The 144,179-nt window shown below is 38.8% G+C and overlaps 6 protein-coding genes, 2 long non-coding RNA genes and 1 pseudogene across 10 annotated transcripts; 8 read left to right on the forward strand and 1 right to left on the reverse strand.

The window, feature by feature from the left end:
- The first annotated feature begins 982 nt into the window (after positions 1-982).
- LOC110437714 (zinc finger protein 729-like) lies at positions 983-7,855 on the forward strand. The gene is made up of 3 exons (NM_001366275.1): positions 983-1,044; positions 1,707-1,816; positions 6,586-7,855. The coding sequence occupies exons 1-3, from the start codon at positions 995-997 to the stop codon at positions 7,680-7,682; spliced, it is 1,257 nt and encodes a 418-aa protein (NP_001353204.1). The 5' UTR covers positions 983-994; the 3' UTR covers positions 7,683-7,855.
- Positions 7,856-21,071: 13,216 nt separating this feature from the next.
- znf1155 (zinc finger protein 1155) lies at positions 21,072-40,847 on the forward strand (annotated as a pseudogene).
- Positions 31,281-37,858, reverse strand: LOC141380123 (uncharacterized). Its single transcript, XR_012397607.1, has 2 exons — positions 37,805-37,858; positions 31,281-33,458 (listed from the first exon to the last, which is right to left on the reverse strand). It is a non-coding gene; the product is annotated as an uncharacterized lncRNA (long non-coding RNA).
- Positions 40,848-43,363: 2,516 nt separating the features above from the next.
- LOC101884748 (uncharacterized) lies at positions 43,364-51,581 on the forward strand. Of its 3 annotated transcripts, XR_012397587.1 has the most exons (4): positions 43,364-43,419; positions 44,549-44,658; positions 47,177-48,774; positions 49,315-51,581. XR_012397587.1 is itself a non-coding variant. In XM_073936871.1 (3 exons), exons 1-3 carry the CDS (start codon positions 43,370-43,372, stop codon positions 48,481-48,483), a joined length of 1,467 nt encoding a protein of 488 aa, XP_073792972.1. In that variant the 5' UTR covers positions 43,364-43,369; the 3' UTR covers positions 48,484-51,581. The 3 variants fall into 3 exon arrangements, 2 of the variants coding, with proteins under 2 accessions (XP_073792972.1, XP_073792973.1); XM_073936871.1 differs by having other exon boundaries at positions 47,177-51,581; XM_073936872.1 differs by lacking the exons at positions 43,364-43,419; positions 44,549-44,658 and adding an exon at positions 46,068-46,713 and having other exon boundaries at positions 47,177-51,581.
- A 701-nt stretch (positions 51,582-52,282) lies between these two features.
- LOC101884686 (uncharacterized) lies at positions 52,283-64,301 on the forward strand. Its single transcript, XM_073936759.1, has 6 exons — positions 52,283-52,333; positions 52,944-53,053; positions 55,082-55,974; positions 60,258-60,337; positions 62,085-62,194; positions 63,399-64,301. The coding sequence occupies exons 1-6, from the start codon at positions 52,284-52,286 to the stop codon at positions 64,199-64,201; spliced, it is 2,046 nt and encodes a 681-aa protein (XP_073792860.1). The 5' UTR covers position 52,283; the 3' UTR covers positions 64,202-64,301.
- Positions 64,302-65,251: 950 nt separating this feature from the next.
- Positions 65,252-67,599, forward strand: LOC141380124 (uncharacterized). The gene is made up of 2 exons (XR_012397609.1): positions 65,252-65,929; positions 66,085-67,599. It is a non-coding gene; the product is annotated as an uncharacterized lncRNA (long non-coding RNA).
- A 3,536-nt stretch (positions 67,600-71,135) lies between these two features.
- LOC101884504 (uncharacterized) lies at positions 71,136-88,160 on the forward strand. Its single transcript, XM_073936760.1, has 9 exons — positions 71,136-71,185; positions 71,692-71,801; positions 72,114-73,418; positions 76,080-76,155; positions 76,832-76,941; positions 78,389-79,229; positions 84,060-84,106; positions 86,307-86,311; positions 86,607-88,160. The coding sequence occupies exons 1-9, from the start codon at positions 71,136-71,138 to the stop codon at positions 87,852-87,854; spliced, it is 3,792 nt and encodes a 1,263-aa protein (XP_073792861.1). The 3' UTR covers positions 87,855-88,160.
- A 5,679-nt stretch (positions 88,161-93,839) lies between these two features.
- Positions 93,840-118,185, forward strand: LOC101884310 (uncharacterized). The gene is given in 9 exon segments (XM_073936761.1): positions 93,840-95,186; positions 99,452-99,470; positions 99,473-99,563; positions 102,852-104,160; positions 104,162-104,290; positions 107,975-108,097; positions 108,610-108,713; positions 110,548-111,676; positions 117,373-118,185. Coding segments are annotated over 9 exon segments (4,275 nt in total). The 5' UTR covers position 93,840; the 3' UTR covers positions 117,398-118,185.
- Positions 118,186-129,459: 11,274 nt separating this feature from the next.
- znf1161 (zinc finger protein 1161) lies at positions 129,460-135,659 on the forward strand. The gene is made up of 3 exons (NM_001245092.1): positions 129,460-129,510; positions 130,499-130,608; positions 134,424-135,659. Exons 1-3 carry the CDS (start codon positions 129,461-129,463, stop codon positions 135,554-135,556), a joined length of 1,293 nt encoding a protein of 430 aa, NP_001232021.1. The 5' UTR covers position 129,460; the 3' UTR covers positions 135,557-135,659.
- The last annotated feature ends 8,520 nt before the right edge of the window (positions 135,660-144,179 follow it).

Here is a 144,179-nt window from a genome sequence, read left to right on the forward strand (position 1 = left end):
GAAGTATATTGATCGTAAGTGCTCAGTTTGTGATCATATCTCGGTTTTGTTCTGTTAATATGTAATTTCAAATATTTGTAGCATGAAATGGAGGCAAATATTATTGCTATTAGTATGATTATTATTGCGAGGGCTTAAATTGAGCAGTGCTCATAATATCGAGCGAAAAAAAAAAAAGACAGCTGTGAAACACAACCTGCTTTGTGTTTTTGTAGGAAACACAGTTTGGATGTGTTTAGGGTAAGAGGTGTGTGAGTTATTGCAGTCGGTCTATAACTTAATATGTCCGGAATATTAAAACAAAACCAACTTAACCCCGCTCTTTTAGTGCCCCGCACACAGCTTAATCCACGCTGGCATTTCTCCCCTTGGAGTTTAGATTTTGCAAAGGGAAAAAATTCCACCATCCTGTCTAAATTTTTAGCATAGCGGGTATCATATTTGCACAATCCATATGCACAACGCTTTGGCCTGTTTCCCTCACTCGAAAGCGTGACAGTACTCCTGCGCGTAGCTACGATTGCTAACCCACAGTGTGTGGCGGTTTTCGAGTGTGGCTTAGCGAAGGGTCAATTTCTGCGTGGTGAATGGCCGCCAGTACACAGTGATGTGTGTCTGTGGATTAATTTATGAGAAAGTGCTGGTTCGATCCAAGAACTGCACACTATTATGAGTGCGGAAAGAGAAGCTATACACTTTAATGTTTGTTGTATTTTCATTGGTGTTTATTTGCTTCAAGCTGTTAATTTTATACATCAGTTTATACTTTGTTTCATAATTGCGCTTTGTTAGAAAAAATCCTGATTGTTGTTACTTAATTTAATTATTTCTGTTTTATTTAAGTGCATCTTTGACGTTTTAAGTGTTTAATAAACAGCACTTCACCGCACACATGATTAAGACGGCTTTTTGTCTACATTCAGAGATTGTTTTGGTTTAGGAGTACCCAAGTTGGAGCTTTCTGTTGATCTTTCGTTGTTCCCGCCTCGCCGTGATGACGTCAGCGCTGACGCGTTCATTCAGCGTCGAGTCTTCAGAGCTGAGGTGAGTCGTTGACGCTTTTTCTCGTGTTTACACGACAATAAAACACACTTTACAGTTTATTAAAGCGACAATCTGCGACTAGTTTCTGCATTGAGTTCACCTCTATCTGTGTGTCTGCTGACCAAAACAATACAGCAGGCAGCGAGGAGCTCTGAGAGGACAATATGAGTGAATGTGTTTGGGTTTGTTAGTACATTTGTATTTGTAATATTGCAAAGTATAATCTGTAAAGGGATATATGAAGTTTGATGCAGTAAATATAAAATTAATAGTTTGTGGTGCCCTTTCTTTTTTAGGTTTTTGTGATTTCTCAGTTCTGTAGATGTGCTAGTGCTAATAATCAAATTAGTTTATTGGTGTGTACTTAATTAAATCTAGATTTTGATATAAATGTACAAATAGGTTTGTTAATTACAATAGTCAGTAGTTCATCCTGCAAACACTGAGTGTAAAACACGCTGATCTGCTGCTGCTTCTGAATGTCAGATATTCAGATCTGCAAATTCCCACATTAATTAATTATATTTAATTATTAATTATATTAACAAAAATAATTAATTGTATCGGTGTCAACTGACTTGAGCAAATTACACAATCAAATATTGTATTAACTATAAGATATACTACGATTTAATCACATTTCTCTGTTTGTTCTCCTGAAGCTCTGCCGCCATCAGTGAAAGACAAAGACAGAGTTTATTGAAGGACAGTGAGAAGATGAGTGATCCAGAACCCTGCAGAATTAAACAGGAAGAGACTGAAGAACTAATAGGTTTGTGTTTATTCATTACTCCTCAATAATGAGGCTGGAGAACAGTGAGCCTGACATTCGTCTTCGCTGCTGCATTGATCCTAACTGGAGGAAACTGGACACTCACTGACCGCAGTGAAACTGACAAATCTCCAGCTCTCTCAGTGACTGATGAGTGTCAACATGTTCAGATACAGTTGTTTCTGTGCCAATTTTAACTTGATAGCTGACCATCAGATGATGAGCAAGGGCGTTTTTAAAAAAAGATCTCACCCCGTGTTTCCTCTAGGATTTTTCCAGCTGTGGTGGCAGCCTTTTGCACAGATCAAATACCTATAACAACAATAATATTATGTGTAGGTCTACTGTCGATTAAAATTATCAATTTTGAATAGACTTTAAATTTTTCCTGGTCATTAATGCACAGTAAAGTGATATTATCAGAATATATTGATTCAGAATTCTGAAGTTGAACTATTTAGGCTTGGGCGGTATCCAAATTTTGATGCCGTCAAACCTCTTCCCTATTTTACCTTGGTATCCGGTATTACCGTGCATTAAAAAAATTATGATGTAAGGCTCAGACAGCATCACCAAACTGTTGGCTTGTGCCTAAACCATTCAGAAACTGAATACTGTATATGCGACATTAGGCTCGCGGTCACCTGTTTGTCTTGTTTGTATTAGAGATCTGTACATGCGCTCTCATTCACACACACACACACACACACACACACACAGAGAGAGCACCAAGCGACACACAGAATCATGCTCTTACACACACACACACACACACACACACACCCATAAACAGCATCCACGCGGATGCACGCGTGCTCGCTCACTCGGAAGCGATATTGTTAGACTGCGCTCCCGCTCCCTTTCAAGTTGCACTATAGTTACCGACCACTCCCGCGCTTTATTCGGAAATTTAATCTTGCACCGCAAGAAATCTGGTTGGCTCCTCTAGTGTAGAGGTCTGCATTCCCACCTGCGGGACCCAACTAGAATAACACGCGAGAGTGTTTGGTAACTGGTTTAATTTTGGACGGGAGCAGGCCGTCTAGCAATATCGCTCGCGACACCCGAGCGAGCAAGCACGCATATGAATGAGACAGCACGATGCTGTGTTTAGCTTGTTTGTTGCTGTGTGTGTGTGTGTGTGTGTGTGTGTGTGTGTGTGTGTGTGTGTGTGTGTGTGTGTGTGTGCGCGTGTGTGCGCGTGTGTGCGCGTGTGTGCGCGTGTGTGTGCGTGTGTGTGCGTGTGCATGTGTGTGTGTTTATACAGTCAGCTTGTTACAGGTTATCTGGACTCTGTATAGCTCTGTGGTGTTCTCCTCCCCTCCCGCTCTTTAGCGTGATCGGGTGCGGCGGGTAGAAAACGGAGCGGGATTCAAAATTTAGTCCCGCGCAGATCTCTACTCTAGTTTGTATTTACCACGTCTTCCTTCTCGTTTGGTCAAGAATACTGGCAAACTGCAGGTCACTTGGTGGGCGACTCGCAATCGTACCTCACCTCTTTCTCTCCTTCACACTGTCCCGTGATGACAATCATGCATACGCATTTGTAGGCATTAAATAATATTATTTATTTAATACTTGTCTTCTGTTTGAGTGCATTGTTTTTTATGACGGTATAAGGGTGTTGAAACTGACACCGTAGCTATTTTTAGATCCCGCGGTATACCATATTACCGCCCAAGCCTAAAAATATTATGTTTGAGACGTGCTTGCAATCTGTCATTTTCAACATCATTAGACCATTTATTCACAGGTAAAATCAGACATTTGTCATTATCAGATTCCTTCTTGCATTATATTCAACATTATATATAGGCTAGAGTCGTTATACTGACACTGTTAAACATTTATTCTCATGCACAACTATTTGTGTTCGCTATGAAAGAAAAACATTGAATGCTTGTCGCAATCAAAACTCTAAAATGTGACATGATTTTTTTAAAAGAGGGCGTGCTTTCAGTTTCATTTTCACTGCTAGGGGCTGTTCATACATCCTGATCTGTTCATATTGTAGGGATTGTTTACAGTTTAACCCAAAGAATGAGCAGTCTGGTAGATGAAGAAGAGCCGGAGTCAGAGATTTAAATAAATAAATCAAGTTTACTGAAGATAGTTTGCAGTTTCATTCGCAGAAGCCAGCTTCAACACTTACAATGAGTTCCTAGGCCGCTCTGCTTACAGTTTCAACAATCGAACAATTATACTCTTTACACAAGTCCAGAAAGGGTGGGATCCAGGTAAACAGTTCTCATTGGTTACAACAGAAATAGACAATTCTAAATACATGCGTCAAAGAAACATGGTATCTACTTCCAGATATGGACGGCCTTAATGTGTGCGTCAAAGAAAGCATTGTATCTGTCTCCAGATATGGATGGCGACCTGATGCCTAGAGGTGAGGTCGCCTTAAGTTATTAGGAGCTGATCTCCGACCTGTAAAAAGCTAAACCAGGAACACAATAGACACAAACGACCATCTGTGTTAAAGACTCGAGGATGTTTCTTGTACGTTCAGCTGTGTTATCAGGCTGGTTCAAGACTGTTTCCATCAACAGTCTGCTGCAATATCTTGGCTACACACAGTCTATCTCCACACAGAAAGGAATTACATTAAAATTAATTATACTCAAAAACAGATCAATCAAACAGCTATAATATTATAGGCAATATATCAGGACAATAAAACAGGTGTCTTCTTCTCCTCTGTATTGGACCTCCAGTCATAAGAACAGATGGAGAGAGAGAGAGAGAGAGAGAGAGAGAGGTCTCCATGACCTATGACCTGGTTTGTGTGTCTCCTGAAAACAGACAGGCAAAAAGAGAAACAAGGACACAGAACATTCTTGCAGTAAGCAGTTTTAACTTATTCATTAGTTAAAATCAATTCACAGTTCAATACTGAGAAACAGGATGATGAAAAGGATAAACGTTGGTCCATGATGAGACGGATTGGAAAGCAGAAATCCGAATCCTTCAGTATATCACTCCGTTCCACAAACTTAATGTTATTTACAACTTTATTACCTGTTTTTCACAGCCTATGCAAGTTCTGTTCACTAACGTAGACGCACGCGTCTATCAAGTAGGATGCGCGCCCGCCCTCTTTGTGGTAACAGCTCACAGTCAGTAGCTTGTGGTCATTCCTCAAAGACTAGTTTCCCTTTGCCAGACGTTATTGGCCTATACCAATAAAAAAAAAGCAAATTCAAACTATAATCAAAACTCAAATGAGCAACATTGACAGCCACAACAACAGTAAAAAAACAAACAAAAAAATAGTGTTGGTAATGTTGATTATTAAGAAGCTGTTTATTAAAATAGTGAAATGATACACATTCTCAACATCACATGTGTTGCCCGCAGGCCTGTTCTAAAAATAGCTCACCATAGCGCCACTTACCAGTATGCTCCATCTAAAATAAAAGTAATCATTTAAAAATGTTAATATTTGCAGAGAAATATAAAAATAAAGTGCTGCACATTTCTTTAAAGAGGCGCTCTCTGTGGTCAAGAAACAAAGTCTTACTCGGAATGTCTTTTTAAAGTTTTATTCTTTGCAAAGAAGGTCACAGACATACAGCAACAACAGTTTCTGCAGAGTGAGACACTGAAGTCAAGTGTGTTCACCCTTTTATCTGGTTTTTACTGCTTACAAGGTCAAACCCTAATAATGCCCATTCTGACGACAGTTTCTGCAGAATGAGACACTGAAGCAAAGTGTGTTCACTGTTCTATCTAGTTTGTACTGCTTGTTTAGCCAAGATATTGCAGCAGACTGTTGATGGAAACAGTCTTGAACCAGCCTGATAACACAGCTGAACGTACAAGAAACATCCTTGAGTCTTTAACACAGATGGTCGTTTGTGTCTATTGTGTTCCTGGTTTAGCTTTTTACAGGTCGGAGATCAGCTCCTAATAACTTAGGGCGACCTCACCTCCGGGCATCAGGTCGCCATCCATATCTGGAGACAGATACAATGCTTTCTTTGACGCACGCATTAAGGCCGTCCATATCTGGAAGTAGATACCATGTTTCTTTGACGCATGTATTTAGAATTGTCTATTTCTGTTGTAACCAATGAGAACTGTTTACCTGGATCCCACCCTTTCTGGACTTGTGTAAAGAGTATAATTGTTCGATTGGTGAAACTGTAAGCAGAGCGGCCTAGGAACTCATTGCGAGTGTTGAAGCTGGCTTCTGCGAATGAAACAGCAAACTATCTTCAGTAAACTTGATTTTTTTTTTTTAAATCTTTGACTCCGGCTCTTCTTCATCTACCAGACTGCTCATTCTTTGGGTTAAACTGTAAACTATCCCTACAGTTTCCACTACACACGTTTATCTAAAAATGATTTTCCATTACAATACATTAAACACAGGGTATTTCCTACCCTGTTAAATCATTGTTGAAATTGATTTGATTTGAGAAATGTTTATCAAACTGGTAGCCCTCCACATTGATCAGTACCCAAGAAGTAGCTCTCAGTTTCATAAAGGTTGGTGACCCCTGCTCTAGCAGATTGTGGTTCAGATTCCACTGATGCGACCCCTAGTTGGTTTAAAACTGTATAACGCTCAACCATGCGTTATCTTGTAGGCTAAGCAACTGTTTTTAAACTTGATGTTTTCCCAAATAATGGTGTTTTTTTTTAAATAGTACAATGAAAACCGAAATTAACTATATAAAATTGTACATATACATACTTGTTGTGTTTTAATATATGCTGTAATAAACAAGCCTCTTTAAATGTAGCTTGTTAATTTTCAGATCTGAAGGTGAAGAGTGAAGAACTGAGTGAAGATGAGGAGAAACCGTACCAGTGTTCACACTGCGACATGAGATTTTGTGATTTAGGAAACTTGAATTCGCATAAGAAGATCCACACTGGAGAGAAAACACACAAGTGTGATCAATGCGGCAAAACATTTATGATGCCTTCACAGCTGAAGACCCATCTTAGAGTTCATACAAAGGAGAAGCCTTATTCATGCTCTGAGTGCGGGAAGAGTTTCAGACGTCTGTCAAATTTAAAAGCGCATCAGAAGATCCACACCGGTGTGAAAGAGCATGTGTGCATTGAGTGTGGGAAGAGTTTCATCAGAGCTGGAGAATTGAAAAATCACCAGAGGATTCACACCGGAGAGAAACCGTACAAGTGTTCACACTGCGACCGGAGATTCGGTCAGTTACAAATAGTGAAAGTACATGAGAGGACTCACACCGGAGAGAAGCCGTACGCTTGTACTCAATGTGGGAAGAGCTTCAAACAATCACCAAGCTTTTATCGACACATGCAGATCCACACTGGAGAGAGACCGCATACATGTGATCACTGCAGCAAAACTTTTCTCTGGCCTTCAGACCTGACGAGACATCTGAGAGATCACACAAACGAGAAGCCTTATGCATGCTCAGAATGTGGAAAGAGATATACAGAGCAGTCAACCTTGAGAAGACATCAGAAGATGCACACCGGTGTCAAAGAGTTTGCGTGCTTTGAGTGTGAGAAGAGTTTTATTAGAGCTGCGGGTTTGAGACAACACCAGAGGACTCACACTGGAGAGAAACCGTACGTGTGTTCACACTGCAACAAAACGTTCAGATATTCAGGACACCTGAAAGCGCATGAGCGGATCCACACTGGAGAGAAACCGTACACTTGTACTCAGTGTGGGAAGAGTTTCAGCGTTTCATCGTCTCTTAATTCACACATGCTGATCCACACTGGAGAGAAAATTCACAGATGTGAACAGTGTGGCAAGACATTTTTGAGGGCTTCACAGGTAAAGAAACACCTTAGAGTTCATACGAAGGAGAAGCCTTTTCAAAACATTGACCTTCCTGAAAACTCTCTTCTGCATTAACAAACACAGGATTTCACTGTTAAATGTGCGTAACAAGTCTGATCCTTGCAGTGAAGACATCTCAAGGGTTGATGTAGACTAATAAGGTCAGAAAATCCAGCGGTGCTGTGGAATATATCATTTCTGTGACTGCACTGTTTTATACATTAAAAAAATAAACGTTACCTAAAATATATTGTCAATAAATGAGTACACTAAAGTGTTTTATCCAGCTTCAGAATATCAGGTGCTCTTCTAAGATTGTACAGCCGGTGACGCTTGAGATGTTTTAGTGGCACAGCGTTTAATAACAGATGTTTTGTTTGCTATGATTTGGAATCCATTACTATAGACGCCCGTTCCCGTCACTGAATCAAAATATAAATATAAGGATAGAATTGCGAGTTATTAAGTCAGAATTGCAAGTTATAAAGGCTGATTTGCAAGTTAAGTTAGAATTCTGACTTTAAAACTCGCAATTCTGACTTACTAACTCGCAATTCTGACTTAATAACTCGCAATTCTGACTTAATAACTCGCAATTCTGACTTAATAACTCGCAATTCTGACTTAACTCACAATTCTGACTTTATAACTCGCAATTCTGACTTAATAACTCGCAATTCTGACTTAATAACTCGCAATTCTGACTTTATAACTCGCAATTCTGACTTAATAACTCGCAATTCTGACTTAATAACTCGCAATTCTGACTTTATAACTCGCAATTCTGACTTTATAACTCGCAATTCTGACTTTATAACTCGCAATTCTGACTTAATAACTCACAATTCTGACTTAATAACTCGCAATTCTGACTTACTAACTCACAATTCTGACTTTATAACTCGCAATTCTGACTTACTAACTCGCAATTCTGACTTAATAACTCGCAATTCCGACTTAATAACTCGCAATTCTGATTTTATAACTCGCAATTCTGACTTTATAACTTGCAATTCTGACTTTATAACTCGCAATTCTGACTTTATAACTCGCAATTCTGACTTAATAACTCACAATTCTGACTTAATAACTCGCAATTCTGACTTACTAACTCACAATTCTGACTTTATAACTCGCAATTCTGACTTACTAACTCGCAATTCTGACTTAATAACTCGCAATTCCGACTTAATAACTCGCAATTCTGATTTTATAACTCGCAATTCTGACTTTATAACTTGCAATTCTGACTTTATAACTCGCAATTCTGACTTTATAACTCGCAATTCTGACTTAATAACTCACAATTCTGACTTAATAACTCACAATTCTGACTTAATAACTCGCAATTCTGACTTAATAACTCGCAATTCCGACTTAATAACTCGCAATTCTGACTTAATAACTCGCAATTCTGACTTTATAACTCGCAATTCTGACTTTATAACTCGCAATTCTGACCTAATAACTCGCAATTCTGACTTAATAACTCGCAATTCTGACTGTATAACTCGCAATTCTGACTTTATAACTCGCAATTCTGACTTTATAACTCGCAATTCTGACTTAATAACTCGCAATTCTGACTTTATAACTCGCAATTCTGACTTAATAACTCACAATTCTGACTTAATAACTCACAATTCTGACTTTATAACTCGCAATTCTGACTTTATAATGCGCAATTCTGACTTAATAACTCGCAATTCTGACTTTATAACTCGCAATTCTGACTTTATAACTCGCAATTCTACCTTAATAACTCGCAATTCTGACTTAATAACTCGCAATTCCGACTTAATAACTCGCAATTCCGACTTAATAACTCGCAATTCCGACTTAATAACTCGCAATTCTGACTTAATAACTCGCAATTCTGACTTAATAACTCACAATTCTGACTTAATAACTCACAATTCTGACTGTATAACTCGCAATTCTGACTTTACAACTCGCAATTCTGACTTAATAACTCGCAATTCTGACTTAATAACTCGCAATTTTGACTTAATAACTCGCAATTCCGACTTTATAACTCGCAATTCCGACTTAATAACTCGCAATTCTGACTTAATAACTCGCAATTCTGACTTAATAACTCACAATTCTGACTGTATAACTCGCAATTCTGACTTAATAACTTGCAATTCTGACTTAATAACTCGCAATTTTGACTTAATAACTCGCAATTCCGACTTTATAACTCGCAATTCCGACTTTATAACTCGCAATTCTGACTTAATAACTCGCAATTCTGACTTAATAACTCACAATTCTGACTTAATAACTCACAATTCTGACTGTATAACTCGCAATTCTGACTTTATAACTCGCAATTCTGACTTAATAACTCGCAATTCTGACTTAATAACTCGCAATTTTGACTTAATAACTCGCAATTCCGACTTAATAACTCGCAATTCTGACTTTATAACTCGCAATTCTGACTTAATAACTCGCAATTCTGACTTTATAACTCACAATTCTGAATTTATAACTCACAATTTTAAAAAAATTTAATTTATTTATTTTATTTATTTTAAAATCAGTGGCAGGAACAGGCTTTTATACATTACAGTTACATATTACTTATATTCTTGTGAGAATGTTATTTGTATGCATATGCTGAAACGTACATCTCTCATGGGAATATCTTAATCCCTTAATCTGCACAGATAGACCGACACTATTCTAAACACCTGAGTATTGCAGTTTCGCTGTACAACCACAAGTCGGCACTCACAACCTTTCAGATTTGGCAGTACAGGTGTTTTGATTATGGTCTGTGTCTGCAAATCGAGAGATTCAGCCAGTGGTGTCTATGACAACATTCTGATGGTGTCACGGATAAGAAGTAAAATAAAACCTGACTTTTTCTCAACCACGTTCCTGGAGGACCACCAGCTCTGAACATTTGCCATTTCTCCTTTACCCAGGGCTGGCCAAACTCCATCCTAGAGGGCCGGTGTCCCGGAAAGTTTAGTTGCAACCCCAATCAGACACACCTGAGCTAGCTAATCAAGCTTTTACTAGGCTTTCTTGAAACGTTTGTGCAGTTTTGAGACCAGTTGGAACTAAAATGTGCAGGACCCTGGCCCTCCAGGACTGAGTTTGGACACCCCTGCCTTACCCAAACACAGCTGATTGAGATCATCAGCTCATTAACAGAAACTGAAAGACCTGTAATGGCTGTGACAGACAAAGGAGAAATTCAAAACATGCAGTGCTGGTGGTCATCCAGGAACATGGCTGAGAAACACTGATTCAGTGCACTAAAGGTTCATGAAACCATAAAACACAGTTTTTAAAATGTAACTGATGTTTTCTTTTATTTAAGCGAATTTTAACAACATTTTATGTGTTTAATAAACGATACATCACGCCACACAAGATTAAGACGGCCTTTTTTGTCTACATTTAGTGATTGTTTTGGCTTCTCAGCAGAGGAGCGTTTTGTTGACCTTTTGTTGCTCCCGCCTCGCCGTGATGACGTCAGCACTGACGCGTTCATTCAGCGTCGAGTAGATCGGATATGCGGCCGGCCGGAAGTGCGATATGCACATTATTAAAGCAGCATTTTTTATGACACTGTATAACAATAATTGATATTTTACAGTACTGTGAGGGTTGGGGTGGGGGTAGGCGTTAAAAAATAAAATTTATTGGGTAATTTAATAGGTACAACTACAGTTTTTACATTACTGTGACGGTTGGGTTTAGGGTTGGGGTGGGGGTTGACGGTAATAAAATACAACAAATGAGAAATTTAATAAATAATAGAAATAATTCGCGGTAACTTCCGGCCGCAAACGTATCCGCTCTAGCAACAACCAGTCTTCAGAGCTGAGGTGAGTCGTTGACGCTTTTTCTCGTGTTTACACAACAATAAAACACACTTTACAGTTTATTAAAGCGACAATCTGCGACTAGTTTCTGCATTGAGTTCACCTCTATCTGTGTGTCTGCTGACCAAAACAATACAGCAGGCGGAGAGGAGCTCTGAGAGGACAATATGAGTGAATGTGTTTGAGTTTTACTTAGTACATTTGTGAATCTTCTGTGTCAGATATATAAAGTTTTATGCAGAAAATATTAAATTAATAGCTTGTGGTGCGCTTATATTTTTTAAGATTTTGTAATTTCTCAGTTCTGTAGATGTGCTAGTGCTAACAGTTCAATTACTTTATCGGTGTGTACTTAATTAAAACTAGGTTTTGATATAGATGTACAAATAGTTTTGTTAATTACAATAGTCATTAGTTCATCCTGCAAACACTGAGTGTAAAACACACTGATCTGCTGCTCCTGAATGTCAGATATTCAGATCTGCAAATTCCCACATTAAGCTAATTGTATCGGTGTCAACTGACTTGAGCAAATTACACAATCAAATATTGTATTAACTATAAGATATACTATGATTTAATCATATTTCTCTGTTTGTTCTCCTGAAGCTCTGCCGCCATCAGTGAAAGAGAAAGACAGAGTTTATTGAAGGACAGTGAGAAGATGAGTGATCCAGAACCCTGCAGAATTAAACAGGAAGAGACTGAAGAACTAATAGGTTTGTGTTTATTCATTACTCTTCAATAATGAGGCTGAACAACAGTGAGGTTGTTAATCTGACATTCGTCTTTGCTGCTGTATTGATCATAACTGGAGAAAACTGGACACTCACTGACCGCAGTGAAACTGAGCAATCTCCAGCTCTCTCTGTAAATAAGCTTGAGTGTTCTCCGTCAGTGACTGATGGGCGTCGGTCTGTTCAGATACTGTTTTTTTTTCTCATTGCCAGTTTCACTTGATATTGGAGAGCGTTTACTCTTTGTGAGAGCAGTGAACACAATATATTTATTTGCATATATTTTTAAACAGGAAAATTTAGCATAATTGCTGTTTTTCCGCCGTTTCCGGCTCTGCAGAACATACACACACACACACACACCCTTACATTTCATCCAACACCACATGAAAGTCAACAAATACATGAAATTGAGAGAAGCAGGCTACTTTATTTCAGTGGCTGTAGCGATACTTGACCATCAAAGTTTTCTTTTATTTTGTATTATTTGAACACAGAAAAAACATGCCGTAGACGATTAGCATATAGCTGTGTGCATAGATATACATGTAATAACCAACCATATAGGTTGTTAAATAATCATTTTAATAATAATGCCAACAACAACAATAGTGAAATAAAGAAACAACTGAAGAATAAATGACAAAGACATACTAAAACAAATAAAAATAAATTAATTAATATACAGTCGGAGTCAGAATTATTAGCTTCCTTTGAATTTATTTTCTATTTTTAAATATTTCCCAAATGATGTTTAACAGAGCAAGGAAATGTTCACAGCATGTCTGATAATGTTTTTTTTTCTTCTAGAGAAAGTCTAATTTGTTTTATTTTAGTTAGAATAAAAGCAGTTTTTATTTTTTTAACACCATTTTAAGGTCAATATTATTAGCCCCTTTAAGCTATTTTTTATTTTTGATAGTCGACAGAACAAACCATTGTTAAACAATGACTTTCCTAGTTACCCTAACCTGCCTAGTTAACCTAATTAACCTAGTTAAGCCTTTAAATGTCACTTTAAGCTGTATAGAAGTGTCTTGAAGAATATCTAGTCAAATATTATTTACTGTCATCATGACAAAGATAAAATAAATCAGTTATTAGAAATAAGTTATTAAAACTACTTCAACTGTATAAACACAGACACACACATGCATACACAGAAAACAAATTTCCAAACCAAAAAAAGGCAATTAACCATATCTGTATTAAAAGTTAAGGGTAAAATTAAGCCAATTAAAAAATAAATAAATGAATAGTAATAGACAAATAGAAATAGATGTGCTAAATCGCGCTGAAAGAGGTCTACAGCAATAAAGAAAAGTTATTAGAAGACCAAACAGGGAATCCTAAACAATTATATAACGGAAAAAAAGTACATACATCTATAAAGAGGGAAAATAAATAAATAAATAAATTAATTAATTAATAAAAATAAGTAAATAAATAAAATGATGGGGTCTGGAACCAGACGTTTTTGCTTTTTGATGTCTCCTTGATTCAAATTAGTAAACCTTTAAGTTTTCCCAATGTTGTTGGGGATGAAGATTAAGGCCCAATCCCGATTCTACCCCTTAGCCCCTCCCCTTACCACTACCCCTCATTTTGCACATTCACCTCAAGGGTTAGGGCTGTCCCAATTCTCTTTAGCTTGAATGTGTAGGGCTAAGGCAGGGGTCAGCAACCCGCGGCTCTAGAGCCGCATGCGGCTCTTTAGCGCTGCCCTTGTGGCTCCCTGAAGCTTTTTAAAAAATGTTCAAAAAGATGGGGAAGGTTAGCATATATTTTTGTTTTAATATGATTTCTATAGGAGGACAAACATTTTTAACGTTTTCAAATGCTGTAAAAGTGTGTAGAGTTAATATTTAATTTCAACATTTCTGTCAACGAAGATTTGCGTCATAGCCTGCGACACAGGTTTCTATCAGCAGGGCGGGATGCCAGGCAGGTTGTTGTAAACAAATCGGGAGATAATAAAGCATGGAAAGCCGTTCACAGATGGTGACCAACCACTTGATTTCAGTGGCTATTTAATCATGAAGGCTCATTATGTATTTGTAGCCAACTAAGTAATTTTTATAGTAGGCTAATATAGCTACTATATATACACATACAGCATGTGTTTCCTTCATTATAAGGCTTATATAAGGCTTTACATTTTTTGCGGCTCCAAACATATTTGTTTTTTTGTTTTTTTTTGGTCCAATATGGCTCTTTCAACATGTTGGGTTGCCGACCCCTGGGCTAAGGGGAAAATGTGAACATCCCTTCAAACGAAGATTTTTCAGGACCACAGTCGAAAACCAAGGGGAAAGGAAATTTCCCAGAATACACCAGCCTCAATGGCAGTATTGCTGAACCCGGAAGTGAGGAGATCCACAAATTAGTATTTTTTTTTCATTATTATGAATGTTTACAACAAACAAGCAGATGTTTTAATACATTCATAACCGCGTTCATGTTTTACTGTCATGCTTTTAAAAAAACGATTAACTAAAAACGCTAAATTGCACAATAATCCATAATAATTCATTTAATTTAATCCATAATAATAACTCCTCTACAGCAGTCCCACAACATTCTGACACTCGATGACACTGGAATACCCTGTCAGTAATGTCTAGCGGCTTAGAATGGGCTGTTTACAGTGTCTGCTATAATGTTAAGGTTGTTTTCGTGCGTTTACATTGATGAATATGGCCACTGTGTAAATGCGCAGTACAGTTACGATCTTATTCCCACATTAGATCGTTATGATAACGTGATATATGCCTTCAGTGATGTCCTGAATGTAAATACCAAAAATAGCACAACTGGAATCACTACAGCAGTCGCCTTCGTCTGACCTCATATGAAGCAAGAGATCACGATGACATATGATGACGTGGTGTGCAGGTGCTGTAGTACTGTCCCAATTCTTACTCCCCGTACACACAGGGCGTCAGCGTCAATGCTTCCCATTCACTTTAAATGGGTGACGTCAGGAGTTGCCGAACTGCATTGTGGATCCGTCAGCGCCGCTTCAGAGGCATTGCTCGCTGTAGAAGTTGGAACTAGCTCAATTTGTCAAGCGCCGACGGAAGCGTCAGCCAATCAGATCGCTGTATGCAAATACACCAGCTAGACAGTGGCCTATTGCTGACTGAATTTCATTGGCTGTCGCTGCTATAACGATCGCTTCAGCCCCAACTTCAGACACGCCCTCAGTCAAGTGTTGACGCTGAAGCCCCGTGTGAATGGGGCGTTAGGAGTACATCTTGAAGCCCTTCTCCTTAACCCTCAGTTGTAAGAGCCAAGTGGAAGGAGTACAAAAATAGAATTGGGATTGGGCAGTTAAAGATAAAGTCTGGTGAGTCCGATGAATAGAAGACTAAGAGTCGAAGATGTAAATAAAAATTGAAAATTGTATTGAATATAGTTTGTAGTTCTGTGGCAGAAGGGTTCACACTCAAGCTGAGTTCGCAGGCAAGCGAAAGCAGTGCGTGAGCAGCGCGTGAGCAGCGCGTATGTCGAGCAGAAGCAGCACGCTGGCATTTGCCTTTCACACCTGCTGCGTCTGCAGCGCGCAGCTCTCCGGCAGCTGCTGCAGAGATCAACATATCGCTGTCTATTCTGTCTAGTTAGCCATGTCTCTCTATATACAAATACACTTTTCAAACTTTTCATCTGCACCAAGACCCCTCCTATGCTGTTTCTTTAACCTGCAAATGTTTATTTTACAAATTTTATAGATCAAACAGTACTGTATGCTTCTCAAGCTCTATGAGGAGTACGTGTCTACAGTCAGAAGACAATCGCCTGTGATATCATGTCATTTGGTTTTTGATTGTCAGGATGTTGTAAGCCTATAGTTATAATAATATCTATACAGTATAGTTATAATGATATTTATACATGATCCACTTCAGTAATGTCCAGCGGCAGAGTAAAAGCATGTTAATTCATGCTCGTGCAAAGGATGAGACGGATAAAAGTGATCAATGCAGGCACTTCTTTTACTTATTTTCGTGTTTTCCGGTTCACAGTGCAAACAGCTCCCAGGTGGAATAACTTGAGCGAACATAAAGCAAAGCCGAATAAAGCTTTCTTCCTCTGCTTGAGCAGCACAGCACACAGCGAGTTCACATCATCCAGCTTGCGTGTCGAACTACACTACCCACAATACACTTCGCTATGGACTACGATTCCCGTAAATCACTTCCCCCCTCCAACAAAACTGATACTAAAATTGTTCTACTATTGGTTTTGTAGTTCGGGCCGAAATAAAGGTTTGTTGCAGCTTTTAATCGTTTAAGTTCATTTGATTGACTATATATAAATCAGTTGATATTATTGACACATTTATTGGGTAAAATTGTTACTTTTTACTGTCATTCAATGTGTTTAGGTCATTATCAATGCACTGTCACTTTAATTGAGCGTAAGCAGCGCATCAAAAATAGACCCGGCGCCGAAACTATCGCTGCACTGCTGCTTCAGCGACGCTCACGCCTCGCACTGACGCGCTGCTTCTGCGTGCGGTATGAAAGCTCTAATCTGTTAACATGGACGCTGAAAACTCACGCTCTGCTCACGCGCCGCCGACGATTGCGGTGTGAAACAGGCATTACAGTACAACAATGCAGCATTATGATACACATTCTCTAGCTCAGTGGTTCTCAAAGTGGGGGTCGGGACCCCCCGAGGGGTCGCGGGGCAATGAAGGGGGGGTCGCCTGGTGATTTCCAAAAATCTATTTATTTTTATTAAACCATAAGAATTAACATATTTTATCCATAACTATACTGAAAATAAAAATAGTCGTTTATAGTGACTATATACTATATAGTTACTATAGTAGCTTATAGTTACTAGTTCTATTGGATTGCGACCCCTGGGGTAATTACAGTATATTAAAGGCAGCAATAGCGTCAGAAGCATTTTGATTTTATAACATCAGGTTAAACTTTCTGGCACATTTAAAGCACTGACACAAATTTAATTGGTGTGTCTGCGTCATTGCATGCAAGGTTTCTGTATTCATAACCACCTCAGAGGATATTGGGGGTCGCGAGTCACTGGCATTGTTATTTTGGGGGTCGCGGGCTGAAAAGTTTGGGAACCCCTGCTCTAGCTGATGTGACGCTCTAAAAGAATAACAACCCTCGTCACTCTGTTTTCTGCTGGTTTAAACCGTATGAAGTCAGCCCAACCATGAGCGATCTTATAAGCTAAACAACCGTTTTTAAACTTGATGTTTTCCCTAATAAGCAGGCTCTGGGTTTTTAAGATAGTACAATGAAAACTAAACTTCCTAAAATAAGCTATTTTAAATTGTACATTGTTACACACTTTTTGTGTGTTTTAATATATTCTGTAATAAACTAGCATCTTTAAATGTAGCTTGTTAATTTTCAGATGTGAAGAGTGAAGAACTGAGCGAAGATGAGGAGAAACCGTACCAGTGTTCAGACTGCGACATGAGATTCAGTGATTTAGGAAACCTGAATTCACATAAGAAGATCCACACTGGAGAGAAACCACACAGATGTGATCAATGCGGCAAAACATTCATGATGCCTTCACAGCTGAAGAACCATCTTAGAGTTCATACAAAGGAGAAGCCGTATTCATGCTCCGAGTGCGGGAAGAGTTTTAGACAGCCGTCAAATTTAATATCGCATCAGAAGATCCACACTGGTGTGAAAGAGCATGTGTGCATTGAGTGTGGGAAGAGTTTCATCAGAGCTGGAGGATTGAAAACTCACCAGAGGATTCACACCGGAGAGAAACCGTACAAGTGTTCACACTGCGACCGGAGATTCAGTCAGTTACAAATAGCGAAAGTACATGAGAGGACTCACACCGGAGAGAAGCCGTACGCTTGTACCGAGTGTGGGAAGAGCTTCAGATCATCAGCAATCCTGAAACAACACATGAAGATCCACACTGGAGAGAAACCTTACAAGTGTTCACACTGCGACAAGAGATTCAGGCATTCAAAAACCTTGACTTCACACATGCTGATCCACACTGGAGAGAAAACACACAAGTGCGATCAATGCGGCAGAACGTTTAAGAGGCCTGCAGAGCTGAAGAAACATATTAGAGTTCATACAAAGGAGAAGCCTTATTCATGTTCTGTGTGCGGGAACAGTTTCAGTAACGGCTCCAATTTAATAACACATCAGAAGATCCACACTGGTGTGAAAGAGCATGTGTGCCTTGAGTGTGGGAAGAGTTTTAGTAGAGCTGGGGAATTGAAAAATCACCATCGGATCCACACCGGAGAGAAACCGTACAAGTGTTCACACTGCGACAAGAGATTCGGTCAGAAACGATCACTGAAGGGACATGAGAGTATTCACACTGGAGAGAGACCGTACACATGTACTCAGTGTGGGAAGAGCTTCAGATCATCAACAATCCTTCAACAACACATGAAGATCCACACTGGAGAGAAAAATCACGAATGTGATCAATGCGGCAAAACATTTCTCTGGACTTCAGATCTAAAGGAGCATCTTAGAATTCATACAAAGGAGAAGTTTTATTCATGTTTAGAGTGTGGGAAGAGTTTTACGCAACGGTCAAGTTTAAGACAACATCAGATGATCCACACTGGTGTGAGAGAGTTTGTCTGCTTTGACTGTAAGAAGACTTTTATTACATCTAGTGCCTTGAAACAGCACCAGAAGATTCACACTGGAGAGAGAACTTACGTTTGTTCACACTGCGACAAAGCATTCCTTCATGCAGCACATCTGAAAATACATGAGCGGATTCACACTGGAGAGAAACCGTACACGTGTACTCACTGTGGGAAGAGCTTCAGAGCTTCATCATCCCTTCATTCACACATGCGGATGCACACTGGAGAGAAACCGTACACGTGTACTCAGTGTGGGAGGAGCTTTACAGCTTCATCGTCCCTTAATTCACACATGCTGATCCACAATGGAGAGAAAACACACAAATGTGATCAGTGCAGCAAGACATTTTTAAGGGCTTCAGGGCTGAAGAAACATCTTGGAGTTCATTCAAAGGAGGAGCCTTTTCATTAGCATCAACAAAAATGACCTTCCTGAAAACCCTCTTGTGCATTCACAAACACAGGACTTCACAGTCAAATGTGTGTGTTAATGAATTCCAGTAATTTGTAAATAGAGCACAAGTTCAATCACAATTTTGTTTATTTTTTTATAATCACTTTTCAGGACGTTCACCTTTATTGGATAGGAAAGTAGAAAGAATTGACAGGAAAGCATGGGGAGCAGAAAGAGGGGGAGGATCGGCGTAGAACCACAAGGCGGGAATCAAACTCGGGTCGCCGTGAGCACCGGAGTGCATGTGTCGACGCTCTACACCACTGGCGCCGACTAGTTCAATCACAATTAGCATAATCCCCAGCTATTATTATTAATAACAATAAGGTCACCTGATATGATTGGTCCTGCTAATAATAACTCTGAGGACCCCAAAATGGTGTTGGTTCTTAGTATTGTCCAAGTTACCCCCAGAGGCGACCCTGGACAAGCTATTCACATCAGAGCTCCGAGTGTAAACATACTATAGACGGGCATAGATTATTTTATTTATCTTGATTAATCTCACTGTAATCTTTAAATTAATCTAGATTAAAATGGCTTATTTGAATTCCGGCAAAGGCATTCAGAACATGTTTGCTACCCAAATAATAAGTCTTTGAGAACGGGTTTTTCAAGCCAGGTGGCGCATCAGACCAGGGGCTCATCTCCTGTTTCCAAAATGCATCATAAACTACTTGAGGAACTGTTCTACTATGATAATTGGTGATGAAAATAAATGATGTTCAATAAGATGTGCTTGTGTTTACTCACTGTTCATTCAGTAAAACATGAATGTTAAACTGTAGGCCTACATGAGCTCCAAACAGCCATTTTTGATGACCTTAATCCGACTAAAGTCATAACTGAACTGAACAGAAATGGAATTAAGACGTGGATATGCAGATATTAGTGGCATTACTGAAGTAAACTCTACAATTAAACTATTACCGCCATGTAGAACTTTTCACCATATTTTCTGACAAGATCCACACATAACGAAATGCAGAGGTTTTTTGCTTTCCATTTGGCGTGCGTTATTAAATTTCGTAACACTCACCAGTCCTTACTCCTTATTTGCATCTAATACTCCAGTTTGTCACGGGGGCATGAGTGAAATGTTTATGAGCGAAAGTGAAACTGCTGAACTGCAGTTAAAGTCACCCAAAATTAGCATTGACACGTGAACAAAGAGTCAGAATATTCACATTTATTTATACTAAATTGTTTAATAATCCTTCTATCAAGATCCATTTTCATACCACATACATGTTTTTATGAATTTATTATGTCTCATATTGATACATCGAGCCCTTCGGTAATTTTCTTTGCTCAAAACTATTTAAATTTTTGTTATAAAAAAAGTGTCCCCATAACATTTTGACAAAATAGAACATTTCAGGCAGTTTGTCTCTGTTTATTTTTCTCTTATTTTGTCTCTGTCTTTTATTTCACTTTGTGAGAAGTGTGATAGCGGTTTCAGTGAATAATTCATGCAAAGACAAACCTTAAACCTTTCACAGTATGCATGTGAGAAGTGTTGGCTTTTTTAAGTTAATTTGCCCTTTAGGACTCCCATATCTATCATTTTGCTTTGACAAATGTAGCACAAAAAGTCCAAAAGCAAGGCATGTCAAGGTGCTATACTCGTTTAGTGAGGAAAACGAAATCATTTGGGGTAGGATGAGATGTAAATCTTTGTGACTCATTACATGCGTTTTATACTTTTACTACTTCATACTATTTCAGATGTGTTCAGAACTGCTAAATGTTTTTTGATTGAACTTTGACGCATGTTAACGAGGGAGCACACGCCTCGCCGTGATGACGTCAGCGCTGACGCGTTCACCCAGCGTCGAGTCTTCAGAGCTGAGGTGAGTCGTTGACGCTTTTTCTCGTGTTTACACAACAATAAAACACACTTTACAGTTTATTAAAGCGACAATCTGCGACTAGTTTCTGCATTGAGTTCACCTCTATCTGTGTGTCTGCCGACCAAAACAATACTGCAGGCAGAGAGCAGCTCTGAGAGGACAATATGAAGTGTTTGTGCCTTACTTTGTTAGTAACGTTTCATTTGTATTTGTAATATCGCAGAGTATGATCTGTGAATTGAAATAATGTGAATCTGCTGTGTCAGATATATGAAGTTTGATGCAGAAAACATTAAATTAGTAGTTTGTGGTGCGCTTTGTTTTTGAATATTTTGTAATTTATCAGTTCTGTAGATGTGCTAGAGCTAACAATCAAATTACTTTATTAGTATGAATACTTAAAACTAGATATTGATATAAATTTACATATTTTTGTAATAATTTATTACAATAGTGATTGTATTCTGATGCACATCAATATTCAGGTCTACAAATTCCCACATTAAGTTATTTGTACTTGTGTCAACTGACTTGAGCAAATTACATACTCAAATATTGTATTAACTACAAGATATAACATCATAATATAATTTAATCAGATTTCTCTCTTTATTCTTCTGAAGCTCTGCCGCCATCAGTGAAAGACAAATGCAGAGTTTATTGAAGGACAGTGAGAAGATGAGTGATCCAGAACCCTGCAGAATTAAACAGGAAGAGACTGAAGAACTAATAGGTTTGTGTTCATTCATTACTCTTCAATAATGAGGCAGAACAACAGTGAGGTTGTTTATCCAACATTCATCTTCGCTGCTGCATTGATTATAACTGGAGAAAACTGGACACTCACTGACCAAGTGCCAATTTCAGCTTGATAGTTGACCATTAAATGATGAGCAAGAGATTTTAAAAGGAAATATCTCAGTGGCTTAGAGTTTTTCAAAAGCCGGTAACGGCAAAAGATTCATTTGCACAGATATAGTCGAATGATTAAATCTTGAAAAAATGTTTTGGTACCAAGGCACAGAGAGCTGCAGAAGTGCTACTGTTTAGGATTAGAAAGCACAGTTGAATGCTAGCGTTCATAACTCAAGTTTGAAATGTTAAGAGCAGTGATGTGTCCTTCCATAAAGTCTGTTGTGGATCTCATACAGCAAGTGGTGTCCAAACAGCTCACACTCATTCAGCATATTTTCATTCAGAATGTTTTAAATGAAATTTGATACCGCTTGGCGAACGGAAAGAAAAACCATCTCGGGACTCACGTGATCCTTTAAGGTAATCAAAAATCGCTGTTTACATGGTCGACTCTTAATCAGTATTCTCTTAATCATCAAAGCGGAGTATTGGTTTCCATGTAAATCAAGTCCCAGATGAATTCGCAAGCTGTCAAAGACAGCCCATTTCTCCTCCTTTAAGCTGCATCCGTGAGCCCTCAAATGTTTTATTAAGTTTGATGTGTTTCCCCTCTTTTGTTAAGCATCTGCTTCACGTTCCTCTGTCAGAATCTTTGCTTGTAAAAGACAGCCATAGTTTAGATCGCTTAGTTCAAGCTAATTTGATGAACGCGATCGTGCTTGTTGATGAATCTGAAGTAGGGTTGGGCATCTAAGCTATAATGCCGATCCGATACGCATCTCGATACAAAGAATACGATCCGATATATTAGCGATACATTTGTGACATATTGCGATGCAACACGATACGATTCACACCCATATCACGATACGATGCGATATTTCAGCACTAACTAATTAGATCAAGTTTATGAGATGATGTGAAAGAGGATGCTGTGCCATTGAATGAGTTTGATTATTTATTAACCAAGCAAAACCAAGACTTTTTTTTACAAACTGGCTTTTCTCTCAGAGCCAGAGTGTCAGTTTACAGTAGAGGGACATTTTAGAACATACAGCACATATTATTCAAGTATTTTCAAGATAAACAGAATGTATAAGTGCAATATATATTAAAAAAATATGTATATATTTGCACTCTTTCAACATAAATAAATTTAGCATTGCACAACAAGAATTGTGATTTAACTTTTCAACTATGAAAACAAGTTTTACAAAGATATATTTTGCCACTGAATATTTAAAACTTAAGGTTGTGAACTAGCAGTGTTATGCTGCTTTGAAACATCACTGTCACTGTGAACAACAGGCTAATAAAAATATAACAAACCAGCAATCTTCTTGCTGTGAGGTGGTCAAACTACCCACTGTGCCACCGTGACACCCAATTATTTTTATCATTATTATTATTAATATTATTATTATAATTAAATAAAAATTAACAGGAGGAGGTGTTTAAAACCTTCGTTCTCCGTGACACTAGGCTGAATATCTTTGCAGATGAACAATGCAATAGCATTCGTTATTGGCGTAGAGCGAGCAGAACTGTTGCGCATGGAAAAAAAACTTGCAATGCTTTTCTCACCACTTTTGGAGCTGGTTGAAGCAGTGCGAAAGCCGGGGATGCAGAAACACTGGAAGATGCTTTCACAACAACACCGTGGCGCCGCTTCAAGTGAGATATCAGATTAGTCGTACTGCCCGCGTATTTTACAGATGCGCGGCACATTTTGCAAATTGCATCTGTCCTGTCATGTCGTCCATCCTTAAATCCATAATGTTGCTTGCCATACTTTAGATTTAAAACTCAGTGGGGAATAAAATGTTTGTTTTGCTTCTCGCGCTTTCTGAGGGCGCTCCACTAGCTTCATCCGCACACCTGATACACTGAGTTGTAGTGTGTGCACATCCGCAAATCCGTTGCTAAGGCTTACTTTATGTAGGTCGATTAAATTATGCGCCAAAAACAGGTTGACAACACTTGTTAATAAATAAAAAATACATTCTATATTAAAAATATAAGCTGTATCTCGGAAAATCGAGATGCATCGGTTTTTGCGAGATGCATCTCGATTTGCTTCCAAAATTTCATTCATCCTCTGCTGCTCAACCGATGCACTCGCATCGTGCACGCGCATGACCGCGTATCGATACATATCGGTTAATCTTCCCATCCCTAATCTGAAGGGATCCCTCTCGCTCACCAGCACTGCGTGCATTGTCTGTGTGTATGTGTGTGTTTTTGAAATTTAAATGGCGTTTACATGCCTGTGTTTTTATTTCTGTAATAAATACGGCGTTTCGTGATTAATCATGATTAATTACAAAAAAGTGTGATTAGTTGCGTTTTAAAACATTTGACCGCCCTAGTTTAAATATATTATTGCAGCCGTATTTAATAAAGAATTTCTAATAAACGTATAGTAAATAAACTATATTAAATAGTACATTGTTACATACTTTTTATTTATATTTTAACATATGCTGTATTAATTTTCAGATGTGAAGGTGAAGGAGGAGAGTGAAGAACTGAGTGAAGCTGAGGAGAAACATCATGTCAAGAGGGAAGAAGAAACTCAATCAGAGACTGAAGATAGTTTTGTAATAGAAAGAACAGTAAGTGGTTTCACCTGCGCTCAGTGTGGAAAGAGTTTCAGGCACAAATACCATCTCAAGCGTCACATGATCATTCACACTGGAGAGAAACCGTACCAGTGTTCACACTGCGACAAGAGATTCGGTGATTCAGGAAACCTGAATTCACACATGCTGGTCCACACCGGAGAGAAAACACACAAGTGTGATCAGTGCGGCAAAACATTTATGAGGTTTTCAGAGCTGAAGAGCCATCGAACAGTTCACACAAACAAAAAGCCGTACTCATGTTCTGAGTGCGGGAACAGTTTTAGTAATTGGTCAAATCTAAAAGCACATCAGAAGATCCACACTGGCGTGAGAGAGTTTGTGTGCTTTGACTGTGGGAAGAGTTTCATCAGAGCTGGAGGGTTGAAAAATCACCAGAGGATTCACACCGGAGAGAAACCGTACAAGTGTTCACACTGCGACAAGAGCTTCAATCAGTTACAAATATTGAAAGTACATAGGAGGACTCACACCGGAGAGAAGCCGTACACTTGTACTCACTGTGGGAAGAGCTTTAGACAATCGCCAAACTTTTATCGACACCTGCTGATCCACACTGGAGAGAAACCACACAAATGTGACCACTGCAGCAAAACATTTCTCTGGCCTTCAGAGCTGAAGGATCACCTCAGAGTTCATACAAACGAGAAGCCGTATGCATGCTCAGAATGTGGGAAGAGTTTCACTCAACAGTCAAATCTGAGACAACATCAGAAGATCCACGCTAGTGTGAGAAAGTTTGTGTGCTCGGAGTGTGGGAAGGCTTTTATTAAAGCCGTGAGTTTGAGACAGCACCAGACGATTCACACAGGAGAGAGACCGTACGTGTGTTTACAGTGCAACAAAACATTCAGAGATGCGGGATACCTGAAAGCGCATGAGCGGATCCACACTGGAGAGAAGCCGTACACGTGTACTCACTGTGGGAGGAGCTTTACAGTTTCATCATCTCTTAATTCACACATGCTGATCCACACTGGAGAGAAAACGCACAAATGTGATCAGTGCGACAAGACATTTTTGAGGGCTTCACAGCTGAAGAACCATCTTAGAGTTCATACAAAGTAGAAGCCTTTTCATTAAGAAATAGGTTTACACATCTGCAAAATTGACCTTGCTGAAAACTCTCTTCTGCATTCACAAACACAAGATTAATAATTAATAATTCCCTACATTTATACAGCACTTTTCTAAACACTCAAAGCGCTTTACAGAATTGGGGGATCTCCTCATCCAACACCAGTGTGCAGCATACATCTGGATGAGGTGACGGTAGCCATATTGCGCCAGACAGCACACCAGCTGATTGGTGGAGAGGAGACTGAGTGATGAAGCCAAATATGGTTAGGAGGCCATGATGGACAGAGGCCAGTGAGCAAATTTGGCCAGGATGCCAGGGTTAAACACCTTTTTTTGAAGGACACGCTGGGATATTTAATGACCACAGACAGTCACGACCTCGTTTTAACGTCTCATCCGGAAGACGGTGCTCACTGAGCAGTATAGTGTCCGCTTTACTATACTGGGGCGTTAGGACCCTAACAAACCGCAGGTTGAGCGCCTCCTGTTGGCCTCACTAACACCACTTCCATCAGCAAGCTAGCTTTCCCCTGTGGTCTCTATGCAGTCAATCTAGGGCCATATATAATTGCAAATTAAAAGAAGGTTTGCAAACAAAAAAATAAGTATTGAGCAAAAAATTTGAAATAAATGCAAATCTCCAAAATTTACAAAGCAAATATTAATTTTGGAGAAATAAAAATGTATTCTGCTAACAAAAATAAAGAACTGCAACAGGAAAATAAAATTTTTGAGAAACAAAAATTAAATTTGCAAAAAAAAAAAAATGGAAATAAAATTCAAACAGTGCAAAAAATAAATAAATAAATAAAATATTTGCAATAAAAAAAACAATATATTTGCAACACATTTTATAGCATTGCCTTTACAAAAGCCCAAGTTTTCTTGACTCCACCCTCTTGTCAAATCGGCCACAAAGTGAACCGCGCAAAAACGTGAAGTGCAAAGTGAAAACAGCATTCACAAACAGTTGACTAAAAAGCAAATCAAAATGAGCATTGCAACTGGACAGGTGTTCAAAAGGGAAATGCTATAAAAATGTTTTGCAAATATTTTATTTATTATTTTATTTCTTGTTTTTTTGTTTGTAAATTTAGTTTTTATTTCTCAACTTCATTTTCCCTTTGCAGTTCTTTATTTTTGTTTGCAGAGTGAATTTATATTTTTCCAAAATTAATGTTCGCTTTAAAATTTTAAGAGATGTGCATATATTAATTTATTTGTTGCTCAATACTTCAATTTTCTTTGCAAGTTTATCCTCTTAAGGCCCAAGCTGTTTTTTTTACATGCATTTTTTTGTTTTTCTTTGCTATTTGGACTTATTAGAACCGTAATAGAAGTATTAGTATTAGTATCATCTTTTGATATGATGTACTTTCAGAGAAAAATGATGTCCATATATGTGGACCCGTGGTCCGAATTGACATAAAACACTTTTTCCTGACTGTTTTTAATGCATATATAACAGAAATTATAACTTGCTTTGACTATCAGAGAGTAAAAACAAAAAATGTTCCCATTTTGGACAGTTAAAAATAAAGTTTGGGACTTTTCATATGCTGCAAACAGTTGCAGGATGACACTGTATGTCTGTAACAAAATATAAAGCATTCAAAGTATTTTAAACAGCCTCTTAAGAGCTAAAATTTGCTGTCCACATATGTGGACACTCAAGCCCTAGGGGGCTATTTGACCCTAGATTGACTCCATAGGTCACCCATCGAAGTACTGACTGGGCGCAGCCCTGCTTAGCTTCAGTGGGTGACTATGTGAGAGTTGCAGAGAGCGAAGACATCTTAAGGGTTGATGTAAACTAATAAGGTAAAAAAATCCAGCTGTGCTGCGGAAAATATAATATCTGTGACAAAATAAAAAAACGTTATAAAATATGTTGTCAATAAATGTGTCCACTACGGTTTTTATTTGATCAGTTTGTTTAAAAGCATGATGGTAAAACACAAACGCTGTTATGAAGGTATTAAAACGTGTGCTCGTGTGTTGTAAAAATTTGTACTATTTATAATAAAACCTTGAGAGCTTGCGAATCTAAAGGTGAACACTAGTGGAAATGTTACTTGTATGTGTATGTTGAAATCTGAAGTTATATCTGCATATCTTATGTGCATCGTTGACTTTTTTTTAAACTGTACAAATAATAAATAGTTATACAAAAGTATTTGCATTCACGTGGCTTTATTGGTTTATAAAAACCATAAACAGTGACGTCCTGTATGTTTATTACCATAAAAAAACATGTGGCAATTAATGTGCTAACTATTTAAGTTGGAGATAGCCTAAGAAAATAAAAACCTAGATGACTTAGTGCAGTGTTTCTCAACCACGTTCTGGGAGGACCACCAGCTCTGCACATTTTCCTGGTCTCTTTAGCCAAACACACATGTGATCATCAGCTGATTAGCAGAGACTGAGGGACCTGTAATGGGTGTGACAGACAAAAGAGACATTCAAAACCTGTGGTGTTGGTGGTTCTCCAGGAACATGGTTGAGAACATGTTTTTTTTTTTTTTTTGAGATGGTGAGCGATAGCGATATATATTTGTGGCACACTGCAAAAGCACTATAAAGACAGATTTTAACTATGGCTATTGGTTGTCTTTGAGTTGGACTTTTGTTTTTTTGTGTTGTTTAAAACAAATTTGTTCTTCTGGTTCAAAAATAATTTTTCAACTAAACGTCACGGCAATGCCCGTACACAGTGGCATCCCTGCTGAAAAATCCGGCTTAAACCAGCCTAGGCTGGTTGCCTGGTTTTAGCTGGTCGACCAGGCTGGTTTGAGAGAGGTTTTGGCCATTTCCAGGCTGGTTTCCAGCCATTTCCAGCCTGGTTTTAGCTGGTCAGGCTGGAAAATGACCAACTTTATCCAGCTAAAACCAGCTTGACCAGCCTGGTTTAAGCTGGATATAGCTGGTTTTGGCTGGGCTCCCTGCCTGGCTAGGCTGGTCAAGCTGGTTTTAGCTGGTCATCTCCCAGCCTGTAATTCAGTAATTCAGCCCATTAATTCACGAGAAAGCGCTGGTTCGATACAATCACTGCACACTATTATGAATAACATTAACATTTTTAATGATACAGATTATCCAAGGTTTTTATATATATATATATATATATATATATATATATATATATATATATATATATATATATATATATATATATATATAGTTTTATTTGTTTTAAGATGTTAATTTGTGTATATATAAATAAATATATATATATATATATATATATATATATATATATATATATATATATGTTTATAGTTTGTTTTATAATTGCATTTTGTTAAAATAATTAATGATTGTTTGAACGTAATAATTTTATATCTGTTTTATTTAATTTACATTTTATTTAAGTGCATTTTAACAACATTTTAGGTGTTTAATAAACAGCGCTTCACCCTACACGTGATTAAGACGGCTTTTTGTCTATATTTAGCGATTTTTTAAGCTGGATATAGCTGGTTTTGGCTGGGCTCCCTGCCTGGCTAGGCTGGTCAAGCTGGTTTTAGCTGGTCATCTCCCAGCCTGTAATTCAGTAATTCAGCCCATTAATTCACGAGAAAGCGCTGGTTCGATACAATCACTGCACACTATTATGAATAACATTAACATTTTTAATGATACAGATTATCCAAGGTTTTTATATATATATATATATATATATATATATATATATATATATATATATATATATATATATATATATATATATATATATATAGTTTTATTTGTTTTAAGATGTTAATTTGTGTATATATAAATATATATATATATATATATATATATATATATATATATATATATATGTTTATAGTTTGTTTTATAATTGCATTTTGTTAAAATAATTAATGATTGTTTGAACGTAATAATTTTATATCTGTTTTATTTAATTTACATTTTATTTAAGTGCATTTTAACAACATTTTAGGTGTTTAATAAACAGCGCTTCACCCTACACGTGATTAAGACGGCTTTTTGTCTATATTTAGCGATTGTTTTTTTTTTTTTTGACGCGTTTTGTTGATCTTCCGTTGCTCTCGCCTCGCCGTGATGACGTCACCGCTGACGCGTTCATCCAGCGTCGAGTCTTCAGAGCTGAGGTGAGTCGTTGACGCTTTTTCTCGTGTTTACACAACAATAAAACACACTTTACAGTTTATTAAAGCGACAATCTGCGACTAGTTTCTGCGTTGAATTCACCTCTATCTGTGTGTCTGCTGACCAAAACAATACAGCAGGCAGAGAGCAGCTCTGAGAGGACAATATGAGTGAATGTGTTTGAGTTTTACTTTATTGGTACACTTTGTATTTGTAATATCGCAAATTATGATCTGTTATTTAAAATAATGTGAATCTGCTGTGTCAGATATATGACGTTTGATGCAGAAAACCTTAAATTCATAGTTTGGTGTGCATTATGTTTTAGGTTTTTGTGATTTCTCAGTTCTTTAGATGTGCTAGTGCTAACAACCGAATTACTTTATTGATATGAATACTTAAAACTAGATATTAACTTAAGTAAATGTATAATTTTGTTATAGTTACTCTCAATAGTGGCCAGTTTATTCTGCAAACTGTAAAATGAGCTGATCTGCTGCTCTTGACTGCCTGTTCAATGAGTGTTTATGGTCTGAGGCTCATCAGTATTCACATCTGCAAATCCCCCCATTAAGTTAATTGTATCGATGCCAACAGACTTGAGCAAATTACACAATCAAAAATTAGATATAACATTAAGATATGACATCATAATATGATTTAATCAGATTTGTCTGTTTGTTCTCCTGAAGCTCTGCAGCAATCGTGAAAGACAAAGACAGAGTTTATTGAAGGACAGTGAGAAGATGAGTGATCCAGAACCCTGCAGAATTAAACAGGAAGAGACTGAAGAACTAATAGGTTTGTGTTTATTCATTACTCTTCAATAATGAGGCTGAAGAACAGTGAGGTTGTCGTCTTTGCCGCTGCATTGATCATAACTAGAGAAAACTGGAGTTACCTCTTGTGTGTATTGCCGCCTCTTGTTGAATCGCTGAATGTCTCCACAATTCTAAGTCGCTTTGGACAAAAGCTCTGACAGAAAAAATATAGACAATTATAACTGACAGTCTCTATTTTGTTTTAAATCTCATTTTTTCATATGAGAAAGCCACCCTCATACCTGTCAACATTCGGATGTGAAAATAAGGGATATGCCCACCATGATAACACCCCCCTCCCACTTTAAAAAAATCTCTAAAATTACTAAATGTGTTAATTTGGAGCTGTTTCATTGTAAATAAACAGTTAAACGGTCAGTAATATGTTTTGAAATTATTATTAACAAAATAAAAATAAAAATATACATCAGCAAACAGTTCAGCTTATTAAAATGAATAGCTATTATAATGAAATAAAATCAAGCTATCATATCTCATTTACTTACACATTCTGATTTAAGAGCAACCAATGAATCTCATTTTTTTAAATTACATTAAATAAGAGGTGTCACTTGTAGTGGCAATTTTCTTTAAAGAGGCGTTCTCTGTGGTCAAGAAACAAAGTCTTACTCTGAATGTCTTTTTAAAGTTTTATTCTTTGCAAAGAAGGTCACAGTCATACAGCAACAACAGTTTCTGCAGAGTGAGACACTGAAGTCAAGTGTGTTCACCCTTTTATCTGGTTTTTACTGCTTACAAGGTCAAACCCTAATAATGCCCATTCTGACGACAGTTTCTACAGAATGAGACACTGAAGCAAAGTGTGTTCACTGTTCTGTCTAGTTTGTACTGCTTGCAAGGTCAAATCCTAATAAGGCCCATTCTGTACGTGCATCAGGTGCTCCGCTGTTTCTGCTGTAAGTTTCCACTACACATGTTTATCTAAAAATGAATTTCCATTACAATTCCTCTCTTTTTATCATTCATTGATAACTCATTATTAAATTCATTTTTCAATTGATTTCTAAAATCAAACTGGTTACAAAAATCACATTGGTTAATCATTTAACACTGGTTAATCATTTAACAGGTTTCTGCACACATCAAATACACTAGAGATGTTTAAACACTCATCTTAATATAGTTTCCCCATTAAGAGTTACCTTTCAAAACATCCCTCTTCCCTGGGAGCCGGGCTAAACGAATAATCACTGTTATTGCGCTCCTGACCGAAATCAGACCCTCAGTCACCCCTCAGAGGTTAAAATCACAGAAATTGCCTGTTATTTTCACATTATTGATTTGTTCACACAAAGAAATTCTGAAAGCATTTCTTCAATCAGTTAAAAAATTACTAACACTCTACATGATTAATTCATCAATAACACTCACAAACATATGAACACATTGTTGTTTCTGTACTCTTAAACATACATCACATTTACACTCTTCTCTCGATTTTCATGCAAATGATCACTCTTTTAAGACTTGTTACAGAACATACCAACTCATGCAGTTTGCTGTTTTTGTTTGGATAGACCCAAAATACATATAAGCAAGCAGATAGTTATCTCAAATTTCAAAAAGTCAGGTCCGTTAATATTTTCCCAATTAAGTAACAGCTGTCACCTAAAATTTTGTTCTCAATTTGTTTACGGTTTTTCTTTATCCATATCCATGTAGCTACTGTTATCGTCAAAGTCATAATCAAAATCATGACCCATGTCAACATTCATACCCTCTTTTTTAACCGCCATCTTTACCATCAGATGGGATGTTGTAGATGTAATCTGTCTGCCCACTGACCATGATACAAATCTGAATATACATGGCAGACAACATAATATCACTAGACCCACCCCCAATACAGGTAACACCACAGTAAAGGCCCAGTAGAAATAGTTTCCCCACTTAAATGACAGCCAATCTAGCCATCAGTTGTTAGCGTTCTTAGGCTCTTTTACGGCCATTCTCATGTCGGCTACAATGTCAGAAATGGTTTCCTGGAATCAGGTTAATGAAAACAACAGAACATTCAGTGATAATAATAGCAACATCAGTGTGATTTGTCTCAATCCACACACTCCATTGCCAGTTCCAGAGCAAGGAAGATGACGTAACATAATGTCAATGATAGTAACGTCAGCCACAACGTGGTTTTTTTTCAGCCGACACATACCTGGCACTCGGAATGGATGCCAGCGAATCTTTTCGTTCATCTTCAGATCTTTAATGCGATGGTCAATCACAGCTTATTCACCTCTCTTTTGGTCGCTTTCTTCTCCGTCTGTTTGCTGCTTGGTGTTGTATTCAGAAGTTACTGTCCCACACACACCTCTTGACCTTGTTGTTTCTCCCCAGCTGTGACCTTGCTTCACTCAGATAGCAGCCTGCTGTTTTCTTCAGACAGCTTCAGAGCCCCTCTTTCTCTCCTACTCCCTCGTGGAATCCTTCTCAGGAGATGGAACTTTCCAGCAGTGCCCAGCATGCACCCACGTCGCCCGCTCTGCGACCTTCACCGCTGTCTCAGTGGTCAGTAGCACTTGAAATGGACCCAACCAGAGTTTCGCTCTCCAGCTCTTTCTCCTCAGGTCCCTGATCACCACGAAATCGCCAGGCCTCAGACTGTGCAGTGGTCTCTCAGCAGCCTTCCCCTGTGCGGCCTTTACCGTGAAGTAATTTCGCATAATGTTGGAAGAAATGTTTTGGTAAACACGCCCTGCCCTCAGCACTCTTCCACACATTATCTTTCATCACACAGCCAGACTGTCTCCACTTGTTCTTCTCCAGCCCCGTCGCAAAGGTCTGCATGTCCTGCAAAGAAGAACACACGTCATTGTTATCACCAACAGATAGCAAAGAACATTCAGAGTTGTCCTTGTCTTGGGACGCCGCGACTTTTGCTGCTCCATCTGCCCTGGAGTTACCTACAGAAACATAATCTTTATTATTAGAGTGCGCTGCGCATTTACAAATGACCAGTTTGTCAGGTAGTAAAATTGCATCCAGCAGCGCTGCCACTAAAGGAGCATGGAGTATCGGTCGACCATCAGACTTTAGAAATTTTCTGTGTTTCCACAGAGCCCCAAAATCATGAGCTACCCCAAATGCATATCTTGAGTCAGTGTAAATTGTAGCCTCCTTTTCTGCCATCAATTTACATGCTTCTGTCAATGCCACAAGCTCTGCGGCCTGTGCAGAATAGTGCCCTGGTAATTTCCCAGAGGCCACCACATCAAATTCAGTTGTTACAGCGTAACCAACTTTATTCTGGCCTGTTTGTGGATCTTTAAATGCTGAACCATCCACAAAGAGGACATTGTCACAATTTTCAAGTGGTTCGTCAGAAAGGTCAGGTCGTGGCGAACACACCTGTTCAAGTGCTGTTAAACAACAATGATGCTCTTCCCCATCCTCCTCAGTAGGAAGAATAGTAGCTGCATTCAAACCAGTACATTGTTTGACAGTCTACCTCCATGGTCCTGTAGGAGCAATGACGTCATGAACCCACTCCTCTCATCTACCATCTGAACAAATGGTTTTGTTGGTACAGGTAAACCCAATGCAGGGGCTTCAGCCATTTGTAATTTCATGTTTACAAATGCCTGCTCTGCCTCTGTCGTCCACCGTAGTTTGTCAGTGGATTTCATTCCCTTCCCTAATGTTAGGGCTCTCAGGGGTTGTTCCAAAATTGCATAATTTGGAATAAATGTGCGACAATATGAGCACATACCCAAAAAAGACAACATTTGTTTTTTCGTTAGTGGTTTTGGTACATTTTTTATACCACTTACCCTTTTTTCAGAAAGAGATTTGCTGTGTGGTGTAATGACGTGCCCCAAAAAAGTTACCTTTTGTTTAACAAACTGCAATTTTGTCAAACTGACCTTGTGGCCCTCCTTAGCCAAATGCCTAAGGAGAGTCACAGTGTCTTTCACACACATCTCTTCATTCTCAGCACATATCAACAAGTCATCAACATACTGTAACAAAGCAGTTCCAGCTGTCAGGGTCAAAGGTTCCAAACTTCTTAACAACGCTTCGTTGTATAAAGTGAAACACACCTGACACAGACGTGTAAAGGTGTTGCCTTTGCCATTAAAATTAAATTCAAACCAAAACTGGCTGTCTTTGTCCACTGGCACACTGAAAAATGCATTAGCCAGATCAACAACTGAATAGAATTGTGATTTTTCAGGAATTTGTGACAAAATTGTGTACGGATTTGGAACTAATGGAGCCCTTTGTTTGACAGCTGCATTTACTGCTTGTAAATCCTGTACGAAACGCCATTCAGTAGGCATCCCATTATCCCTTATCTTTTTAACAGGAAAAATAGGGGTATGAACCTCAGAATTGTTGCATGGTACAATAACGCCCTGTTCCAGTAAAGCCTCAAATACTGGGGTAATGCCCTCAATGGCTTCCCTTTTCAAAGGATATTGTTGTTGACAAGGTCTGTGATCAGATTATGCAGTGATCACAACCTTTGATTAAACCAACATCATACTTGCTTTTAGCCCATAATTCACTTGGTATTTCTGCTAAAGCTGGGTGTATGTCTGCAGCGTTAAAGTCAACCATGCAAGAATTCTTTACGCAAAGTTTGTCAATCGCAGTCACAGTTCTTGAAACAGCTGTTTCAGTTTCACTGTCCACCCTAAAGGCCTGCGAGAGCGCGCTTCAACACACTGCTTCACAAACGGCGTAAATCAGCCCAAGACTGATGTTTACCCTCGGAAACTGATATGTGAGGCACAGCCTGTGCTGACATGAGATAGAATGAACGCTGCTTTTCTGACAGAGACACTGAAACTGCACACAGATTATCCTTCCAGTACATTTTCTCTAAAATCAAAGTTTCATTCACATTTGCCTCAAACCAAGCCTTTTCAAACTCTGCATCCCTATCAGTTACGACATGTGACGTACAATGCAGTTCACCAGGAGACATTATATCCCTGTGAAAAGGTTTTACACGTTCTTCAGCCAATTTGCAAATTGAATTAGCCCACTCATTGTTTTCAACCAGCCATTCATAAGCCCACTTCGGTGCTTGTGATTCAATTTGTAAACAACAAAATTCCTCTCCTTCAATCACTCTCACACCAGTGGAATCTGCTGTTAAAATCAAGTTTAGTTTACACAAAATGTCCCTTCCGAGGATAGGAAAAGGGCATTTTGGTGAACAAACAAATCCATTTCTGAAAATTTTACCCCCCTCTGTCTCATAGGTCAGCGGAGCTGTAAATCGCTCAACCACTGTATGACCAGATCGAGACAGAGACTTGTGAAATTTGTTTGTTAAAGGTATTTCACACTGCAGGTCACATGGTCGTATGCAAGATATGGCAGCTCCACTATCAGCTAGAAACTCAACCAATGTATTCTCAATCAACATAGAATATTTTGGCATATTTAAAAAAATGCTTCACTATTAAAAACAATGCCAAATTTACAGTGGGAAATGCAAGCTTTTCCTTCATTGCAGAGAGCCAGTTTGTCAGTGTATGTGAATATGTGTGTATAAAAATGTGTCTGCATTTAAACATGTTAGTAAAAAAATGTTCACTTCCCTTTACTGTAGCTGTTGGCTGTTTGCCCAGACCCTCTCTATTCTGCTCTTCCCTCTCCGCACATCAGCTCCTCGTTGTTGGTTAGCGCCTTTCGGGTCAATCCTTAACCAAAAGTCCATCTCGGTTGCAAGCGCAGACATTTGGTACCGGTTCACATCACGTGCACGACAGGCTCTGCAGGTTTCATCGCCATACGTCACATTCCAGTTTCATCGCCATACGTCACATTCCAGTTTCTCCATCTTCTGGTATCTTTCTCCCCCTTGACACCTTTTTCACCTTTGAACTTGTGGTATTTTTGGTTGTCAGGTCTTGGTTGGATCTCTGGTTGGCCACTTGTACCAGAGCCATGTGCAGCTCGTTTTCTGCTTTCTTCTTGTCTTACTCTTGCTTCACTGTCAGCTTGTCTTCAGCATGTTGACCACACAGCAGAATGTTCATTAAATGTCCATTTCTCCAGTTCAAACCGATGTCCTCCACTCGCTTAAGGTAGGAATTTCGTTGGTGCGGTCGGAGGTCTTCTGGGACAGTAGCAGTTGAGGTTTGGGTCAGTTCTCAGGGCTCGCAGCTCAGCCACGGGATAGTGATGGTACGGCGGTACATGTATGGAAACAGATGTATAGAAAGGATTAGTGGTGCTAATTAATCTTTCATTCACACATTCACATTTTTCTTTCACTTTATCTCCTTCATTCTTTTCCCTACATGCCAGCTGCCTCTGCAGCATTTTCCTCTTTGCCTCTTATCTGCCTCCCTGAGCCAACAATCAACAGTGTCTCCACACGACACGCACATGCCTTTCCCAAAGACAACCTGCTTTTCCTTCTGCCTTCTCATCTGCTTTTTCATTATGTTTAACCTAGTAATACTCAACATTCCTTTTCCCTTAGAAACTTGTGATACCTTATTGTTTTCCTATCTCTTGCATGCTTTTTTCTATTTTTTTCTTATTCCGTATAAATTTCCCATATTCCAAAACACCGGTGTATCATATCTTTTTATTTTGCTTTGAGACTTCCCCATGCTGGCAACAATCTTTCCCCTGGACTTTTTCGGTACCTATTAATCTGTCGGACGTCTCCAACAGATTTCGATTTTTCACCTAAAATCGAAAAGTTAAGCTTTCCAGCTCTAATTTTGTGGCCCCCAATTTCAACCCCCTTTTAGAAGTAAATCGCTTGGCCCCTGATTTCAACCTCCTTCCGGAAGTAAATCGCACAGCCCTAGATTTCAACCTCTTTTTGGAAGTAAATCGCACAGCCCCCTGATTTCAACCCCCTCCCGGGAGTAAATCGCAGTTAGCTAGCCAAACGTGTTAAAAAGGTCTTGAACTTAGTCAGGCGCCAGATCTCACTTGTGTAAGGTCTTGATCTCAGCTAAACGCCAGATCTCACTTGTAAAAAGGTCTCGATCCCCACCTGATGTCAGATCTCACTTGCATTAATCACGCTGCTATCCCACAGAGACAGATCTACCAGCATGGTGATGGCCCAAATTACAGTGAAAAACCCTTTTAATTGCCTAATCAAATGCCCAAAACTGTTCAATTTTCTTTTAGTAACAAACAAAGAATTTGTCTCTTACCAGAGAGTTCAGATGCCACTTGAGTTCTTTTTCCCAGATGTCAGTGGGGTTCCCCTCCGAGCCCTGCGGTCGGCCCCTCAACCCTCAATCGAGCGGGGCAGGGCTGTGACACGAAGTCCCAGGATGATCAGTCACCGTCCGCAGGGTCCGGAAAAGTTCCTCCATGACATCCCACTATTCTGACACCAAATTGTAGTGGCAATTTTCTTTAAAGAGGCGTTCTCTGTGGTCAAGAAACAAAGTCTTACTCGGAATGTCTTTTTAAAGTTTTATTCTTTGCAAAGAAGGTCACAGTCATACAGCAACAACAGTTTCTGCAGAGTGAGACACTGAAGTCAAGTGTGTTCACCCTTTTATCTGGTTTTTACTGCTTACAAGGTCAAACCCTAATAATGCCCATTCTGACGACAGTTTCTACAGAATGAGACACTGAAGCAAAGTGTGTTCACTGTTCTGTCTAGTTTGTACTGCTTGCAAGGTCAAATCCTAATAAGGCCCATTCTGTACGTGCATCAGGTGCTCCGCTGTTTCTGCTGTAAGTTTCCACTACACATGTTTATCTAAAAATGAATTTCCATTACACACTTTAAAAATGGACACATCTAACAATATAATGAAAGCATTCGACTGCTTTCCTAACTTTTTATGCTCATTTTAGAGGAAATTAGTTGTGTTTGGGGAAAAAACCCCACCAAGATCGACATACTTATATGTTGTTGTTATTATTAATTGTGTGTGTATGTCTGTTTCAACACGCACCCATTAGCCAGATTCCCTTTCGCATCAAATCGCATGTACAGAATCCGTTTAGGAAACAGCGTCTGTTTATCACTAGCCCCTTTCACACATACAGACCTTTCCGGAAAATTGCCGGCAATAAGCGCGTGCACGTCTAGAACGTACTGATGTGAGACGTCTGCTTTAGCCAATCACAACAGTCAGGCGCATTTACGTCCGCGCGGTTTGTGAGAATAAAAGCCTTTGAATATTTTTCCAGACACATTTAGCTGCTAGAAGTTCGTCAGATCACGTTTATATGTTCTTCTTAATGCCAACTGTGTAAATAATCATCGATGAGATGCTTATGATAAGCCGTTGTTTGTTTACCTTCAAGCTTTGCGTGTGCCTGTGAAACAGCCTGTGAGCGCCTGCACACGCACATATTATGAACATCTCGACATGCGAAAGTGATCCTGAGAAAGCTGTTCACAATATTGATCATCCACAGAGTTTGTAATTTAGTCAAATGTTGACAAATACAAGCGCAGCCGTTTAAAGCTCATTTGTGGTGAATGATGTCAGAATTTACCGGTATTTTGGAATGGATGTGTGAATGCTCTTTTCCGGAAAATTTCCGTAACGTCCTCGCCTGTGTGAACAGCGCTTTTTTGAATATACCGGTAAAGTCGTTCCGGAAGTTTTCCAGATAATTACCGGTATCACTGTGTTAAAGGGGCTACTATGAAGTGTGTCAGCTGACAGTCACGCACTGCTATATGACTGTTTTGAGGATTGTATAGGAGGGGTGACTGCATCTGTAATCAAAAGGAAATGGAATTCTGTTGTTTTTAATATTTATAAGTGTTTTCATTCCTAAACAAAGCGAAAGCACAGAAGACTCATGTTTTAGAGCAATGGGCGACCCCTGGTGGTTCGGCAGTATGGGTTGTGCAAAGGGAGGCTCGTTTATTCAGAGAAAGACTGAAAATATTGGAGAAATACAGGAAAATTTACGGGATGATAGCGGGATAGAACAGTAAAATACAGGAGAATCCCAGGAAAAACGAGAGGGTTGACAGGTATGATATATGCTATGGTAAACTAGCCTCTTATAATGTAACTTGTTCATTTTCAGATGTGATAGTGAAGAGTGAAGATGAGGAGAAACATCATGTCAAGAGGGAAGAAGAAACTCAATCAAAGACTGAAGATCATTTCTCAGTGATGAGTACAGCTGTAAAGGGTGTCATCTGCCCTCAGTGTGGAAAGAGTTTCATACATCAATGTAGACTCAAGCGTCATATGCTGATCCACAATGGAGAGAAACTGTTCACATGTACTCTGTGTGGGAAGAGCTTCAAACAGTCACCAAACCTTTATCGACACATGCTGATCCACACTGGAGAGAAAACACACAGATGTGACCACTGCGGCAAACCCTTTTTATGGCCTTCAGAGCTGAAGAAACATCTTGAAGTTCATTCAGTTGAGAAGCCGTATTCGTGTTCAGAGTGTGGAAAGAGTTTTAGACAGCCGTCAAATTTAAAAAAACATCAGAAGATCCACGCTGGTGTGAAAGAGTTTGTCTGCTTTGACTGTGGGAAGAGTTTTATTAGAGCTGGAGGCTTAAAGCGTCACCGGATGACTCACACTGGAGAGAAACCGTTCGAGTGTTCACACTGCGACAAAACATTCGCTCATTCAGAACATCTGAAAGCACACGAGAGGATCCACACCGGAGAGAAACCGTTCACATGTGCTCAGTGTGGGAAGAGTTTCAATACATTCGGAGGCTTGAAACAGCACAGGAAGATTCACACGGGAGAGAGACCCTACGTGTGTTCACACTGCAACAACACCTTTATTCATTTAGCACATCTGAAAGCGCATGAGCGGATTCACACTGGGGAGAGGCCGTACACGTGTGCTCAGTGTGGGAAGAGTTTCAGAGTTTCATCATCCCTTAGTGAACACATGCTGATCCACACTGGAGAGAAAACACACACATGTGATCAATGCGGCAGGAAATTTTTGAGGTCTTCACAGCTGAAGAAACATCTTAGAGTTCATACGAAGGAGAAGCCTTAGGTATGTTCTTTAGGAAACAGTTTTACACTAGGGATTCATTTTAAACTACAGGTATTGGGGAAACACTCGTCACTACATCGTTTTTTAGTTCAGCCGTGAGTTACGTCGTTGTTTGGGAAACGCACCCTAGAGTTACTGGTGATCAAAAAAGTAGGCGCAGTAGGTAGTGCTGTCGCCTCACAGCAAGAAGGTCGCTGGTTCAAGTCTTGGCTCAGTTGTAGTTTCTGTGTGGAGTTTGCATGTTCTCTCTGCGTTCGCGTGGGTTTCCTCCGGATGCTCCGGTTTCCCCCTCAGTCCGAAGACATGCGGTACAGGTGAATTGGGTAGGCTAAATTGTCTGCAGTGTATGAGTATGGTGTGTATGGATGTTTCCCAGAGATGGGTTGCGGCTGTAAGGGCATCCGCTGCGTGAAAAAGCGCTGGATAAGTTAGCGGTTTATTCCGCTGTGGTGATCCCGCATTAATAAAGGGACTAAGCCGATAAGAAAATTAATTAATGAACGAATGATATATATATATATATATATATATATATATATATATATATATATATATATATATATATATATATATATATATATATATATGTATATATATGTATATATATGTATATGTCACATTTTGTCTTAAAGCTAAATAATAATAACTAGGCCCACACGGAATCTGCGCATGCAGAATTCCGCAGATTTCTGCAGATTTTTAGCCTGTCATTAATTCTGTTTATTTACTTGAGTAAATGTGTAAATCTGAGTTTATTCAGTTTTTATTCAGTAATTTATTACTTTTTATTTAATTTATTAAGGTTTTAGTTATGATACTCGCTGGATACTCCCAAAATAATTTCACAGAAATCCGCAGATTTTTACCAAAATTCTCCGCAGAATTAGCAAAAGACGTCCGCAGATTCCGTCTGGCCCTGATAATAACATGTAAAGCATCTTGTAAAACCTTTTAAATGATTTCTTATCATGGGGAATTATCTGGGGAAACATCATTTAGAAACAGGTAATTTAATAATTATATAAACATATTATTTGAACCCCCTCCCCCCCATGGGTGTGTGTATGTGTGTCAGCCAAGAGGTATTGTTTTTAAAATGTAAGTGTATTTATTACCACGTTTTAGGTGTCTAATTAAAATCAAAACTGGTTAAATTAAATGTCTTTTGTCAACATTAGTAATTTTTTTGGCTGGTCAGCGGAATCTAATTCGGCACGTTTTTTTTTTTTTTTTTTACGAATCTCTCTTTTTTTATTTATTTTTTTATTGCATAACCATCAGGAACAAACATACAGTTGAAGTCAGAATTATAAGCCCCCCTGAATTATTAGGCACCTATTTTTTTCCCTAATTTCCATTAAACAGAGAGCAGATTTTTTCAGCACATTTCTAATCATAATAGCTTTAATAACTCATCTCTAATAACTGATTTATTTTATCTTTGCCATGATGACAGTAAATGAGTATTTGATTAGATATTTTTCAAGACACTTCTCAACATTTAAAGGCTGCTCTAGGTTAATTAGGTTAACTAGGCAGGTTAGGGTAATTAGGCAAGTTATTGTATAACGATGGTTTGTTCTGTAGACAGTCGAAAAAATAGCCTCAAGGGGCTAATAATTTTGTCCTTAACTGATTTTTTTCCAGCCGAAATCAAACAAATAAGACTTTCTCCAGAAGAAAAAACATTATCAGACATACTGTGAAAATTTCTTTGATATTAAACATCATTTGGGAAATATTTAAAAAGAAAAATACAACACAACTTTAAAATATGAAACATAAAAATGGTAAAAAAAACAAAAAAAATACATTAATTTAATTACACAAAGTTTAATGTACAGCATTTTTACATCCAATGATTTTAAGAATTGACAGGGGAATAAAAAAAAGTGTCATAATAATTGATGCACATCTCAGATTTTTTGCTTTTCACAGTAGAAATAAAGAAGTAATGAAGGAGATGATTTAGTGTAGCAGCACGGCACTTACTAGCAGGCCTTCGTTACATTAGCAAATTTCTGTTTGTGTATGCAAAACTGCCAACAAAATAAAGAGATTAACAATATAATCAAGACATTTGTTAGATTTGTCATAATAAAAATAATATATTTTATTGTCAAATAATAAGCAAGTTTTGTCTTTTTAAAAATATATTTGGCTAGATCCTACCAGAACTTGTTTAAAACATTGCATTCAAAAAATAAATGACAGAGTCTCTTTTTCCACATTGCAGAAACCACAGAGATCCTCCATTTCAGTGTACTTTCATAAAAAAATTTACTGGGTAAATTGTATGCAATATTTTAATATGAATTTCCTTAATTTTATTATTAATAGTGTAATTGAAGGGAGTTAACCAGACTCTTTTCCAATTAATATTAGCTATAGTAGAGTTCCAGAAAAAAATTGCCTCTACACTGAAATTAATTTATTGAAATATGATTCCTTGGATTTACTCATTTTTATTTAATGTTAAGTGGTGTAACCAATTTATTTGGGCTGAATTTAAACAAACAAATTAAGTTGAACATTATTAAATGTAATTTGTATGTTTAAATTCAACACAAAAATTCTGCATGCAACACTTTTTTTCCTATATATAGGAGTAATCTTATTTTGCTTATGAAAAATATTCCGAATATGTTCGTTAGTACATTTTTTTTTATCAGTCAGCTCAACGCCTTCTAGATGTACTTTTGGGTTTACAACAGATGGAGGCTTTTTACGATTCTCTTTTTCGCCCGCCTCGCCGTGATGACGTCAGCGCTGACGCGTTCATTCAGCGTCGAGTCTTCAGAGCTGAGGTGAGTCATTGACGCTTTTTCTCGTGTTTACACAACAATAAAACACACTTTACAGTTTATTAAAGCGACAATCTGCGACTAGTTTCTGCATTGAGTTCACCTCTATCTGTGTGTCTGCTGACCAAAACAATACAGCAGGCGGAGAGAAGCTCTGAGAGGACAATATGAGTGAAGTGTTTACTTATGTCAGTGTTGTCACAGTCGACTCTTAAGCTTCAACAAGTTTTTTTCACGAGTTAGTAATATAGCAAAATATGACATGTGACGAGAAATAATGGGAATATTGCGGCAGATATATGAACTTTGAAGCTGAAAACATTTTACAGTATGTGGTGTTCTTTATTTTCTGCTGAAAACCCAAGTTAAACCAGCCTAGGATGGTTGGCTGGTTTTAGCCGGTCGACCAGGCTGGTTTTAGAGGAGTTTTGGCCACTTCCAGGCTTTTTTCCAGCCTGGTTTTAGCTGGACAGGCTGGGAGATGACCAGCCTAGTCAGGCTCGGAGCTCAGCCAAAACCAGCTATGTCATCCTAAACCAGGATGTTCAAGCTGGTTTTAGCTGGTCACTTTCCATGCTGACCAGCTAAGACCAGGCTGAAATTTAAAATGGCTGGAAACCAGCCTGGAAGTTGGCCAAAACCCCCCTTAAACCAGCCTGGTTGACCAGCTAAAACCAACCAACCATCCTAGGCTGGTTTAAGCTGGATTTTTCAGCAGGGTTTTTGTTATTTCCTAGTTTCTGGACATAAACGTGCTACTGTTAACAATCTAATCACGTTATTAATGTGAACGCTTAATGTTTGAACTATGATATGATTGTAAAAATATTTTATTATTAATTACAGCAGCCATTCATTCATTTAACCATTGAAGTCTGCAAACACTCAGTATAAATGAGCTGATCTGCTGCTGATCCAGGATGGGTGTTTAATGAGTGTTTATAGTCATATATTCACTTAATTCATATTAATAATGTCCCCATATCTTCAAATGGCCACATTAAGTTTATATTAATGGTGTCAGCTGACTAAAGCAAATCACATGTTGTATCACCTATAAGATTTAACATCATATTATTTGTTCAATCAGTCAGTGTAAATGAATCGGATTTCTCTGTTTATTCTCCTGAAGCTCTGCTGTCATCAGTGAAAAACAAAGACAGAGTTTATTGAAGGACAGTGAGAAGATGAGTGATCCAGAACCCTGCAGAATTAAACAGGAAGAGACTGAAGAACTAATAGGTTTGTGTTTATTCATTACTCTTCAATAATGAGGCTGAAGAACAGTGAGGTTGTTAATATTTAAGCACTTCATCAGTTTAATACTTTTTTTTTTCATAGTAGTTTTTATTTTAACAGTTAACAGATTATGGGACCTGCCTAAATTAACTTTACATCTCAAACATTATTTTAATCAAGTAACATTAAGCAGCATCAATTATAATAAAGTTTTATTGACAGTAAATGAGTTGAGATATATTGTATATAGGCCCCTATAGATCCGCACCTACAAAGTTAATGTAATGCTGTATATCAGTGGTCCTCAACCACTGGATGGCTGACCAGTACCAATTGGTGAATCAGTAGTACCAGGCCGCATATATATATATATATATTTTTTTTTTTTTATTATTAGAATATGCAAAAATCATACAAATACAAGAAAAAAAATCAACAAATAACAAATACAAAGCAACAAAACAAAAACAACAACAATATAGTCATGTACTGGTATGTGCTTGAGTGTGTGAGTGTGTGTATGCATGTAAAGGTAACTTGGTGGACAGGTCAGAGTACATACATAAGGGACAATGACAGTCAATAAATGAAGCAAGTGTCACAGATATAGATAAAACGTATAGAAAGAAACCAGTCAGGGGTAGGGAGTAACAACAATGCTTATTAATGTATGATAGTAAAAATGAGAAAAAGAAAGAAAGGACAACAGTAATAACTGACAACAATAATAATAAATAACAAGTGCTACACCAACTACTACTACAGAAAGTTACTTATTTTACAACTACTACTGCTTCTACTACAGCCACAACCACGACTACTACTACTATGTCTACTAATACTGATACTACTACCACTACTGATACTACTATAGCGTTTGCTACAACTAATATAACAACGTCTACTGCGACTACTACTACTACTACTACTACTACTACAATCACTTCTACTACATCTACATCAACAACATCTACTACTGATATTACTACACCAACAACGACTACTACTACTACTGTAACAACCACACCATTACTACTTCTGCTACTACTATACCAATGACATCTACTACTACATGAACTACTACTTCAATAATCTCCGTAACAATTACTCAATAACAATCGATACTATTACAATGTCTACTACTTCAACTACTACTACTACTACAACTACTACCGTTACAACTACAACAACTGCAACCTTACTAATGATAATGGTATAAATACTTGTAATAATGATAATGGAAAGATAACCGGACAAGTCAGAACAGTAATAATAATAATAATGATTACAAAAAATAAAAGTAATACCATTTATGACAAAGGTGTCGAGGAGAGGGGAGGATGGGAAATCAGGGAGAGGACAAGTAATAATAATAATAATAATAAATAATAATAATAGTTGTAAGTAGAAGGGGAAAGAGAGGAAAAGAGAAAATAAACTAATAATAATAAACAAAAATTAATAAAATAATAATAATAAAAAAATAAATAAAAAAATAAAATAAAACAGAAAAGGAAGGGCCAGCATATTTAGTGATGTGTCGTTCATGAAGGATTCGTTCATTTTGAACGAATCTTCAATATGACTCGGGAACTACGAGTGCTCTCAGGGAGTGATTCGTTCATCAGCGCGTGCGCACATTTGTGCAGCTGGTATCGTTCATTTCAAGTCTTTTGTGTCGTTCATCGCAGAAATCCAGAAGCCAATCATATGCGTTTAGAGCCGGAAAAAGAATTGATCCGTTCATCTCTCGAGTTCTCTGTCGAGTCTGAGTCGTTCATTCATCATGGGCCAATCATATGCGTTTAGAGCCGGAAAAAGAATTGAACCGTTCATCTCTCGAGTCCTCAGGTTTGAGTCATTCTGATGAACGAACAACTTAAGAACCAAAAGATTCGAAAGGTGAACTAATTATCATGGCTCCTATCGGCTTAGACTGTGCATTGATTAAGATTATATGTGACTGTCAGTGTAACGTGAATGAAGCCCTGACATTTGAAGACATGAAGAGGTGAGCTGAGCAAAGAGACAACAACACCTTCATAGACAAAAGAGCAGGTAAACATTGAATGATTATTTTCTTCTTCGTATAGTATTCTATTTATGACTTATTTGTCGTGTGATCAACCTTTTGGGCTAGCTGTAGATGTGTTTGGAAGCAATTCGTAACATTTTAATAATATTTTGGCAAATTGAACCAAATAAACGAAATGACTCGAAAAAAGATTCGTTCATCTCAATGAACGAGACTCAAAGATCTGAGTCAGTAAAATGATCTGAACTTCCCATCACTATAATAAATCATTGATTGGTTTAGTTTTTTTTTTTTTTTTATTATCCGAGCCTGAACCATCATTTGTTTTGAAAAATCTTTTTTTTTTTTTGAAGAAGAAGGACTTCATTATATGATTGTTACATCATAGTCACATGTGCACCCAAATTTAACCCACAAACAGCAAAATCAGCAAGAAAGTTTCTTTGATTATTTATGATTATGGAACTCGCCTCTTTTATTTTTCAGATGTGATGGTGAAGGAGGAGAGCGAAGAACTGAGTGAAGATGAGGAGAAACATCATGTCAAGACTGAAAATGTTACTCGCACGAAGACTGAAGATAGTTTTGTAATGGAAAGAACAGCCGTGAAATGTTTCACCTGCACCCAGTGTGGAAAGAGTTTCAGCCACGAATGCTATCTCAAGCGTCACATGATGATCCACACTGGAGAGAAACCTTATCAGTGTTCACACTGCGGCAAGAGATTCAATAATCTAGGAAACCTGAGAACACATGAGATGGTCCACACTGGAGAGAAACCCTTCAAGTGTTCATATTGCAACAAGAGCTTCAATTGTTCAGGAAACCTGAACAAACATGAGAGGATCCACACTGGAGAGAAAACACACAGATGTGATCAGTGCAGGAAAACATTTTTGAGTTCTTCAGATTTTAATAAACATCTTAGAGATCATACAAAGGATAAGTCCTATTCATGTGCAGAGTGTGGAAAGAGTTTTACAATAATGTCCAGTTTAAAAAAACATCAGAAGATCCACAGTAGTGTGAGAGCGTTTGTGTGCTTTGGGTGTGAGAAGACTTTTAGTAGAGCTGAAGGTTTGAAGCTGCACCAGAGGATTCACACTGGAGAGAGACCGTACAAGTGTTCACACTGCGACAAGACGTTCAGACGGTTACAAACAATGGAAACACACAAGAGGACTCACACTGGAGAGAAACCGTTCACATGTACTCAGTGTGGGAAGAGTTTCACCCAATTATCACACCATATAGGACACATGAGGATCCACACTGGGGAGAGACCGCACAAGTGTGATCAGTGCGGGAAAACATTTTCGAGGCCTTCAGATCTGAAGAGACATCTTCGACTTCATACAAAGGAGAAGCCTTATTCATGTTCTGAGTGTGGAAAAAGCTTTTCTCAGCAATTCCATTTTAAAACGCATCAGAAGATCCACACTGGTGTGAGAGAGTTTGTGTGCTTTGCATGCAAGAAGAATTTTTTTACATTAGCAGACTTGAAGAAGCACCAGAAGATCCACACTGGAGAGAAACCGTATGTGTGTTCACACTGCAACAAGAGATTTACTCATTCAGGACCTCTGAAAGCACACGTGAGGATTCACACTGGGGAGAAACCGTACAAATGCACTCAGTGTTGGAAGAGTTTTGCTCGATCATCAACCCTTAATGAACACATGAAGATCCACACTGGAGTGAAAAAGCACAAATGTGATCGGTGCAGCAAAACATTTTTCAGGCCTTACGAGCTTAAGAAGCACCTTGATCTTCATACTGAGCAGAAGCTTTAGTCCTGCATTTAGATCTGAGTGCTGCATTCGATACTAAATGTCACAGTATATTGTTGGACAGACTTCACTAGTGGATCTGTTTATCCGGAACCGTGTTTACATCGTATCTTTCTGTGTGCCTTTGCGTCAGGGTGTCCCACAGGGATCAGTTCTGGGTCCACTTTTATTTAGTATTTATATGCTTCCTCATGGGGTGGCACGGTGACTCAGTGGCTGGCACTCACTACAAGGTCACTTGTTCGAGTTCTAGCTGTGCCAGTTGGCATTTCTGTGTGGAGTTTGCATGTTCAGGTGTGTTTGATCAGGGTAGGAGCTTAACTCTGCAGGAAGGTAGATCTCCAGGAACAGGGTTGAGCACTCCTGCCGTGAAGTGTAGGTCTTCAATTCCTGGAGGGCCGCAGCTCTGCACAGGTTTGCTCTAGCCGTAATCAAACACAGCTTATCTAAATAATCAAGGTGTTCAAGAAAAGCTGCGTAGATCTGTGGCCCTCAAGGAATTAAGTTTGACACCTATGCCCTAGAGTGGTGGTGTCCAGACTCGTATCTTGGAGAGATTAGCTCCAACTGTAATCAAACATACCTGAACCAGCTAATCAAGCTCTTACTAGATATACTAGAAACATTCGACCAGGTGTGTCGAAGCAAGTTGGAGCTAAACTCAGCAGGACACAGCCCCCACCAGGATTGAGTTTGGACACCTCTGCCCTAAAGCAAGGGTGTCCAAACTCTGTCCTGGAGGGTCGGTGTCCTGCATAGTTTAGCTCCAACTTCCTCTAATACACATGCCTAGAAGTCTAGTATACCTAGAAAGAGCTTGATTAGCTGGTTCAGGTGTGTTCAAATGGGGTTGGAACTAAAATAAGCAAGACACCGGCCCCTCCAGGATCAAGTTTGAACACCTCTGCCCTAGAGGTTTGTTCATGCCTTCATCACATCTCATCTTAATATTTGTAAATCTCTTTTTTGGGGTTTGCCAGCTACTTCTGTTAGGAGGTTACAGTACATTCCAAACTTTGCTGCATGTGCAGTACCAGAGGTGTGGTGAAAAGAGTACTCAAAAAAAATTGTACTCGAGTAAAAGTACCATTACTTGCCCAAAAAATGTGGAGTAAAAGTGGAGTAAAAGTATCTGTTGTAAATATTACTCAAAGTATGAGTATAAAGCAGCCCTTTAAAAAGTACTCAAGACACTCTCGTTACACTCTGAACAACTGATGCGTTGCATGCTATTTGTGTGTTTGAAAACGTAACATTCTGTAGTGCATTTAACGATTGTTAAAGGCAATTTGGGGATATTAGTCGTTATATAGTCGACATTTTCTCCATCATCTCTTGGTCACTGTGTGAGATGATTTTGAGTCTTCTTGGACACTTTCAATGCTTCATGCACTGTACATGTTAGCTGCATTTATAAAGCGCTCATGTCTTGTCTCACAAATATTCAAGAGTTCACACTTAGCTGATGATTGATAATGAAGCAAGTTTGGCATGTTGTCCCAGGAGAGAGCCCTTAGCTCATAAGATTCTCGAGCCTGAGGGCTCCCTCCCATTTGCAGGGCGAGAGGGAAGTTTGAGCTCAGGTAGATTTAGAGAACTTCCCCCTTATTTAGAGCTGATGACAGATTATAAATTGCTATATAGAGATATTTTGCTGGTTAAGAGCTCGACCATAGTGATAAATTAGATTGATCAATTCACCTATGACACATGTTATTGGACTGCAGGAGAAAACCGAAGAACTCGGGGGTCAACTCTGGGTCAACTCCACCCAGAAACGACAACTGGCTTGTTTAGAATTTGAACCAGTGACGTTCTGTCTGTGAGGCAACAGTGCTAACCACTGGGCCATTCTGCCGCCCTATAGAGGGAAAGGTGGAAGGGGGGGATTCTTCAAGGTGGAGATAACTAAAGTAAGAAACTCTGATTATTTCTAGTGAGTTAGGAATCATCTGATTGGTGAATCATGCGTTAGTTAATGCAGGACCAGCTGTGATCAATCATAAGCACGTGCTCCTCTCGAAATTAGTTAAATGACATGGTGACAGTAGGTTGAAGGAAAATAGGGGAGTAAAACAGCACTTAAAATGTACTAAAGTGAAAGTACACATTTTTAAAACTACCTAGTAAATTACAATTCCTGAGAAACACTACTCAGTTACAGTAATTTGAGGGTTTGTAATTTGTTTCCTCACACCACTGCACATCACTCCAGTGCTTCAGCAACTCCATTGGCTCCCTGTTCACACACATATTGATTTGAAGACTCTAATTTTAATCTGCAAAGCAGTAGGCATGGGAAGATAGCTGTTTTCGAGGTTTACCGCAATTTGGAAAAGTCACGGTTTTCAAAGCCTCAAATTTTTTTGCTATACCGTTCCTGAGGTACGTGAGCCATTTTTATTAAGATGATATCGCCAGCAAAAAAGATATCCAAAGATACGTTTTAAATTCTATAAGAAATCTGTGTTTTTGAAACTAATGAAGACTGCAGAAGTCAATGATTCATTTGAATTATTTAGCTTAACGTGTTTACTGTCCCAAAATATTGTAAACGTTTCTCAGAATAAAATATATTGTGTTTAAAGGGGGAAAAGTTTTTGTTTTTACCCAGACATTTAAAAAGAATATATTTTAGAGCAGTAATCACAATAGCGTGAAACCGTGATATTTTTATCCAAGGTTATCATATCGTCAGAATCTTAGACCGGCCCATGTCTACAAACAGTACATTGATTCACTCCAGATTACATGTGTGATCTGCTGCACTGAAGTGTTAAAGCCATGAGAGATGGAGGTTTTTCTTATGGTGTTTAAGTTATGGAAAGCATTACCCACAATTATCAGCAATGCAGTTTCTTTGGATTGCTTTAAGAAGCTTCTTAAGACGCATCTTAATCTGTAATCTTTTGCTTTTTATTGTTTTATTAATTATTGTGCGGCTTTTGGCTCGTTACTGGGATTTTATGTAAGCTTGTAGTTCTGTCTTGGGTTGTGTTTGTATTTGTTGTAGCTCTTTGAGTTTAAGAAAAGCTCATCATAAATAAAATGTGCTATCATTATTACATACTTTGCTTAAAATAAAAAGTGTTTTATGTGTGTATGTTTATAAATTCCCATATTTTTTTATTTGGCACGTGTGCACACAGTTAGCATAATCCTCATCTATAAACTACAGCTACATAATGTCCAGCAATGCTGTGACAGTATACGTGTTGAAAACTTGAAGTTTTCATTCACACACTCAATTTCCATATAAACGAACTGAAAATGCTGCATTCACGGAGCTCACAGACTGTGCCATGTGTTTTTATTTATTTGCTTCAAGCTGTTATTCATGTTTATTTTGTCATGTTTTATTAGGTTTTGTAGTTCAGGTTGCTGATGGTTTTACTTTCACATTACAAGATGTATGGAATTGCCAAAGAACGCTGTTTTTCACGATTTGATTTAATGTTATTGTTTTAGCAAAATAATTTATACATGAATTGAAAATTTAAACTTTCTTTATTGTTTCTATAAAATTACAAAAAACATTTTTATTGTATATATGTATATTTAATTTATTTATTTTTTGTTATATCAGATTTTTCTAACACTTTTAATGTTTTTTTTTTCCATATTTGCGTTGAGTCTTCCACAGTTTATGCGTAATTTGTAAAGTTATTAGGCCGAAAATTGATCTTCTTTTTTGCCATGACAGCAAGAAAAGCTGAAATGGTAATAAAATCTAAATTCTCTCCAAATTTTTGCCATTCTTAAAAGTCAAAACAAAAGTCCGCCGTTGTTCCCGCCTCGCCTTGATGACGTCAGCGCTGACGCGTTCATTCAGCGTCGAGTCTTCAGAGCTGAGGTGAGTCGTTGACGCTTTTTCTCGTGTTTACACAACAATAAAACACACTTTACAGTTTATTAAAGCGACAATCTGCGACTAGTTTCTGCATTGAGTTCACCTCTATCTGTGTGTCTGCAGACCAAAACAATACAGCAGGCAGAGAGCAGCTCTGAGAGGACAATATGAGTGATGTGTTTGTTTACAGGGTGAGTTTATCCTCATTTGTGATTATTTCGCTAAATATGATCTGTGAAGGGAATAATGGGAATCTTCTGCTGCAGATATGTGAACTATGATGCTGAAAACAAAAGTAATAGTTTGTGGAGCTCTTTGTTTACTCATTTTTTGGAAGGAACTTCCAGTTTCTGTACATTAATCTGCTACTGCAAGCAGTCTAATTTATTGGTTGATATGTAAATGAAATATTTAAGTGTTTTATTTAAATGCTCATCAAAATTAACAAAAGTCAGTAGTTCTTGTTTTTCTCTCATTCACAAGTTAATGTTGTTGGCTTCATCTCACTAAGAAAATGACCTGATCATCTATTGTGTCTCCTATAATACATCATACTATTTATTTCCTCAATCAGTGTAAATGAATCACATTTCTCTTGTTTGTTCTCCTGAAGCTCTGCCGCCATCAGTGAAAGACAAAGACAGAGTTTATTGAAGGACAGTGAGAAGATGAGTGATCCAGAACCCTGCAGAATTAAACAGGAAGAGACTGAAGAACTAATAGGTTTGTGCTTATTCATTACTCTTTAATAATGGCTGTAGAACAGTGAGGTTATTAATATCCAAGTACTTCATCAGTTTTAGTACTTTTTTCATATTGACTTTTATTTTATCTTAACACTTGTTGTGTTTAAACTAAAGGACCTGCCTAAATTAACTTTACCTCTCAAACATTACGATTGTTTTGTGTTCAGTGAATGAGTTGAGAGACATATTGTATATAGGGCCCATAGATATGCACCTGCAAACTTAATGTAACGCTGTTCACAACCATTTCATAATCATCACCATAGAATTACGCAGACCAGCTTACTACTATCGCTGGAGTTTTTACATTATCATGCTGTGTGTTTTTAATATTCACCTTAAATTAGGAATCTCAAGCTCAAATTAGCGGTGGGCCATTGCAGTGACTGATAACTTATAGGATTAAGCAAATGACAGCTAATGACAGGTGTTATAAGCATGCATGAAGTCTCATTCACATTCATTACATTGCACATCATCATTATAAAGGTTTCTTGACAGTCTTATGAAGTAAAGCACTTACCTATCAATATCAGTCCTTTGGCTCTTGTACCCTCAGACATACTTCCTTTTTCTGCAACCCTTCTCTACACACCAGAACTGAACAATTACGTGCATCCTCAATATATTTCACAACTTCTACAAGCATCATGACAACTTATGACATGTCTAGACTTTGTACTAAACAGCAGTCTGGAACAAGGGTCCCCGCACTATATGTATTTTTATTCTGCAATTTCCCTCTTGTCAGCAGTTCTTCCTAAAAAGTAGCAGCACAGTAAAAAATAAGACGAATGCCTGGTCAATATATATCATACAAAAGAGAAAGATTGATTAATCTGTTGTTAAACATTTTTCTAACAAAAAATAAAACACAAAAGTAATGAAAATCAATTCATCTTTTCCACACACTTAAATCCCCTTTCTTCCCCATTCTGATGCTCGCATGAACATTGAGCTGCTGCCATGTGATTGGCTGATTGGAAATTTGCGGTAACTGGCAGTTGGATAGGTGAACCTAATGCTGCGTTCACACCAGATGCGGCACGCGCGTCAAGAGCGAGTGATTTACAAATTGCGCGAATGGCGCGGGATGAATTGAACATTTTGCACGTTTGACGCGCTTAACGAGCGTTTCGCGCAAATCTCTCGATTTCGAAAATCTGAACTTCAGCGTACATTCGCGCCGCGTTAACCAATCAGAAGCTTGCTCTTGTGGGGGCGTGATTGTGACGTAGAACCTGTTGTCGGTGTTCCGAGGGAAATCCTCCAGGCGACACCGACAGTTCATCAAACTCGGCTTGGCTCAGTCAGAAGCACCGCTGAAAGTCTCCGTCATCCAGGTTCAGTTTTTGGAGGAGTTTATGAGCTCACAGAGCTGAATGGACCTCTGAAAGGATGTAGTGGACTCAGACAAGACCCTAAACGTATCGACGCTGTTTTTCAGTCTTCATAAAGCACATAAACACTGTTATTCTCTTCATATAATCCATGTTAGCCATTAAGCTATGAAGCTAGAATCTTCGGGCAGACAGAAGCCCTGCCCATCACGCGAATCCGCGTCTGTCGAATGAAGCGGGGTTTGACGCGCGTATGAACGAGTAAACTCAAATGTTCACGTGGCTATTTACGCGCGAATAGCGCGATTTATACACTCGTTCCGCGTCTGGTGTGAACACGGCATAATGAAGTGGCCAGTGTGTGTATATCTCTTTCCACCCGTGTGCTCTTTCAGTTGCTGTTCTTTACTAATAGTCTTAAACTGGGGCATTTTTCGTCTTCTTCTCTCTTATCACCAGAAAAACAGTGAAGAAATTTATTTTTTTTTGTTGTGTGTTCATCTTAAAATTTCAAGCAAAGGAGACAAGGAGCAGCAGTATTTGAACACTTACCATCTCAGCCAAACACACAAATGCTCTTATTCATGATTGTTTGCCTGTACAGTTACAAACTATTCAAGAGTGTAAAACACTAGCAGATTAACATGTGACTTATTCATTTTCAGATGTGAAGGTGAAGGAGGAGAGCGAAGAACTGAGTGAAGATGAGGAGAAACATCATGTCAAAACTGAAATCGAAGCTCAGACAAAGACTGAAGATAATTTTTTAATGAGAAGAACAGCTGTAAAATGTTTTACCTGCACTGAGTGTGGAAAGAGTTTCAGCCATGAAGGCAATCTCAAGCGTCACATGCTGATCCACACTGGAGAGAAACCTTACAAGTGTTCATATTGTGAGAAGAGCTTCAATTGTTCAGGAAACCAGAAAAAACATGAGAGGATCCACACCGGAGAGAAAACACACAAGTGTGATCAATGCAGGAAAACATTTTTGAGTTCTTCAGATCTGAAGAACCATCTTGAAGTTCATACAAAGGAGAGGCCTTACTCATGCGCTGAGTGTGGAAAGAGTTTTACTCAGCCATCACATTTTAAAGACCATCAGAAGATCCACACCGGTGTGAGAGAGTTTGAGTGTTTGACATGCAATAAAAACTATTTCACATCTGGAGAATTGAAACAACACCAGAAGATCCACACTGGAGAGAAACCGCATGTGTGTTCACACTGCAGCAAGAGATTTACTACATCAAAACAGCTGAAAGTACATGTGAGGAGTCACACTGGAGAGAAACCGTACACGTGTACTCAGTGTGGGAAGAGCTTCACACAATTATCACACCATATATCTCACACGAGGACACACACCGGAGAGAAACCGTTCGTTTGTTCTCAGTGTGGGAGAAGTTTCACACAATTATCACACCTTAAAAGTCACATGCTGATCCACACTGAAGAGAAAACACACAAATGTGGTCAGTGCGGGAAAACATTTCTAAGGCCTTCAGGTCTAACAAAACATCTACAAAGGAGAAACCGTAGGTTGCACTCAAATTATGCTATCTGAACCGTGCCCAGGCCCATTTCACGGATCGTTTCGGAAGTGTGAGTGCTCTCAATCGAGCTCATGCACAGTTCAGTTGGCCGGCCCTGGCCCATTTGCTAGAGGTGTGCCAGAGCGCGGTTTACTTGGGCTTTGGCGTGGAACGCTTGTGGTGTGCAAAGCGTGCCTGAGCCTGAAACCAAAGATGTAACGTCACTTTTAAGGGACTGGTTGATATGGATAAACTAATCATTCTTACTATTCAATGAACGCAAACGATCGTAGATTATTAAAGACGCAAACCCCTCACTTCACGACAGGTGCACCTTCAGCAAACCTCCTAATACCTGCAGCTTGAGGACTTAATGATTGTTTATAAGCTTCAATAGTGGCTGATCTGTTTGGAGAAATATTTCACTGCATATCAAATGACTAAAATGAGACTGAGTGAGAGCGCTTCTCCACTGAACAGCGCATCATCGATGACATAAGTGTGCTTGGGTGCAAATGCGATGTGAGTGCAGGCTGTCGGGGGAGATGGGGGGGGGGGGGGGGGACAAGCATGCTTCTGTCCTGTTTAAGGCAACTGTACATAGTGTGAGTACGCCCTTATTCTTTGTCTGAATGTGGAAATAGTTTTACCCAGCAATTGAAAAGCACATCAGAAGATCCACGCTAGAGAGGAATCGTACACGCACTCAGTGTTGGAAGAGTTTTACTCGATCATCAACCCTTAATGAACACATGAAGATCCACACTGGAGTGAAAAAGCACAAATGTGATCAATGCAGCAAGACATTGGTTAAGTTTTGCAGTCTTAAGAAACTTCTTGATCTTCATACTGAGGAGAAGCTTTAGTCCTGCATTTAGATCTGAGTGCTGCGTTCATTACTATATGTCACAGTATATTATTGGACAGACTTCACTAGTGGATCTGTCGATCTGGAACGGTGAAACTGGTTTACATCGTATCTTTCCGAACGCTCTCTGTTTGTCTTTCTGTGTGCCATTGCGTCAGGGTGTCCCACAGGGATCAGTTCTGGGTCCACTTTTATTTAGTATTTATATGCTCTCTTATGGGGTGGCTCAGTGGGTAGCACTGTCACTTCACTGCAAGAAAGTCGCTTGTTCAATTCTCTGCTGGGAGTTTGCATTTTCTACCCATGTTGGCGTGAGTTTCCTCTGGGTGCTCCAGTTACCCCCACAGTCCAAACACATGCGCTATAGGAGAATTGGGTTAATTACATTGGCCTTAGTGTGTGTGTGTGTGCTCAAGACAAATTTACAATTTGGAAAACATTTTGCCCCATTATAACACAATTACATGGGAAAAACGATTTTACTAAGGACGAAACAAATTTACATTTCAGAAAAAAATTAACAAAAAGCAAAACACTTTTCCAGTTCTAAAACAAATTTACAATGACAGATTCTTTACAGAAAGGGAATGCACCACACACCTCCATGTAGGAGGAAACCGGTGGGAAACCCCAGCGAGTACAGGAGAACTTGTCAACTCCATCCAGAAACAACAACTGACCTGTTACGGAGTTGAACCACTGATGTTCTTGCTGTTAGGCAACAGTGCTAACCACTGGGCCACCGTGCCACCCTATAAAAAAAAAGTGGAGGAGTAGGGGTGGAAGGGGGGATTCTTCAAGACAATAGGTGCGTTCGACATGAAGCTCAGCTGCAGCCGGTGATCAACGAGATTAGCCGAGCGCAGGCGGGGGCGGAGTTGAAAACGGAGCCGTCAAGACGGACAGCTGGATACTTCGGGACTCAAAGTTGCTGCAGTCATGATGATCGATCACATGGCGTCATCATATTTTTTTGTTATTTTTATTTATAACAACAAAACATTTACAAATTAAACAGAATACAGTTTCAACAAACTGTAGTTCCTTTTTAAACAATAAGAGAGAATTATGAATAAAATATATACAGATGCATGAGAGAAATAAGAGGAAATGAGAGGTTAATATAAACATAAAAGCGAACAGGTCTATTAAATACAAAGCAATAAGCATAAATTCTAGGAGTTAAACATCAATCTGTAGGCTAATACTTCGTTTGAATATGCTAAAAAAGGGTTTACATATGTGTATTTATAGATATAAAAATTTCCAATGTAAAAAGCAAAACAAGGTGTTTTGATTAGATCTTAATAAATGAGATTATTTTGGATAATGAATGCATTTTCAAAAAAGCATTTTAATCCAAAAAGATTGTGTTGAAAAGAACAAAAGGTAAAATAAGTGAGCTATGTAGAAGTTTCCCAGAAAGAGCAGGTAGCCTTTAAACTGCTAGACAGGAAATAAAATATATATTTATATTATAATAATAAAACCATTTTATAATTATTTAATAAAATAGTTCTTTACTTTAATTTGTTAAGAGAGCTTTAGGGTGGCAGGATCAATGATGATGATTATTTTATTTCAAGTCTGTAAGACTTATTTGAGTTCATATTTAGGTTATTCACTAAAATATACACTAAAATATACCATTTAAATCGTTCATGGAGATGAATGCAGAAAATAGTCTGTATAAAAAAGTTAAAAATAAACCTGTGCAAACAAGCTAACCTTTATAACCAGATTATTTAAAAAAAGATGATTACTGCAGTAAAATATTTGTAGTCTTTTAATAAGCAAGATAGAGAGGGTGTGAAAAGTGAATAGTTTGTTTTGAAAGTTTTGAATCGGAATTTGACCAATTATAAACCCGAAATACACGTGTTTGTTGTCATGTGGTGAACTCGACCAATCGTATAATATCGGTCTCGTCATCAAAGCTCCTGCAGTAGCTCTTCAGAAGCTGCACGGTCTGCTGTCTGATCTCGGATCGCTGTCGCGGTACTTTGATGCCACATGTGACAGTCACGTGGCGTCAGCGCAGCATCAATCCGGACAAGATTTCTAACCAGAATGCACCGCTTTAAGACAGATTTCGATCGATCTGCGCAGCGCTGCATGAAGTCGAATGCACCTAAAGATAACTAAAGTAAGAAACTCTGGTTATTTGTAGTGAGTTAGGAATCGTCTGATTGGTGGATCATGTGTTAGTTAATGCAGGACTAGCTGTGATCAATCATAACATGCTCCTCAATTAGTTTATAAATAAACTTCACTAACTTAAAAAAAATTGCATAGCAGACTGCAGGTTGAAGGAAAATAGTGGAGTAAAACAGCACTAAAAATGTACTCAAGTGAAAGTGAACGTACACATTTTTAAAACTACCTAGTAAACTACAATTCCTGAGAAACACTACTCAGTTACAGTAATTTGAGTGTTTGTAATGTGTTTCTCCACACCACTGCTTCAGCATCTCCATTGGTTCTCTGTTCACGCACATATTGATTTAAAGCTCTAATTTTAATCTACAAAGCAGAACATTGATTCACTCCAGATTACATGTGTGATCTGCTGCACTGAAGTGTAAAAGCCATGAGAAGTGGAGCTTTTTCTTATGGTGTTTAAGTTATGGAAAGCATTACCCACAATTATCAGCAATGCAGATTCTTTGGATTGCTTTAAGAAGCTTCTTAAGATGCATCTTGATCTGTAATCTTTTGCTTTTTATTGTTTTATTGATTATTGTGTGTGACTTTTGGCTCGTTACTGGCATTTTATTTTGTCTTGGGTTGAGTTTGTATTTGTTGTTGTTTTTCTTGTAGCTCTTTGAGTTTAAGAAAAGCTCATCATAAATAATATGTGCTGTCATTATTACATTCTTTGGTAAAAAAAAAAAAAAAAAAAAGTTTTCTGTGTGTATGTATATAAATTCCAATGTTTTTTTTTTGGCACGTGTGCACATAGTTGGCATAATCCTCACCTATAAACTACACCTATATGATGTTCAGCAATGCAGTGACAGTATACGTGTCGAAAACGTGAAGTTTTTATTCACACACTCAATTTCCATATAATTATATCATTGTTTTAGAAATTAAACTTTATTGTTTATTGTTTCAAGCAAATTACAAAAAACATTTGTATTGTATATATGTATATTAAATTTACTTATTTTTTGTTATAACAGAATTTTGTAACACTTTTAATATTTTATTTGAACACACACACACACACACACTATATATATATATATATATATATATATATATATATATATATATATGTATGTATGCGTGTGTGTGTGTGTGTGTAATTTGTAAAGTTTTGCCAAAACTTAATCTGCTTTTTTTGCCATGACAGCCAGAGAAGCTGGAATGGCAATAAAAGCAAAATGCTCTCCCCCTCTCTCTAAAGTTTTGCCATTCTTATGAATTAAAACAAAAGTCCGCCGTTGTTCCCGCCTCGCCGTGATGACATCACTGCTGACGCGTTCATTCAGCGTCGAGTCTTCAGGGCTGAGGTGAGTCGTTCCCGCTTTTCCTCGTGTTTACTCAACAATAAAACACACTTTACAGTTTATTAAAGCGACAATCTGCGACTAGTTTCTGCATTGAGTTCACCTCTATCTGTGTGTCTGCTGACCAGAACAATACAGCAGGCAGAGAGGAGCTCTGAGAGGACAATATGAGTGAATGTGTTTGTTTACTGTGTGAGGTTTCCACGTTTGTGATTATTTCGCTAAAAATGATCTGTGGAGGGAATAATGGGAATCTTCTGCAGCAGATGTGAACTATGATGCTGAAAACAAAGTAATAGTTTGTGGAGTTCTGTTTTCTAAATGTTTTTGAGTCTTAAATACTGCATTCAAGTAACATTTTAAGCACTATTTTGTGCTAGATTAGCTTGTTGGATGGTTATCATTATAACACTTTTGATGGAACAAAACTACTTTCCTATATGTTTGTCAAATTGGTTATACTTTTTTTTTAGTTTACAAAAATTTGTTTAATTACAAGTTTTTACAGTTTTATATGTAATGTAATGAAATAAGAATTTAAAAATATATATTTTTTAAAATACTTATTTTAAAGCCTAATTTATTATAATCCTTTATAAAAACAACAACAAAAAAATGTTTTAAATTAAAAACTGTAGGCCATAGGCAAATAACAAACTGGCCAGCTTATTTCCTCAGTCAAAATCTGTCCATTTAAATAATAAAAGCCTTAATTTATTGGTTGTTCTTCTTAAAGCGTTCTTCGGTTGTTTATTTTCACAATTTATCATGGCATACTGTCAAAAATGGGACGAATGAGCTCATATAGGGGCCAATTCCTGGACTTTGTCAGAAGGGGGGATGGTCTTTTTAACCACCCAATCCCTTCCTGACTATGGGCCTATATATATATATATATATATATATATATATATATATATATATATATATATATATATATAATTATTTCAAAATAACAGTATTATTGTCGTTATACAATTACTACTCTAAATAAATTACAGAAATTAATCCTAAATTTAACTGGAAAACAATCCAAAAGACTAGAGTGATGCCAAGATCATTTAAGAAATCTTTAGCATGATCATTGGTTTTTTTTTAATAAAATTGTCTTGACAGTTCTAAAGAATGCAAAAAAGATGTTTTACAGAATTATCAGTTGTGTGTTGTCTTAGACCCGACTCATGGTTAAGAATTAGCTTTGTTAAGTCTTACCTCCCTGACTCATCATCCCTCCTTTTGCTTCAAACAAAAAAATCTCTCAGGAGCCGCATGCTAAGTCTAAATAAGATCACCATCATATTGTTTAAACCTATCTTTTTGTCGACTTGTGAAACTCACTGCATGCTGACATCTCCACAAAAAAGAACTGCTGCGGTTTCACAACGCGTAAGCATCGCGGCTATTTTTTTTAGCGTGCATGTTCAAAACCGGGACTTAGACCAGGAGCAGAGCAGTGTCAGGTGCGCGAGTATGTTTTCGTCTCTGCACATGCTCAGTTTTGTTTATGAGTAAACGACATTGCTTTCATAAGCGATGCACATAGTGAATAACATCTTTATTCTGGGATTTCCACTCTATATAAATACACATTTGCATATAAAGTAAATCGTATCTCAAAGCATTTATTATTGGTGTCAGCTGACTGAGCAAATTACTTAATCATATATTATGTCTCCTATAAGGTTTAACATCATGTTTATTTCCTCAATCAGTGTAAATGAATCAGATTTCTCTGTTTGTTCTCCTGAAGCTCTGCCGCCATCAGTGAAAGACAAAGACAGAGTTTATTGAAGGACAGTGAGAAGATGAGTGATCCAGAACCCTGCAGAATTAAACAGGAAGAGACTGAAGAACTAATAGGTTTGTGTTTATTTATTACTCCTCAATAATGAGCCTGAAGAACAGTGAGGTTGTTCATCATTAAGCACTTCATCAGTTTTAGTACTATTTCATATTGACTTTTATTTATCTTAATTAAGGAACCTTAAGCTCAAATTAGCGGTGGGCCATTGCAGTGACTTTAAAACCTGTAGGAGTCAGCTAATGACAGGTGTTATAAGCATGCATGAAGTCTCATTCACATTCAAGACATGTCACATCATGATTATAAAGGTTTCTTGACAGTCTTATGAAGTAGAGCACTTTCCCTGCCGCTTTTGGTTTTAATTTTCAGGATAAGGCAGGTGTTTGGTGTTCAGTTCAGTACTTGTTCTGGTAAATGCTTATTAGTGAATGCTGTGCTTTACTAATAGCCCTAAACTCAGGCATTTTCTTGTCTTTCTCTTCTTTTTGTGTTCATCTTAAAATTACAAGCAAAGGAGGCAAGGAGCATTTACAGTTACATTTAGTCATTTAGCAGACGCTTTTATCCAAAGCGACTTACAAATGAAGACAAGGAAGCAATTTACACAACTATAAGAGCAACAATGAAGAAGTGCTGTAGGCAAGTTTCAGGTGTGTAAAGAAAGTGTAAGAAGCAAAACATTAGTTTAACATTTGATGCGAGCAGCAACTGGCAGCCAGTGCAAACGGATGAGCAGCGGAGTGACATGTGCTCTTTTAGGTTCATTAAAGACCACTCGTGCTGCTGCGTTCTGAAGCAGCTGAGGAGGCTTGATAGAGTTAACTGGAAGCCCGGCTAGTAGAGAGTTGCAATAGTCCAGTCTGGAGAGAACAAGAGCTTGAACAAGGAGTTGAGCTGCATGTTCAGATAGGAAGGGTCGGATCTTTCTGATGTTGTAGAGTGGGAATCTGCACTATCAAGCAGTGCTAGAGATGTGGTCAGAGAAGTTTAGTTGGTCATCAATCGTTACTCCAAGGCTTTTCACCATTTTGGATGCAGTAATGGTTGCCCCATCCATCTGGATTGAAAAGTTATGGTGTAGAGTCCGGTTGGCAGAAACTTTAAGCATTTCTGTTTTCGTGAGGTTAAACAGTATTTGAGCACTTACCATCTCAGCCAAACACACAAATGCTCTTATTCATGATTGTTTGCCTGTACAGTTACAAACTATTCAAGAGTGTAAAACACTAGAAGATTAACTTGTGAGTTATTGACTTTCAGATGTGAAGGTGAAGGAGGAGAGCGAAGAACTGAGTGAAGATGAGGAGAAACATCATGTCAAAACTGAAATCGAAGCTCAGACAAAGACAGAAGATAGTTTTGTAATGGAAAGAACAGCTGTGAAATGTTTCACCTGCACTGAGTGTGGAAAGAATTTCAGCCACGCATACAGTCTCGAGTGTCACATGAGGATCCACACTGGAGAGAAACCTTACAAGTGTTCATATTGCGAGAAGAGCTTCAATTGGTCAGGAAACCTGAATATTCATGAGAGGATCCACACTGGAGAGAAAACACACAAATGTGATCAATGCGGAAAGAGTTTCACGACACCGTCACATTTTAAAGACCATCAGAAGATCCACACTGGTGTGAAAGAGTTTGAGTGTTTGACATGCAATAAGAAGTTTTTTACATCCGGAGACTTGAAAAAGCACCAGAAGATCCACACTGGAGAGAAACCGCATGCGTGTTCACACTGCGACAAGAGATTTACTACTTCAAGACAGCTGAAAATACACGTGAGGATTCACACTGGAGAGAAACCGCACAAATGTACTCATTGTGGCAGGAATTTCACTCAATTATCACACCTTAAAGCTCACACAGGGACACACACTGGAGAGAAACTGTTCGTTTGTTCTCAGTGTGGGAATAGTTTCACACGATCATCAGATCTTAAAGATCACATGAGGAGCCACACTGGAGAGAAAACACACAAGTGTGAGCAGTGCGGGAAAACATTTCTGAGGCCTTCAGCTCTAAAGAAACATCTTGGAGTTCATACAAAGGAGAAGCCTTAGGGTGCACTCACACTATGCTATCTGGGACGGGAGGGGGGGACAAGAGTGGACAAGTGTGAGTTCACCCTTAAGCCTGGTTTATAATTCTGCGTCAGGTGATCGGCGTAACCCACAGCGCATGCAACGCGCATGGCTGTGCATTTATACTTCTGCGCGCTGTCTCTGTTGGTCTGCATTAACACTTCCGAAACGCTAGTTGGCAGTGAGGTGTAAATGTTCCTCTGTGTCGAGTTTCTTCGCTGGTGTTTTGCAATTCTGAACACTTCCTGGATGTACAAGTGGCCCAAACTCGCTCATTTTGAGGCAGGAACCAGCGGACGTGCAACAACTTTAACTATGAGGTAAACACAAAACAAAACTTTCCATCCGGAGCTCCTTCACGGGACTCCACACTTGTAAACAATCGCTCGCGCCATTCGCGCAGCTCTCGGTCCCGCCCAGACTCGTCGGCGCTAGCAAGCCGACCAATCACAGAGCTTGTGCTATTCGTCGTTGCGATGTGTAGTTACATTTTTTGAGAGGTGCACGTCAGTGACGCCGATGGCCACGGCGAAGGGCTATGCGTCAGCGCCGCAGCATACGCAGGCGTTTGACGCAGAAGTATAAATCAGCCTTAACTGACGTGCACCTCTCAAAAAATGTAACTACACGTCGCAACGACGAATAGCACAAGCTCTGTGATTGGTCGGCTTGGTAGCGCTGATAAGTCTAGGCAGGACTGAGAGACGCGCGAATGGTGCCAGCCCGATGGAGCAATTGTTTACAAGTGTGGAGTCCCGTGAAGGAGCTCCGGATGGAAAGTTTTGTTTTGTGTTTACCTCATAGTTAAAGTTGTTGCACGTCCGCCGGTTCCTGCCTCTAAATGAGCGAGTTTGAGTCACTTGTACATTCAGGAAGTGTTCAGGAAAAGCAAAACACCAGAGAAGAAACTCGACACATAGGAACATTTACACCTCACTGCCAACTAGCGTTTCGGAAGTGTAATGCAGACCAACAGAGACAGCGCGCAGAAGTATAAATGCACAGCTACGCGCGTTGCATGCGCCGTGGGTTACGCCGGTCACTTGACGCAAAAGTATAAATCAGGCTTTATTCATGCTCTGAGAGAGGAAAGAGTTTTACTCAGCAATTCCATTTTTTAAACGCATCAGAAGATCCACGCTAGAGAGGAACCGTACACGCACTCAGTGTTTACTCGATCATCAACCCTTAATGAACACATGAGGATCCACACTGGAGTGAAAAAGCTCAAACGTGATCGATGCAGCAGGACATTTTTTACGTTTTACACTCTTAAGAAACTTCTTGATCTTTATACTGAAAAGCTTTAGGCCCCGTTTACACTAGTACATTTTAGTTTTTAAACGGTGTTTTAGAATGGAACCGATGCGCATCAACACTAATCAAATCACTTTTATTGTCACATCATCAGCAGCTCGTGTGCTATGATGAGTGAAAAGCTTAGGTGCTGGCTCCAGACAGTACAGATAGTGCGAATACAACGACAGTGCAAAATACAGACAACAAAAAAAAGCAGGACGATGTAGAATTGGCAGTGTTGACAGCGATATGTACAGTGAATAGGTGTCCACATGGTTGTAGGCAGTATTGTTTCAAGTATGGGTTGGTTAAAGTGTAGTGCATGCTACCTGTTGATGGTGTGCAGTGAGGGGTATGGAAGAGTGTGTGTGGTGTGTTACGTAGTCATCAGCCTGATAGTCTAAGGCAGTGTTCACCAAACTTGTTCCTGGAGGGCCGGTGTCCTGCAGATTTTAGCTCCAACCCTAATCAAACACACCTGAACAAGCTAATCAAGGTCTTACTGGGTATACTTGAAACATCCAGGCAGGCGTGTTGAGGCAAGATGGAGCTAAACCCTGCAGGGACACCGGCCCTCCAGGACCAGGATTGGTGACCCCTGGTCTAAGGGAAGAAGCTTTCCTTTAGTCGGCTGGTGCATGATCAGATGCTGCGGAACCGTCTGCCTGAGGGTAGCAGAGAGAAACGTCTATGGCTTAGGTGGCTGGAGTCACTGGTAATTCTCTTGGCTTTCCTAATGCACCGCCTGGTGTGGATGTCCCGGAGGGAGGGAAGCTCACCTCCTACTACACGGACTGGTCATCAAGGATCAACCGCTGGATCTGATCTCACTATATTTGTTAAACGTGATATCTTATTCATCTTGTTGTCTATATCTAACGACATATTCCCCGACTTTGATCTTTGAATTTATTGCTTGTTCTCACGTAATGTGCTGAGTGCAGAGATAAGTTAATAAGGCCCTGTTGACACTGCCAGTTAAATGTGACCCAATTCCGATTTTTTGCTCATATGTGACACAGATCGGATCTGTTCTATGACCGTGTAAACACAAAATCGCATGCATTCGGATATTCAGAGATCGGTTTCAGGCCTCCTTCATATGTGGATATAAATCAGATGTAGATCGGATATGTGACAACACGACCGTCATGTAAACAGGCAGATCGGATTTATTGAGCCGTTCTGTTTTATATGTTATTAAACTTGCGACAATGTGGTGCTTCTCCACAGTTTAAAGACAGAAGAAAGAGCATGTGTGGAGACGCCAACGTGGTAAACAACAACATCAGAGGAAACATGGAGGAGGAAAGAAGTCAGTCACCACAATTTGCTCCCACCAGACCTGAGATCTCTCAGGTACCCACAAATTCCTCTGGATGGTGGAGGACACCATGTTACCATAGGTCCAAGCTGCGATGACGGCCCTTTCCCTCCTCCGCCTCAAAATCATTTTAAAGTTGGGCGAACTTCGTGTTGTATCTTTTGCTTTTTGTCGCTATTAATACACGCACTGCGGGCTACACATAGAACAACTTTATTCTCTCTAACACCAGTGCGCGCACAGGCAAAGGCTACATCTTCAACGACACACACACATCAGGGCTATACCATTACATAAACTGCTTGGGGGTAAATCTGGACTGAACCGTTCACGGCTTCTACTACGCTTCGCATATTTCGCAGAGCTAAAAACTAAACAATTTCTTCCAGGGTGGCTAGTGTGGCACAGATGCTAGAACCCACCTTTATGCATGCGCGACATCGTAAATTGTATGGCAAATGTAAACGCATGAATTGGATATGGGTCACAATTAAAACAACGTGTAAACGGACAGACAAAAAAATCAGATATAGGCAACAAATCGGAATTGTGCATCAAGACCTGACAGTGTAAACGGTGCATAATTAATGTAACCGTGTATATATTGACTGATTGTTTGCCTTCATTCCTATAATGTATAAACTTACTGTACCTTATACATTTATAATGCCCATTTTTGATTATTAAACTGATATTCAGCAAAAGAGAGGCTGTGTTTCGTATTGTCAATGAAAATTAAAGGAGGCAGTGATGTTATCGGCTCTGTTTTGTTATGAATACGCACACAGTGAAGATGACGCTCATATATGCTGCACGACGCCTCAACATTTCTGCTGTCTGATAAGTTGCTAATGTCAAAATTAAAATAGGCAGTTCCTTAAATCATGTTTACATTTTGTTGTTAAGATAGTGAAACAACGTACATATCCAGGATGATGTGAATGAGGTTATAAAGTACACTGTTCCCTTTAAAGATTTACCTGATGTGTCCTCGGGAGTCTGTTTTCCATATCGAACTTGCGAATTCTGAACTAACAAGGAGAGGATGCAGGACTGAACTGAGTGTAGGCTACTTAAAGAGCCCATATTATACATGAAATAGGGTCATATCCTGGTTGTAAGGGTCTCCAACAACAGTCTAATATGCATGCAAGGTCAAAAAACACTTTCATGGTCTTATAATCTGCATTTATTTTTATCTAATTATCCCAGCGACTCCTGTATGAATCGTCCAGTGATTCATTTGTTCCCAAACCCCTCCTTAGCGTGAAGCTAATCTGCGCTGATTGGGCCGATGACAGTCTGTCGCGATTGGTCGACTGCCTTCAGTCAGAGAGGGAAATGGCCAATAGCTAATCAGCAAATTTAAAAAGTAATCACAGTTCATACACGCTCGATAGTGTAGGCGTGGATTTTAGCTGCCACACTATGGCGAGTGGATAGTGCCACGGATAACCGAACGAAGGAGACAGTCGTGTACTCGCCATACCACACACACACAAAAACACACACACACCTCCGGATGACAACGCTCCCGCTTCAGCCCGCACCCGCCAGGTTTTAGCCTGAGAACCCGCTCCGTTTTCTGCCCGCCGCGCCCGGTCCCGCTAGAGCGGAGAACACAACCAAAAATCACCCAGTATACAGTCCAGACAGCCAAGCTGTCTGTATAAAAACACACACACAGCACAAAGTACACAAAGCTCGTTCGTTCGTTCGCTCTCTCTCTCGCTCTCTCTCTCTCTCTCTCCCCGCGCCAGATTTCTGCGGCGCGGGAATACATTTCCGAATAAATCGCGGGAGCAGAACTCTAGCACGGAGCTCCATAAACAAACAGCACGCGTCGCGTTTTTAACGTGACTTTGCACGCGATAAGATAATATATCCAGTTAACCTGATACAGTACACGCGGTTACAAGTAACAAATCACAACTAAATACATTTGCAAGCTAGAGTCAACGAGGCAACAACTTTAACCGCACGTACTTACACTTGAGAAATGGAAGAAACCCATCCTGACGTCCATCAGTTACTCTTTACTGATCCTTCCTTTAACAAACGCTGATGAAGTATTCTTTGTAGCATGTAGCTTCCAGAAGTTTCCAACTGCTTGGTTATAATGCTGATGTTTCATCTTTGGGTAGAGACTCAATATATCCATCTGCAGTGTGACTTCAATCGACCGGCATGTTTGTGTGCGTGTGTTTGTGGGTGTGCGTGTGTTTGTGGGTGTGTGTGTGTGTGTGTCTGGGTTACTGCGTCAGAGGGCGGGGCCTCAGGTTTGAAATCTCCCGGGTTTGCGCGTGCACGTGAAAAACTTTGTTTCGTTCGTACGTCATGGCGAAACACCTAATGAGTCGGTATCAAGGCGACTCGTTTGAAGCACTATGATTCGACTCTTTTATAGATGAATCAACAGTTTTAAACACTGTATTCTTACAGATTTAAGCCTTAGCTGGATACTTCACTTCACTTAGAGCTGTGTTACACACTACATGGAGGGGAATTTTCAAAAACCCATAATATGGGCTCTTTAATATTGAGAGAAATACGGGGAGAACATGTCAACTCCACCCAGAAATGACAGATGATCTGTTACGGGTTTTAACCACTGATGTTCTTGCTGTGAGGCAACAGTGCTAACCACTGGGCCACCGTGCTGCCCTATAAAGAAAAGGTGGAGGAGTCGGGGTGGAGAAAGTGAAGATAACTAAGTAAGAAACTGGTTATTTATATTGAGTTAGGAATCGTCTGATTGGTGAATGATGTGTTAGTTATTGCAGGACCAGCTGTGATCAATCATAACATGCTCCTCAATTAGTTTATTAATAAACTTCACTATGTAGAAAATTACATGGTGACAGTATGGTTGAAGGAAAATAGTGTGGTAAAACCACTAAAATTGTGCTCAAGTTAACATGAAAGTACACATTTTTAAAACTACTTGGTAAACTACAATTCCTGAGTAAAACTAATAAGGTTACTTTAATAAGGCACATTACTCCAGTGCTTCAGCAACTCCATTGGCTCTGTTCACTCACATATTGATTTAAGGACTCTGATTTTAATCTGCAAAGCAGTTCATTGATTCACTCCAGATTACATGTGTAATAATCTGCACTGAAGTGTAAAAACCATGAGAGGTAGGGGTTTTTCTTATGGTGTGTTTAAGTTATGAAAAGCATTACCCACAATTATGAGCAATGCAGTATCTTTGGATTGCTTTTGGAAAAGCCAAATTACAATTTGCTAAATTACACTGGGGAAAAGACTAATGTTTGGAGACATGTCCTGTGGTCTGATGGAGCTAAGATTGAACTGTTGAGCCATAATGAGCAGTGTTACATTTAGAGGACAAAGGGGAAAGCTTACAAGCCTAGGAACACCACCCCAACTGTGAAGTATGGGGGCGGCAGCGTCATGTTGTGGGGCTGTTTTGCTGCAGGAGGGACTGGTCCACTTCACAGCACAGAGGGCATCATGAAGAAAGAACATTATGGAGAAATACTGAAGCAACATCTCAAGACATCAGCCAGGACATTCAAACTTGGCCACAAATCAGTCTTCCAAACAGAGCATGGCCCTAATCATACTGCCAAATTAGTTTGCTTTTAAGGACAACAGAGTGAATGTTTTGCAGTGGCCATCACAGAGCCCTGATCTCAATCCTATAGAACATTTGTGGACAGAGTTGAAAAAGCTTGTGCAAGCAAGACAGCCAACAAATCTGACTCAGTGACACCAATTCTGTCAGGAGGAATGGGCCAAAATTCCTGCAAACTATTGTGAGAAGCTTGTGGAAGGAGACCCAAAACATTTGACCAAAGTTATACAGTTTAAAAACAAGCTAAACAATAAACAAGGAAATGTGTGTAAACTTTTGACTTGAATTTCTCTCATTATTGTGGCATTTAGCAAATGTAATTGTTTTAGGTAAACCTAACAGACCTACAATAGTAAACGTTAAGTATGATTCAACATCAGACATTTAAAAAAAAGGTTATCATCCTTGTTTTAGAGTGCATGTAAACTTCTGGTTTCAACTGTATATATATATATATATATATATATATATATATATATATATATATATATATATCACCATTGCATTGAGTCTTCCACAGTTTATGCGTAATATGTAAAGACTTGCCAAAACTTGGTCTCCTTTTTGCCATGACAGCCAGAGAAGCTGAAATGGCAATAAAATCTAAATGCTCTCCCTCTCTGTCTAAAGTTTTGCCATTCTTATAAATCAAAACAAAAGTCCGCCGTTGTTCCCGCCCCGCCGTGATGACGTCAGCGCTGACGCGTTCATTCAGCGCCGAGTCTTCAGAGCTGAGGTGAGTCGTTGACGCTTTTTCTCGTGTTTACACAACAATAAAACACACTTTACAGTTTATTAAAGCGACAATCTGCGACTAGTTTCTGCATTGAGTTCACCTCTATCAGTGTGTCTGCTGACCAAAACAATACAGCAGGCAGAGAGGAGCTCTGCGAGGACAATATGAGTGAATGTGTTTGTTTACTGTGTGAGGGAATAATGGGAATCTTCTGCGGCAGATATATGAACTTTAATAGCAGTGCTGTGCTAATGCTAGCAATCTAATTTATTGGTCGATATGTAAAAGAAATATTTATTTAAATACTCATCAGTATTATCAAAATTAACACAATCCTCTTTATTTCATGTCAGTAGTTCTTGTTTTTCTCTCACTCATAAGTTAATTATATTGGCTTCAGTTTACCGAGCAAATTACTTAATCATATAAAGAGTCTCCTATATAACATCATACTATTTATTTCCTCAGTCAGTGTATATGAATCAGATTTCTCTGTTCTCCTGAAGCTCTCCTGCCATCAGTGAAAGACAAAGACAGAGTTTATTGAAGGACAGTGAGAAGATGAGTGATCCAGAACCCTTCAGAATTAAACAGGAAGAGACTGAAGAACTAATAGGTTTGTGTTTATTCATTACTCTTCAATAATGAGGCTGAAGAACAGTGTGGTTAATAATATTTAAGCACTTCATCAGTTTTAGCACTTTTTTCATATTAATTTTATCTTAAGACTTGTTATGATCAGAATAGAGACCTGCCTAAATTAACTTTACATCTCAAACATTATGATTTTAACCAAGTAACATTAAACATCAAAATTATAATGACACGCTTTATTGACATTTTATTCATGATTGTTTGCCTGTATGGTTAGAAACTATTCAAGAGTGTAAAACACTAGCAGATTAACATGTGACTTATTCATTTTCAGATGTGATGGTGAAGGAGGAGAGCGAAGAACTGAGTGAAGATGAGGAGAAACATCATGTCAAAACTGAAATCAAAGCTCACATAATTACTGAAGATGCAATGGAAAGAACAGCCATGAAATGTTTCACCTGCACTCAGTGTGGAAAGAGTTACAGCCACGAATACAATCTCAAGCGTCACATGAAGATCCACACTGGAGAGAAACCTTACAAGTGTTCCTACTGCAACCAGAGTTTCAATTGTTCAGGAAGCCTGAATAATCATGAGAGGATCCACACTGGAGAGAAAACGCACAGATGTGATCAATGCGGCAAAACATTTTTGAGTTCTTCAGATCTGATGAGACATCTTGAAGTTCATACAAAGGAGAAGCCTTACTCATGTGCAGAGTGTGGAAAGAGTTTTACAACACAAGCACATTTTAAAGCACATCAGAAGATCCACACTGGCGTGAAAGAGTTTGTCTGCTTTGAGTGTGAGAAGAGTTTCTTTAGAGCTGAACAACTGAAGCTGCACCAGAGGATTCACACTGGAGAGAAACCGTACAAGTGTTCACACTGCGACAAGACATTCAGATGGTTACAAACAATGAAAACACATGAGAGGACTCACACTGGAGAGAAACCCTTCACATGTACTCAGTGTGGGAAGAGTTTCAGGCAATCATCATCCTTTTATAAACACATAAAGATCCACACTGGAGAGAAAACACACATATGCGATCAGTGCGGGAAAATATTTTTAAGGCCTTCAAATCTGGAGAAACATCTTAGACTTCATACAAATGGGAAGCTTTATTCATGCGCTGAGTGTGGAAAGAGTTTCACAACATCGTCACGTTTTAAAGACCATCAGAAGATCCACGCTGGTGTGAGAGAGTTTGTGTGCTTTACATGTAAGAAGAATTTTTTTACATCTGGAGACTTGAAGAAGCACCAGAAGATCCACACTGGAGAGAAACCGCATGCGTGTTCACACTGCAACAAGAGATTTACTAATTCAGGACAGCTGAAAGTACATGTGAGGATTCACACTGGAGAGAAACCGTACACGTGTACTCAGTGTGGGAAGAGTTTCACACAATTATCACACCTTACAGATCACACAAGGACACACACTGGAGAGAAACCGTTCGTTTGTTCTCAGTGTGGGAGGAATTTCGCACAATTATCAAACCTTATAGATCACATGAGGATCCACACTGGAGAGAAAACACACAAATGTGATCAGTGCGGGAAAACATTTTTGAGGCCTGCAGATCTGAAGAAACATCTTAGAGTTCACACAAAGGAGAAGCCTTATTCATGAGTGTGCAAAGAGGTTTACTCAACAATTCCATTTTAAAGTATATCAGAAGACCCACACTGGAGAGAAACCGTACACACACTCGGTGTTGGAAGAGTTTTGCTTGATCGTCCACCCTAATGAACAAAGATAGTGGTGGAAGGGGGGATTCTTCAAGGTGAAGATAACTAAAGTAAGAAACTCTGGTTATTTCTAGTGAGTTAGGAATCATCTGATTGGTGGATCATGCGTTAGTTAATGCAGGACCAGCTGTGATCAATCATAACATGCTCCTTAATTAGTTTTTCAAATAAACTTCGCCAAGTAAAAAATGGCGTAGCGAAGGTTCCGGTGACGTCATCTATCTGAAAGAGAGATAAACTTCCCTTGATACACGCGTGAATGCGTCAGACTGAAACGCAAGGTCGTCCGTCAGGTTTTCGCAGTTCAATATGTTGCAAAGTTCAAGCTTGGTGAACTCTGACCTCCAAAATCGCATCATTTGACTGTGTGAGACCAATCGAGGGTCAAAACATGACCTCTCTGGACAGAAATGTAAAGTATGGAGCAATCGCTCACTTTTTTAAATGTCTAATCATCTTGTTTAATCCCGCCGCTTTTCGCAATGGCGTACGACAGAATTACACAAGCTCATATCTAGTGTGACCGCAGCTTTAATCAAAAGATAGCAGAGGCGATAACGCCAATTGGAAAAGCATTAGACCGCGTTCAAAACATAGACCAGGTGATGAGCTAAATGATAAAAGTGATGAGACAACAAGACCTTAAACTGCTCGACCAAGAAGGGAGGTCACGACGGGGAAATATAAAGATCTACAATGTCCCGAGGGGGCATCGATGACACAGTTTATAGAGAAGTTTCTACCTGATGTGCTGAAGATTACGCCGACTACAGAACTTGATATTGAGAGAGCTCATCCAGTGCTCGCCCTAAAACCAACAGGTAAAAGAGGAGAAATAATCTAATTCCACCGCTACAAATTAAAGTGGAGATTCTACGCAAAGCCTGGGGAAAAAAAAAGGTGGCGATATACTTTGATCAAGATTACTCTCTAACGGTTCTGCAGAAATGCACGAAAGATACTGAGGCGAAACGAGTATTAAAACAGCAGCACATACGCTTCCAGGTCCCTTCACCAGCTAAACTTCAGGTGTTTTATGAGGATGGGACACGACTGTATCAGATGGCAGAGGAGCCGACTTCAGATATGAAGGACAGAGGACTGCCCGTTAATTAACAACAGGTGATTTAATTATGATGTGTAATCCATGACAGTAGCATGTTACCAGTATCTCATTTTGAACAAAATATTAGCGCATATAAAAATATGGTGACTACTTTTTGGTCTGTGTATTTGTACCGCCCCTTCTCTGCTGATTAAATATGCTGCATCCACAGAGCTCACAAACTGCGCTTCTCATTTTGTTGTTGAGTTTATTTTTTCATTTGCTTCAAGCTATTATTTCTTACATTTTTCTTTTGTTTACTTTTGTAGTTCAGGGAAAGATAATTTTGTACAAAGTCAATCACAAGCATTCTGAATTTAGGTGTATTTGTTGTGGAGGTTGCTGATGGTTTCACTTTCTCTTTCATAAGATGTATGCAATTGCCAAAAAATGCTGTTTTTATCATAATTTGAGTTAATAATATAATTTTTTTTAGCCGAATACTTACTAGATAAATGGAGATATTTAAAAACTGCCCTGTTGTTTATTGTTTTTAGAAAATACTTTAATACTTTCCGGATGCCATTTAAAATGAAAATTACAAAATTAAAAGATCATGTATGTATGTGATGTATGTGTGTGTGTTAGGGTCATCACGATTCTGGAATTTGTTACCAATCTATACTGTTTATATATATATATATATATATATATATATATATATATATATATATATATATATATATATATATATATATATACACGATCACATAAATTATATTTGTGTGTATACAGTTAAATAAAGTATTTTAAAGATTTTTTTCTTCTTTTTTAAATATTTCCCAAATGATGTTTAACAAAGCAAGGAAATTTTCACAGTATGTCTGATAATATTTTTTCTTTTGGAGAAAATCTTATTTGTTTTATTTTGACTAGAATAAAAGCAGTTTTATTTTTTTAAACACCATTTTAAGGTCAAAATTTTTAGTCCCTTTAAGCAGATTTTTTTTCTAACAGTCTACAAAACAAACCATTGTTATACAATAACTTGCCTAATTACCCTAACCTGCCTAGTTCACCTAATTAACCTAGTTAAGCCTTTAAATGTCTTTTACAGCATTATTTACTGTCATCATTACAAAGATAAAATAAATCAGCTATTAGGGATGAGAAATTAAAACTATTATATAGATATTTGTTTAAAAAAGTCTGCTCTCCGTTAAACAGAAATTAGGGGAAAAAATAAAAGGGGCTAATAATTCTGACTTCAACTGTGTGTATATATATATATATATATATATATATATATATATATATATATATATATATATATATACTTACTTTCTTTGTTATATCAGATTTTTGTAACACTTTAAATGTTTCTTTTTTCATATATTTATTACTTGAATCTAACATGACAATATTGCGTTGAGTCCTCCACAGTTTATGCGTGATTTGTAAAGATTTATGTCATTTTTAAAAATAAAAACAAAAGGCCGCCGTTGCTCCCGCTTCGCCGTGATGACGTCAACACTGACGCGTTCATTCAGCGTCGAGTCTTCAGAGCTGAGGTGAGTCGTTGACGCTTTTTCTCGTGTTTACACAACAATAAAACACACTTTACAGTTTATTAAAGCGACAATCTGCGACTAGTTTCTGCATTGAGTTCACCTCTATCTGTGTGTCTGCTGACCAAAACAACACAGCAGGCAGAGAGAAGCTCTGAGAGGACAATATGAGCTCAATGTTTGTTTACAGTGTGAGTTTTCCCTCATTTGTGATTATTTCGATAAATATGATCTGTGAAGGGAATTTTCTGCAGCAGATATGTGAACTATGATGCAGAAAACAAAAGTAATAGTTTGTGGAGCTCTGTTTTCTAAATGTTTTTGTTTCTGTACATTAATGTGCTGCTGCTAGTCATCTTATAACTTTATTAATTGATATTTAAACTTGATATTTATATAAATGCGATCTTATATTGTATTTAGTCTGAGGCTAATCAATATTATCAGTATTAACAAAATCCTCTTTATTTCATGTCAGTAGTTCTTGTTTTTCTCATTCATTATACTGCTGTCTTCAGATCTATAAATTGCCACATTAAGTTAATGTTATTGCTGTCAGCTCACTGAGCAAATTATTTAGTCACATATTGTGTCTCCTATAGAATATAACTAGATAACATACTATTTATTTCCTCCATCAGTGTAAATGAATCAGATTTCTCTGTTTGTTCTCCTGAAGCTCTGCCGCCATCAGTGAAAGACAAAGACAGAGTTTATTGAAGGACAGTGAGAAGATGAGTGATCCAGAACCCTGCAGAATTAAACAGGAAGAGACTGAAGAACTAATAGGTTTGTGTTTATTCATCACTCTTCAATTTGACTGTGGTGTGCAGTTTGTCGCAAAATGGCTGCCGTCGCATCATCCAGATGGATGCTGCACACTGGTGGTGGTGGATGTAAAGTTATTTACAGTGCCCAGAAAAGCGCTGTATGAATGTAAAGAATTATTATTATAAGAATTACTAATGATTTACTTGATTAAGAGTAAAAGTACACATATTTAAAAGTACACGTTACCCAATAATTTTACTGAAGTAAATGTAATTCGTTTAAACCCACCTCTGGTTACGTCCCACAGATCGCACTAATGTTTTTCTCTTCTTTTTCAATGTTTTATAACCTGTTTTAACACATTTTAGTCATTTTTATTGTTTGTTTTTATTTTTCGTATACTTGTCTCTTTTATTCTTGCTTATGTAAAGCACATTGAATTGCCACTGTGTATGAAATGTGCTATATAAATAAACTTGCCCTGCCTTACATGTAACTAGTTACTCCTCAACACTGCCTGTACTGTAGGGTAGTTTACAGTTTAACCCAAAGAATGAGCAGTCTGGTAGATGAAGAAGAGCCGGAGTCAGAGATTTAAATAAATAAATCAAGTTTACTGAAGATAGTTTGCAGTTTTATCCGCAGAAGCCAGCTTCAACACTCGCAATGAGTTCCTAGGCCGCTTTGCTTACAATCACCAATCAATAATAATTATACTCACACATAACGTCATTAACTGCGTCATACATACAGGTGTTCTAACCTGATTGGTTAAAACACAGATAGACTGGGAAATTATCTTGTGGGGTTCGTGCGTATATTCTGAACAATATCTTAAGCATAAACGTCAGACATCCCTTAGACTGATTAGAGCTGACTCCAGACCTGTGAAATGGATCAACAATCAAATAGAACACACACACTTTAAGTATAATCTGTTTCTTATCCAAGGCTGAGTGTACTCTCAGCCGTCTTTATCAAAACTGGTTTAAAACCAGTATAATCTACATTCAGGCAGTTATATTCTTACTACACAAAGTCTATCTTGAATAAAAGAAGAATCACTTTAATAGATTTAACCGTAAAAATAGCAAAATCACTTTAGATATTTTAGATAGTAATAACTACTAGAAATAACAATAGAAACAGTTGCTTCCAGTCCTCAGTTCCACTCAAGATCTCCATGACCTCTGTCCTAGTTGGGTGGCTTCTGAAAATAGGTATAAAGAGACAGGCAAATGCACTGAACATTCTTATATTAAGCAATGTGTTAACTTACTCATTAATTCAAATCAATTCACAGTTAAATACTGACAAACAGGATGATGGAAAGGATAAACGTTGGTCCATGATGAGACGGATTGGAAAGCAGAAATCCGAATCCTTCAGTATGGTTAGAAACTATTCAAGAGTGGCGCATGCTGTAAAACACTAGCAGATTAACATGTGACTTACTCATTTTCAGATGTGAAGGTGAAGGAGGAGAGTGAAGAACTGAGTGAAGATGAGGAGAAACATCATGTCAAAACTGAAATCGAAGCTCAGACAAAGACTGAAGAAGGTTTTTTAATGAGAAGAACAGCCGTGAAATGTTTCACCTGCACTCAGTGTGGAAAGAGTTTCAGCCATGAATACAATCTCAGGCGTCACATGATGATCCACACTGGAGAGAAACCTTACAAGTGTTCATATTGCGAGAAGAGCTTCAATTGTTCAGGAAACCTGAATAATCATGAGAGGATCCACACGGGGGAGAATACACACAAATGTGATCAGTGTGGAAAGAGTTTCACAACACCGTCACATTTTAAAGACCATCAGAAGATCCACACTGGTGTGAGAGAGTTTGAGTGTTTGACATGCAATAAGACTTTCTTTACATCTGGAGACTTGAAAAAGCACCAGAAGATCCACACTGGAGAGAAACCGTACGTGTGTTCGCACTGCAACAAGAGATTTACTCATTCAGCACAGCTGAAAGTACATGAGAGGACTCACACTGGAGAGAAACCGTACACGTGTACTCAGTGTGGGAGGAATTTCGCACAGTTATCAAACCTTATAAATCACATGAGGATCCACACTGGAGAGAGACCGTTCACATGTACTCAGTGTGGGAAGAATTTCACTCAGTTATCGCACCATACAGATCACATGAGGATCCACACTGGAGAGAGACCGCACAAATGTGATCAGTGCAGTAAGACATTTTTGAGGCCTTCAGATCTGAAGAAACATCTTAGAGTTCATACAAAGGAGAAGCCTTACTGTGTGCCCACATCGAAAGCGGCGACAACATCAAAGTAGCTGTAGGTCATTCAATTTTAATAGTAGCTGGCGGTAGGGCTGTGCAATTAATCGAAAATCCGTTTTCGATTTTGGCTTGTAACGATTATGAAAAACCATTAATCGGGATAAACGATTATTCCATCACGTACCGCCCCCTTTCCAGTTGTACACCTGTGAAAGCTCTTTGCCTCTGCAAAGCTCAGTTCCACGTGAAAATGACTGAAAGCATGTGCTGTACTGTAACTTTTGCAGCACGAGATGTGCATCATTCATGTTTTTAAAAGCGCAAAAGAGCAGGTGCTGTTGTGTGTGTGCACCGCGCTTAGCCTCGGACAGGTAGCATGTGTGTGTTTCCACGTGCGCCGCGCTTAGCCTCGGATAGCAGAGCACACACACATCTAACACGATCTTAATATGAGCGCTTTAATGGTCAAATACATGCACATTTGTGTCAAAGCGCGGTGTTTAGTGATTATTCATATTAACCCTTATTTGTGTAATAAACAAACAAGTTGAGAATCAAAAGACGCGTGAAAGAGAAACCATATCAGAGCCGCACGATTCTTAAAGTGACAGCGTGCGGTATTCCTGCTGCTGCCGACTGTTTTTAATATTGATCAATAATAAAATCAAAAATACAGTGAAGTTGCTTAAAGCGCAGTTTAAACAACAGATTTGATAACTCATTTCTAATTTATGATTTATTTTATCTTTGCTATGATGACAGCACATTACATTTTACTAGACATTTTTCAAGATACTAGTATTCAGCTTAAAGTGACATTCAAAGGCTTAATTAGGGTTGTAGGGATAGTTTACAGTTTAACCCAAAGAATGAGCAGTCTGGTAGATGAAGAAGAGCCGGAGTCAGAGATTTAAATAAATAAATCAAGTTTACTGAAGATAGTTTGCAGTTTAATTCGCAGAAGCCAGCTTCAACACTCTCAATGAGTTCCTAGGGCGCTCTGCTTACAGTTTCAACAATCGAACAATTATACTCTTTACACAAGTCCAGAAAGGGTGGGATCCAGGTAAACAGTTCTCATTGGTTACAACAGAAATAGACAATTCTAAATACATGCGTCAAAGAAACATAGTATCTACTTCCAGATATGGACGGCCTTAATGTGTGCGTCAAAGAAAGCATTGTATCTGTCTCCAGATATGGATGGCGACCTGATGCCCGGAGGTGAGGTCGCCTTAAGTTATTAGGAGCTGATCTCCGACCTGTAAAAAGCTAAACCAGGAACACAATAGACACAAACGACCATCTGTGTTAAAGACTCAAGGATGTTTCTTGTACGTTCAGCTGTGTTATCAGGCTGGTTCAAGACTGTTTCCATCAACAGTCTGCTGCAATATCTTGGCTACACACAGTCTGTCTCCACACAAAAAGGAATTACATTAAAAATGTATTATACTCATAAACAGATCAATCAAACAGCTATAATATTATAGGCAATATATCAGGACAATAAAACAGGTGTCTTCTTCTCCTCTGTATTGGACCTCCAGTCATAAGAACAGATGGAGAGAGAGAGAGAGAGAGAGAGAGAGAGAGAGAGAGGTCTCCATGACCTATGACCTGGTTTGTGTGTCTCCTGAAAACAAAGTTAAAATAGACAGGCAAAAAGAGAAACAAGGACACAGAACATTCTTGCAGTAAGCAGTTTTAACTTATTCATTAGTTAAAATCAATTCACAGTTAAATACTGAGAAACAGGATGATGAAAAGGATAAACGGTGGTCCATGATGAGACGGATTGGAAAGCAGAAATCCGAATCCTTCAGGGTAAATAGACAAGTCATTGTATAACAGTAGTTTCTTCTGCAGACAATAAAACATATATTTCTTAAAGGGGCTAATAATATCGAGCTATTAAAATAGGTTTCAAAATATTCAAACCTGCTTTTAATCTAGCTGAAATAAAACAAATAAGCCTTTCTCCAGAAGAAAAAAATATTATAGGAAATACTGTAAAGAAATTCCTCTGTTAAACATCATTTGGGAAATATTTATATATAAAAAATAAATTCACAGGAGGACGAATAATTTTAACTTCAACTGATAATCGTTTTGAATAATCGTGATTTCAATTATGACCAAAATAATCGCGATTATGATTTTTCCCATAATCGAGCAGCCCTAGCCGGCGGTGACCAGCAGCATGGTGCATCTTCGCCAGTGTGGGCGTCGAGGACAGTTGAAGTCAAGTCAACTTCATGGTTATGAGCTATGACGCTGTTCAGTGGCAAGCAATCGAAACGTAGAAGTCCAGCGCTTGAGAGGAGTCCAGAGAACAGCCCTGTGAACTTTGGTTCTGACCGCAGCTGTTCTCAGGGATTTGATTATTGCATTCGCTGGATTTCCAGTTATTTATGATGTTTTCTTACAGGAACAGACATTAATAAAAGATACTGGCGAGTTACTGATGTGCATTAGTGTTATTATTTTTCTTTAATAAAGCGGGAATCTCATGCGACAGCACAAAACTGCTTCAGAATATTTCAGATATCTGGACACATATTGGGTGAGTGGAGCAAAGCCACACCACATGCAGCTCGATCTTCCATTGTTAAATGAATCTTATCAGAAGTGCTCAATTTTTTCATGCTAGAAAGTAGTGATGGTGAAATGAAGCTTTCTGAACCAGCGAAGCGTTTCAATTGTATCGGAAAAAGGTTCGTTACTCGAAGCTTTCTAAATCAGAGCTCGATGAGGACCTCTTCTGGTGAAAGTGTGGGAAAGCACTGTGTTGCCATAATGTCAAATGTTCACAACTGACCAACTCATTCATGTAGTAATACAACAACAGCAATATAAACAAATTACTCAATTACTGTAGTTTTTACACAAGATGTATTACATTACACAACTGATGACTGTGGTAAAATCCAAGGTACTGTTAAACACACACTACGATATGCGTTGATTTTCTTTAAAGATAGTCATAAAAAATACGCTAATACACTTTAGTATTGTTCAAAACCTTTTTACTAAAAATACTATTGTAGTTTAGTTTAATTACTGGTGTGTGGGACTGGTGCAGTGCTTTGAAACAAATGTATGTAATAGACGCAGATTCTCTCGCTATACACTTTACTATGAGGGTGTTTAAACCTTTGAATCAAAATTCGAAGCAGTCACGTGGGTAAAGGCGAAAATGAAGCTTCGGACGTCACTGATCACGTGATGATGGCAAAACGAATCAAGCTCCGGTACACTGCTTCACTGCGAGATGTATCGTTTTTTTGATACATGCTTCGAAGCCTCGGCGCACAACGTCACATCACTACTAGAAAGCACGCTTTATGCGGGAATCTAACTGATTTGCTGATAATGCTGCACACATTTTCTAAATTATTTATAGCATTACCCACAATTATCAGCAATGCAGTTTCTATTGATTGCTTTAAGAAGCTTCTTAAGCCGCATCTCAATATGTATCTTTTGCTTTTTTATTGTTTTATTGATTATTGTGCGTGACTTTTGGCTCGTTACTGGGATTTTATGTAAGCTTGTAATTCTGGCTTGGGCTGCGTTTGTATTTTTTGTTGTAGGATTATTCATTGGTTTAACGCCAGTATGCTTCATAAATGGAAAAAGAAATCTCTCGTAATAAACAACAGATGATTAAATTATGATGTGTAATCCATGACAGTAACATATTACCAGTGTCTCATTTTGAATAAAATATCAGTGACTATAGAAATGTAGTGACTAACCAGTAATATTTACTGTTTGGTCTGTGTATTGGTCCCGCCTCTTCTCCGCTGATTGGACAGATGGGTAAAAGATGACAGTGACTGTTTACAAGCACCATCTTAAGTTCTTATCAGATTTTAGCAACGTTGAGATTAAATTTTTACCTCATTTGTAGGTCATTTAGGCCCAATTGTACCCTTTAAGCCCTTACCTGTTCCATATATCTTAAGCTTGAAGATGTAAGAATAATTGGCAGTGCGTGTGTGTGTGTGTGTGTGTATATATATATATATATATATATATATATATATATATATATATATATATATATATATATATATGAATCGAATATGACATTATTGCGTTTAGTCTTCCACAGTTTATGCGTGATTTGTAAAGTTTTATGTCATTTTTAAAAATAAAAATAAAAGTCCGCCGTTGTTCCCGCCCCACCGTGATGACGTAAGCGCTGACTTGTTCATCCAGCGTCGAGTCTTCAGAGCTGAGGTGAGTCGTTGACGCTTTTTCTCGTGTTTACACAACAATAAAACACACTTTACAGTTTATTAAAGCGACAATCTGCGACTAGTTTCTGCAGTGAGTTCACCTCTATCTGTGTGTCTGCTGACCAAAACAATACAGCAGGCGGAGAGGAGCTCTGAGAGGACAATATGAGTGAATGTGCTTGTTTACAGTGTGAGTTTACCCTCATTTGTGATTATGTCGCTAAATAAGATCTGTGAAGGGAGTAGTTTTTGGAGCTCTCTGTTTTCTAAATCTTATTTGGGATTTTACAGTTTCTGTATTATAATGTGCTGCTGTTAGTAATCTAATCACTTTATTGGATGAAATTTAAACAAGATCTTCATATAAATGCTGTCATATTTTTTGTCTGAAGCTCATCAATATTATCAGAATTAACAAACTCCTCTTTATTTCATGTCAATTGTTTTTTTTTCTCTTATTCATTATACTGATGTCTTCAGGTCTATGATATTCCCACATTAGATTAATTTTATTAGCATCAGCTCATTGCAAATTAACTGCTCATATATTATGTCTCCTATAAGATTTAACATCATACTATTTATTTCCTCAATCAGTGTAAATGAATCAGATTTCTCTGTTTGTTCTCCTGAAGCTCTGCTGCCATCAGTGAAAGACCAAGACAGAGTTTATTGAAGGACAGTGAGAAGATGAGTGATCCAGAACCCTGCAGAATTAAACAGGAAGAGACTGAAGAACTAATAGGTTTGTGTTTATTACATTTATTACAATTTGAGCCAAACACACAAACGCTTTTATTCATGATTGTTTGCCTGTACGGTTAAAAACTATTCATGAAAAAACTAGCAAATTTGGCTGCTGTACGCACTAACAAAAATATATCCACTTATTGTGGACTTCATTGTGGCACAAGACAGGGTTGCCCTTTGTCCCCACTTTTACTTGCAGTTGTGATGGAAGCTCTGGGCTGGAGTGGAACATAAGGTTTCATTTTATGCGGACGAGATGTTATTATATTTGTCACACCCCCTTTCAAGTTTTCCCAAATTGTTAAAGTTACTTTGGTAAACTTTCTGGCTATAAAATCAACATTATAGTGAATTAATGCTTGTTGGAGATGCGGTCAATCTATCAGCCCCTTTTAAAATTAGCCTTTAGAAATTGAAATGCCTATAAAGATTTATATGTGTCCAATTATCAGCTTTTATTATCCAATCTGAAGCAAGATTTTGAGCGATGGGACACCTGCCTTTGTCATTGGGCGGTAGAATTAGTACGGTACAGATGAATGAGCTGCCAAATTGTTGCATATCTTTCAATATCTTCCTTCTTTTCTTACAAAATCGTTCTTCCTTAATTTAAATAATCAGATATCAGCCTTTATCTGGAATAAAAAAAAACACCTCAGATAAGAATCAAGTATGCTGCAGAGACCTCGCGCAAAGGGACGAATGGCACATCCAAATGTTATAGTCAGTATAAGAGCATTGCTATATTGGATGAGCAATGACACCACTGATCCTTCACGGGCGATTCCTGAGCGGTCTTCAGTTGATCCCACCTCTATAGAAGCCTTTTTGTGGTCTAGACTAGCATTCGCACAGCCTATCTATAGTCTGACTTCCAATCCAGTTGTTATATATTCAATTAAAATCTGGAATCAGATGAGGCATTATTTCACTCTTAAAGATTCATTATGGTGGCTTGAGAATGTCAACATACTGTTATACTACATAAACTTATTACTCTTCCGTCTTCTGGGACTATTTTTAGAACGCATCTCCTCCTAGACTGTTCAAACTACAACCACCAAAGTAACTCCAAACCTCCAAACTATACTGAATTAACTTGCTATATCTTTTCCAACTGATCCGACTTACAGTTTTCTGAAAACTGACCCGGAAAATTTGAAAAAGTCCCATTGCCTTAACATTCGACCAAATTTGTGACCTCATAACTTTCCGCCAGATCGCATAAGAGATGTGCGAATAAAGCAGCGTTTCCATCCACTGATTGAAAGAGAAAGAAAATCATCACTTGCTGATAAACGGGCGCCAAATATCAACAGTAAAAACAGAATTTACTGCGGTAGAAGCTGCGTGAATCATTTCTTTATTTAATAAATGAATTTTAACTCAGAGGACAAATGCTGACACACAATGAACATGTGATGGTGTTTGAAGGCATCAGACCCAGAACATAGATGCTCTTGACAGCTCTGGAGGTCATTAAAAATATAATAACACTAATACTGAACCGGTCAATGCGTTTTAGAATGATCAAAACATCATTTCAGATGGTTTACAGTGTGCTCAGCCTGCTGATTTGTCCATTCACACACATTTTAATCGTCACATGATCTCCTTTAACAAAATCATATGACCTTTTTTTAAAGCGCATACTGGAATTTGTTCTGTAAAATAGTTTCCATCACAGTTGATGCGCATCTTTTCTTAACGAATAAAAGTTTATCCTTCTCATTTATGCGCATACATTTTTACCCGTGTTTTCAAAGTTATGTGCATCATGGCGTTTTCATTAATTGTTTTTATACGCATCTCTACATGATTATTAAAATAGGTAGGTGGAAACGTAAGGCTAAGGCGAGAAATAGCGCTTCATCTTTAAAAAAGGGGAGGAGACCGACAGAAACTCTGAGTTAAGAGAATAAAACCTGCTCCTGACTAGGTTAGGTTCACAGAGTAAGTTACCTCAGTAACTGACCCCTAGTAAAAGTTACCTCTCTTTCTTAAACAGGCTTGACTTACCCTGCTCTCTCGAGTTTGACAAACCTGCCATTTTAAAATGGAAAACCCAGAGTTTATCTCAATTCAGGGTTAAAATACTCTTGAGTTTTCACTAAACCTCCTTTCTAAAACAGGGCCAGTAAGGCATACTATCAAAGGTCTGGCAACCTTTTTTAACTCTTGTGTTGGAAATGGACACGCACAACATGACAGTCTGAGAAAAAAGGAACTTGTGTCATATTTTCATGTCATGTATTTTATTTTCTCTATGGACATTTGATTATATATTGTTCCTAGTTCTGGCGTTTTGTTTGCTCTGTACAACTTGGAAAACAAATAAAAAAAATTGTAAAAAAAAAAAACACTAGCAGATTAAAATGTTACTTATTCATTTTCAGATGTGAAGGTGGAGGAGAGTGAAGAACTGAGTGAAGATGAGGAGAAACATCATGTCAAAACTGAAGATTTTTTTTTTAATGGAAAGAACAGCCGTGAAAGGTTTCGCCTGCACTCAATGTGAAAAGAGTTTCAGCCATCAATACAATCTCAAGCATCACATGATGATCCACACGAGCTTCAATTGTTCAGAAAACCTGAATATTTATGAGAGGATCCACAGTGGAGAGAAAACACACAAATGTGATCAGTGCAGCAAAACATTTTTGATTTCTTCAGATCTGAAGAAACATCTTAGAGATCATACTAAAGAGAAGCCTTATTCAAGTGCTGAGTTTGGAATCAGTTTTAGACCGCAGTCGAATTTAAGAAAACATGTTAAGGTCCACACTGGCGTGAAAGAGTTTGTCTGCTTTGAATGTAAGAAGAGTTTCTTTAGAGCTGAACAACTAAAGCTGCACCAGATGATTCACACCGGAGAGAGACCGTACAAGTGTTCACACTGCGACAAGAGATTCAGAAGGTTACAAACATTGAAAACACACGAGATGATTCACACTGGAGAGAAACCATACACATGTTCTCAGTGTGGGAGGAGTTTCAGGCAATCATCATCCCTTAATAATCACATAAGGATCCACACTGGAGAGAAAACACACATATGTGATCAGTGCGGGAAAATATTTTCAAGGCCTTCACATCTGAAGGTCCATCTTAGACTTCATACAAATGAGAAGCTTTATTCATGCGCTGAGTGTGGAAAGAGTTTCACAACATCGTCACACTTTAAAGACCATCAGAAGATCCACACTGGTGTGAGAGAGTTTGCGTGCTCTGCATGCAATAAGAATTTCTTTACATCTGGAGACTTGAAAAAGCACCAGAAGATCCACACTGGAGAGAAACCGCATGTGTGTTCACACTGCAACAAGAGATTTACTACTTTAGGACAGCTGAAAGTACATGAGAGGAGTCACACCGGAGAGAAACCGTACACGTGTACTCAGTGTGGGAAGAGTTTCACACAATCATCAAGCCTTGTAAATCACATGAGGATCCACACTGGAGAGAAACCGTTCACATGTTCTCAGTGTGGGAAGAGTTTCACTCAGTTATCACACTATATAGGACACATGAGCATCCACACTGGAGAGAGACCGCACAAATGCGATCAGTGCGGTGAAACGTTTTTGAGGCCTTCAGATCTGAAGAAACATCTTAGAGTTTATACAAAGGGGAAGCCTTACTGTGTGCCCACATTCAAAGCGGCGAGAGAGTCAAAGTAGCTAAAAGTCATTCATTTTCAATAGTAGCTGGCGGTGAGGAGCAGCATGGTGCATCTTAACCAGAGTGTGTGTCGAGGACAGTTGAAGTCAAGTCAACTTTATGGTAATGAGCTATGACGCGGTTTGGTGTCAGCCAATTGAAATGCAAAAGTCCAGCGCTTGAGAGGAGTCCAGAGAACAGCCCTGTGAACTTTGGTTCTGACCACAGTTGTTCTCAAGGATTTGATTATTGCGGTCGGCGGATTTCCAGTTATTTACGATGTTTTCTTACAGGAACAGACATTAATAAAAGATACTGGCGAGTTACTGATGTGCATTAGTGTTATTATTTTTCTTTAATAAGTGGGAATCTCATGCGACAGCACAAAACTGCTTCAGAATATTTCAGATATATGAGCTGCGTCCCAAATTGCATACTTATGCACTATTCTACGCCATTTTGTAGTATAAATAGTATAAGTAGTGTGTTCACACTGAAAACTTAAAAAAATAATAAGTGCACTTCAATTACCCGGATGATGCACTCATTCAGCCGCTAAAATCACGCACTCAACGACTGCAGGTTTGCTTACGTAGCGGAAGGGGGGGAGCTATCGGGCGCACATGTTGGATTATTTCATTTGTTTTGGATGGTGAAAGCAAAATTCTCCTACGAGAGTGATTATAGCGCCTTCCAATGGTGAATGCGGTTATACTCACGGCAGGTATTATTTGGTAATTCGGTCGTTTATTTCACTGATTTGGCAAACGTCATCAGGGAAACGGTTTGAATTTCCGCTTAGTAAAAAAACATTAGTGTGCCATTTGGGACGACACTACATACATATACTATCCTGTTGAGTGTGTAAGTGCATAAGTACATAGTGTATAGTGTGCCATTTGGGACGCAGCTATGGACACATTGGATAAGTGGAGCAAAGCCACACCACATGCATTGACCATTGTTGACTGAATTTGATAAAAAGTGTGCAACATTTTCATCCGGGACACAAGTTTTATGCGGAAATGTAACTGATTTGCTGCTAATTCTGCACAGGGGCGTGATTTTTCTAAATTATGGAAAGCATTACTATATTTAAAGCTGTGATTCATCAGCGGATCGCTCATATTTCAGCTCATATACAAACCAGCTGATCGACATGACTTTGAAACGCTCCATTGTTCCTATATCTGGGATTATACTCAGTAAACAGAGGTGAGTTCGGTGAACAGATGACCTTCTCGGCCAATCACAGTCATTTCTGTTGAGCATGTGAACACAATGGCAAATATGCACTGTTTAGAAAACGCTCAGTAGAGCTCAAAAGTTAGTGGGAAATGGACCGAATACCAGTATCGTGACAAGCCTAATATACCAAATATATATACATATAAATAAAGGGTTCAGATGCAAAACCTAAATGCCATGTAAAATGTCCTAAAATTAGCATTTTCCCCCGCCTCCTATATTTATGTTCAGTTGTTTCACATTAAAGGCAATGAAAAGAACTTATTCGTCACTATAAAAGTGAAATAACAGAGTCCACACACTACAGTTGGAGAAAAAAAATTGTGATTTTAGGAGAAAATATGAAATGGCGTTTAGAGTTTTTATTTACATCTAAACTCTTTATCTTTTTTCATATATATTACTTGGACCTAATATGACACTATTGCGTTGAGTCTTCCACAGTTTATGCGTGATTTGTAAAGTTTTATGTCATTTAAAAAACTAAAAATAAAAGTCCTCCGTTGTTCCCGCCCCGCCGTGATGACGTCATCACTGACGCGTTCATTCCGCGTCGAGTCTTCAGAGCTGAGGTGAGTCGTTGACGCTTTTTCTCGTGTTTACACAACAATAAAACACACTTTACAGTTTATTAAAGCGACAATCTGCGACTTGTTTCTGCAATGAGTTCACCTCTATCTGTGTGTCTGCTGACCAGAACAATACAGCAGGCAGAGAGCAGCTCTGAGAGGACAATATGAGTGAATGTGTTTGTTTACTGTGTAAGGTTTCAACGTTTGTGATTATTTCGCTAAATAAGATCTGTAATGGGAATCTTCTGCAGCAGATATGTGAACTATGATGCAGAAAACAAAAGTAATAGTTTGTGTTTTTTGTTTCTGTACATTAATGTGCTGCTGTTAGCAATGTAATCACTTTATTGGCATATATTTATACTGGATAGTCATGATCCTCTGATGCTCATTAATATTGTCAGAATCAACAAAATCCTCTTATTTCATGTCCATACTTCTTGTTTTTCTCTCATTCATTATATTGATGTCTTCAGATTGTTCAATTGCCACATTAAGTTAATGTTATTGGTGTCGGCTGATTGAGCAAATTATTTAGTCACATATTGTGTCTCCTATAGAATATAACTAGATAACATACTATTTATTTCCTCAATCAGTGTAAATGACTCAAATTTCTCTGTTTCTTCTCCTGAAGCTCTGCCGCCATCAGTGAAAGACAAAGACAGAGTTTATTGAAGGACAGTGAGAAGATGAGTGATCCAGAACCCTGCAGAATTAAACAGGAAGAGACTGAAGAACTAATAGGTTTGTGTTCATTCATTACTCTTTAATTTGAGCCAAACACAAAAACGCGCTTATTCATGATTGTTTGCCTGTATGGTTAAAAACTAATCAAGAAAAAAACTAGCAAATTTGTCTGCTGTACGCAATAACATTAGTATATCTGCTTGATTTGAACAAGACAGGGTTGCCCTTTGTCCCCACTCTTATTTGCAGTTGTGATGGAAGCTCTAGCTCTGGGCATTCAGCGGGCAGGAGTGGAACATAAGGTTTCATTGTATGCGGACGATATGTTATTATATTTGTCACACCCCCTTTGAGTTTTCCCAAATTGTTAAAGTTACTTAAGCAAAATATCTGGCAATAAAATCAACATTATAGAGTAAAAATGCCTGTTGGAGATGCGGTCAATCTATCATGTTTAGGATCAGCCCCTTTTTAAAAAAATTGAATCGCACCTGTATTTTCCCGGTCATGGCTAGGCGTGTATCGGCAAACAAATACAACCCTGATTTTGCTGAATAAACAGTGATCCACCAGATCCTATATGTATGTAAGTTAGTATAGTTTACTGTTGAACAACTCATTTTATCATGGTAAAATAACACAGAAATGTAATTATAAGCCTTCAATCTCCTCCTGAAGCTCTGACGGACTGCTATGACAAACTGTCAACAACTATCAATGACAGTGACACGCCTTATTTTTATAGCTTTAAATTACTGGCCAAAAACAAACTGTTTACAAAAATGAAGATCTGCAGCTACATCAGCATGATAACCTTAATTGACCAAAACCGTCTTGCGGGACATTTTAATGCAAGTGTATTTTTTTTATTTGGGCTATACCGGTTGTAGATCATTTACAATCAAAATTTTAGTGTATTAAAGAAATGGGGGGACACAGTGAAAAGTTGCTGGAATTTGAGGCTACAAAGTTCTGAAAGTTGCAAGTACCGGTCTACAAAGTCTACAACCGGGACCTTTACTCATAAGCAGGCGTGTGGCACACTTGGTTTGAAACAAGGTCTAGGAAGGACGTGATTTCGCTGTCTGATCTTTATATTGATGGAAACCTTGCTTCTTTTGAACATCTAGCACAGAAATATGACATTCCCAAATCACACATCTATAGGTACTTGCAACTTTCAGAACTTTGTAGCCTCAAATTCCAGCAACTTTTCACTGTGTCCCCCCATTTCTTTAATACACTAAAATTTTGATTGTAAATCTTTCAGCAATACAAGCAATTTTCTCATCATCCATGTGCCTCAGACATGCTGTACAGTGGCGTAGCGGACGGGCCCGCAGGGCACGCACCGCGGGGGGGCCCCGCGTGATTAGGGGGCCCCACGTCGTCGCGATTTTTAATAATTGAAAATCCAGGAACCGCAATAATCAAACTCTTGGGAACAACTGTGGCCGGAACCAAAGTTTACAGGTCTGTGTTCTCTGAATTCCGCTCAGGCGGTGGACTACTTCATTCTGATTGCTTGCCGCCGAACCGCGTCATGGCCAATGAAGACGCGCCGCTGTTTCTCGCCGCCGGTTCTCGTTAAAAAATGAATGACTTCTGGCCTCTTTGACGCTCTCGCCACTTTCGGTTTGTGATAGCTCCTCAGTTTGTGAAGGATTCCCCGCGTTGTCGCTCCACCCCGCCTCCTTTCCCCGCTCCTCAATTTGTGACATAGATATATATACACTAGATATCGCATAGGGACCCTGAGCATGCGTCAATAGCGCCGCCACATTGGTACAGTGCTCCCAGGACAAATGTCATTCAACCGCACTAGTCAGGACAGTAATATTACGTGAAGATGCTCGACTTAAGCGCTGTCTACGAGTGTAGTAACGAGAAAACAAAGCACAAAGGCAGAACATTTCATAGGATTAAGTTTTTTATGTTTTTGTATGTTTTGAAATTTGTGCTAAACAGGTCACGTTATTGATAATAGCTAGTCACTTACTGCATTCACCATAAGGCAAAGTAACACCAACTCGCACTAAACACTCGGTTTATGCTAGGTTTGTTGAATAAATCAGCAAACAATGCAAAAGAAATATGACAAAGAGATGCTGCGCTGCCAGAAACTTATTATTGTCGGCTAACGAACGAGTCGTTCATAACAGAGATTCATTCACAAATGAATCGCTCCCTCCGTCAGTATGAGAAGTGAAAGCAGGAGAGGAGCTGTGTTTCAGCACATGATTAGATCAAATTTAACAGGGAGAGTGAATAGTACATTTCCATACACACAAACACAAGCTTTTTGTCAGGAAAGCCCGTGCGATAAGTGATCCATCAATGTAGAAAAGTGGTCAAATAAACATTTTCATAATTAAAAAAAAAATGCATACTAACATCCAGGAAAACTCCCGATCATAGATATATGTGTATATATATATATATATATATATATATATATATATATATATATATATATATATATATATATATATATATCTGTATATATATATATCTGTATATATATATATATATATATATATATATATATATATATATATATATATATATATATATATCTGTATATACACCCCCCCTCCCCGGCTTCTACTTGGGGGCCCCGTCGGTGATCCCTGCAGGGGGGCCTCCGCATTTTGCGCTATACAATACACTACAAAATTGTTCATCGTTTGCACTTGTCTAAACTCAGACTCTCTAAGATCAATGCCGACATGATCCTGCTACCCTGCTGCACATGTTCTGGACATGTCCAAAGCTTTAAATATACTGGATTAGTATTTTTGAGACCTTCTCTAAAGCATTTAGGGTGAAGCATCACCATTTCTCGTGTCGTTCGGGGTGGCCCCTGAGAACACTCCTCTCAACACAAGACAACTGAACATGTTATCTTTGGTTCTCCTCTGGCTAGAAGACTGATATTGTTTAAATGGAAAGACCCTGTTCCACCAACACATACTCACTGGATAAGAGGAGTGATGTCTCATCTTAAGTTGGAGACAATAAGGCATACAAGGGTCTGTCAAGACATTTTATAAGGTCTGGCAACCTCAAGTAGTTTGATTACTGATGTCCATGTAAACACCGTCACCGTCTTTTTCCCCTGCGTCCTTGTGTTTGTTTAGCCTCTGTGGAAATCAGCGCGTGCCCAAACTGAAACTCCCCTTTTTATGCAAACCCTTTCCCTCTTCTGACACTCCCACCTAAACAGAGCTGGACACACCCACTTTCCTGACTTATTTCAAATTAAAAGTGTGAAAACAGGGTTTCATGGCCCTTTAACTCGTGTGATGGAAACGGACGCAAACAACATGACAATCTGAGAAAAAAGCAACTCGTGTCGTATCTTCATCTCATGTTTTCATCTTTTATTTTCTCTATAGACATTGGATTATATATTGTTCCTAGTTCTGGTGTTAAAAAAACTTGTGCAAAAAACAAACTAGTAAATTAAAATGTGACTTATTCATTTTCAGATGTGATGGTGAAGGAGGAGAGTGAAGAACTGAGTGAAGATGAGGGGAAACGTCATGTCAAGAGGGAAGAAGAAACTCAATCAGAGACTGGCGATAGTTTTTTAATGGAAAGAACAGCTGTGAAAGGTTTCACCTGCACTCAGTGTGGAAAGAGTTTCAGCCATGAATACAATCTCAAGCATCACATGCTGATCCACACTGTAGAGAAACCTTACAAGTGTTCATATTGCAACAAGAGCTTCAGCCGTTCAAGAAACCTGAATAAACATGAGAGGATCCACACTGGAGAGAAAACACACAGATGTGATCAGTGCAGGAAAACGTTTTTTCATTCTTCAGCTCTGGAGAGCCATCTTAGAGTTCATACAAAAGAGAAGCCTTATTCCTGTGCTGAGTGTGGAAAGAGTTTTACACTACAGTCATATTTAAGAAAACATGTTAAGGTCCACACTGGCGTGAAAGAGTTTGTCTGCTTTGAGTGTAAGAAAAGATTTATTAGAGCTCAAGAACTGAAGCTGCACCTCAGGATTCACACCGGAGAGAAACCGTACAAGTGTTCACACTGCGAGAAGAGATTCGGACGGTTAGCCACAATGAAAACACACGAGAGGATTCACACTGGAGAGAGACCGTTCACATGTACTCGGTGTGGGAAGAGTTTCAGGCAATCATCATCCTTTAATAAACACATGCTGATCCACACTGGAGAGAAAACACACAAGTGTGATCAGTGCGGGAAAATATTTTCGAGGCTTTCAATTCTGAAGGTCCATCTTAGAGTTCATACAAAGGAGAAGCCTTATTCATGGTCTGAGTGTGGAAAGAGCTTTACTCCGCAATCACATTTCAAAGACCATCAGAAGATCCACACTGGTGTGAGAGAGTTTGAGTGCTCTGCATGCAAGGAGAGTTTTTTTACATTAGGAGACTTAAAAAGGCACCAGAAGATCCACACTGGAGAGAAACCGTTTGTGTGTTCACACTGCAACAAGAGATTTACTACTTTAGGAAATCTGAAAGTACATGAGAGACTTCACACTGGAGAGAAACCGTTCACATGTACTCAATGTTGGAGGAATTTCTCACAATTATCAAACCTTAAAAGTCACATGCTGGTCCACACTGGAGAGAAAACACACAAATGTGATCAGTGCGGTAAAACATTTTTAAGGCCTTCAGATCTGAAGAGACATCTTCGACTTCATTCAAAGGAGAAGCCTTATTCATGTTCTGAGTGTGGAAATAGTTTTACTCAGCAATCCCATTTGGAAGCACATCAGAAGATCCACACTAGAGAGGAACCGTACACGCACTCAGTGTTGGAAGAGTTTTGCACGATCATCATCCCTTGATAAACACATGATCGGTGCGGCAGGACATTTTTTAAGTTTTGCAGTCTTAAGAAACTTCTTGATCTTCATACTGAGGAGAAGCTTTAGTCCTGCATTTAGATCTGAGTGCTGCATTCGATACTGTATGTCACAGTATATTATTGGACAGACTTCACTAGTGGATCTGTTGATCTGGAACTGTCAAACTGGTTAACATCATATCTTTCCAAACGCTCTCAGTTTGTCTTTCTGTGTGCCATTGCGTCAGTGTGTCCCACAGGGATCAGTTCTGGGTCCACTCTTATTTAGTATTTATATGCTCCCTTATGGGGTGGCTCAGTGGTTAGCACTGTCACCTCAATGCAAGAAGGTCGCTTAGGCGACTCCCAACTGGGCCAGTTGGCATTTCTGTGTGGAGTTTGCATGTTCTCTCGTGTTGGTGTGGGTTTCCTCCAGGTGCTCTGGTTTCCCCCACAGTCCAAACACATGAGCTATAGGAGAATTGGGTTAACTAAATTGGCCGTAGTGTATGAGTGACTAACCAGTAATATTCACAGTTTGGCCTGTGTATTGGTCTGTGTATTTGTCCCGCCCCTTCACCATCTTATGCCTAGTTCACACTAGAGGATTTTAAGCCTGATTTGAGCCCGATTTGGAAGTTAATAAGCTCGCTGACAGATCGGGCTGTGATCGGGAAGAAGTCTGCGGGTGCTCGGCGCTCGCCGCTCTTTATGTGTGAACTACTGAACAACGCATCAACGAGGCTCGCTGACGCGTCGCCGACACCTCGCAGATGGAAATCCAACATTCAGCATGCTAAATATTCCAGAGCAGTCGGCCGACTCAACACCACGTGTGGTCATGTGTAGTGACGAGCTGCAGCCAATGAGAGAGCAGATCAGCATGGGCTGAATGCCTGTGTGCTCAGTAGCTCAGCAGAAACATCTGTGATTGGTCAGAATGGGCATCGGTGCACTGGCTTCATTCTGCGTTAACACAGACATGAGAGGAGGATATATTAACAGTGGAACTAGAATTCTGTAACTATTAGAATTACCATACTGCTCATTCTGACCGTTCTCATATAAAGCGCCATACTGTCACAACATATTTACATTCAAAGCTATTATTGAGATATTAAAATTAAGCTTTGAATGTCTGGCATCATATTTAATGACACCATTACCCTAAAAATATCATCTTTTTTTGGTAATACAGCCTATAAATATGTAGCTAAGATACTAAAACACTTTCATTTTCACTTTCAAACAGGAGCTATTTCACGGCACAGAATATGCTGTTCTGAAAGATATCTGAAGTAAATTGATGTTTTTGCCATCAGAAAGTTTTGTTTATGCTAGCAGGAAGTTGCTAGGCAAGAAAATGCACACATATTTAAAGTCACAGCGAAAAGGATCAGACATGCATGCAGTCATTTTGACCAATATGGTAATTTAGGGCAGAAATGCTCAGTTCTTTACTGTTTTGTAACAAAAAATAATAATAATAACAATGTCAGAAAGAAATACACTGATAGTTAGAAAACGGCAGGGTGTTATTTGTTAGTTTTATTTCAAAGAGTTATACAATTACAAAAATTAAAAACTCTCTGTGTATCTATCCACTGGAACCTGCAGATGAGTGATTAATCCGCTGATAAATCAGCTGATTTGATGATGTTTTTAAATGCTTTCTTCAAAGCTTGAAACGCTGTCAGTGATGTAATCCGCACACAAGCAGCCAATAGTGTTCAGCTTTTTCTGACGACTCCTCCCTCAAATTTTCATTGGCTGTGGTTTGGTAGCTTGAATGAGCTGATGGGGAATGAGTTGTTATCAGATCATGTAGTGTGTGACCCCCCTCTTGTGGATTATTCACGGAGTGTTGCGTAGTGTGAACACCACAGAGATCAAAAGACACAAAGTCAAGTCATGTAGTGTGAACGGCACAGCGATCTGCTGATGTTTAAAATCCTGTAGTGTGAACCAGGCTTTAAGTTATAATGAGATTTTAGCAATATTGAGTTTAAATTTTACCTCATACTTGGGTCATTTAGGCCTAATTGTACCCTTTAAGCCCTTACCTGTCCCAACAACATGCCTCCAAAACTGACTAAGGAGACCCACTAATGTAAAAAAGGAGCTGTGATGTTCAGTAAAGATGGATGGTTTATGCTTTCTTTAAAAACAAAATAAAAGATTGTGCATATTTAGGATTGTTTTAGGGGTGATAATTCACATAAACAAAGCCAAACAAATATCTTTGGTTTGAACGTTTACTACTAAATGATGTGAACATCCTTACGATCACTCATTTTGATGCAACAATACAAATTAAATTGTGTAACTCGGGTTTTCTCAGCAGTCCATTATGCATGGGAAGTGTTTAATGAGCCATGAGTATTTAGTAGATTCAGACCAGGGCAGGCAAGAAACTTCCCCAATCAAAGCTAATGTTCACCCATCAAGAGAAAACGCTGTGAACCAGCCTGAAGAAAGAAAGAACTGAGAAGATTCAAAGACTGTTTTATTGTAAACGAAGTTGTAAGTTATCATGTTGTAAATATAAACAATCTTTTGGAAGGTGCATGTACATGTTGAGAACAAGAGGTTTTCATTCATGTGGAAGATTATCATCAATGCTCAAGCAGCACATATATACTCAGTTGCTGTTAATTCTTACATTTTTTTTCTTATTTTATTAAGTTTTGTAGTTCAGTATGGCATTGTCAAAGCAGGCTTTGTTTTCCCCAATTTGATTTAATATATTGTTTTAGCCAAATACTTAATACATAAATTGAGATAATTCAAAACTGCTCTATTGTTTATTGTTTCTAGAAATTGACAAATTGAAAAGTTATATATATATATATATGTATATATATATATATATATATATATATATATATATATATATATATGTGTGTGTGTATATATATATATATATACACACACACACATACGTATGTATGTATGTATATATATATATATATATATATATATATATATATATATATATATATATATATATATATATATATATATAAAACTGAAAGTGTTACAAAAATTATATATATATATATATATATATATATATATATGTATATATGTACATATATATATATATATATATATATATATATATATATATATATATATATATGTATATATATATTGTCAGCTTGGTATTATAAGGTTCAATCTGCCTTATGAATGATTTTGAGATATTTTGCATTCCATATAGCAAACTGTATATGTATAACAATTGTTATTAAAATTAAGAAGTCTTCAAATGTAAACAACTTATAAAAAACATCCCATAATCTAAATAAGTTGTCATTTAATATTATAAGAATAAGTTATGCTAATAAGTAATAAGTCAATAGAACCTTATAATTCTAGGGTGACAATGTATATATATATATATATATATATATATATATATATATATATATATATATATATATATATATATATAAATACTTGTATTTATCATGACAATACTGCGTTGAATCTTCCACAGTTTATGCGTATTTTGTAAAGTTTTGTCATTTTTTAAATAATAATAAAGCCCGCCGTCGTTCCCGCTTCTCCGTGATGACGTCAGCGCTGACGCGTTCATTCAGCGTCGAGTCTTCAGAGCTGAGGTGAGTCGTTGACGCTTTTTCTCGTGTTTACACAACAATAAAACACACTTTACAGTTTATTAAAGCGACAATCTGCGACTAGTTTCTGCATTGAGTTCACCTCTATCTGTGTGTCTGCTGACCAAAACAATACAGCAGGCAGAGAGCAGCTCTGAGAGGACAATATGAGCTCAGTTTTTGTTTACAGTGTGAGTTTATCTTCATTTGTGATTATGTCGCTAAATATGATCTGTGAAGAAAATAATGGGAAAATTCTGTGTCAGATATGTGAACTATGATGCAGAAAACAAAAGTAATGGTTTGTGGAGCTCTCTGTTTTCTAAATGTTTTTGGGAATGTGCTACTGTTAGCAATCTAATCACTTTATTAATTGATATTTAAACGAGATATTTATTTAAATGCTGTCTTATATTGTATTTATTCTGAGAATTTGTAAATAATATTTTACTGAAATTATATTATTAAGGAGAAAGTCTGAATATAAAACCAAATTTACTTCTATAATTTTATTAGCATCCGCTGACTGAGCCAATTACCTGATCACATATTGTGTCTCCTATAGAATATAACTACATATCATACTATTTAGTTCCTCAATCAGTGTAAATGACTCAAATTTCTCTGTTTCTTCTCCTAAAGCTCTGCCGCCATCAGTGAAATCTGCAAAGACAGAGTTTATTGAAGGACAGTGAGAAGATGAGTGATCCAGAACCCTGCAGAATTAAACAGGAGGAGACTGAAGAACTAATAGGTTTGTGTTTATTACTCTTTAATTTGAGCCAAACACAAACGCTCTTATTCATGATTGTTTGCCTGTACGGTTAAAAACTATGTAAGAGTGGCATGTGCCGTAAAAAACTAGAAAATTTGGCTGCTGTACGCACTAACAATAATGTTTACGCTTATTTTGAACTTCATTGTGGCACAAGACAGGGTTGTGATGGAAGCTCTAGCTCTGAGACAAAGTCCTGATATCAACGGCATTCAGCGGGCAGGAGTGGAACATGAGGTTTCATTGTATGCGGACAATATGTTATTGTATTTGTCACACCCGCTGTCAAGTTTTCCCAAATTATTAAAGTTACTTTGGCAAAATATCTGGCTATAAAATCAAAATTATAGTGAATTAATGCCAGTTAGAGATGCGGTCAATCTATCATGTTTAGGATCAGTCCCTTTTAAAAAATTGAAATACCTTGATGTATGTGTCATATATAATTATTCAGATTTATGTGTCCAATAATCAGCCTCTCTTATCCAATCTAAAGCAAGATTTTGAGCGATGGGACCACCTGCCTTTGTCATTGGGCGGTAGAATTAGTACGGTAAAGATGAATGTGCTGCCCAAATTGTTGTATATCTTTCAATTAGGGATGGGCGATACCACAATTTTTAATTCGATACGATACTGATAGTTTTTGTTAAAAAAAATTACGATACCGATATCGATACCACTTATTATTAAAAATATTAATGTAATTTTTCAAAATGATGTTAATTAAAAATAAACATTACATGTAAATATATATATATATATATATATATATATATATATATATATATATATATATATATATATATATATGTATATATATACTGTAGTGTGTGTTTGTGTGTAATATAAACACGCACATACATCCATATTGGATATACACACTGCATACACATACATACTGTATATACACACTGCACAGATACACACACATCCTTATATTTATTCTTATTCACCATAATGGTAACAAGAAAGTAAGAATTACAGAGCTGATTTATTTATTTGTTTATTTTTATTTGTATTTATTTATTATTATCCTATATATTATAATACTATACTACTGTTTGCTCTGTTTGCTAAGCTTATATATATATATAAGCTTATGAAGTAGCGCCTGTTGTTGGTGTCGCGGGGGGAAATCTTCCTTCTGAAGCACCGCTGAATGCTTCCATCATCCAGGTTAAGTTTCTGGAGGAGTTTATGAGCTCACAGAGCTGGGTGCACCTCTGACAAGATCTAGTGGACTCCGACACGGCTCCAAACGAATTTACGCTGTTTTTCAGTCTTCATAAAGCACATAAACACAGCTATCCTCTCAGTAAAATCCATGTTAGCCATTTAACAACGAAGCTACAGTCACCGGGCTGACAGAAGCCCTGCCCATGATGCGAATCTGCATATGTGAATTTGACGCGCTAATGAAGCGGATTTTGAATCGCTAATGCAGCTAGCAAACATAAATAATCACACGTCTGTTTACACACAAAGAGCCAAACTCATCCGCACGTTCCGCGTCCGGTGTAAACAGCATTAGACTTACTTAAAAATAAATGGGAGACAGATTTAGATGCACCAATCTCAGATGCAGATTGGCACAAAATAATACAAGGAGTTTTCTCATCAGCAGTATGCCTCAGACATGCTGTAATACACTTGAACATTGACCAGTTTGCAGTGGTCTAAAGTCAGACTCTCTAAGGGTGCTTTCACATCTGTAGTTTGCTTCATTTGGTCCGGACCAAGGGTAATAAATGATACATTGTCGCATCTTCTGTCGTCTTTGGGTCGTTTTCACACCACACTGCTGGCTTTGGTCCGAACCAGTTGAAACAAACCAAAATGCAGTCATCTGACAAAATCCACATCTCTCATTGGCCAGATGTTGTTGAACATATTTCCTAAACTGCTTATTGATTGGTCAGAATTCACGTGCGGGAAAATGCCAGTGAACTTACACAGGTAAACAAAACCTTTTACTCTGGAGGGACGACTGCGCTGGCTGATTGTATCCCTGCTTTAGACAAACTATACATTACGAAAATGAAGCGCGGCCGCGGCTGGAAAACAGTGTTCAATGCATCGCTCGTCACTTCAGGAGGAGGCGTGAATTAATTTAGCTAAACTGCGACATGTTAATTTTGCGGAAATATTACCAGCGATCCATCAGGTAATGTCTTCACTCTCTCTCTCTCTCTCTCTCTCTCTCTCTCTGTTGGTAAAGCGCTGTCAACAAATATTTTTCCTCCATATCCCATAATGCACAGCGCATCGGCCTACGGCAGCTGAATTAGTCCAAAACGCGCAGTACTTTTTGCGGTTGGACCTGTTTTAGTACGGATCATATTCTCACCACAAACTAACCGCTCCAGGGTTCGTTCGAAAGCGTACCGAGTCCACCTCTTCAAGCAGGTCTCGGTACGCTTATTTGGTCTGCTTTTGGTGCCGCTCGAGTACGATTGCTGCATTCTCACCTGACGAACCGTACCAAAAGGGAAAACGAACTCTAGTGCGATTCAATCGAACTAAATAAGGCAGGTGTGAAAGCACCCTAAGATCAATGCTGACATAGTTCCCACATGCGATCGATCCTGCTACTCTGCTGCACATATTCTGGAGAGTTCCAAAGCTTTACATATACTGGATTAGTATTTTTGAGACCTTTGAGGCCATTTCTTCACCATTTCTCGTGTTGTTCAGGGTGGCCCCTGAGAACGCTCCTCTCAACACAAGCCAAATGAACATGTTATCTTTGGTTCTCCTCTGGCTAGAAGACGGATATTGTTTAAATGGAAAGACCCTGTTCCACCAACACATACTCACTGGATAAGAGAAGCGATGTCTCATCTTAAGTTGGAGAAAATAAGGCATACAAGGGTCTGTCAAGACATTTTATAAGGTTTGACAACCTCAAAAAATGTAAACACAGTCACTTTCTTTCCCCCCTGCGTCTGTGTGTTTTTTAGCCTCCGTGAAAATCAGCGCGTGCCCGGACTGAAACTCCCATTTTTATGCAAACCCTTCCCTCTTTCCCTCCCCCGACACTCCCACCTAAACAGAGCTGGACACACCCACTTTCCTGACTTTTTTCAAACTAAAGGTGTGAAAACTAGGGGGGTTGACAATCTGAGAAAAAAGGAACTCGTGTCATATCTTCATCTCATGTTTTCTCTATAGACATTGGATTATATATTGTTTCTAGTTCTGGTGTTAAAAAACCTTGTGCAAAAAACAAACTAGTAAATTAAAATGTGACTTTTTAATTTTCAGATGTGGTGGTGAAGGAGGAGAGTGAAGAACTGAGTGAAGATGAGGAGAAACATCATGTCAAGAGGGAAGAAGAAACTCAATCAGAAACTGACGATAGTTGTTTAATGGAAAGAACAGCTGTGAAATTTTTCACCTGCACTCAGTGTGGAAAGAGTTTCAGCTACGAATACGGTCTCAAGCGTCACATGCTGATCCACACTGGAGAGAAACCTTACAAGTGTTCATATTGCGAGAAGAGCTTCAATTGTTCAGGAAACCAGAATAAACATGAGAGGATCCACACTGGAGAGAAAACACACAGATGTGATCAGTGCAGGAAAACGTTTTTTAATTCTTCGGCTCTGAAGAACCATCTTGGAGTTCATATAAAAGAGAAGCCTTATACCTGTGCTGAGTGTGGAAAGAGTTTTACACTACAGTCATATTTAAGAAAACATGTTAAGGTCCACACTGGTGTGAAAGAGTTTGTCTGCTTTGAGTGTAAGAAGAGTTTTATAAGATCTCAACAACTGAAACTTCACCTGATGATTCACACTGGAGAGAAACCGTACAAGTGTTCACACTGCGACAAGAGATTCAGAAAGTTAGAAACAGTGACAACGCACGAGAGGATTCACACTGGAGAGAGACCGTACACATGTACTCAGTGTGGGAAGAGTTTCAGGCAATCTTCATCCCTTAATAATCACAAGAGGATCCACACTGGAGAGAAAACACACAAGTGTGATCAGTGCGGGAAAATATTTTCGCGGCCTGCAGATCTGAAGATCCATCTCAGACTTCATACAAACGAGAAGCTTTATTCATGTTCTGAGTGTGGAAAGAGTTTCACAACACAATCCCATTTTAAAGCACATCAGAAGATCCACACTGGTGTGAGAGAGTTTGCGTGCTCTGCATGCAATAAGATTTTTTTAACATCCGGAGACTTGAAAAAGCACCAGAAGATCCACACTGGAGAGAAACCGCATGTGTGTTCACACTGCAACAAGAGATTTACTACTTTAGGACATCTGAAAGTACATGAGAGGATTCACACAGGAGAGAAACCGTACACGTGTACTCAGTGTGGGAAGAGTTTCACACAATTATCACACCATATAGATCACATGCTGATCCACACTGGAGAGAAAACACACAAGTGTGATCAGTGCGGGAAAACATTTTCGAGGTCTTCAGATCTGAAGAGACATCTTCGACTTCATTCAAAGGAGAAGCCTTATTCATGTTCTGTGTGTGGAAAGAGTTTTGCTCGGCAATCCCATTTGAAAGTGCATCAGAAGATCCACGCTAGAGATGAACCGTACACACACTCAGTGTTGGAAGAGTTTTGCACGATCATCATCCCTTGATAAACACATGATCGGTGCGGCAGGACATTTTTTTAAGTTTTACACTCTTAAGAAGCTTCTTGATCTTCATACTGAGGAGAAGCTTTAGTTCTGCATTTAGATCTGAGTGCTGCGTTCATTACTATATGTCACAGTATATTATTGGACAGACTTCACTAGTGGATCTGTCGATCTGGAAAGGTGAAACTGGTTTACATCGTATCTTTCCAAATGCTCAGTTTGTCTTTTTGTGTGCCATTGCGTCAGGGTGTCCCACAGGGATCAGTTCTGGGTCCTTTTATTTAGTATTTATATGCTCTCTTATGGGGTGGCTCAGTGGTTAGCACTGTCACCTCACTGCAAGAAGGTCACTTGTTAAAGCCTCAGCTAAGCCAGTTGGCGTTTCTGTGTGGAGTTTGCATGTTCTCCTCGTGTTGGCGTGAGTGTAATGCTGTGTTCACACCAGATAAATCGCGCTATTCGAGCGTAAATAGCCGCATGAACATTTGAGGTTACTCGCTTTATTCGCCCGTCAAATCCGCTTCATTCGCGTGTCAAATTCACTTCAGAACAGACGCGGATTCGCGTGATGGGCAGGGCTTCTATCTACCCCGTGACTCTAGCTTCATAGCTAAATGGCTAACATGGATTTTATGAAGAAAATAACAGTGTTTATGTGCTTTATGAAGGATGGTAAACAGCGTCGATACGTTTAGAGCTGTGTTTGAGTCCACTACATCCTTTCAGAGGTGCATCCAGCTCTTTAAGCTCATAGACTCCTCCAGAAACTGAACCTGGCTGATGGAGGCTTTCAGCGGTGCTTCTGACTGAGCCAAGCCCAGTTTGATGAACTTCTTGTCGGTGTCTGCTGGGGGATTTCCCCTGGGACACCGACAACAAGCGATACGTCACAATCACGCCCCCACAAGAGCAAGCTCCTGATTGGTTAATGTGGCGCGAATGTCCGCTGAAGTTCAGATTTTCGAACGCGAGTGATTCGTGTGGAACGCGCATTAAGCGCATCAAAAGCTCAATTCGCGCCATGCGCACCGCGCAATTTTCGTCATTCGCGCCGCAGGATGTCTATTCGCGCGTTTGCATTGACTTAACATGTAAATCACTCGCGCTTGACGCGCGTGCCGCGTCTGGTGTGAACGCAGCATAAGAATGTCAAAGTGTATGGGTGTTTCCCAGTGCTGGGTTGCAGCTGGAAGGGCATCCGCTGCATAAAACATATGCCAGAGTACTTGCCGGTTCATTCACTCCAGATTACATGTGTGATCTGCTGCACTGAAGTGTAAAAGCCATGAGAGGTGGAGCTTTTTCTTATGGTGTTTAAGTTATGGAAAGCATTAAGCCTGATTTATACTTCTGCGTCAGGTGACCGGCGTAACCCACGGCGCAGGCAACGCGCGCAGCTGTGCATTTATACTTCTGTGCACTGTCTCTGTTGGTCTGCATTAACACTTCCGAAACGCTAGTTGGCAGTGAGGTGTAAATGTTCCTCTGTGTCGAGTTTCTTCGCTTCTGTTTTGCATTTCCTGCACACTTTCGGAATGTACAAGTGGCTCAAACTCGCTCATTTTGAGGCAGGAACCGGCGGACGTGCAACAACTTTAACTATGAGGTAAACACAAAACAAAACTTTCCATCCGGAGCTCCTTCAGGGGACTCCACACTTGTAAACAATCGCTTGCGCGGCGTCGCGCCATTCGCGCGCCTCTCAGTCCCGCCCAGACTCGTCAGCGCTACCAAGCCGACCAATCACAGAGCTTACGCTACGCGTCGTTGCGACGTGTAGTTACATTTTTTGAGAGGTGCACGTCAGCGACGGCGATGGCCACAGCGAAGGGCTATGCGTCAGCGCCGTAGCATACGCCGGTGTTTGACGCAGAAGTATAAATCAAGCTTTACCCACAATTATCAGCAATGCAGTTTCTTTTGATTGCTTTAAGAAGCTTCTTAAGACGCATCTTAATATGTATCTTTTGCTTTTTATTGTTTTATTGATTATTGTGCCTGACTGTTGGCTTGATACTGTGATTTTATGTAAGCTTGTAATTCTTGGGTTGAGTTTGTGTTTGTTGTTGTAGGATTATTCCTTGGTTTAACTCTATAAAGGCAAAACAGAAATCTCTCCTAATCATCAACAGATGATTTAATTATGATGTATAGTCCATGACAGTAGCATATTACCAGTATCACATTTTGAGTAAAATATTAGTGACTATAGAAATGTAGTGACTAACCAGTAATATTTAATGTTTGGTCTGTGTATTGGTCCCGCCTCTTCTCCACTGATTGGACAGATGGGTAAAAGATGACGGTTTACAAGCACCATCTTAAGTTCTAATCAGATTTTAGCAACATTGACATAAAATTTCACCTCATACTTGGGTCATTTAGGCCCAATTGTACCTTTACCTGTCCCAATTCTCTTAAGCTTGAAGGTGTAGGGGTGAGGGCTGTAGAGCTCTTCAAACAGAGAATTTTCAAGACCATATTGCAAATGAAGAGGTATGAGAGCCTTCTCTACACCAGGTAAAGCAACAACATGCCTCCAAAACTGACCAAGGAGACCCACTAATGTAAAGAAGGAGCAATGATGTTCAGTAAAGATGGATGATTTTTGTTTGCATTAAAACAAAAAAAAACAGATCATGCATATTTAGGATTGTTTTAGAGGTGAAAAGTCACATAAACAAAGCCAAACAAATATGCTTGGTCAGAACGTTTACTACTAAATGATGTGAACATCCTTACGATCACTCATTTTGATGCAACAATACAAAATAAATTGAGTAACTCAAGTTTTCTCAGAAGTCCATTATGCATGGGGAGTGTTTAATGGGCCATGAGTATTTAGTAGATTCAGACCAGGGCAGGCAAGGAACTTCCCCAATCAATGCTAATGTTCACCCATCAAGAGGAAATGCTGTGAACTGCTGTCGCCACTGGCTTGCATGGTTCGTGACCTGTGGAGCTGCGTATCGATGGATTTGCTCTTCAGTGTTTGAACTCTCAGCAGTTAATATTAAATCACACTAAACTGAACTTCAACTCTAAAAACTGGACTTACACCGTTTCAGTTTACTATAACTGTCTATGTAAAGCTGCTGTGACTCAATCTTCATTGTAAAAGCGCTATTGAAATAAAGATGAATGGAGTTGAGTTGTGAACCAGCCTCTGTAAATGCAGATCATATTGTAAATATAAATAATCTTTCACAGGGTGCATGTACATGTCGAGAATAAGAGGTTTTTCCAATCATATGAAAGATTATCATCAACGCTCACTCAATTTCCATATAAACTGATTGAAAATGCTGCATCCACAGAGCTCACAAACTGCGCTCTTCCTTTTGTTGTTTTCATTAGATTTTTTTTATTAAATTGTTTTTATATTGTTTTAAAGCGGTTATTTCTTAAATGTTTCCTTATTTTATTAACTTTATTTTTGTTCAGGTTGCTGATGGTTTCACTTTCACATTACAAGACGTATGGAATTGTCAAAGCAGGCTCAGTTTTCCCCGATTTGATTTAAAATATATTGTTTTAGCCAAAAACTTAATACATAAATTGAGATAAAAAAAAAAAAAAAATATATATATATATATATATATTTTTTTTTTATTATTTTTTTTTTTATATATATATATATAAAATTTTTGTAACACTTTAAACGTTTTTTTCATATATATATATATATATATATATATATATATATATATATATATATATATATATATTATTTGATTCTAATATGACACTATTACCTTGTGACTTCCACAGTTTATGCGTGATTTGTAAAGTTTTGCCATTTTTACAAATAAAAATAGTCCTCTGTTGTCCCCGCCTCGCCGTGATGACGTCAGCACTGACGCGTTCATTCAGCGTCGAGTCTTCAGAGCTGAGGTGAGTCGTTGACGCTTTTTCTCGTGTTTACACAACAATAAAACACACTTTACAGTTTATTTAAGCGACAATCTGCGACTAGTTTCTGCATTGAGTTCACCTCTATCTGTGTGTCTGCTGACCAAAACAACACAGCAGGCAGAGAGGAGCTCTGAGAGGACAATATGAGTGAATGTGTTTGTTTACTGTGTGAGTTTACCTTAATATGTGATTATTTCGCTAAATATGATCTGTAATGGGAATGTTCTGCAGTAGATATGTGAACTATGATGCAGAAAACAAAAGTAATAGTTTATGGAGCTCTGTTTTCTAAATGTTTTGGGGTTTCCATACATTAATATGCTGCTAGCCATCTAATTACTTTATTGGTTGAAATTTAAACAAAATATTTAGCCTATATAAATGCTATCTTATATTGTTTGTAGTCTGAGGCTCATCAATATCGTTTATCATTTAATTTATTTCCTCAATCAGTGTAAATGACTCCGATTTCTCTGTTTATTCCTCTGAAGCTCCATCAGTGAAAGACAAAGACAGAGTTTATTGAAGGACAGTGAGAAGATGAGTGATCCAGAACCCTGCAGAATTAAACAGGAAGACACTGAAGAACTAATAGGTTTGTGTTTATTTATCACTCATCTTCATCATCATTCATCTTTAAGCACTTCATCAATTTTAGTACTTTTATTTATCTTAACATTTTTTTGTCACGTAATGACAGGTGTTATAAACATGGATTTACATTTGTGACATGTCTTATCATGAGAGTAAAGGTTTCATGAAGTAAAGCCCCTTAAGTAAAACTCTTTCCCTGCTGCTTTTAATTTAAATTTTCAGGATAAGGCAGGTGTTTGGTGTTCAGTTCTTTACTTTTCCCCTCACAAGGAGTAATGTTCTGTTAAATGCTTCTGGATGTTGACCCTTTTTACAAATGTTTCTTATCAATGCTCTCTTCTGTTGAATGAGTGAAACTAAGTGACAACTTACACTCACGGCCACTTAATTAGGTACACCTGACTACGGGTTGAATCTCTATTGCATTCAGAACTGCCTTAATCCTTTGTGGAATAGATTCAACAAGTTACTGTAAATATTCCACAGAGATTTTGCTCCATATTGACATGATAGCATGTGGATTTGCTGACTGCACATCTATGATGCCAATCTCCCGTTCCACCACATCCCAAAGCTGCTCTATTGGATTAAGTTCTGGTGACTGTGGAGGCCATTTGAGTACAGTGAACTCATCGTCATGTTCAAGAAACCAGTCTGAGATGAATCACGCTTTATGACATGGTGTGTTATCCTGCTGGAAGTAGCCATCAGAAGATGGAGACACTGTGCTCATAAAGGGATGGACATGGTCAGCAGCAATACTCAGGTAGGCTGTGGCATTGACACGATGCTCAATTGGTACTAATGGACCCAAAGTGTGCCAAAATAATACCCCCCACACCATTAAACCACCACCACCAGCCTGAACCGCTGATTCAAGGCAGGATGATCCATGCTTTCATGTTGCTGAGGCCAAATTCTGACCCGAGCATCCGAATGTGTCAGCAGAAATGGAGTCTCATCAGAGCAGCAACGTTTCTCCAATCTTCTATTGTCCAGTTTTGGTGAGGCTGTGTGAATTGTAGCCTCAGTTTCCTGTTCTTAGCTGACAGGAGCGGCACCCGGTGTGCTCTTCTGCTGCTGTAGCCCATCCGCCTCAAGGTTGGACGTGTTGTGTGTTTAGAGATGCTCTTCTGCAGAGCTCGGTTGTAACGAGTGCTTATTTGAGTTACTGTTGCCTTTCTATCATCTGGAACCAGTCTGGCCATTCTCCTCTGACCTCTGGCATCAACAAGGCATGTGCGCCCACAGAACTGCCGCTCACTGGATATTTCCTCCTTGTCAGAGCATTCTCTGTAAACCCTAGAGATGGTTGTGCTTGACAATCCCAGTAGATCAGCAGTTTCTGAAATACTCAGAGCAGCCCGTCTGGCAGCAACAACCATGCCACGTTCAAAGTCACCTAAATCCCCTTTCTTCCCCATTCTGATGCTCGCATAATCTGCAGCAGATCATCTTGACCGTGTCTACATGCCTAAATGCATTGAGTTGCTGCCATGTGATTGGCTGATTGGAAATTTGCTGTAACCGGCAGTTGGACAGGTGAACCTAATGAAGTGGCCGGTGTGTGTATATCTCTTTCCACCCGTGTGCTAATTCAGTTGCTTTGCTTTACTATTAGCCCTAGACTTAGGCATTTTCTTGTCTTTCTCTTCTTTTTTTTGTGTTCATCTTAAAATTATAAGCAAGGAAGGCAGAGAGCAGCAGTATTTAAACACTTACCATCTCAGCCAAACACACAAATGCTCTTATTCATGATTGTTTGCCTGTACGGTTACAAACTATTCAAGAGTGTAAAACACTAGCAGATTAACATGTGACTTATTCATTTTCAGGTGTGATTGTGAAGGAGGAGAGTGAAGAACTGAGTGAAGAAGAGGAGAAACATCATGTCAAGAGTGAAATTGAAGCTCGGACAAAGACTGAAGATTTTTTAATAGAAAGAACAGCCGTGAATAGTTTCACCTGCACTCAGTGTGGACAGAGTTTCAGCTATGAATACAGTCTCAAGTGTCACATGATGACTCACGCTGGAGAGAAAATACTCAGATGTCATCACTGCAGCAAAACGTTTTTGATAGTTTCAGCTCTGAAGAGACATCTTAGAGTTCATGCGAAGGAGAGGCCTTATTCCTGTGCTGAGTGTGGAAAGAGTTTTACACTGCTGTCATATTTAAGAAAACATGATAAGATCCACACTGGCGTGAAAGAGTTTGTCTGCTCTGAGTGTAAGAAGAGTTTTTTTAGAGCTGAAGACTTGAAGCTGCACCAGAGGATGCACACTGGAGAGAGACCGTACAAGTGTCCACACTGCGAGAAGAGATTCAGAAGGTTACAAACATTGAAAACACACAAGAGGATTCACACTGGAGAGAGACCGTACACATGTACTCAGTGTGGGAAGAGTTTCAGGCAGTCTTCATCCATTAATAATCACATGCTGATCCACACTGGAGAGAAGCCACACAAGTGTGATCAGTGCGGCAAGATATTTTTGAGACCTTCAGATCTGAGGAAACATCTTAGAGTTCACACAAACGAGAAGCCTTATTCATGTTCTGAGTGTGGAAAGAGTTTCATAACATCGTCACATTTTAAAGACCATCAGAAGATCCACACTGGTGTGAGAGAGTTTGCGTGCTCTGCATGTAAGAAGAATTTTTTTACGTCTGGAGAATTGAAAAAGCACCAGAAGATCCACACTGGAGAGAAACCGCATGTGTGTTCACACTGCAACAGGGAATTTATTAATTTAGGACAACTGAATGTACATGAGCGGATTCACACTGGAGAGAGACCGTACACTTGTACTCAGTGTGGGAAGAGTTTCAGGCAATCATCAAACTTTAAAAAACACATGAAGATTCACACTGGAGTGAAAAAGCACCCCTGGGATCGTGATCAATGCAGCAAGACATTTTTAAGGCCTTACGAGCTTAAAGAGCATCTTGATCTTCATACAGAGTAAAAGCTTTAGTCATGCATTTTGGTCCTGTTAGACCTGAGCGCTACACTGCAAAAAATGCTTTTCTTGCTTAGATTTTTTGTCTTATTTTTGGTCTAAATATCTAAAATTTCTTATATTAAGAAGGATTTTCTAGACAAGCAAAACAAATTGTCTTGATTTGAGAAATAAAATGCCAATATTAAGTGAGTTTTTCCTTAAAACAAGCAAAATCTGCCAATGGGGTAAGCAAATTAATCTTGTTTTTTCTTTTGACGTAAGATTATTTTACTTACCCCATTGGCAGATTATTTTGCTTGTTTTAAGGAAAAACTCACTTAATATTGGCATATTATTTCTCAAAACAAGACTATATGTTTTGCTTGTCTGGAAAATTCTTCTTGATTTAGGAATTGTTAGATATTTGGACTAGAAACGAGACAAAAATCTAAGGGTGCTTTCACACTTGTGAATCGATTCAGTTGTTCCGAAACAGAGATTACAAATGTTACATTGTTGCTCTTTGCTCTTGGAGCGGTTCACTTTCACACTGCAAAGTTTCTAATCGGACCAAAAGAGCTAAAACAAGTCACGTGCGAGTAAACTCTCCTCTCATTGGTCAGAGTGTCAGGGTTTATTTTGCAGCGTCCCGCTCAGCTGTCAGGAGAGGTGGTGGTTTGGTGGTGATTGACAGGGTGCGTGCGCGTGACGTGTCTGAGGAGAGACACGGTGGGGAGGGGTGAGAAGGGTGCGCGATGATGCCTATTTGAGGACTGGGAGAGAGACACTACCGGGAGATTATCACTCGTTTGCGGGCATCCGGAGACTCGCGAAACTTCCCGCCCTACTCATAATTCTCTCTTCATATAGCCGCAAGCCTATTACATATACATAAAACACTGTGATATAACCGCGCTCGGATCGTATCGCTTTCTCACTGCAATCGAACCGCTCCAGGGTTCATTTCAATCGAGCCGAGACCACCTCATTCAAGCGATCTCGGAGCGATTACTTTGGCGCGGAACAGAGCGCGATTGCCCTGTTCACATATGCCAAACGAACCGCGCTAACTTGGCAAACGAGACACGTTCCGAAACAAAAGTGTAGATGTGAAAGCACCCTAAGTAAGAAAAGCATTTTTTGCAGTGTAGTTTAGATTACTGTTAGATTAGGTGCTTTCACACCTGTGAATCGATTCATTTGTTCTGAAACAGGGATTAAAATTGTTGCTCTTTGTTCTTGGTGCGGTTCGCTGTCACACAGCAAAGTTTCTAAACCAGGGGTGCTCAATCCTGTTCCTGGAGAGCCACCTTCCTGCAGATTTCAGTTGCTACCCATATCAAACACACCTGAACCAATTAATTAGGACCTGAACACCACGTGATAATTACAGGCAGGTGTGTTTGATATGGGTAGCAACTGAAATCCGCAAGAAGGTAGATCTCCAGGAACAGGGTTGGCCACCCCCGTTCTAAACGGACCAAAAGAGCTAAAACAAGTCACGTGTGAGTAAACTCTCCTCACATTGGTCAGAGTTTCACGGTTTGTTTTGCAGAGTCTCACTCAGCTGTCAAGGAGGGTGGTGGTTTGTTGGTGTTTGACAAGATGCGCACGACGTGTCTAAATGCTGATTTATACTTCTGCGTCAAACACCGGCGTATAATACGGCGCTGACGCATAGCCCTTCGCCGTGGCCGTCGCCATCACTGACGTGCACCTCTCAAAAAATGTAACTACACGTCGCAACAACGGGTAGCGCAAGCTCTGTGATTGGTCGGCTTGGTAACGCTGACGAGTCGGGGCGGGACCGAGAGTTGCGCAAATGGCGCAAACCCAATGTAGCGATTTGTTTACAAGTGTGGAGTCCCGTGAAGGAGCTCCTGATGGAAAGTTTTGTTTTGTGTTTACCTCATAGTTAAAGTTGCTGCACGTCCGCCAGTTGCTGCCTCAAAATGAGCGAGTTTGAGCCACTTGTACATCCAGGAAGTGTTCAGGAAAAGCAAAAAAGCAGCGAAGAAACTCGACACAGAGGAACATTTACACCTCACTGCCAACTAGTGTTTCGGAAGTGTTAATGCAGACCAACAGAGACAGCGCGCAGAAGTATAAATGCACAGCTGCGCGCGTTGCATGCGCCGTTGGTTACGCCGGTCACTTGACGCAGAAGTATAAATCAGGCTTAAAGAGCGAGGAGGGATGCGGTAGGGAGCGGTAAGAAGGGTGCGCGACGTATTTGAGGACCAGGAGGAAGACACACGATTTCCGGGAGATTATCACTCATTTGCGGCCATCCGGGAGTGTCTGTGCATTTGCGGGAGACTTGGGATGTCTATTGACCTCCCGCCCTACTCATAATTCTCTCTTCATATGGCCCCAGCCTATTACATATCCATAAAACACTGTGATATAGCCGGTCTCGGATCGTATCGCTTTCTCACTGCAATCAATTCGCTCCAGAATTCGTTTCAATTCGAGCAATTGATTTGGCTTGGATCCGAGAGCGATCGGTGGATTCACATATGCCAAACGAACCGTGTTAATTGTGCAAACGAGACGGGTTCCGAAACAAAAGTTTAGGTGTGAAAGCACCCTTAGATTATTGCTGCATTCGATACTGTATGTCACAGTATATTGTGAAATAGTCTTATTGTTCGCTAGTTGGCCGGTTTTTCTGGAATTCTGTTAAACTGGTTTACATCTTATCTTTCCGAACATTCCCAGTTTGTCTTTCTGACACGTACAAAGTTCGAATATTTATCTTGTGACCACACTTATAATCAGTGTGACCGAGACGTCAATAATAAATTTAGTTCAGTCGAAAAACGGTTATGAAGTGACGTGCGTCTGTTCAATACAGCACGAGCTGCAGTTGAAGGCTGCGCAAAACGTGAGTCACCTGACATTTAAGCGAGTGGCGCGAGCAGCCGAAAACATTTGGATGTGTTTGTAGAAAAGGCCTTTTGTACAATGCACTGATTAATGATCGTTAATATGTATGCAAGGATTAGCTGATTTCACTATTAACCGTGCTTTAACTCATTACGGTTAATTAATCATAAAGGCTTGTCAAAGCCGTGTTTCTGTTGCACAGAACAAAACTGCTACAACTAAACAAAGTTATGTCAACTGTGCGCTAGTATAAAGTTTTAAGTCTATACCGAGGCTTAAACGCACACTGGATTAACTATAGCAGCAGGCCGTTCACATATTGCGTCTTTTCCGCACGCAAGTTTATTATTTCCAATGTAGACGTAAGCATATTGGGATCGGTGTGCGCACGGCTTGCAAGCGACATAAACATACTTCCAGGCGCAGTAAGATTGGCTTTTTTTTGACAAGAAAAAAAAGCGTGGTGTGCTTTTGTTTATGTCGCTAGGCTATGACTGAATCAGCTGGGTATAGAGTGGAGGAACTATGACGTCAATTTGCATGCAAAAACCCAGAAGCGAGTTAGCATTTTAGCAGTCCTGTTTCCCTCGTCCTGAAGTCAATGTGTTTTTTGTATGGGATTTCAGTAAAATCGCTTAAATAAGGTTCGTGGCTAACACAAACTCAAGATACTTTCACGTTTTGTTCTACGACATAAAACACATCAGTTACAGCACACTCTTGAATTTTTAAATCGGTTACGCTTCTTTAAAAAGACGGCTGCTATCAAGTTGCTAAATGGGACTACAGACGGTGTCTGGGACATTATACGTCATCGAGCTGAACTGATCTGGTGCGCAGCTCGCTTGTGTTGGGCATTTGGATTTGTCTGTTATTTAGGTATTTTCATCAATAGTATCTTATAGTTTGTAGTATTATACTAATTGGGAGTTCAGATTGTGTGTAGATAATTCCTTCACTTGTTAAGGTTGTCGAGACGGATTCATTTGTTGATCATTTATTTTAATAAACAATATTATGAAGATACTGCTCACCAGTGCAGCCTGTCTCTCTCCTGCTCTCAGTAATGCAAACATGTGAATAATTGTGTAAAATATATGCATGTTCACTGTCATTTTAACGTGATCACGTGATTTTTCGTCTTTTTTTCTTCATCTGAACACATTTAACTAGCAGATGTGACTGTATAGGCTGCTTTTCAGTGTATTTTGTGACAAAAAAGAAATATTGAATGTTTCTTAGTGCTCAGGCATTTGATAGACTTGTACCTCACTGTCGTCTGTTAAGGTAAGCGGGTTGTGTGCACGCGAGCGATACACTTATTTAAATATGTCTTATGATAATACTATGTAGGCAGATTTACACACAGTTTTAAAACTTACAGAACAACCACAAAGCAAAACGGATGTATTTCCTACGTAAAAACAACTATCCAAAAGGCACATAGGTCTATGTGTTTTTGCGTATTTATTTGTTTAAAATATATACCGTAGATTATAATATAATAAACAGAGAGATTAACTCTTTGTCATGGACAATATGTCTAAAAATACACTTGATAAGTCGTCTGTAGCAGGGTTGGCCTGACGTCATTGAAGAGCGCCCCGAGGGCTCTGTAGTCCGTTTATAGCCTAATGTTAGCTTTTCAGTTCTTGCGTTTGCATTTAAGATCCAAAAGTGCTCAAAGTTGTATTTTCGTGTGAGGATTATCCGGCTGGACAAAACGTGTAAGTGTATAGAACAGTGTTTGAACACAGAGCTTATTATTCGCAATCTTCGAAAAGCCTATCAGAAGATCCTATAGGGATTTTCACGAGGGAACCAGTTTTATACTAGCAGCCGATTAGCCTACAAAGTGACGTCATAGTTCCTCCACTCTATTGTGCGAGAGTGTTGTTGATACTAATATAATTTAACTTGACAACACAAACACTGCAGGCACCTCAACGAAAACCCAGCCTCTGCTTTCTTTTGATTGGAGAATTAAACAGACGCAACTGACGTAGCAATCTTTTTCTGCTCTGAGTTTACTTTTTTCAACTGTGAGCGCATGGCCCGCAAAATTGACGCGTTTTGCGCAATCTGCTCATGTTCGAAAATCTGAACTTCAGCGGATATTAGCACCGCATTAACCAATCAGGAGCTTTCTCTTTTAGGGGCACGCTTATGACGTAGCGCCTGTAGTTGGTGTCCTAGGAGGAAATCCTCCTGCCGACACCGGACAACAGTTGATTAAACGGGGATCGCCTCAGTCGGAAGCACCGCTGAAAGCCTCCATCATCCAGGTTAAATTTCTGAAGGAGTTTTTGAACTCAGAGTTGGCTGCAGCTCTTTAAGGATCTAGTGGACTCAGACACGGCTCCAAATGAATCTACGCTGTTTTTCAGCCTTCTTAAAGCACATAAACCTCCAAAAAAAAATATGTTAGCTGTTTAGCAATGAAGATAGAGTCACCGGGCTGAAGCCATGCCCATGACACGATCCCGCATCTATTGTGAAGCGGATTTGACAAGCGAATGAAGCGAGTAAACTTGGAATGTTTATGCGTCTATTTACGCACAAATAGCATTGTATAGTTTGTCCTAAATACTCTAAATAGCCTATCCCACAAAACACCCAAAACCTACATACATTTTATGAGTAAATTACATGTAATTTAAATAAACACATACATTTGATTGACGGAAGCATCTATTACACAAACTAACATTACCAAAAAAGTAGACGCCCCCCCCGATCGTCAATGTTTTATGCGCACACTGGTGCTACTCACTGTGCCGCCCTTTAAAAGCTATTAATCAAAATTAAAAAGCAATTTGCATTACAGGGCGACGCAGTGGCGCAGTAGGTAGTGCTGTCACCTCACAGCAAGAATGTTGCTGGTTCAAGCCTCGGCTGGGTCAGTTGGCATTTATGTGTGGAGTTTGCATGTCCTCCACGCGTTCGCGTGGGTTTCCTCCGGGTGCTCTGGTTTTCCCCACAGTCCAAAGACATGCGGTACAGGTAGGCTAAATTGTCCGCAGTGTATAAGTTTTGAGTGTGTGTGTGTGTATGGATGTTTTCCAGAGATGGGTTGCGGCTGGAAGAGGATCTGCTGTGTAAAAACATGCTGGATAAATTGGCAGTTCATTCTGATGTGGCTACCCCAGATTAAAAAAGGGACTAAGCCGACAAGAAAATGAATGAATTTGCATTACCTTTTAAAAAAAGGATTTTTAAATTTTTTTTTAAATCAATGCGATACTTTACTTGCTACTTACAGAAATCATATTATTACGTATCTTGCATTATTGTAATGCGTTACCCGCAACAACGGCTATATGCATTTTCTATCTGAATTCACAAACCGTAGAGTACAGCATTTATTTTATCCATGTATTTGGCGATGTATTTATAAGCAAAGTAAATCTGAATGTCAAACACAGGCTATCTTTACTGAGGTTTATCTGTCATGGAGATTGCTAATGGTTTCACTTTCTCATTACAAGATGTATGGAATTGTCAAAGAATTTAAATTTTACACAGCGCTTCATAGCTTTTGACCAATCAAAAGAAAAAGGGGCGTCGCCCACACGTGGAAATTGACATTTTTTTTGCTGTTTGTTTTTTTTAATAAACGAAAAAATGCAGTTTTTTGACTCATTATTTTGTTTTGAGTTTTGAGTTAAAAACAGGATCACAGATGAGCTTTAGTGTTTTTGTGCCGACAGAATAAACAGAAAACTAAACATTTATTGTTTTAATGTGGTTTTGTTTTCCATAATAAATTAAATAAACAAATAGATGAAATTGTTTCGATCTAATATGACACTATTGCGTTGTTTCCACAGATCATGCGTAATTTGTGAAGTTTTACGTTATTTTTGTGCATTTTCAGTTTTAAAAAGCAAAATCCGCCGTTGTTCCCGCCTCTCCGTGATGACGTAATCACTGACGCGTTCATCCAGCGTCGAGTCTTCAGAGCTGAGGTGAGTCGTTGACGCTTTTTCTCGTGTTTACACAACAATAAAACACACTTTACAGTTTATTAAAGCGACAATCTGCGACTAGTTTATGCATTGAGTTCACCTCTATCTGTGTGTCTGCTGACCAAAACAATACAGCAGGCAGAGAGGAGCTCTGAGAGGACAATATGAGTGAATGTGTTTGTGTTTTTCTGTGTCAGTGTGTATGAAATTGTCCAAGTTTATGTTAGTAATATGGCAAATTATGATATGTAAGGAAAAATTATGGGAATATTGCGGCAGATATATACACTTTGAAACAGAAAACATTTTATAGTTATAATTCAATAGTGGTGCTCTTTATTTTCTAAAGTTTTTTGTTAATTCCCAGTTTCTGTGCGTAGATGTGCTACTGCTAACAATCTAATCACTTTTTTAGTTTGAACGATTGCCGTTTAAATTGATGTAAATACAACAATATGATTTATCAATAGTAAATAGTACCTTATATTCCAAACACTATAGAATGAGCTGATCTGCTGTTTTAATGTTCATAGTCTTCTCTGTTTGTTCTCCTGAAGCTCTGCCGCCATCAGTGAAAGACAAAGACAGAGTTTATTGAAGGACAGTGAGAAGATGAGTGATCCAGAACCCTGCAGAATTAAACAGGAAGACACTGAAGAACTAATAGGTTTGTGTTTGTTCTTTACTCTTCTATAATGAGCCTGAAGCATAAGGTTTTATCTTAAAGGGCGTCATCAATTTTATTAAATTTTTATATTAACTTCTATTTGAATTTTTAAGTTTAGAATATGGGACTAGGGCTTCATGATCCTGGCAAAAATGTAAAACACAATTTTTCATTTATTTTTTGCTTAAAATCAAGATCACGATTCTGTAAATGTAAAATAAAAGTTAATATGATTAGCCTATTATTGTTCATTCTTAAACATATGGTAAAACAACACTAATAATATGAGGCCTGTGTGTAGCTCTACTGTTGCTTAAAATGCTAAATTGTGTACAGTCATTATGGTGGACTTGAACAGACTTTCAATATGTCCTGTTTGTTAATTCACAGTAAAATGATGACATCAGAATATAACTATTCATAATTATAACGTTGAATTTAGGGTTGTAACGGTATGAATTTTTCGCGGTATGATAATCGTCTAAAACAATACCACGGTTTGACGGTTTCGCGGTATACGGTATGTTACAAATGTTACAAAATAATAGAACAGTGAAGCAAATTTGACTTTTTCCAAATAATATATTTTTAGTTACTATAAACAACACCACTTACAATGAACAAATAAAAAAATAAGAAAATAATAAATAATGTGTCAAAGTCCAAATAAAGTCCAAATAAACATGGTGCAAATCCTCAGTAAAAAATAGATATAAATATTTACTATACTATAAATAGTTACATAACGAAACTAGATTCAATATGGAACATCCTTAGGTTTTATGTGCCAGCATGGATATGGTTGTCTGTGGATATGGATTTGGATGTGGTTGTCTGCAATGCAGACTAACAAACCGCTGCATCTTCATTTGCGTCTTTTGAAAACAGCAAGAGCAGCAGTTCGTCTTTGCTGTGTCACTGTTTTGTCATGTTTCTGTGCTGCTGTGCATGCAAAAGTACTTAGTATGAGAATTATTTCATGCAAAACTTTTTTTTTTTGCGTTTTATTTAGCCGCGCATAAATGTATGCCTTTCTCTCATTCCGTGTTGTTCAAAAAGCTTGGTCCACAAACAAAAGCGAAACCTATGCTTATTGGTTGTGATATAGCGAGTTTGAACCAATCTGGGCATGGAGGAGGGACAATGCATCAATGTATCGTGTCTGGTTTGTCCGGAGACACAGTGACGAGCGTTTCTTTGTCAAATCAGCGTTGTCAAATGTTGATGACGTAACCGCACTGATTCCGGAGCCTCTGAAAGGCCGCGAATGTTATGTGATACAGCACTGGAAAGCTGAGATTCTCTTCTTTATGCCAATCTTTGAATGGGATCAGCGGATCAAAAGTTATTAAACATTTAAGAGCAATACTTATTTTTAGCCGCGGGCGGCTGTCTCGGTCTTTAAGGGTTAAAACCGTTGATATGCAATTGTTCATGGTATGATAATCGTGCACGTTCAAATCGTGGTAAACCGTCATACCGGTATATTGTTACAACCCTAGTTGAATTATTATGTTTAAGACATGTGCTTGTCATCTGTTATTGACAGCATTATTAGATCATTTGTTTCACTGGTAAAATTAGAATTTTGTCATTATCAGACTCCTTTTTGCATTTTATTCCACTTTATATATAGGCTAGGGTTGTTAAACTGACACACAGTAAACATTTATTTTCATGCACAACATTTTGTGTTCGCTATGAAAGAAAAAAACAAATCAAATGCTTGTTGTAATCATAACTCTAAAATGTGATATGATCATCTAAATGATGTGCGCACAGGTTTCACTTTCACTTTCGAATGCGGCTCATGGCTGCTGTCACTGTGAGAAAAACAAACACATGCAAATTAAACCTCCCGCACGGCCCTCAAACGATCGCTCTGTGCAACAAACTTGACGTTATTTAAAACTTCATTACCTGTTATCCACGGCCTATGCAGCTGTTCACTAAAGTAGGCGTCATAGACGGGCATGCGCGCGTTCTCAGCAATGTTGCCAGATTGTAAAACATGACATAGGTGGGTAGTGTAAAATTGGGTGGTTTTATAACGGCGTGCCCGCCAGCCCCGGTCTTCACTTATAAACCTGTTATGATCCCCCAAAGAGGTGAGAGCTCATTTTAATCTCGCGGCCCAGCAGGATCGCTGAGGCCCACCAATTGAGAATCCCTGATATAAACCGTAATTAATAATTAAAACATGTGATGATGATTAGCCAATCAGTCAACGCCGACTTTCGGCCACTTTATGGATCGTAGTTTGCCACGCTTTCCTATTTCTGACTGCTTCTTTCAGTTGTTCCATGTTCAAGTTCGTGTCAGTCTTGATTGTGTCCAGCTATCGTGTTCTCTGACGCCCTCTTCTTCTCTATCCACTGACTGCACCGAGCATTAAAGCTGTTTCCATGGAGTTGGCTCGCATGATTTGACCAAAGAACGAGAGCCGCTGCTTGGTGGTTTTGCCCTCTTGCGATACTTTTTGTTTGACACGCTCCAGGATCGTTTTGTTTGTGATCCTCGCCGTCCATGGTATGCGCAACATTCGCCTCCAGCACCACAATTCGAAAGCATTGATCTTTCTTCTGTCTTTCTTCTTGAGTATCCAGCTCTCACAAGCATACGTGAAGATTGGGAAAACGATGGCGTTGATTATTCTTATCTTTTTTACTATGCTGATGTCCTTGCTTTTCCATACCTTCGCCGTTCCTTGCATTGACAAGTTTGATTCTTCGTCTGATCTCTGGCTTTGACTCGCCATTGTGGTCGATCTTGGATTCAAGGATGATGAAGTCTTGGACTGATTCAATTTCCTCATTGTCAATTGTTATGTGGACTATACCATTGCTTGCTGTTGTCATTACTTTCATTTTCTTGATGTTGAGGTACAGACCCATATGTTTACTTTCTTCTTTCACTCTTCGGACCATGTAAAACATGCACACTGTTCTAAATTGACAGTCTTTAAAATATTTTTAAATATAACGATAGTTGGTACAGATTTCATATGTAGTATATCTTGAAGCTCATTCCAGACATTTGGAGCATACTTAGAGAATGCAGATCGACCCAACTGTGTAATAAAATGGCATCTTAAAGGGCCATGAAACCCCCTTGTTTCAGCAGGGTGTTTTCACACCTCTACTTTGGAAAAAGCCAGAAAAGTGGGCGTGTCCAGCTCTGTTTAGGGGAGAGTGTCGGAGGAGCAAAAGAGGGATGGTGTGGGAGTGTCTATTTGAGTTTCAAAACACACACACGCAGGGGAGAGAGTGACTTTGTTTACATGGACATCTGTAGTCGAATTATTTGCCAAATTATTAAATGGTGGACTTTAACTGCAGTTTGGCTCTTTCATTCAGGGAATTCATTCGTGCCCCTCGCGACAAACGAGATATTTGATTGGAGGAACTGCTTTAAGCGTGTATTTTTCATGCAATGTTAGATACCGCACGGCGAATGAGAGAAGAAAAAAAACTCTGCATTTCTATGTAACTTAGATGCACTCGGCATGTAAGCCGCATGTGTTAATCCGGTCACAAAATGTGGTGAAAATCTTACACGAGGTTAAAGTTTGGTTGTGGTGCTAACATGTTTACACTCGGTGCAATAGTTAGTTCGATTCGAACAAACTGAATATACAAAGAGCACTGGTCGCTCACTTACCAAATCTGTAGAGACAGGACAATCACCAGCAACTAGAGCCGCGTCTTTATTAAGAGGAGACGAGCAGCAAATCCAGATCTCACCATTTGCAGATGAGAACAGCTCTCAGGTAAACAATGTTCCTCCTTAGACACGTAAGTTATTGTTGTCGTGCATCGCGTACACTGTTAATCCACACGTCCAGCTGCGCTCTCACAGAGAGAAAATGAAAACAAAACTTCACTTTAGCAAATTATGAAAGCAACACTGCGCACTTGTTTTGCCAACACAATGTGGCCTCTCTCTGCCGTCTACACTAACATTAATGAAATTGCACAATAGCTGATTGGTTTGAACCAAGCCTTACTCGTGCATTAATGCAGCACACTTGGAGACGTAATACGGGACGCCCCGGTACAGACGTCTAGTCAACATGCTAGAATACACGCTAAGATCTCATAGTCGTGATGCAGCTTCAAAAATTCGTTTCAAACCGGAAGTACGAATTTGTCCGAAATAACGCAAGAACAACCAGTTTTCACTTTTTAGTGAGATATAGGTGTCCTAATAGTGTTTTTAGCAGTGTGGGACACATATACGACTGTCAACAGCTCAAAACATGTGTTTTGGTGTTTCGTGACCCTTTAAGTAAGAGTGTATCTGCTGATCTGGTATTGTAGGTTTTGTTTTATGTGGAGTTCTATGTCCAATGAGAGACACCATTTTGTTCTACTGCAGGGGTCACCAATCTCGGTCCTGGAGGGCCGGTGTCCCTACAGGGTTTAGTTCCAACTTGCCTCATCACACCTGCCTGGATGTTTTAAGTATACCTAAAAAGACCTGGATTAGCTTGTTCAGGTGTGTTTGTTTAAGGTTGGAGCTAAAATCTGCAGGACACCGGCCCTCCAAGAACAAGTTTGGTGACCACTGTTCTACTGTATGCCCACACATGTAGCAGAATGAGAATGAAGCTTGGCTTGACTTATTTTTCAGATGTGATGGTCAAGGAGGAGAGTGAAGATGAGGAGAAACATCACGTCAAAAGTGAAAATGAAACTCAATCAAAGACCGAACACAGTATTGTAGCAGTAAAAGCTTTGACCTGCACTCAATGTGGAAAGAGTTTCAGACGGAATTACGATCTCAAAGGTCACATGAGGACTCACACCGGAGAGAAACCGTTCACTTGTACTCAGTGTGGGAAGAGTTTCACACAATTACCATACCTTCATAAACACATGAGGATCCACCCTGGGGAGAGACCGCACAAATGTGATCAGTGCAGCAAGTTATTTTTCATTTTTTCAGAGCTGAAGGAGCACCTTAGAGTTCATACGAAGGAGAAACCTTCATGCTCTGTGTGTGGAAAGAGTTTTACACGACAGTCGAGTTTAAGAAGACATCAGAAGATCCACACCGGTGTGAAAGAGTTTGTGTGCTTGGAGTGTGGGAAGAGTTTTGTTACAGCTGCGCACTTGAGACTGCACCAGATGATCCACACTGGAGAGAGACAGTACGTGTGTTCACACTGCAACAAGAGATTCGGTCACTTAAGTGTACTGAAAGTACATGAGATGACTCACACCGGAGAGAAACCGTACACATGTAGTCAGTGTGGGAAGAGCTTCACACAGTTATCAAACCTTCATCAGCACATGATGATCCACACCGGAGAGAAGAAACACAAATGTGATCAGTGCGGCAAAACATTTCTGAGGCCTTACGAGTTGCAGAAACATCTCAGAGTTCACACAAAGGAGAGGCCTTACTCATGTCCTGAGTGTGGAAAGAGTTTTACACGGCTGGCATATTTAAATGCACATCAACATGTCCACACTGGCGTAAGAGAGCATGTATGCTTTGAGTGTGAGAAGACTTTTATTACAGCGAAAGACTTGAAACGACACCAGATGACTCACATGGCAGAGAGACCTCACGTGTGTTCACACTGCAACAAAGCATTTCGGGATTTAGGATGTCTAAAATCACACGTAAAGATCCACTCTGGAGTGAAACCACACAGATGCGATCAGTGCGGCAAGACATTCTTGAGGGCCACACATCTGAAGGACCATCTTAGAGTTCATACAAAGGAGAAGCCGTAGTCGTTCTTTAAAGGGCCATGAAACCCCCTTGTTTCAGCAGGGTGTTTTCACACCTCTACTTTGGAAAAAGTCAGAAAAGTGGGCGTGTCCAGCTCTGTTTAGGGGGGAGTGTTGGAGAAAAGCGGCTTGGTATGGGAGTGTCTATTTGGGCGCGCTGAATTTCAGAGTCAAAACACACAACCACAGCGGACAATGTGACTGTGTTTACATGGACATCTGTAGTCGAATTATTTGCCAAATTATTAAATGGCAAAAACAACCAATTTACACTTTTTAGTGAAATATAGGTGTCCTAATAGTGTTTTTAGCAGTGTGGGACACATATACGACTGTCAACAGCTCAAAAAATGTGTTTTGGTGTTTCGTGACCCTTTAAGAGTTTTACACATGAAGGAAATTCGCCTTCCTGAAAACACCAGATTTCACAGTTAAACGTGTGTATGCTTGCGTAATCCCTGCCTAGGGCTGCATGATTAATTGAAGTGAATTTGAGATGGGGATTCAGCAAAAGCTTTGATTCTCGTGCATATGCTAGTGCACAATATCTCACACACACAAACACACACTACACTTCATGTTAAATCCAGAAACGAAGCTTTTTTTGCACTGCAGCTGATGATCAACAATAAAAATTACTAATTTTACCTCTTCCCATCAGGGAGAACCACCAACGATCTAGAATACATGATTAAATGCTGTCATAGACTTTGCAATCAAAAAATGGGATTATAATGGAAGTCGATGCGGCAAAAACAGCCCCCAACATAACCAAAGGGGAGACAATTTGAGTGTATTGTTGAGTTTTTGAAAAATTCAAAGCACTTTTTTCCCAAAATATGCCAAAAAATAAGATTTATCACCAAAAATCATTCATTTTGCTGAAACACAGAGAAAGCTTTGGCCAAATTAGGCCTCAAAATCATCTCAGATTGGATGAAAACACCCCCAATCATCAAGCTTTTCTCAGAAGATCACAAGCTGACAAAACATTGCTGCGGTTCTGATACAAGTTTTTATTATGGAGAAACTTAAAAAGGACTGCAGTGTTTGGGCGTTCTGTGTCTGTCTGAGATAATTAATCTACCGAAATGTGTATATTTCAAGCTGAAGCACAAGTGGTTTCCGTAATACTGATTTATTTGACGGCTTTTCCCCCAAATCCACCGTGAAAAACTAAACAATAAATATTTAATTCAATTCAATTCAGCTTTATTTGTATAACGCTTTCACAATGTAGATTGCTTCAAAGCAGCTTCACATAAATGGTCATAGCAATTGAAACAGAGTAGTTCAGTTTTTAATGTTTAAGTTCAGTTCAGTTTGGTTTGAAATCATTACTGAGAGTCCAAAAACTGAAGAGCAAATCACCAATGGGTAGCTCTACCGATCCCAAACCATGCAAGCTAGAGGCGACAGCGGAGAGGGAAAAAAAACTTGAGGGGAAACCAGACTCTAATTTCTAATTAATTTCTCCGCTGGCCAAACGTCTTGTGCAGAGCTGCAGTCTCAGCGGCAAAACAAATGAACTTAATGTAAACCAAAACAAACGTAAACAAACAAACCTTAGAAACTTTAAACACAAAATACAAATATAAAGCACAATACCTCATTGGCTGCATGCTACATGAAGGTAATTGTCTTGAATACTCTTTCAATCTCTTGTTCAAGTTCTTTGCATTTAATACATCCATTGACGCTCGCATGCAAACAGTTCATGTTTGCCGATTGCTTGCTCACAAGTAAGAACCTTACAGGCAGTCAACTGTCGAGATTTTAAAATCAAAGCACCAAACCAAATAACAAAACTACATTTACAAATAATGAATGTAACCTATTTTCTCAACAACAAAAAGGAAACGTAAACAACTTATATACACAATATACAACATAACAGCAAACAGTTACAAGCTGATCGAGCAGTTCTTGTCACATGGTGCACTCACAGCATTCTTTGAACTTGGTGTGTCTGGAAGGCGTGAGCGTGTCACGCCCATACCTGCCAACACTTCTCGTTTTCTAGGTAGTCTCGTATTTCAGACCCATCTCCCACCACCCTCCCGTTTTGTTATTTCTCTCAAAAAACTCCAGTAATTTTGATTTTCGAGTCTGTAGTCTGTATTTTCCTGTCTGTAACACCCCCGGGTCCCCAACTTTGGTATAGTATCCAATAACAGCGGCCGCCCGAGACCCGGTCCATAATGCAGTTACTTACCCGGCTCTCAACTGTGTTATTCAAACAAACACACAGCCTCTGCCTTGTGTGGCCTGGTACCATTTGGCCCTGTGGTTGAGGACCGCTGCCGTATCACTGAGAATGAACGCAAACAGCTGTAAAATCTCAAAACGAGTCTTCGATTCCAGAATCACATTAAATAAATAATCGACGATCTTTTGCGTAGCTTGTCAGTGAACTTTGGGTCTGTGCAGTAAAGCTGCTCAATCTGAAAACTGCCTTTGATGAATCATCCAGCGCTAGCCCCGCCTTTTAATTTTATCTGAATAATCACATGTCCAGCAATGCAGTGGTATATTCACTGCTGGGACTCTACTGTTTCATAATCGCACAAAAAAACAACACCTCATGCTTCAAAGACATTCACCAAAGTGAAAAGACGTCAGCTTTAAAATGTCAGGCGCTCAACACGTCCAGTTGGTGGCGCTTTAGTTGCACAAAATTGTTCCAGCTGAAGGCTGATTTATACTTCTGCGTCAAACACCGGCGTATGCTACGGCGCTGACGCATAGCCCTTCGCCGTGGCCATCGCCGTCACTGACGTGCACCTCTCAAAAAATGTAACTACACGTCGCAACAACGCGTAGCGTAAGCTCTGTGATTGGTCGGCTTGGTAGCGCTGACGAGTCTGGGCGGGACCGAGAGCCGCGCGAATAGCGCGACGCCGCGCAAGCGAATGTTTACAAGTGTGGAGTCCCGTGAAGGAGCTCCGGATGGAAAGTTTTGTTTTGTGTTTACCTCATAGTTAAAGTTGTTGCACGTCCGCCGGTTCCTGCCTCAAAATGAGCGAGTTTGAGCCACTTGTACATCCAGGAAGTGTTCAGGAAAAGCAAAAAAGAAAAGAAACTCGACACAGAGGAACATTTACACCTCACTGCCAACTAGCGTTTCGAAAGTGTTAATGCAGACCGACAGAGACAGCGCGCAGAAGTATAAATGCACAGCTACGTGTGTTGCCTGCGCCGTGGGTTACGCCGGTCACTTGACGCAGAAGTATAAACCAGGCTTGAGACGATTTGTTTGCTTTAGTTTGGAATCCATGACAGTAGTGAACATAATAATAATGACAATTAGTGGATGTGCCATCAATCCGTCTCTTCTTGTCTTGTTTCTCTCTTTGAATTAGCAGGATTTGAAGGCGAGTAACATAAGACAGTCCAGTGATGTCATTTCGAACATGTTTAATACCAACTTAACTGAACTATATTACACGGTCAAAAACTGTCTTGCTTCCATCTTCATTACACAACTTCTCCCTTCCCGGAAGTGACATCAGCATATACTCTATATTAAATATTTAATTACTTTTAGTTAAATATTTTCAAGTTTCGCCTTTCACAATATTATTAATTTAACATAAACAAAACAATGAACTTATGGCTCTTATACTTAGTGAATATAAAATTGTACGAAACATTAACCTTAACCTCTCCTTTGTTGTTTAGCCATTGGTCTGTGTATTTGTCCTGCCCCGCCCCTATAGCAACTACTGTGAAAACTGTTCAATCAGAATCAGGATGAGCTTGATTTGCCAAGTGTGGATTTTTATTTATTTATTTAATTTTTTTGTGTTTTTTCAGGAGCTCATGTATGCATGTATATCAACACAAGAACTCAGAAGGACTATTAAATAGGTGGAAAATAAAGTAAATACCAATTGTTAAGTTATACATTTAGATGGTTTATGTGCAACATGTGCATTGTTGACTTTTTTACCTGTACAAATAAATGTACATATTTATACGAAAGTATTTACAGTTGTGTCTTTATTGGTTACACAGTTGTTCAGTTTTACAAAGGAATGTTTAATAATGGGATATTGAAAGACTACAGAATAAAACTAGATTAATTAAGTAAACTTAAAGCATTAGAGTTAATACAGTCATAACTCATTCGGTTTGGGTTCTGCTTAATATGATCAGTTTAATGGTGATAACTTATTGTGGTGATTTTCACTGTGACAGTGTGCATGTACATCTAGCTCCGTCCCTCCTCCATCATTTAAACGTCTTTTTCCTCCAATAGGTCTTCAATTATTTCTCCATTTATGTCTGTTTTTTGTAATATATCATTTGTATTGATTTTTATTGGTTTATTTATTACATATTATAGGCCATCTGGTTTTTGTAATACTTTTACACACACACACACACACATATATATATATATATATATATATATATATATATATATATATATATATATATATATATATATATATATATATATATATATAATATAATATAATATAACACACATATATAAATAAAATACAAATCTGCCGTTGTTCCCGCCTCGCCGTGATGACGTCAGCACTGACGCGTTCATTCAGCGTCGAGTCTTCAGAGCTGAGGTGAGTCGTTGACGCTTTTTTTCGTGTTTACACAACAATAAAACACACTTTACAGTTTATTAAAGCGACAATCTGCGACTAGTTTCTGCATTGAGTTCACCTCTATCTGTGTGTCTGCTGACCAAAACAATACAGCAGGCAGAGAGGAGCTCTGAGAGGAAAACATGAGCTCAGTGTTTGTGTTTTACTTAGTGAGTTTGTCACGGTTGTGTTTGTTATTTCGCGAGTATGATCTGTGAAGGGACATAATGGGAATCTTCTGCGGCAGGTATATAAACTTAGATGAAGAAAACATAAAAGTTATCGTTTGTAGAGCGGTTTGTTTTCAAAATGTTTTTTTTCTACCAGTTACTGTGCTACTGCTAGCGATCTAATTAGGTAATAAGGTATTTATATAAATGCAGTACACACACACACACACACACACACACACATATATATATATATATATATATATATATATATATATATATATATATATATATATGCTTTCTGTTCAAGTGCTTGAACAAGTTGCCGGTCGAGTTAAAAGCAGTGGAAAGCTCTTTAGTTTTGTTTTTTAAGCTCAATGAATTCAGAGTAATGTCTGTATTTCTACTCGAAGAAGCAAACACTCTCGTCAGCAGCTATGTCAGCTCACAATTTTGAGCAATTTAAAAGCAAATGCTCATTAACTGATGTTGTCGCAGAAGAAAATGTGATTTAAAAAATAGATATTTTTTTTCTCCTCTAAATATTATATTTGTAATGTAAGTAGCGTAATTACACTGACTTTAGTGACTTATCAAATTACTCAAGTTTAAACTGTAATTTATTACGTTTCTGTGTTTCCCAAAAATTTCAATAAAATTGAGTAACGTCTTACTGTGGAACGCATTACAATCAACTCTGTTACATATTGCGTCACCTATAAGATATAACATCATACTATGTTTTCTTTCCTCAGTCAGTGTAAATGAATCAGATTTCTCTGTTTGTTCTCCTGAAGCTCTGCCACCATCAGTGAAAGACAAAGACAGAGTTTATTGAAGGACAGTGAGAAGATGAGTGATCCAGAACCCTGCAGAATTAAACAGGAAGAGTCTGAAGAACTAATAGGTTTGTGTTTATTCATTACTCTTCAATAATGAGGCTGAAGAACAGTGGGGTTGTTCATATTTAACCGGTTAAACTCTGTGACATCATCGACTTTCGCTTTAAGATTTAAAGGGCCATGATTGCACCAGACCCCTGTAAGTGGTTTTGTTTGAAAGTGTAGAATCTATATTTTATGCTCATATGCATCACTTTGGTTTTTATTCTACTGTACAAAAGTTATTTACACTTAAATACACAGTATTTTGGATACCTGAGCTGGGTATTGAACATTGGTTAATTTTTATATTGTTCATATGACACATGTACAAGTTATAGCTCAAATGAAAGCTCTTGCCGGTGCTCATACGGTTCTAGCATTCCTTTACTTAATTATATTCACATATCAAACAGTTGCCGAATGAATCGCGGTGTTTCCATGGCGCAGAAGTGAAAACAATACATTTATGATCAATAAGCAGCCCCAGATAGCACAGACAGCTGTCATCTCTCACCTTATGCTGTGCGCTTCAGGGCCATTTCTCCTCTGTTTTTGAGGGGATGTGCATAAGTAATCCTTTTATATGTCTGACGTGCTCCAAACACAGTGAATTATGTTTGATCAAACAAAAGAATAGTGAAATATGAAAACACTGATAGGCCTCTGTGGCTTGTACAGCACCTCTCATCAGTTGGAATACAACAACTTTTGCATAGATTATGGTGGAGACGTTTTTCTTTTTATTATGATTACAGACATGTGCAGGAACCACCAACATTAATTACAGCAACCTATAACAATATGTTAACCAAAAAAAGTGCCTCTTTTTTAGGTGTTTATTATAACGCAGAAAACATATACAATTATTTTAAACACTTTCAATAGTGTTTTATGAAAATTCAAAGGTTTTTCCTTAAAATGATACCAAATTTTTGCATTCATACCTCTGCATGTGGTTTTGGGAAGCTTTTAAATTAGGGTAGGCAAAATCCCAAAATAGCAGAGTTTAACTGGTTAACAGACCACGGGATCAATCGCAGAATCGATGATGCAAGTATGGATAAAACCCGATATGAACCAGTTAAAGAAAAAAACCCTCTCATCTGTTGGATTATCTATCTCTATTCCATGCGTGTTCAATTCAAACTCGGGAGAAATTGTTCAATGCTTAAAAGTTTAGTAATTTATTGAATACAAATGAATAATTCAATGTTCAGAGCTCTGGGCATACACCAAGATAGTCTAACCGTTATACAATGCTAACCGGGACTAACGTCAGGTACTCTGCCCCGCCTGGGATCTAGAAACCCAGTTTTACACACAGAAGAAAGAGAAGGCGGGTTGTCTCTGTCAGCTTTTCGGCACCATCTCTAGTTCCTCTTTTCTGCACAGAAAAACAAGACCAGTTAAATGCACATGCTTAGAGACCTACATAGGCTCCAATACTTTTTCACAGGAAATCAAAGGCGAAAGACACGTTATTTTTATTGTTTCTGCTGCATATTTCTTGTCCAAGATAGCTCTTTCTGCGAAATGCCTCATTAGTATGCAAAACACATCTCCTCAATGGCCAGTTTTGGTTAGCATATAATTTCACAGAACATACAAAATATAGTATAGAATATAAGAAAATATATATAGTAAAGAATGACTGTAAGGTAAATGATTTAACATCTCTTTAGGCAAAGCATACACAGCATACTAATAGAGAATCAAGACTAACTCTGAGAAATAAAAAAGAAGAATTATATTTTCTACACATCCACCAATCTAAGAACTTCCATTATGTCGAGTTCAGACTGCATGATTTTTAAAGTAGTCGTGTTTACGCACTGCATGACTATCTGAACTATCGTTTCGTCGCTGCTTTGTTTACACTGCAAAATGGATCGGCGACAGGGACTTTCACATTTCATGACATTACAATAGGAAGAATCGCTGACAACTTTGTCCAAACTACGTCTCACACGCAAAACACGTCGTATATCTTTTGTTATTTACTACATAACGAGAAAGAAGCTTTTAATGAGGAAAAAATGTACTATTGCTCATCTGGGTTTCAAGGGAATTAGCAATTTCTCCTCAACTTTCTTTTTTAAGTTTCTGTATGAAACGTCAAACAGACACGGGTGCTCCTGTCAAACCTCCACTTGTTTTTTTCTCCATTTCTTGGGTCTAGGGTTGTAACGGTATGAACTTTTTTACGGTATGATAATCGTCTAAAACAATACCACGGTTTGACGGTTTCGCGGTATACGGTATTAAATAGTAATTCTCATAGCAAAGACCCTGAAAAGAATAAGAACACGTTTTCTGACTGAACAAAGGTTTTTCTATGGGGGAAAAAATGCATTTATTTACTGACAATGTATTTGCCCAAAAGGTCTGGGAATGAACTAAACAGAAAAAAAGTGTTACAAAATAATAGAACAGTGAAGCAAATTTGACTTTTTCCAAATGATATATTTTCATTTACTATAAACAACACCACTTACAATGAACAAATAAAAAATAAGAAAATAATAAGTAATGTGTCAAAGTCCAAATAAAGTCCAAATAAACATGGTGCAAATCCTCAGTAAAAAAATAGATATAAATATTTACTATACTATAAATAGTTACATAACGAAACTAGATTCAATATGGAACATCCTTAGGTTTTATGTGCCAGCATGGATATGGTTGTCTGTGGATATGGATTTGGATATGGATGTCTGCAATGCAGACAAACAGCTGCACCTTCATTTGCGTCTTTTGAAAACAGCAAGAGCAGCAGTTCGTCTTTGCTGTGTCACTGTTTTGTCATGTTTCTGTGCTGCTGTGCATGCAAAAGTACTTAGTATGAGAATTATTTCATGCAAAACTTTTTTTTGCGTTTTATTTAGCCGTGCATAAATGTATGCCTGTCTCTCATTCCGTGTTGTTCAAAAAGCTCATTGTTGGTCCACAAACAAAAGCGAAACCTATGCTTATTGGTTGTGATATAGCGAGTTTGAACCAATCTGGGCATGAAGGAGGGACAATGCATCAACGTATCATGTCTGGTTTGTCCGGAGACACAGTGACGAGCGTTTCTTTGTCAAATCAGCGTTGTCAAATTTTGATGATGTAACCGCACTGATTCCAGAGCCTCTGAAAGTCCGCGAATGTTATGTGATACAGCACTGGAAAGCTGAGATTCTCTTCTTTATGCCAATCTTTGAATTGTATGAATGGGATCAGCGGATCAAAAGTTATTAAACATTTAAGAGCAATACTTATTTTTAGCCGCGGGCGGCTGTCTTGGTCTTTAAGGGTTAAAACCGTTGATATGCAATTGTTCATGGTATGATAATCGTGCAAGTTCAAATCGTGGTAGACCGTCATACCGGTATATTGTTACAACCCTACTTGGGTCCAAATTAACCGAAGATAAGCGCTTTTAACTTCTCCCTCAACCTCCTGCTGACCAGCAGGTACACACACACACACACACACTAGTGAATGCTGCTCTCTCATTGGCTGTAGGCGATCGCTGATGTTATTTTTAATCAGAGCACATTTCACACGGCATGATTTAAATCGCCGACAGCTCCAGATATTCAGCACGCCAAATATCTCGCAGGCATCGGCGACTCATCTACGATTCTCTCAGATCCCGTCTTTGATAATTCATACTGTGTAATTGTTACTCACGAGCACCGATTTGCCTGTGATTTCAGGCATTTGCAGCTGATTTCTCAAAACCTGTTGGTGAGTCAAAATCGGGGCTAAAATCACGCAGTCTGAACTCAGCATTACTTTCATCGTCATTTATTTTCAAATGTACGCTTTAAAATATAGCTTACTTTATTTTCAGATGTGCTGGTGGAGAAGGAGAGTGAAGCTGAGGAGAAACATCAGGTCAAAAGTGAAACTGAAACTCGCACAAAGGACAAACACAACTCTATAATGAAAAGAAAAGATTTCACCTGCACTCAATGTGGAAGGAGTTTCAGCCAGAAACACGACCTCAACGTTCACATGTTGATCCACATTGGAGAGAAACCCTACATGTGTTCACACTGCGGCAAGAGATTCAATCGTTCAGGACATCTGAAAAGACATGAGATGATGCACACTGGAGAGAAACCGCACAAGTGTGATCAATGCGGCAAATTATTTCCATGGCCTTCAGATCTGAAGACCCATCTTAGAGTTCACACAAACGAGAGGCCGTATTCCTGCTCTGAGTGTGGAAAGAGTTTCACATATCTGTCACATTTAAAAGGCCATCAGAAGATCCACACTGGTGAGAAAGCGTTTGTGTGCTCTGAGTGTGGGAAGAGTTTTATTAAATCTGGAGACTTGAAACAACACCAGATTATTCACACCGGAGAGAAACCGTTCATATGTACTGTGTGTGGGATGAGCTTTAGGCAATCATCACATCTTCATCAACACAAGCTGATCCACACTGGAGACAAAACACACAAGTGTGATCAGTGCGGCAAAACATTTCTGAGGACTTCAGATCTGAAGAACCATCTTAGTGTTCACACACAGGAGAAACCTCATTCGTGTTCTGAGTGTGGAAAGAGTTTTAAACGTTTGCGAGAGTTAAATTTGCATCAGCAGATGCACACTGGTGTGAGGGAGTTTGTGTGCATCGAGTGTGAGAAGAGTTTTATTCGAGCTAGAGACTTGAGACGACACCAGAAGATCCACACTGGAGAGAAACCGAACAAGTGTTCACACTGCGACAAGAGATTCATTCAAAAAGCACATCTCAAAACACATGAGAGCACTCACACTGAAGAGAAACCCTACACATGTGCTCAATGCGGGAAGAGTTTCAGAGCTTCATTTCTCCTTAATTTACACATCCTGCGCCACGCTGAAAGGAAAAACCACAAATGTGATCAATGCGACAAAACATTTTTGAGGGCTTCAGAGCTGAGGAAACATTTTCTAGCTCATACACAGGAGAAGCCTCATTCATGTTCATGTTAAGAAACGGTAAACAGCACTAGCTACGTTTTCATCCACCTGTTTTTATGTGTGTTTGGGAGATGCGCATAACTGAGGAGAATAAACTTTCTATTCGATAAGAAAAGATGCAATAGAAACACTTTCAGATCAAATTCCAGTATTTGCTTTAAAAACTTTGTTATCAGAGATTATTTGTTGATTAAAATGTGTGCGAATGGACAAAGTAGCCGGCTGAGCACACTGTAAAACATCGGAAGTGTTGTTTTGGTCATTCAGAGTACCTGCGGAGTCTTAAAAGCATTTAAAGAATCTTATATTTAATAATCTCAAAAAGTAAGGCCTTAATAGCCTTGAATTTGGTACAAAAAGTCTTGGATTTTGTTACCACGTTCTTAATTTATTTATTTTTGCCTTTTACCATAACAAAATTAACTGTTACTAATGTAAGCTAATGAAAGATTGATGCACCTTACACTCCACTTCATAGCAGCAAGTGCGAAAGCCAGCGCACCTGTGACTATCATTACCAGGCAAGTTAGGTACAGAACAAGAGGGTCTCTAGCCTAGTTTGTTGGCTAATATGGGAAAGTGTTGGTTTAATCCGCTGTGGCCAAGGAATCCGAATTATGTTTAGGTCAAGCCTGTGCCAGGAAATGATCGCGAGGCCTACTGCTGTTGGTGCTGGAAATCTTTTAAGCTAGCGACAATGGGTGTTACGGCCCCGGACTCGCATATGAAAGGTACCAAACACACCGCGTGTAGTACTGCTCATCAGCGCCAACCATCTATTGTGCAGTTCTGTGCACCGGAGACCTCTTTGGTTACTGAAATCAGCTTTGGTATCAGTAATGAAGAAATGATTACATTATGAAGCACTGCCACCACAGCCAAGGAGCATCCTATCTTACTGTTGGTCGACAACAACTCTGCAGGCAGAGGTGATGTGGGTCCTTAAAAGAATCTCTGAGCACCACTCTTAAGCCTGGTTTATACTTCTGCGTCAAGTGATCGGTGTGACCCACAGCACATGCAACGCGCGTAGCTGTGCATTTATATTTCTACGTGCTGTTTCTGTTGGTCTGCACTTCCGAAATGCTAGTGGGCAGTGAGGTGTTAATGTTCCTCTGTGTCGAGTTTCTTCGCTGCTGTTTTGTTTTTTCTAAATGCTTCTTTAATGTACAATTGGCTCAAACTCGTGCATTTTGAGGCAGGAACAGGCGGACGTGCAACAACTTTAACCATGAGGTAAACACAAAACAAAACTTTTTATGTGGATCTCCTTCACAGGACTCTACAGTTGTAAGCAATTGCTCTATCAGGCTTGCGCGGCTCTCAGTCCCGCCCACACTCATCAACACTACCAAGCCGACCAATCACAGAGCTTGCGCTATGCGTCGTTGCGATATGTAGTTACATTTTTTGAGCGGTGCGCGTCAGCAACGCTGACGGCAACGGCGAGGGCTATGCGTCCACGCATAGGCCGCGCCGTAGCATACGCGTGCGCTTGACGCAGAAGTATAAATCAGCCTTTACACATGAAATGAGAACATTACAGAGGTTTTCAAAACCATGTTTCCTAATTTCGGAGTTTGCAGCTTCAATCTCGTTTGGATGCAACAAAACTGCATAAATTACTAAATTCGGATTGGCTACTTTTATAACTAAAGAACTTATTGACCAGGTTAATCAGACCAACGGGTTTGTGGTCATGTTTGACGAGAGTCTCAATCAGATGACAAAAAGTAAGCAGCTGGACCTTCATATTTGCTACTTTGTGGACAACCGTGCTGTTGCGCATGTATTAAATATAACAGATAATTGAAATAAAATGTTTTATTTAGTTCAAGTAGCCCATTTGTACATACTTATTTTCTAGAGTTCAAAACTTATACAGATTTGACATTTTCCCTCAGACCTCTGTCGGAATGGATATGAAGTTCACGTTGAATTTTATTTGAAATGATTTTAAAAAGTTCTTAAAATTCTTAGAATTTCGTTTGGAGGATCCCGGGGGTACCCTGTCCTTCTAAAACGCCTAAACCATTTCAGTATTCGTGTTGTTTAGGGATGGTTAAAATAATTGGTTAACCGTTAACTGAAAGGGTGCGTTTGTAACCAATTAATGGTATCAGTTAAACGATTAAAAAATATTATTTTATATATTTTTAGAGTTTGGCTGCATAAGGGGCCAATTGAATGCACTTTTTTGCGTTGAGAGGCGCATCTTTTGAATGGTTTACTAACTGCCGCAGGTGTTTTGCGCACGGCTCAAATCTCAAAAAAATACTCAAGGGTTTCTTGAACCTTTAATTCACAATTGACAGCAGTTTGATTCACGGGTGATCCAGTCAACCACAACCAGAAATTCTGTGCCCCCAGTATTGTGTACCATACAACCATCTAGAATACATGATTACATGCTGTCATGCATTTGCAGTTAAAACATTTAATTATAATGGAAGTCAATGGGGTAAAAACAGCCCCCAACATAACCAAAGGGTAGTAAAGTGTGTTGTTGAGTTTTTGAAAAAAAAAAATTAGAGTTTTTCCAAAATATGCCAAAAAATAAGATTCATCAGCAAAAATCATTCGTTTTGCTGAAACACAGAGAAAGTTGTGGCCAAATTAAGCCTCAAAATGAGTGAATGAAAACACCCCGACAGCACACAAGTGTTGAATGTGGTATATCACATGTGTTCAGCATTAATTCTTTCGGTTATATCTCCTGGAAAACCCATGTAATTTCACCCAGCCCCCTTTCCTCAGATTTTTGATACAGTCTGTAACACCCCCAGGTTGCCAACTTTGGTATAGTATCTAATCACAGAAGCAGCTCAATACCTGGTCCATAATACAGTTACTAAACCGGCTGTCAACTGTGTTATTCAGACAAACACACAGCGCCAACCATGAAAATAAGTAATGATTTCTTGTGTGGCCCGGCACCATTTGATAAACTGCTGTAGATCATTGAGAATGAACGCAAACAGCTGTTAAATCTCAGAACGAGTCTTTACGATTCCAGAATCACATTCAATAAATCATCCATAATCGATTGCGTAGCTTGTCAATGAACTATGAGTCTGCAGTGAAACTGTTATATCTGAAAACTGCTGCTGGAGGTTTACAGAGCCAATTATCGTGGCAAAATGCACATGAAGATCGCCTTTGATTACTCATGCAGCGCTAACCCCGCCTATTAATTACAGCTGAATAATTACATTCAATTCAATTCAGCTTTATTTGTATAGCGCTTTTACAATGTAGATTGTGTCAAAGCAGCTTCTCATAAATGGTCATAGTAACTGGAACAGTGTGGTTCAGGTTTTAGTGTTTAAGTTCAGTTCAGTTTAGCTCAGTTCAGTGTGATTTAATCATTATTGAGAGTTCAAACACTGAAGAGCAAATTCATTGATGCGTAGCTCTACCAATCCTGAACCATGCAAGGCAGTGGCGACAGCGGAGAGGGAAAAAAAACTTCACCTGATGGGAGTGAAGAAAAAAAAACCTTGAGAGAACCAGACTCAGTTGGGCACGACCATTTTAATTTCTCCGCTGGCCAAAAGTCTTGTGCAGAGCTTCATTCGCCGTGGTTTAGGCTGAACATCTGCAATATTCACTGCTGTGATTCCACTGTTTCATAATCGCAAATAAACGCTTTATGCCTTAAAGATATTCAATCAGTGTTTTAAGAAGTTTAACTTTAACAGTGTGCATGTACATCTAGCTTTGTAACTTTTCCAGAATCTTCCTATTTTTCCTCCAATACGTCTTCAATTATTTCTCCATTTATGTCAGTTTTGGGATCTCCATAGAGAATTATGCGTGTTAAATAACTTCCTTATTTTCCTCCATTCATACATTTTTTTAAATATGTTGTCTACTTTTTTCTACATTTCACATTTGACAAAATAATAAATCTCTACAGTGATATATTCTTGCTCATTTCCTACTGTCAGTTCTCTAAAAGCAATACTTTCTCTTATTAATGTCATTCATCTTCCCTCAATTACTGACAGAATCAATCATGTCCTCACAGATTATTATCTAGATTGGGTTTTAAACATGGTCTCCAGTATAATATATGATATAATAACATCAGGTTTATCATTTAATAAACTGTTTTATTAATTTGTTACTATATAATTCGCTATAGTTTTTTATCGATTCATTAAATAAGCAACGTTTTAAGTGCCTAATAACAGGATTTCACCTCACATGATTAAGGTGGGTTTTTTTATGATCCGCCGTTGTTCCCGCCTCGCCGTGATGACGTCAGCGCTGACGCGTTCATTCAGCGTCGAGTCTTTTGAGCTGAGGTGAGTCGTTGACGCTTTTTCTCGTGTTTACACAACAATAAAACACACTTTACAGTTTATTAAAGCGACAATCTGCGACTAGTTTCTGCATTGAGTTCACCTCTATCTGTGTGTCTGCTGACCAAAACAATACAGCAGGCAGAGAGGAGCTCTGAGAGGACAATATGAGCTCAGTAACTTATTTGTGTTGGTGTGTTCGAGTTTTTCCACGTTTCTGTTTGTTATACCGCGAAATATGATCTGTCAAGGGAATTATGTGAATCTAATATGTATTTTGATGCAGATAAACAGTTTGTGGTGCTCTTTGCCTTATTTATAAAATAGTAATTAGTTTGTCCTGCAAGCACTCAGTATAAAATGAGCTGATCTGCTGTTGGTGATCCTGAATGGCTGATTAATGAGTGTTTATATTCTGAGGCTCGTCAGTATTATCAGAGCTGCTGAAATCCTCTTTATTTCATGTCAATAGTTTCTTTTATTACCTCATTCATTATACTGATGTCTTCTGATATTGAAATTGCCACATTCAGTTAATGTTATTGATGTTGACTTGAGCAAATTACATATTCTTATATTGTATCTCCTACAACATTCAACATTGTAATATGTTTTATTTCCTAAATGAATCAGATTTCTCTGTTTATTCTCCTGAAGCTCTGCCGCCATCAGTGAAAGACAAAGACAGAGTTTATTGAAGGACAGTGAGAAGATGAGTGATCCAGAACCCTGCAGAATTAAACAGGAAGAGACTGAAGAACTAATAGGTTTGTGTTCATTCATTACTCTTCTATGATAAGGCTGAACGACAGTGAGATTGTTAATATTTAAACACTTCTTCAGTTTTATGACTTTTTTTTCATATAGAAACTGACGTATAGATCATTAGAATTAATCTTAGCCTGGTTGTTAGCCTGCTAGCTGCAAAGAATGAATCTCTATAGTAACTTGATTTAGCCAAAGAATATAAAATAACCAACACATGTCACTCGTATCTCTTTGAATGGGGAAAAAGTGTAATTGTCAATATGGTGAATAAAGCCCCACCCAATAGTACAGGACCTGATTTTTGATCAATTTATGGTGAACAAAGCCCTACTAATAAAGAAGCCAATCATTGATCGCTATAGGCCACAGGTGTCAAACTGTTCCAAAAGGGCTGCAGCTCTGCACAGTTTAGTTCCAACCCTAATTAAACACACCTGATCAAACTAATTGAGTCCTTCAGGCTTGTTTGAAACCTACAGGTAAGAGTGTTGGAGCATGGTTGGAGCTAAACTGTGCAACCGGCCCTCCAGGAATTGAGTTTGACACCCCTGCTATAGACTGACGATACTCTGGGGGAGGGGCTCAGATCAGACGTGAGTTTCTGCAGATTTTGTGTGAATTGGGTGTTTAGAAATGAAACTAAAGAGACGGTTGTTGTTTAATTTTATTGGTGATTCCTAATATGTAATTCAGTAGTAAGCTTGGCAAGCAGTTTTGGAGAATTTGACGTTTCCCTATTCAGACGGTGAAATTACTTGCCTTATAGGGACTTTGATTTAGCTTAAAGAGCCCCTATTTGGGGTTTTTGAAAATGACCTTGCATGAAGCGTGCATTAACAGCTCTAAGTGAAGTGAAATATCCAGCTAAGGCTTAAATCTGAAAATGAACAGTGTTTGGAAGACTAGCCCAGAGCGGTGTGTGCTATAAAATATATACAGGGCTCAACAATAAGGACTGCCCGAAGGCCCAGGGCCAGTGTTAGAGACGCTTGGAACAGTAGACTAGATCATTACTGGCCCGATTGGGGCCACCTTTTGTTAAATAATTTTGAACAGAAATTAAATACTTTCACATTTTTCGTACTGCTGTTTTTGTTTTGTTAACCCATAATTTTGCTCATTATACATATATTATACATTTTAAAAATATTATTTAAATAATTTTTAACATTTAAATAATTATACACATTATTTTTGACACATTATTTAATATATGGGACCAGTGAAAATTTTGGCAGGGCAAGTAAAAAAACTAAACCATTGGACCGATCGGACCAATAAAAAAAAAATCCTTATCGTTGAACCCTGATATATATTTTAGCACTCCATCTGCTGTTTAGAATGACCTTTTAAAATATGACTTGTTTATTTTTAGAAGTGATGGTGAAGGAGGAGAGTGAAGAACCGAGTGAAGATGAGGAGAAACATCATGTCAAGAGTGAAGAAGAAACTCACGCAGAGGACGAACACAATTTTCTAAAGAAAAGGAAAGGTTTCACCTGCACTCAGTGTGGAAAGAGTTTTAACCAGAAATACGACCTCAACGTTCACATGAGAATCCACACTGGAGAGAAACCTTACAAGTGTTCCCACTGCGACAAGAGATTCCATTGTTCAGCCCACCTGAAGAGGCATGAGAAGACCCACACTGGAGAGAAACCACACAAGTGTGATCAGTGCGACAAACTCTTTTCAAGGTCTTCAACTTTGAAGAGACATCTTAGAGTTCATACAAAGGAGAAGCCTTATTCGTGCGCTGAGTGTGGAAAGAGTTTTTCTCAGCGGTCAATTTTGAATGAGCATCAGAAGTTCCACACTGGTGTGAGAGAGCATGTGTGCATCGACTGTGGGAAGAGTTTTATTAAAACTGGAGACTTGAAACGACACCAGATAGTCCACACTGAAGAGAGACCCTTCACATGTACTGTGTGTGGGATGAGTTTTAAACAATCGGTAACTCTTAATAAACACATGCTGATCCACATTGTAGAGAAGCCTTACAAGTGTTCACACTGCGACAAGAGATTCAGCCAGTTAAGACACATGAAAGCACATGAGATGATCCACACTAGAGAGAAAACACACGACTGTGATCAGTGCGGTAAAACATTTTTGAAGGCTTCAGATCTGAAGGAGCATCTTCGAGTTCATACAATCGTGAAGCCTCATTCCTGTTCTGAGTGTGGAAAGAATTTTAGTCGTCTGTCAAATTTAAAAGACCATCAGATAAGGATTCACACGGGAAAGAAGATATACACACAGAGTCCTTGTGGAAAGAGTTGTAAGCAACCATCAAACCTTAATCAACACATGATGATACACCTTGTAGAGAAGCCTTACAAGTGTTCACACTGCGACAAGAGATTCAGCCAGTTAAGACTCATGACAACACATGAGATGATCCACACTGGAGAGAGAACACACAAGTGTGATCAGTGCGGCAAAACATTTTTGAGGGCTTCAGAGCTGAAGGAGCATCTTAGAGTTTACACAAACGAGAGGCCTTATCCGTGCTCTGAGTGTGGGAAGAGTTTTAAACGTTTACGAGAGTTAAATGCACATGAGCAGATCCACACTGGTCTGAAGGAGTTTGTGTGCCTTGAGTGCGAGAAGAGTTTCATTACAGCTAGCGGCTTGAAACGACACCAGAGGATCCACACTGGAGAGAAACCCTTCAAGTGTTCACACTGCGACAAGACATTCAGTCAATCAGGAAATCTGAGAGTACATGAGAGTGTTCACACTGGAGAGAAACCGTACACGTGTACTCAATGTGGGATGAGTTTCAGAGCTTCGTCTTCCCTTAACGTACACATGCTGCGCCACACTGGAGAGAAACCGCATAAATGTGACCAATGCGACAAAACATTTTTCAGGGCTATAGAGCTGAGGAAACATTTTCTAGCTCATACACAGGAGGAGAATGGGGTTCGTATGTTGCTAGTTGACCATCAACCGGATTCTCAGAGGATGACAAGCTGACAAAACATTGCTGCAGCTCTGATACAAGATTTATTTTTGGAGAAAACCTAAAAGAACTGCAGTGTTTGGGTGTTCTGTGTCAGTCTAGAGGTAATTAGTCTTACCGAAATGTGTATATACCTTATAAAGCAGGGGTCACCAATCTCACTCCTGGAGGTCTGGTGCCCTGCAGGTTTTAGCTCCAACTTGCCTCAACACACCTGCCTAGGTGTTTCAAGTATACCTAGTAAGACTTTGATTAGCTCGTTCAGGTGTGTTTGATTAGGATTGGAGCTAAAACCTGCAGGACACCGGACATGCAGGATCAAGTTTGGTCACCCCTGTTATTAGTGGTGGGCAAAGCGAGGCTTCGTGAAACACTGAAACAGTCGAAGCAAATGTGTCGAAGCTTCGAAACGTTTCGAAACCTCACTCTACAGTGACATGTAGTGGTCATTTTTTATGTATTGCACTGAAACAGCTTCAGCAAAGAACGATTGAACAAATTGAGGCATTAAACCTAACTTTGTACATAAAATCCTCAAGTAACATAGTACAGTGGATAAGGTATTAGACTTCCATGCAGGGTTAGTCGGTTT

The sequence above is a fragment of the Danio rerio genome, chromosome 22 (genome assembly GCF_049306965.1).
Source record: "Danio rerio strain Tuebingen ecotype United States chromosome 22, GRCz12tu, whole genome shotgun sequence".
NCBI classification, from domain to species: domain Eukaryota; kingdom Metazoa; phylum Chordata; class Actinopteri; order Cypriniformes; family Danionidae; genus Danio; species Danio rerio.

Coding starts and splice junctions, on each gene's coding strand:
- LOC110437714 (NM_001366275.1), top strand. CDS start 995: ATGACGTCAGCGCTGACGCGTTCATTCAGCGTCGAGTCTTCAGAGCTG. Junction 1,045..1,706: donor GTCGAGTCTTCAGAGCTGAG/GTGAGTCGTTGA, acceptor GTTCTCCTGAAG/CTCTGCCGCCATCAGTGAAA. Junction 1,817..6,585: donor AGAGACTGAAGAACTAATAG/GTTTGTGTTTAT, acceptor GTTAATTTTCAG/ATCTGAAGGTGAAGAGTGAA.
- LOC101884748 (XM_073936871.1), top strand. CDS start 43,370: ATGACGTCAGCGCTGACGCGTTCATTCAGCGTCGAGTCTTCAGAGCTG. Junction 43,420..44,548: donor GTCGAGTCTTCAGAGCTGAG/GTGAGTCATTGA, acceptor ATTCTCCTGAAG/CTCTGCTGTCATCAGTGAAA. Junction 44,659..47,176: donor AGAGACTGAAGAACTAATAG/GTTTGTGTTTAT, acceptor TTTATTTTTCAG/ATGTGATGGTGAAGGAGGAG.
- LOC101884686 (XM_073936759.1), top strand. CDS start 52,284: ATGACGTCAGCGCTGACGCGTTCATTCAGCGTCGAGTCTTCAGAGCTG. Junction 55,975..60,257: donor GTAGGTTGCACTCAAATTAT/GCTATCTGAACC, acceptor TGAATTAAAACA/AAAGTCCGCCGTTGTTCCCG. Junction 60,338..62,084: donor GTCGAGTCTTCAGGGCTGAG/GTGAGTCGTTCC, acceptor GTTCTCCTGAAG/CTCTGCCGCCATCAGTGAAA.
- LOC101884504 (XM_073936760.1), top strand. CDS start 71,136: ATGACGTCAGCGCTGACGCGTTCATTCAGCGCCGAGTCTTCAGAGCTG. Junction 71,802..72,113: donor AGAGACTGAAGAACTAATAG/GTTTGTGTTTAT, acceptor ATTCATTTTCAG/ATGTGATGGTGAAGGAGGAG. Junction 79,230..84,059: donor GCGGCGACAACATCAAAGTA/GCTGTAGGTCAT, acceptor GTTCTCCTGAAG/CTCTGCTGCCATCAGTGAAA.
- znf1161 (NM_001245092.1), top strand. CDS start 129,461: ATGACGTCAGCACTGACGCGTTCATTCAGCGTCGAGTCTTCAGAGCTG. Junction 129,511..130,498: donor GTCGAGTCTTCAGAGCTGAG/GTGAGTCGTTGA, acceptor GTTCTCCTGAAG/CTCTGCCACCATCAGTGAAA. Junction 130,609..134,423: donor AGAGTCTGAAGAACTAATAG/GTTTGTGTTTAT, acceptor CTTTATTTTCAG/ATGTGCTGGTGGAGAAGGAG.